General features: G+C 43.6%; 3 protein-coding genes and 1 pseudogene across 9 annotated transcripts; 2 read left to right on the forward strand and 2 right to left on the reverse strand.

Moving 5' to 3' along the window:
• Window positions 1-15,895: 15,895 nt before the first annotated feature.
• SFRP2 (secreted frizzled related protein 2) lies at window positions 15,896-24,130 on the forward strand. Its single transcript, XM_010997819.3, has 3 exons — window positions 15,896-16,642; window positions 19,017-19,097; window positions 22,972-24,130. Exons 1-3 carry the CDS (start codon window positions 16,144-16,146, stop codon window positions 23,274-23,276), a joined length of 885 nt encoding a protein of 294 aa, XP_010996121.1. The 5' UTR covers window positions 15,896-16,143; the 3' UTR covers window positions 23,277-24,130.
• Window positions 24,131-41,639: 17,509 nt separating this feature from the next.
• RNF175 (ring finger protein 175) lies at window positions 41,640-91,469 on the forward strand. Of its 3 annotated transcripts, none has more exons than XM_031464388.2 (9): window positions 41,646-41,994; window positions 53,545-53,582; window positions 56,318-56,459; window positions 67,301-67,455; window positions 76,672-76,779; window positions 81,059-81,179; window positions 85,901-86,037; window positions 89,142-89,243; window positions 91,131-91,469. In XM_031464388.2, the coding sequence occupies exons 1-9, from the start codon at window positions 41,944-41,946 to the stop codon at window positions 91,249-91,251; spliced, it is 975 nt and encodes a 324-aa protein (XP_031320248.1). In that variant the 5' UTR covers window positions 41,646-41,943; the 3' UTR covers window positions 91,252-91,469. The 3 variants fall into 3 exon arrangements, with proteins under 3 accessions (XP_064344918.1, XP_031320248.1, XP_031320254.1); XM_031464394.2 differs by having other exon boundaries at window positions 41,647-41,994; window positions 85,904-86,037; XM_064488848.1 differs by lacking the exon at window positions 89,142-89,243 and having other exon boundaries at window positions 41,640-41,994.
• Window positions 91,470-91,999: 530 nt separating this feature from the next.
• On the reverse strand, window positions 92,000-103,045 carry TLR2 (toll like receptor 2). Of its 5 annotated transcripts, none has more exons than XM_010992530.3 (2): window positions 102,735-103,045; window positions 92,000-97,581 (listed from the first exon to the last, which is right to left on the reverse strand). In XM_010992530.3, the coding sequence occupies exon 2, from the start codon at window positions 97,563-97,565 to the stop codon at window positions 95,208-95,210; it is 2,358 nt and encodes a 785-aa protein (XP_010990832.3). In that variant the 5' UTR covers window positions 97,566-97,581; window positions 102,735-103,045; the 3' UTR covers window positions 92,000-95,207. The 5 variants fall into 5 exon arrangements, with proteins under 5 accessions (XP_010990832.3, XP_010990833.3, XP_031320272.2 ...); XM_010992531.3 differs by having other exon boundaries at window positions 102,600-102,738; XM_031464412.2 differs by lacking the exon at window positions 102,735-103,045 and adding an exon at window positions 102,188-102,346.
• Window positions 103,046-104,506: 1,461 nt separating this feature from the next.
• On the reverse strand, window positions 104,507-105,224 carry LOC116156798 (toll-like receptor 2; annotated as a pseudogene).
• Between the last annotated feature and the right edge of the window lie 15,475 nt (window positions 105,225-120,699).

The raw sequence follows: 120,699 nt of genomic DNA on the forward strand, positions 1-120,699 counted from the left end.
ACAAAAACAAGATTTAACAAGGAGATCATAGGAAAAAAGTGTCTATTCTTTGTCTTGATGACAACCTCCCCACCACCAACCACACACCCTCACCTCCACCAACAGCTAAATAAATCCAACAGTGCTCCACACTTGCAAAACTTTGACAATCACCCTTCTCATATGAAAACTACCATGTTATCGGCTCTCACTAAGATAAACATACACATTTGGTTCACGTATCTTGTATAGCGATAAAGATGTAAAATGTCAGAAATGTACAAATCTGGGGAAAAAAATGAGGCAGGCATTGTTCAGAGTATTTTCTGAAAGTCAGAGAGCCAGGTCAGTTCCATTTGGAGAAGGAATTTCAAATGGTTATTTTAACCCTATTTAGTTCTGTTGAATAAAACATTGGTCATCATTCATTGTTTATTCCCTAAAGTAAGATTACTTATGTACTTTAATATTTCTGTTGAGGGTTTCTTATTTCTTTGTCAATGGGATTCCACTGTTGTAGCTTTACCAGCTTGCCACTAGATTTATGTTTCATAATTATGTTATTTTCACATCCATTGTGAGGTTTGTTTCATTTTTTAATCTCGTAAAGTGCTTATGGAAATTAATATCATTTTCGGATACCGACCCCCAACATAAAGCTTCCTCTACATTAAAATAAATTTCATCTGCTAATTTGTGTAACAATCTGCCCATCAACAATGGTCTCTTTGCCTGTGGCTTTGGCTTAGGAACTCACAGTGGATTCACAGATGTCGCTTGTGGTCCCAGGGATTAGGCAGTGTGGTCCATGAACCACAAGCCACGCAGGATACAATCCTGAAACTGTGCTATAACTACCTGCATGAATAACAGGTGAGGTTTTCCCATGGCTGCCAGCCTTTCTCTTCATCATTAACACAACTTCTCATGGCTTAAAGCAGTAATGCAGTGTGTGAAGGTCCTTGTGCCTTATTTTCAGTTCTAGAGGACTGTTTCCTTATCCTCAGTGTGTGACACTCAAAGGCCAAGGAGAGTGATCACAACTGTATTATGCTAAATAAGTACAATCTTTATCTTCCACATTCATCTCACTATGTCCAAATGAAAAAAGCAGTAGTGAATCTGGAAATAACACATGCATTGAAATATTTATTTTATGGAAGTAGACGTATGTGTAACAACTGACTTTTCAAAATAAATAGCAACATGGCAAATGTAGGAAAGAACATCAGAACAGAGGCAAATGCAGAAAATGTAAGTGCACACCCGACAAGGACACCTGTGACATTAGGAAGAAATATACATAACAAGAAACAGGGAAGCCAGATACAGGTTCCACCAACTGAGCAGTCATTGGTGGGTGATACCAAGCGATGCATCATTAGTCAAAGTAGGACGAATCTTCTGCTGCTAAGTAAGAACTGAGGCCATCCAAGAGTTTGTAAATATCATAAATGGGAAGGGCAAAGAACTAATAATAATAAAAGAGGATGCCTCATTGAATATAATTCATCTAGAATATAATAACCTGCCCAAAGTTCATAAATCAATAACATTTGTCTACACAGAGTGAGAAGAACAGTTCACTGAAGCATGTAGAGCGAATCTGTTGGCTTTATCAAATGGCTGCAATTATCTGCCCCTAGCTGTTTGGAAAGAAGAAATCATCACAGTAGAGTCAGCACCTACTTCCAATACGAATGCCCTTCAACTGTAGTGAAGAGTCAGTGTGTTAACTGCTAAGTACGAAACCTCAAAAGACAGCCCCACACTGAAGACCTACCTGATGGGATCAGGTGCTCAAGCACACGGAATATCACCTCCCTTTCAAAGCAGCAAAAGCACTGGTGCTCCCAGGCACCCTCGTGAAGCTGTTCTCTCATATCCCCCCAAAGTTTTTCATCCAGTCCTGCTTTGGCTTCCAACAGGAGAGCCCAAAGAGTAAAGAGATGCATCTCCGTTTATTGCATTGGGGTTCATTTGAGTATGGAGTGCTTACTATGTGCTAGGTATGGTGCTAGACTTTGGCAGCCCAGGAGGGAGAAGGCAAGATTCCCGTCACTTGGGAGTTCATGGTCAAATATGGTCAATCAAGAAGTGATTAAATAAAAATGAAGCCATTATGGTGGGGCTCTATTCCAATATGACCAGTGTCACAAGAAGAGGAAGACAGAGAGGTTATAGCTCAGTGGTAGATCGTGTACTTAGAATGCATGAGGTCCTAGGTCTGATACCCAGTACCTCCATTAAAAAATAATAAATAAATAAATAAATAAATAAATAAATAAATAAATAAATAAATAAACTTAATTACCTCCTCCCCTCAAGAAACCTAGCAAAACTAAATAAAGATCTTCTTTTTAAAATGAGGACGAGATAGCAGGAGTGTGTGTGCAGAAGGACAACTAAATGAAAAGGCAGCAAGAGGGTAGCATCTGTAAGCCAAGGAGAGAGGCCTCCAGAAACCAAGCCTGCTGCCTCCTTGATCTTGGACTTCCAGCCTCCAGAAGTGTGAGAAAAGACATTTCTGTTGTTTAAGTCACCGAGTCAATGGTATTCCATCATGGCAGCCGCAGCCAACTAACACAGCATCCTTCCCTACACCGGGGTTGCTTGATGGACGCAGGAGACAGTGAAGGGAGTTAGAGGATCTTGTAAAAGAGCTCATGAGGGAGTCCCCCATCCCGTGTGGGTTCAAGGAGACACTGGGTGAATCTCGGTCAGGGACACCCTGCTGGGTGGGAGAACAGACCACTTGGTCTTGAATGTCTTTCCAACACTTAGATTGTATCATTTTTCTCTCCAAACTTCAGCTTCTCTGTGGAAGACAATTATCACTTCCATCATCAAGTATACTTTGGGGTCTCCTAGCGTAGAAATTTGAAACAAAACAAAAGCACATTTAAATACTTTCCCTTGACTCCCTCTGGCCCTTCTTCATTTGGCTCCTTAATTTCTCAAACGCACAGTCTCTTACTGCTGCCATTATCCTTTGCCCACTTTTTGGAAATGGAAGTTGAGGGACCAATGTGATCAGATTTTACCAAATGGGAGGGAAAGGGCTGGGAGTTGCCTTTCCAGGTGGGAAGAAGGAGGGTAACAAACCCCTGCCTGTACTGTCAGGGTCACAGAGAGGTAAGATGATCTTTGCACAGCTGCGGTTACAAGTATTCTAGAATCTTCCATCAGGCTCAAGAGTCAGGCAGATCTGCATCTACTCTTGTTGGTTGTAAGGAGAATGCTCAGCTCAGGGAACTGTGACCTGTGTCACAGTTATTAGCCAGTCTAACCAATTCCCATTAAGAGAAAAGAATAGCATAAACAATGACTATTGCTAATACAACATATTCTTTTTGTGCAATACATTCTATTTCCTAAGTCATCATTTTATAAAGCTGTTGCTGAGAGACCCCCTTAAATGATAAGGGTGTCCTTGCTCTTCTGAACCCTCCCTTTGATAAAAATGCTAACAAACTCCCCAGAATGTGAAAGCACTTTGGTTAAAAAGTTATTACATGTACTTAATGTCACTGAACTGTGTACTTTCAAAAGGATTAAATGGTAAAGTTTAGGTTATACCTACTTTACCACGATTTTTAAAAAGTCACATCAAGTTTTAGTCACTATAGTAAAATAGTACGTCTAAGCATGTGAGCCTTCTAAGAGAGCAGGTGATAGATTAATGGAACTTTGTTGGTCAGCATGATAGTGTGGGGATAAAAATGGAGAACTGAGAATTGCATCATCTGTGCTCAAAGAGATTTGAATGTCTTTGTTCAGAGAATTATATTCAGTGTGAATTTATCTGCAAAATACTAGTCCCATTGCCCTGATGGATTTTCCAACGTGACACTTACGTGGTCTGAATCATTTTTCTAGGAGCACTGTCTACTGTTTTGGAAGGAGAAGGTTGAGGGCCAGGGTGCTGGGCCAGACTGTCAGAACCAAGTTCACTCTTTCCGCTTGGCTTGTGTCTCAATGGCAGCATGTGATTGGGAAAGGGAAGGGCTCTATTCCAGGAACCCCTTCTGGTTTCTCTGTGCCTAAAGTCTAGGATTTTCTGTTCCACGCTCACCGCAGAGTCATAACAAACTACATGGATTATACACTTGCTGTATGCAAAACCTACCACTTAGTCGTGGGGCTGTGGCTGATGGTACAAAAAAGAATATACTCCTGCCATCCCCACGCCTTGAATCTGGATAGGCTGACAGGACATGTTTCTAATTAGTAATGGTTACTCCAAGGAGATTACCAGTGAAGATTAATTACAAGGGTTTTTTTCGGAGCGCCAAAACTGTTTCCCTCAGTTAATATTTCAACTGCCTGTCATCTAGTTTGAAATAGCATTTTGACTGCAAATTCAAATTCCAACAACAGTAACAACATTTTTTTTAAGGAATTAGATCTCTTTTCAATTGAGTGAGTCTGATTGTCTTGATTGTCTTGTGAACGTGCATGAAGTGTGAGCTGGATTTTTTCTCCTCTTCCTGGGATGCGGGTGTGGGGTTTGCTCCTGACTGGGTCCTTCACAGCTGAGTGGCGCTCCAACTCTCCTAATGATTTGGGGCTTTATTTGTGGCCAGGGCAAGTCTTTTCACGCTGCATGACATCCCCAGGATAAGTTCCCAGAGGAAGTCTCCGGGGGCAGAGTTGGCTGACATGATGCACTAATGACTACCTCGCAGAACAAAGACAGTAAACAGCGCTTCCACAAAGCGCTTCATCTGCTGAGTGTTTTGTTCCTTTACCCTCGCTAGATGCAGTAGGATACATTTAACGGACAGAGAAACTGAGGCAAGGAGAAGTTAGGCAACCTGTCCAGGATCTCACAGCTGCAAAACATTGGAGTCAGATTTGAATGTGGTCAGAGTCTCAGTCATCAACCTATCCCAGGAATCAGCCCGGGAGAAGCTTGTCTCTCCCCACAACCATATATGTAGCTCAAATTCAGCCAAGAGATTTGCTTTCTCTTCAACCCAGTTGGAGAGAATCTAACAGAACATCTGTAATCCTCACGCCCTCTCTGTGACAAGAAAGACTCTGACTCCCCTCCCCTGGGGAGTCTTAAAGCCTGTTCTTTTTGGCATTCCTCATTCCCTGGAAAACAAGAGCATTGAAATCGCTCAGAGGGAGGGTTCCTTTATCTTCCTTACCTCAATCTTTCTCTAATTTCCTGGCAATGTACATTTCATTGAACATGTTTTCATAGCCAGATCACCACAAAAGGCCACCAAAATAAAAAATCTAATCCATGAAGACCAGTAACGTGTGTTATACAAAATATATCATAATCTGTATTCCTGGCTGTAGCCCCAATACATTTCAGTTTGCTCAAGGATTTTATTTTATGAAAAGAAATTAATTCAGAAAGTCATTTTATTTCTTTAAAAAAAAGTTTTACTCTCCCAGATTGCATTCTCCCAGGGAAAGCGCTCTCTTTCTCAGCGATATAATGGAAATGTATTTTAAAGCATATATGTCTTATTTCCTACAGGCATTCCTATTGGAAATGCCTACAGGATCTCGTTAAAACTGCCAATTGGAAATGTAGAAGGACTTTTATAGCACCCATCAGCACAGGCCTCTCACTTCCAGGGAGCAGACTTCTATTTCTCTAGCCCTCCTAACAGTGGCCCATTTTTATTTCTTCGTTGACAGTGCTAGTTATAAATGCAGTGAAATCAGATCATAGCCTAGCTTGGTGTCATGTAATTCTTCTCTCATACAAGTCAAAGCATAACCCTGGAAAAATGTTCATGTACTAATTTTCCAGTTGTCAATTTTTTCACTAACCGCAACGTTACAACACATCAATCTATAAACCTTACCAGTATTTACTCAAATTACTTGACATTTATTGATCAGCAATAGCAAGTTAAGCACCGTACAAAGCATGGAGTTAGATACGTCATGTGTACATATATGTGATAGGTGGGACAACCATCCCCTGATAATCCAATTCTTCTCCACTTCCAGCCACGGGGCAGGAGGGCCCCTCTTCAATCCCTCTGAAGTTAGAGGTGGCCTTCCTACTTATTTTGGCCCATGGAATGTGAGTGAAAGTGACATGGATCACTTCCCAGTGGAAGTCTTTAACTTCCGATAATGGCTTCACCAGTCCTCTCTCTGCTTATTGAGTGATTATGGGAACACATCTTGATATGGAAATGACAAAAAAGAAAGCATCTGGGAATGCTGAGCTGGGAAAACAGCTGCTCTGGAAGCTCCCCCCACCTCCCCAACCCACAACACACTTTGCATTAGTGGAAGGCAAACTTCTGTGGTTTGGTGACGATTGCTACAGCAGCAAAACCTAGCCTATCCTGACTGATACAGCGTTGTATGTGATTCCTGATTGGCAACATACTAAAATGTATGTGTAGTTCCTGAGTAAACTAGTCCATTTTTTTTGCCCAATGGCCAAACATCATTTTAACCCTGCCATCTTGAAAGTAAGTGTGTTTATAAGGAAAACTGGGGAAGATAATTTGTGTAAATAAGTGTGCATTCCCTTTACTTCTATAAAAGCAAGTGATGGCACGGATCTTAGTGATTAATATTCAATAGGACCATCCTTGCCCATAAAGGATAGTTCATTATATGTTGTAAATCAAACCTGTTTTAACTCAGTTAATTCTGGAATTAGAGTATAGACAGACGCAACATAGCAAACAGCATCCACCTATTTCATGCCAGCATGAAGGTCCTTATAGGAGGTCCTCTGGGCACACACTCTGTAAACAGAAGGAGCATCACTCATATGAGTGGGACAGACATCTTCTGACACTGTCTCCTTCCAAAACTACACCCACCTGAGAGTGAACACATTGTTCTCCCAGAAAATGTAAACCCATGAAGCAACAAACCCTGAGCCATGACTCAACCTCCCCTAACCTCCCTCGTCCATCACCCTCATGGTAGGCAGAACTGAGCCTTCCAAGCCTCTCCAAGAACCAGAAAGTGCTGGTTCCCAAAGTACATTCTTCTCTGCACAAAGGGATATTGGAAATACATGAATGGGAAAAAATGGCTCAGAAAAATAAGAGCTCACCCTTCTCAAATTCTAACCACGCCATTTTTGAGGTTAGAAGAAAATCTCTGTTGCTTTTTCTTTTTTCCTTGCAAATCTAAAATTCCTCTTTTCAACCAAGTTGATATGGGAAGTATCATATTGGGAAATATGAGAGAAACAGCTTCTGAGTTGTGGCCAACCAGTCCAAATGCCAGAAGATATTACCATCAAATTTCTAGGCTGGGAGAAATCTGCACAGTGAGGTGCTTACCCAGACCCATCTTAATCATGATAGGTATAATTCAGTCACTATGCAAGCAGGGCCACTTATGAACTGGTAAGAAGCTGGAAAGAAAACAGTGCAGAAGAATTCATTCAGGAAATTCAATGTAGTTTGACTACTATATTCAAAGGTAATTATTACTATGACATAGATCTACATTTGTTGACCTATGGAAAGTTGTTACAAACAGTATATCATTTGATTGCATTTTTATAAAGCTTTGTGTAGATGTATTTTCTCTTAAGTTAGAAAAATGTAGCTATGTCTGTCATTTTTGTAGATCTGGGCAGTGAAATTAAAAGATTTCCACTTTCCTCTTTATAATTTTCTGTGTTGCCAGAATTTTTTACATGCATTACTTTTACAAACAACAAGCATGGTGGTGGGGGAACAATCCATGGGTAAAAATGAAAGTTTCATATTAACTCAATTTAATTTTCAATTCATTCCTCCAGTCTTCTATCCAGTTGTGTGCGGTTGATTTGGGAGATGCAACGGTGCAGGATACGTCACTTACCTAGTGGTTAATGAGAATTTACCATGTATCTATTACAGTTGAGGGTTTTTAGACACAGAATATTCTCCTCTGAAAGTAAATTCATAAACTGGCAGAATGCAATCTCCTTTTGTTAGTTTAAGCTGGTCTTATTCAAAGGCAAGGAACATCTGTTCCTCTCAAGATCTTTACTGGAGGTTTTTCTGATGGTCTGCTTTCTAATGAGGCTTATGACTATACTCTATCACAATTCAAAAAGCAACCAATTCGGGGGAACGGTCTGGCTCAGTGGTAGAGTGCATGCTTAGCAGGCACGTGGTCCTGGATTCAATCCCCAGGACCTCCATAAAAATAAACAAACAAACAAACAAATAAATAAATAAACCTAATTACCTCCCCCCGAAAAAAGTTTAAATTTTTTTAATTTAAAAAAAAAAAAACAATAAAAAACCAAAGAAAAGAAGGTAACTAAGGTTCTCGGACATGAACTGCATGCAAATGCATCATTAGCCTTGGCCTTGTTTTTCCTTTCCCCAGAAGCACATATTTCACTTTAGGAGGCTCTTCAGAGCCGTCACAACCCTTTATCCAAATGTAATGGGGAGAAGTCTTTATCCTCAGAAATATGCTAAATGCAGGGAAGTGAAAATTTTACTTTTACCTACAAATACTAAAGTACAAACCCTTTAAAGGTGGAGACCTTTTGATTATTCCCACCATGCGGGGTAGAGGCCCAATAATCTTTTTTTTTTTTTAATTGAAGTATAGTCAGTTACGATGTGTCAATGTCTGGTGCGCAGCATAATGTTTCGGTCCTACATATACAAACCTATCATTGTTTTCATCTTCTTCTTTATGATAGGTATTGAATATAGTTCCCTTAATTACGTGCTCTCCGCACCAAAAAAGACAGAAATTTCTTCCCAATAATCTTTTGACTGGATGGATGGAATTAAATCCCAAGAAACTTGAGGAATGCCTTAAGGCATTGGTCTATAAATTACATCACCTACAGTTAAAGAGAAGAGCAGGACAGAATAGTTGTCCTGTCTGTGCTGACATGGTAACATACCATGGAAAAAATTCAGTGACTACTTGTCCAAGTCTTTCAGAGACCATGAGAATATCCTAGGGAATAATACACTCTTTCACATAAAATAAAAAATTCCAAATGAAAGAAACATGGTTTGAGACAGAGTACAAGCAAGTTTGACAACCTCCCCACCTCCGCAAATTTTACCACCACCACACCCAGCTGCTCTGAATGGAATGATAATTAGCATAAGAAGTAAAAGTTTCAACTTAATAATACCAAATAGCGTTAAAAACATGTTATCAAGATTTAAGAAAACAATTGATAAAAGAAGACATCAGATAATCTTGCTCAAGTTGAAGCGATAATCCAGACAAACTTGGGCATGGAAAGCGTGCCCAAGCTTTCCTAGCACAAATAATAATAAATTAACTGTGCTCATAAAAGCACTCTTTGCTTTCTTCCAGGGCAGAACTTGTTATAAATTTCTTTAATTAATTAAGATTTCAAGGAAACTAAGGGAAAACAGCAAAGCTCTGGACAACATGGTCAAGATGATCACCAAACACTTCACAGACTGGCCATCTCCCAGAAACCCAATTTAACATTTGGAAGTGTTATTTCTCTGTAATATTTCACTCCCCATTGAACCACTGGAGATTTACAAGCTATTAAGAAATATTTGGCATGCTAATGAAACTTTGTTGACATCTAGTGCCAGTGAATTCAGTCATCGTGCTGAGTGTGGATATGCTGGAATTTCTAGTTTGAAACAGTATAACCTGGTTACACTATAGTTTGACTAGTATAACCTGGAATCTAGTTTGAAATTCCAGGTTATACTATTAGCCTAAGTCAACCAGAAACAAATGCTTTTTTTCTAATTTACAGATCTATTTGTTGCTGGGAATACCTCTGACTTACTGAAGCTGAGGATGTCATAAAAGAATGAATCACTTTAACAAAGCTGACAAACGTGTCAGTTTGGGCAACATAAAAATCTACCACGAGAAAGACCCAAACAGACAGACAAACACACACCGCATATGGAAAGGTATCCCTAAAAGTCAGTTCAACAAGAATGACAAAGGGCTTTTTATTCCGGGATTTGCCTCTGGAAAGATCGTACTTGTGTGCAGGAACTCAGATTCCATCTGTTGCTTTAGAACCAGCAGGCTTTATTGTATTGACTTTGTGCTCTTATCTGATGGTAATAAATTCCCACCAGAGTGAAACACCAGCTTAGCCACTGACCCCTGCTGTTCAAATCAGACAATGGAGCAGGTCTTTCTTCCCAGAGACACTCTGTGGCTTCTGGACCGCCCTCTGTGAATGGCCTTGGGATTTTGCAGTCTCTATTCAGGATTTCCTAATGTGAGCAATTAGGAGATGCTTCATTTCAAGAGCCTCATCAGCAGTTGCAACACATCAGTGAGCAAAAACTACTGGGATCTCAGACACAGATGGGGAAATTGGGAAGAAATGAGCAGGGGAAAGTAGAGAGAAAGTATCCACAGGGTTCTTTGCATATGAGGCATGCGCAGGAAAGATTTCTTTAAGCAAGAGTGGCGAGTGGACTAGATGTATGCAGGTGACACTAATTTCTAGTTTTTGAGCCCCTGAGACCAAGAAATTAATACTGGTCCAGCAAATTTGAGACTTTATGCTCTAAACAAGTATCTGCTGGTGAGGATACCTGCACTGAACAGAAATAGAATCTCTTTCCCAGAGGTCCATGCCACTGAATCACCCCAGGAGTTTTGTTTCTTTTTCTTTTTCTTTTTCTTTTGCTTGTTTTTGTTTTGAAGCAGAAGTAGCCAGGGCTGCAAGTAGGACATGCCATGTCCTAGCTCCATCCTTATTCCCAAAATGTCTAGGGCAAGGGAAGAAATAGAACAAGAGAAGAAACGGAAATTGGTCTCTTCCGAGACAGACAGCCTCCATAATGTGCCTCTAGCTGTTCCTGAGAGAAGCATCCTGTCAAACAGCTTTCTCAGTGCATCCCAAGTCAGCTTTGAATAAAACACTCCAGGGACTGGGGAAGAGCAAGAAAATGATCTGTTGCACTAGTAGATTATCACTGTACGTGTAAAAAAACAATTTTTTTGCCATTTTGGAGCAACTGTTTTTCAGTCATTTTTTACTGAGCCCCAAAAGTATCCACATCCTGTGCCTGCAGACTTTTCTCAAAGAGCGGGTTCGCAGATGCCTCGGGAATGAGGGGTTCCAGTGACTTTGAGCACCACCTCCTGCCCCCAACCAGAGCTCACACAGACTCAAGCAATTACGGCTCTCGCCGGGGGGGGGCTCCTTCGCGGCCAGGTGACCGGCAGGGAGGGTCCGGGAACCGCTTCTGCTTCGCCTGCAGGGAACCATCGCCCTGCGCCCTGCGCCAGGGCTCCGGCAGGGCGCCGACCACAGTCTTGGTCTCCGCCGCCCCTCCCGGCTGCTTTCTCGGCCGGCTCGCCAGGAGAAAAGGGGGCCCTGGGCCCCGCGCCGGCCTCGGCGGGGACCGGGACAGTGGGCACCGCCAGCGCCGGGCCTCCCCTACGGCTCCCGCAGCCGCCGAGTCAGAGCCTCCCTGACCCTTCGTTTGCTCTTCCAGCTCCGACCTGGGGCCGCCGGCCCCTTAAACCTTAAAAGAAGGAGATACGCGCGAGAGCTCGGGTTAGCAGTTGGTAACCTGCGCTCAGCCTTGACTTTTCTTTAAATGTGAGACAGACGCTCTGCGGTCACAAGCCGGGACCCCGGCATCGAAAATCCGCATCTGAACCCCTGGGGTCCGAGGGCCCGAGGGAAGCAGAGTGCGCGGCAGGGGAGCTGCGGGCACCTGCCCCGCGCGCGTTTGCGCCGGGCACCTTCCTGTCCAGCCACAGTCGGTGTCCTAGCGGGTGCGGGTGCCAGGAGCGCCGAAGGCGAGAGAACAAGGTAACCCCTTCCCCGCTACACATTAAAAAAGAAAAAACCCAGCCTCACGCCCAAAGTGTAAAAAATATAAAAGATCTCAGAGCCTCCATAGAGTGAAAGAAGCTGATTTGCAACCCTAAAAGGGGCTGGGGAAACCATCTGTTTTGGGTAATGGCGCCCCCAGATGGCTGCCGCGAATCCTACGAAAGACGCTGGGGCTGGCTCACCATTCCGTCCCCGAGGAGCAGAGAAGGGCAAGGTCCACAGTCCCAGGAGGAGGAGACGTCACCCACCCGGCCGGCCTGTGCGGGGATGAAAGCCAAACAAACCACGCTGTCCTGGTCGCCCAACAGGTCAGGATGCATCGCCACAGCCGCCCGTTGAGAAGCGTCACCCAGCCGAGGCACATGCAACACCAGTAGCTGTGCCTTACGTTGTGTGACCAGGTTCTAGTCACTTAATCCCAATGTGCCTCAGTTTCCTCGTGACCATTTATTTGCAAAACAGTAATAATCACATCCACTTGCCAGAGGTGATTTCCGGGGACCCTCGGCCAGTCTGTTAGGCGTCGTCGGCGCGGGTTGTCCTTCTCTGTGTTTCCCCGGGGCGCTCCAGGCCTGCCCTCTGAAACTGCATCCTTCCCCTCCACGAACAGTTGCAAAGGCTTACAGCCCAAGAGGCCGTACATTTTAATAGAGAGTGTCGAAAGACAAGCTTTACAATCTAAAGGAAGGGCAGGTCAGTGGTGTGGACATGCGGGGGCTACGAAGCTTGTTTCCAATTCGAGGTTGCCCGTCACCTGTGCTGGGTTAGGAGAACGGAGACGTCGGCTTATTACACGTGCCGTTCTCCCCCTTCGTGGTTGCACTCCCTCTCGGAAATGAGTCTGAACGTCTATACCCTACTATTCGTGAATGGGGTTGAGAAGCTGTTTCCCCTGCTCTCCGCCCAGGCAGCACAGACCGAGGGGTCGGCAGCCCAGGGCTTGGAGACCACCCCTGCCCCCGCCACAGTCAGAATCTCTAAGCATGAGAGTTAGGGTCCTGCCTGCCCAGAAACAGTTTGCAGCCAGCAAAGGTTTAACCAAGCAGCCGAATTGTTCTGGAGAGATTTGGCAGAAACTTTCTTTGTGCCTCAAGATTCTTCAGTGCCTTGACTACAGAAAACAAACAGACAAGCGGGGCCAAAGCCAGAACACTGGTTGCCGAGATCATCAGGCCTGCAGCATTCAGGTGGGAAGTGGTTCACTCCGTGTGCGCGCGCGCGCGCGTGCGTGTGTGTGGTGGTGGCGGGGCCTGGGGAGGGGGGCCCAACCCCAGCACCTGGGACCCATGGGACACCTCTTCAAGCAGGTAGCCTGGCTGGGTACTTCAATCCTTAGATGAGTGGGCACCCACCATTTCTTACCCTGGGTTTGGGCGAATAGTTGGTGTTCCTAAAACCGGCAAGTACTAAATGGACTCCAGGAGAGTGGGGCTGAGTGGGTGGGTGGGGAGGTAAGGGTGGTAATTCACTCTCCATTTGTGAAAACAAAAGCCTTTGGCGGATTTTGATAAATTGCAAGGCTCAGAGGAGACCTATAGGCCCAAGGGCCAACACGGAGCGCAGGAGTCCGGGTTAAGGAAGGCGCCAAGGGGCTGCACCACGTGCGCGCATCTCTCTGCGATGGCACACCTACCCGAGATGGGCAGACGCGCTTGTCACCAAGCATCTGCGTCTGTGCGCTCTTCACAACGACAGCGGTACCCGCTCGCGTCCCAGCTTCGGTAAAAGGTTATTCTGCTGTTCCCTTGCCATCAGCTGGTCCCGCGGGCGCGCCTGTTGCATGCGCACGCGCTTGGCCGGGCGCCACTAGCGGCGGAAAGGAAAGAGAGTAGGGCACGACCCGAGGTGAGAAAGGAAGACGCAGCTCAAGCAGAGTGAGGTCTAAGCCGGGTGGCGCGGGTGCGAGGAAGGGCCGCTACCCCGGAACCCGGCCGGCGGGAGCGGGACACTGGGCGCGGCCGAGATGGAACCCCTAGCGCGGCTTTCGGCGCCCCCTGGCGTCCAGCGGGGCCGCGTGGGCTCCCGAAACAGTGCCTCTGGCCGCACGGACCCAGGGACGCCTGGGCCCCCAACCTCTCCTTGGTACACTGCCGCGCACCGCCTCAAACCAACCCCACCGGCTTCCGGCTCCTTGTGCCTCGAGCTCCTTGAGCCCCGAGGGGGTCTGAGAAGCGGAGGCGACCCAGGGGAGGGCGTTGGGCCTGGGGGCGGTGGAGGTTTGAGGGCCCTCATCCCAATCCCGGGCCCAAGTCTTAGCATCTCTCAAAGCTCAGGCTCTGATTAGCTGTTTGGTTCGATGTGCTTCCGTTTTACCGGGGGTTTATTTGCGAAGTAGTTGGTACTGGGGAGCGGGGCTTTTAAGCATCTCGGTGCTTTAGTCAAACACAAAAAGGCCCAGGACCGATTCGGCCGAAGAGCGGCCTTTTGCTACCGGCCCCGGCTCTTTCCCCTGAAAGCCCCGGCGTCAAAGGAGAAAAGACGCAAACTGGGCTTTTAGGGACCCAGATTACTGGGTCAGAATCAAAAGATGCTCTCCTTCCAGGAGGCGATTTCCCTGGTGTGTTCACGGCCAGGAGAGGGTAGGAGATTACACAGAGTGGGGTTTCGTCACCCCACGTTAACCCCCTCCTCTAAGCAGTGGGACCACATAGCGAGCCAGGCGACTGAGGCCCGGGGGATCGCCAAAGCCAAAGCATCTTCCGGAAGGAGGGAAATAGAGAAGCTGCGGCCGGAGCCTACGGACGGCTCGAAGTGGCCAGGAAGTAATAACAATGCGCCCACCTTACATATGAAAGAAGCCTGGCGGGCTTGCTCTCCCGGGATTCTCTCTGGATCTGCAACGCCACCCAGCCAGGGGGCCTGAGGGGGAGGAGACGATCTGCCTCAAGGGGAAATTGGGGGCGATTAGGGGAGAGGAGCCCCACCTCACACACACACACACACACACACACACACTTTCTCTCTGCTGGCACCCTAGTCCAGGTTTACAGCTGTGAACTTACTATTTGCAGTCCTACAGGGCACTTCAACTCCGCGAGAGCAGAAGCCGGCCTGTTTGTTCGCCTCTGTACACCCCGCACTCAGCACGGTGCCCGCTGGCGTGGGTAGAATGGAGGAGCCAATTCTGCCAAGACTTCCTCTTCTGCCTTCCACCCCCACCCCATCCCAGGCTGCCTACCTGGCGCACTTTCTGCCAGCCCCTCGTGCCCCGCACCAGCCCCTCTCTGAGAGTACACACTCCAGAGGCCCGGCGCCAGGGCCAGAGTGTGTTAGGGCCCGTGATGCCTTCGAGCGCTGAGTCATCCCATCCCATTCGTTTAAGAAGGGAGGCAGGTTTCTTCTCCCAAACCGGGAAATGGTGGGCAGTTGTGTGACACTACGAGACTCCGTAGAGTCATTTCCTCAATAGCATAATTTTCTAGACTTACCCAACAGAATAACACCCGCAACGTTTGATTGATAGTTCATTTTTCATGCAAAAGTTTTACTCATACTACTCTATTTGTAGACATTATGATTTTTAAAAGAGCGGGCGGGAGCACGCCGTACGGGAAGGACAAGGCTGGGAACTGTGGCCGGGGATGCGAGAGGAAACCATCCAACCTCGCCGAGGCGGCCACGGGCTGGCAGGTCCCGGGCGCGAGCCAAGGGCACAAAGAGCCAGCAGGCCGGCTGCTGGCTCGCGGCTCCCGGGAACGCTGTTCTGCCCCGCAGCCCCGGGGCCCAAGCAGAGACTGAAGGCTGGAGTCAAACCAACCCCGACCCGGGCCTCCCGTGGGCGGAGCGCGTTCCCGCCCGGACCTGGCGACAAGGCCGCTCATCGCGCCCCCCGTGTCCCCCTGTCTCTCGCAGCCCGCTCGTTGTTGGGGAGCAGCTGCCAGGCTTGTCTGTTCGTTGTTTACAGCGTCCCAGAGCGCGAGCCCGGCAGCATCGGGGGCGGCGGGGCGGGGGGAAGGGGGGGCCGGGGGACGCAGCCAGAATTTCTTTCCAGGGAGTGCGTGAGGGGCATTCTCAACGCAAAACCAGATCAAGAGAGTAGTGACCAACCCTCCTCGGATTACTCTCCCCTGGCTCCTCCCTTGCTCCCCTCCCCACCTCCGGATTTGCATAAAAAAGGCCAAGAAAACTCTGGCTGGGCCCCAGCAGCGGCTCACTCTGCTCCCCCGGGTCGGAGCCCCCCGGAGCTGCGCGCGGGCTTGTAGCGCGGAGTCTAGCGCAGAGCGCCTCGCCCGCGTCGTCCTCCCCGCACCCGGCGTCTCGGCGCTCCCGCCGTCCCGCCGCCCGCTTTCCAGCGCAGCGAGCGGGTCCGGGACGAGCTCGGGCCCCGGCCGCCTCGTGCTTCCCCGGCTCGGCTCCCTCCGCCCCCCGGGGGTCGCGCGCCCACGATGCCGCAGGGCCCCGGCTCGCTGCTGCTGCTGGTCCTCGCCTCGCACTGCTGCCTGGGCTCCGCGCGCGGGCTCTTCTTCGGCCAGTCCGACTTCTCGTACAAGCGCAGCAACTGCAAGCCCATCCCGGCCAACCTGCAGCTGTGCCACGGCATAGAGTACCAGAACATGCGGCTGCCCAACCTGCTGGGCCACGAGACCATGAAGGAGGTGCTGGAGCAGGCGGGCGCCTGGATCCCGCTGGTCATGAAGCAGTGCCACCCGGACACCAAGAAGTTCCTGTGCTCGCTCTTCGCCCCCGTCTGCCTCGATGACCTGGACGAAACCATCCAGCCATGCCACTCGCTCTGCGTGCAGGTGAAGGACCGCTGCGCTCCAGTCATGTCCGCCTTCGGCTTCCCCTGGCCCGACATGCTCGAGTGCGACCGTTTCCCCCAGGACAACGACCTCTGCATCCCCCTCGCTAGCAGCGATCACCTCCTGCCGGCCACCGAGGAAGGTAAGCCCTCCTCCTTATCCTCGCCCCTCCCCGGCCAGCTCTGCTAAGGCTTTTCGGGGGTGTTCTCACGGCCCCCGCCCGCCCCACATCCCAAAGCTTTCCCGCCTGGGGTGCCAGTCCCGGGCGGGGCAGACGCTCTCCTTGCCCTGGTGTGTTATCTGGTGACAAATTTGAGATTACCCTGCTCCCCTCTGCAACACACACCCAAGTCTCTTATTCTCTTCCCGAGTTATACCCGTTGCTCTTTCTTAGGGACAGTTTTTAAAAGGGAGGGGCAGAGAAAACGTAGAACTAAAAGAGGTCTTTCCCTTGTAGATACATGTACAATTATTTTTAAAGCTGCTAGCATGGGGGCCACAACGGAGAGTGCTGGAAAGAGTCCTGCGTGGAGGAGTTGGCGGTGAGCACCCTGGCCAGAGCATCCTGGCCTGAGTCTCAGGCAGCACGTTCTTACCACTGGGCAGGATTCTAGGCGCAGGAACATTCCCTACAGGCAGGATAGCCAAAATGCTCAGATGGTGTTTTAAGGCACTCTGCTCTTTGCCGATTTCAGCTTTGAAAATAAAAATCCAGACTGGCTCATGCGTGTTGAAAATTGCGCTTTGATTGTATGTAACTGCTCAGGTGCCCAAGAAAGAGGGCACAAAGGGAATCTCCAGGAATCATTTTTCTATCACTGATCAGCTTTTATCGTAGGAGTGGTTTTAATTAACTGGAGAAAATCGTGCAAAAGAGAGTTTCCCAAGTGTTTTAGAAAACAGAGGGGGAGTTCCTGCACAAAAACCATCAAAGCAATGAAAACCTCATGGGCTCTTGATATTCTTCCTGAAAGGAAAACATATACATTGTGTCTGAACTGATTTACATCCCCCCCTCACCCAATGGAAAGGGGGCTTCCTAATCCCCTTCAGGGCTCCAGCAGCATCTCCCTTTCAATCTCTAATTGTTTTCCTACAGCCATCATTAGTTAAAGAAAATGCAAAGTTGCTCAGCAATCTTTCCTGGCAGGCACCGCGAGTGTGCAATCATCTTATTGGCTAGATTTCTAATTTATTGCAAATGTTTGGCATATTTCAAACATTTGTCCAACATATACCACAGACCAACCAATACAGGTTAGTAACATTTTATATACATTCCTAGAGCTCCTAATTGGAAAAGTTTCATTTTGTTTGAGAGAGGGGAGTTGAGGGCAGTTTTATGTGTGTTGCTTTTGTTTTTATTTTTCACGATCAGCACCAAGCATGATACACTATATTTCTCCAAAAAGCCATTTCCCCTTAAAAATAAAAGTTCATGTTCTTCAAAATCCGCTCTGCACTTTCTCTAATTTGATAAATAACTTCTATAATGAGTCACATAGTTTGTTTTCCTGTGAAAATTCAATTTCATATTAAGGAAAATCGAATTTCACCTAAATGTTAGAGACAGCCTGACTACATTATAAATGGGAGAAAATGAATATTTTCTGCTTTTCCTTTTTCCCAAGAAATCAGACTCTTCTGAAAGAGCCTTTAGCAGGCTCTCTGATAATTGCTCACATTCCTAGGTTCGGTTAGACCCCAGAGACAATTAACTTTCGTTGGCTTCAGGAAAAGCTTTGAGTTTTCTGTTTGTTTGGGTTTTGTTGTTGTTTTGTTTATTTCTGAGAGTCTGAAACAGGCAGAGAGGCAAGAAGAACCAGCAGCAGGGAGGAAGCTAACAATGAAAGAAAGGCTGCTTAACTCAAGCACAAACTTTGCAGAAAGCACGAGGTGATGGCACCAGTGAGAGCAGGTTGTAGTGGTTAGCGAGGTGTGCTTCCAGGTGGAAAGAGCCCAGATGTGATCCTTACGCCAGCCACCTCTCCGTGTCCCCGAGTTGGAAATACCTTGAAATGACTCCCCCGAGAAACAGAGCTCAGCTGAGAGCCCAGCCGAGGCCAGGCGGCCCTGGTGGCCTGCAGCTGAGAAAGATGATCCTTTGGCCGGAGTTTGTGGCTGCTCGTTTTCCAAAATCCCTCAAGGGCCTTTTAGAGCTTTCTCCTCAGAGAGGCTTTGGGACCTACTTTTGCAGAGACTGACTTTGTCCCCAGACTGGGAGGAAGAGCTCAAAGCTGCAGGCTGGCCCAGTTACCTGTAGCTACACAGCGCCCTTTGCCTGGGGATTCATCATGTATTAAGCACAGCAAGTGGGCAGCTTTGCCCATCAAAAAATGGGAGACATGGGAGACTTTCTTAGGAATGGGTGTTCCTTCTTTTTTAAGGGAGACGGAAGCTGGGGTCTTACAGGAAAGACAGTTGCTGCTCTTGCCTGGATGAGCCCCTGTGAGTTGTTTACAAATGCCACCTGCTGTTCCCCTTTAAGGAAACTTACTAATTTGTCACGTTTCTAGCTCCAAAGGTATGCGACGCCTGCAAAAATAAAAACGAGGATGACAACGACATAATGGAAACTCTTTGTAAAAATGATTTTGGTAAGTAACACACCACCACCAACGAAACAGTTCACATTCAGAAGTTTTATTTCACAGCACAACCTAACGGTACAATTCATTAAGATGTGACTAAATAAAGGGTAAAAATATCATCACGGCTTATCTCTCCTAAAATCATCTAACTTGCTAGTTTCTTCCCTATGTAACTATCTTGCACTGAGTTGTATCTTTTTAGGTGACATTCATTGTTCCTGTTCAGCAATAATCAGATAATGAGAATGGTTCAAATTATGAATTTTCAATGGCACTTTCTTCATTTCACTTTGGCTTTTTCTTGCCAACAAGCATAATCCTGGGCCGTGCTCTCTTTAAGTCACTTAACATATGTACTAGGGAAGGAAACATGTAAATATTAACCCCAGACAAACAGATTCCAGGCATTAAGTTGACCAAAAATAAAAATTTACTACAGTGCCAAACAGAAATCTTTTTACTTTATTCATAACTCATGAGGCTTTGCTTCTCTGTGTTCTACCATCAGTGTATATATCCAAGGTACTGGTTAGTAATCTGGCGGGGAGAGTGTTCTTACATTTAAAAAGAAGAAAAAATAAAGCTAGCAATTTACTTTTGGCAAGATACGTGAAAGGTGCTGTGATGACATGGTGCTTGGGGACAGTAAATAATGTATGTGATATGTGACCCAATTCTGTGGATTATAAGTCAGTACTATAAGAGAAAGAGGGTTAGAGACTGTCCACCCAGAGCTCTAGCAGCACTTTATCTGCCATCCTCAGGCCTCCGAGGGGAGGGGCCACCTAGACACAGGATCAGCATTAAATTCCGAGTTGGGGTGGCCAGGAACTTCACCCAGACTCCTGCGACTCTCTTGTTTCCATCCCATTCCAAGAGTAGGCACTTTTTGGTGTGTTTGAGAGGTTGGTGCCCTTTAAAAGTGTTTATTCAGGCAGAAGGTTGACCTTATTGGTGAACAGAGATGGTCCCTGTTCTATCAAACACTAACAGACTCTAATCTATACGAGCATTTCCACATTCTCGACTAAGTTCTAGAGTCTGAGAGCAACCACTCGCCTTCCAGGTTCCGAGCCCAGAGGTCTCAGGCCTGGCCAGGTCCCTAAAACTCTGGGAACAACCCGTTCCCATCCTTACAACCCCAGATCTCTGCCAGGAGGTGTCCTGGGTTAACCTTAGCTGGTCCGGGATTGCCATTGCTGTAGGGGAAGCTTCATCCTGCTGAGGAAGGGAAGAAGGAAGGAGGCAGCTCTAAGTCCCAGCCAGTCCTTCCCCTCAGCAAGAGCCACAGCTGGATCATAGGGTTTCATGTGTCTACATTCAAAAACATACAGCTCTCAAAGTAGGGAAGGGCCAGAAACATTGGCAGCAGCAATCCCAAATCTCCAGAGCCTTTCTGAACCCAGTGCTTAGCTTCCATGCTACAAGATTTTATTGAGGGTAAAACAATATATATAATTTTAGTAAAATGTATATAAAATATCATTTCCTTTAAGCAGCTTATGGGCTTTGCAGTAGATTTAATACAGATCTCTCTCCTGGCTTCCATGAAAAAGTTGGTTATATCATGGGGCTCCAAAACAGTTGAAATTAGGGCACGCGCATACACACACACACACTCACACACATACACTACCTACTGGCTTTGTGGCTTTCCTTACAGAAGATCTCCTTCCTAAGGATGCTATATCATGACCTGGGCCAAAAAAAAAAAAAAAAAAGTGTGTGAGTGTGTGTCCTCATGCCATCTCTCCTTAGAGGAGAAAGCCTTTCAAAACGACGTAGAAGTCGTTACATTTAAGGTATCACACATGCAGATACCTCACAAGCTTTGTGTTCTCCACATTCATTTTGTCCCAAAGGGGATAATAAACCTAAACTGGAGGGGGTGCATCACATAGGATGTATAAGCGGTTTCCCACATCGCCTCTGTACTTTGGAGGAGTCCTAAAAAGGTAATAGGAACAAAAGTAGAAATCTGATGCATTTAACTTGAATCACCCACAAAAGCGTGACACCCTTCCTCCGTGCGCTTCTGAAGTACAGGGAGCATGTGGAACACCTCCTTATTCTAGTGATAAAAGCACTGGCAAAGAAAGAATAGCCCAGAACTACCAGCCTATGTAGGTAACCTTCTGTTGGAGCAGGTAGTATCATCACCTCTGCCTCCTGCCGCATCCTGCATCCGCGTTCACATCTTCCCACGCAGGAAGCTATCTGAGCGCTTTGATTCTCCCTATTCTCATCTTCTCCTGAAATCCTCCCCCCTGGTTAAAAGGGGTGATTTTTCTCATGTCTGGAGCTCAAGAATGTCTTGTTTGACCAGGTGAAATCTCACGCAGGCTATAGGCGAGGCTCCCAGGTAGCCTTATAATCACTTCTCCCACCGTACATCTTCCCCATTCCCAGCCCTTAGGCAGAGGCTGTAGGAACATGTGATATTTCCATGGGACTTATCTCATGATAAACTCTGAGAACTCGGTACTGCAGCTCAGATGCGTATCAGATAAAATAATGGCTGGCCAAGTCACAGCATCCTTGGTTTACCTGGTTGAGCATCAGTCATTGCCTGCTGGACTGGAAAAGCCATGCTTAGTCAGATTCTCTTTCTGAAATAGAAAAAAAAAAAAAAAAAAAGAAAGAAAAAGAAATCCCCAGAGCAGTGATACCCACACAAAACCCTCTTCCTCTGTTACTAATTTAAACAATGCATTAAACTCCATCCGTCAGGAAGTCACACCTGCATATCATCTATAGGGAACAACTGTTAATGTCACCAAGGGTCTTAGGACACATTACAGTTTCGTGTGTTAATGCGCCAACCAGGACAAGAAATCTGATACTCTGCCTTCAGAGACCACAGAAGTTAGTGGAGGAAATCTGGGGAGCAGAGTTCTGAGAACTAGACTCAGCCAGGACACAACCTAACTTGGTGACCTCCTATGAGTCACTAAACTTCTCTGGCTTTCAGGCACTTCATATATCAACAAGAGATTTTAATTGAATGATTCCTTCGAACCTTAAAATTCGATCCTTTCCCTGCCTTCATGGAGTCTTGAAATTTAATTCCAGCATGTATGTTTGGAGGGTTTTCTTTCCCAAAGCGTACTGTTCATGACCATAAAATGTGTCTTTTATAGTAAACCACTTACTTTTGGTCTTAGCATTCTAATGAGCCTACATACCCCTTTTGGAAACAGGACATATATGAGCTGTAAACGCCTTGGCCTTGGACGGGCAAATGATAGTATCTGAGGATGAGGTCTTCAGAAAAACACTTTTACAGCTAAACATGTTGTGCTCTTAAAAAGTCTTGGATATTTTTTCCTCCTAGTTACTTTACCAAATCAAATGCAGCTGTAAGATCAGTGCTCCGTCCCTGTAGTCTGTTCTTTAGAAAACAATGATTGTGTGATATAATTCCCTTACAGGTTTGTCCAAAAACCTCTCCGACAATATAAATTGAGTTTAAAGTTTACAGCCACAGAAGGATTGTGTTTCACCTTAGAGTCAGGCATTTCTTTTTCATGCTGAAGTTTCCAATAGGGGAAGTCGTTTGTGGAGGAGAGCACAAACCACATGCAGCCTGCATACAAACACAGGAACACAAGGGCGAAGGGGGAAAAAAGAGTCAGTTGAGTCCCGCAAAGTCTTTAAAAGATGGCGGATTTGAAACAAAGTGCCTGGCAGAGCCTTTGAGGCTTTAGAACTGGAGCCACCTGCTGCCCTGGGCTCCCAAACCCCTACCTGCAGCCCCTGACAGTCTCATTAGCCCAGGGGCGGTGGGCTGTTTTCCCTGCCCCGAGCCGAGTCCCACAAACATGCAGCAGGATGTGTTCCCTCATTATAACTGTAATTCTGTCCCCTCTTGTCTTCGTAGCACTGAAAATAAAAGTGAAGGAGATCACCTACATCAACAGAGACACCAAAATCATCCTGGAGACCAAGAGCAAGACCATCTACAAGTTGAACGGTGTGTCCGAAAGGGACCTGAAGAAATCGGTGCTGTGGCTCAAGGACAGCTTGCAGTGCACCTGCGAGGAGATGAACGACATCAACGCGCCCTATCTGGTCATGGGACAGAAACTGGGCGGGGAGCTGGTCATCACCTCGGTGAAGCGGTGGCAGAAGGGGCAGAGAGAGTTCAAGCGCATCTCCCGCAGCATCCGCAAGCTGCAGTGCTAGGTCCCCGCGCAGCCCGGCTCTGCCCGCCCTACCCTGTCTCCTCCGGGACCTCAGCGCTCGTTTCCCAGGCACAGTCCCTGCAGCTCCGGCCCCAGCCCGGAGCTGCCCCCCTGCCCTTTGCACGTTTGCACCCCCGGCATGTCCTGAGTTGTAAGGCCCTCAGAGGCATCAGCAATGGAGAGCTGTTTTCACATAAAGGAAAAAAACCCACCCAAATCATGTAGAAATATTCCAACTAATAAAATCATGGCTATTTCTACGACGTTTTAAAATAGCTCATGTCAAAACTAGCTTCGCCTAGGTGCAGCTGGGCCTTGGGTTTGACTTTGTTGGTTGGTTTGGTTGGGGTCAGCCGATTTTCACTTTCCAAGGCTGCCGGAACGTGCAGAGAGCTCCGCTTTGCTCTGTGGTTCCAACTGTCGTGGGTCCAAAACCCGGTTGAGATAAAGCTGGCTGTTATCTCAACATCTCTTTCGGCTTCAGCCTGATACTCAGCGCCTACGTCTTGTAACAGCTCACTTGGCATTTTACATCCCTGTCGGGAACTGACAACTGCAGTACGTATCGCTATTCCAGGTAGAGTATTTCCATTTATAAAAACCACATTAACCACCGTAGCATGAGTTCTTCAAATAAAGGGCGACGCAGACAAATGTTATCATTGACCTGAGTACTTTAAGCTTTGTTTAAAACACTTTTTCCTTAATTTTGCAAATTAAACCAGTGTAGCTTCCCTGTAATATACATAGTAGTTGACTTGAAAAAGTTGTACAAATATTGCTTTAACCAACACTGTAAATATTTCAGATAAACAATATATTCTTGTATATAAACTTGACATCCTGTTTTACCAACTCCTCGTCTTCTGTCTTGTCTTCTTCATGGGAGGAACTGGGAAGGGAGCTGTCACCTCCCCACAGTTTGAAGTGTTTGTTTCCTAAGTGATTCAGAAAGCGTCTCCCCCCTCCGACAGCTCCGCCTGGTGCCTCACATCTCACACAGACCCTACCCCTGCGGAGCCTGCAGGAAGGCGGAGATTTGAGGGCTCTGCAGAGGGCGTTCCTGCTTTTGTCCCTTCTCAGCAATCCAGCGGCAGCTCTGGGGCAACACTAGTCTAAAAACCTAAGGTTCACGAGCTCGACGGTTGTGCTTTTTCATTTCTGCAGATTTTTATAATGAAAAGGAATCACCGTTGTAAAAAATGTTCATTCTTTCCCCACTTACACTCTAACCTTCCGATCAAGAGAGCCATGATTTGAAGAGTAGCCATGGGAAGCAGGGGATAGGAAGGGGAGGATGAAAATAACCAGCATTGAGAGAAGGGCATCCATCCATAAAATGTCCATCCAGACGCTTCATTGTTTTGTTTTAGGAGCCTCCAGAGAAACTCTAGTAAACACAGGAGTAAAGTAAGGCTCAGAGGGGTTAGATGGCGTGGCTAATATGAGGCAGAGCCAGAGCTGAAACCAAGGCCTTTCAGGCAACAAATCCTGTCTTCTATTCAGTCCACGAGGGGTAGTAGAAACAGAGTGGCACTCATCTATTCAGCAAACATTTACTGGGCATCTGCTAGGTGCCTGGCCCTGTCTAAGTGCTGGGGACACAGAAGTTAGTCCTTGTTCTTTTGGCGATTACATGAGAGAGTGAAAGAACATAAATAACCACGATGATAATTACATATTGACAGGTGAGAAGCTGCATGAAATATCAGGACAGGTAATATGGGAGAGCAACGCAGTGTCCCCATCAATCTGAAAATTTTAGTGGTGTCCGTGTGAAGCCTATACCTGGTGGCATTTTGTTGATTTCGTTTGAAAGTTTCCTGAACACACAGCCATGATCTCTCTACAGCCCCTCAAGGTCTTCTGGAACCAAAAGTCAATACAGCCCACTGCCTGCCTGAGCTCTGGGATTTCAGTGATCCCTTTCATTCCCCTCTCAACTCTGCTTCTCATATGATTCCACAAACACATGGGAAAGCCCTCTTCCTACAGGGCACCCATGGACCAGAAGAGGGATGTTCACATACCAAGGCCATTACTCATTTCAAACATTTGAAACAGGGAACTAGAGACCTTAGAAAAGGAAAAAAAAAGAAAGAAAGAGAAGATAAAAGACAAAAGAAACAGTAAACCAAGGATTTAGGAATCAGAAATAGGAAGCAAGTACAACACAACCAAAACTCGTGGAAAGAAACAATTTGGAAGAAATTGATCTGTCTGAATGCTCCCTCTCCAATCAAAGCAAAAGCCACCTGCCCGTATTAAGGGATGCGAGATCTCCAGCTCTGGAGAGGTAGTTAGTGCCAGACATGTTTTGAGGAAGCAGCAGAAGTAACACTCTAGTGTCTGCCTCCTGCCATATATGCCTCTCTATGGAGCTTCCATCCCCATCCACCCCTTGTTCCCATCCTTGATAAAGCTATGAGCCAATGATACATGCCAGGGCAGAGCGGGTAGGTTTGGGGTTGATTTTTCACTTTGTTTTATTATCTTCTTTTGCATGATGATTCAAGTATATATATATGACTCATTTATTTTTGAAATAATCATAACTGTATTCTTTTTTTTCTGGCCTGAGTGTTCACTGTAAAAAAAAAAACAACTGTTTAACAAACAGCAACATGGGTTAAGACAAAAATGCAAATGAAGCAAGTTACAAAAGTACACTGCACAAAAACATTGGAAATACGGCTATGTCCTCCAGCTCAACAACACATACAAAGTGTCAGAAACACTCACTTGGTTCAACTTTTAGATTTCAGTCATTTGAGAACTATTATTGTCTGCGTTACTATGTGCGAGACACTGCACTGTGGTAGATGCGTAATGATTCAAGTATATATATGGCTCATTTATTTTTGAGATAATCATAACTGTATTCTTGATGAATTTTTCACCTATCAGATTTATTTGGTAGGCAGATGAAAACATGAATGTTCATCCATTATTGGGGGAAAAAAGCAAGCAATCAGAAAACATGGGATTTCTGGCTTTCCTGATGATTCATGACCTGTTAATAAATGGCTAAAATATCCCCAAATAGGAGATCAGCCTAAAAGGAAAAGTTCAAAGATACAAAAACTACACGTCTATTACACATGTAATTCTTCTTCCCTTTCCTAAATAACTTGAGAAATGAGTTGTGGTACAAGGACACATTTTATAAGACTTTTGGGGCAATATTTCCCAAAGTTACCCACTGTTTAAAGGTTCTGTCTATGTGCTCTGAAATTCACAGGATCCATTTTATCTAACAGCACTCTCCAGTCTTCATTCTCTACTTTCTCATCAAAAGATAATTTTTTTCATATTTATTTCTTTATTTTTGTTGAAGCAGAGTCAGTTTACAATGTTGTGTCAATTTCAGGGGTACAGTATAATATTTCTATCATCCATATACATGCGTAGATTCTATTTCATATTCTTTTTCATTGTAGGTTACGATAAGGTATTGAATAGTTCTCTGTGCTATACAGAAGAAACTTGTTGTTTACCTCTTTTATATATAGTAGTTAGTATCTGCAATTAGTATCTGCACAGCTCGAACCACCAATTTCTCCCTTCCCAACACCTTTCCCCACTGGAAACCATGTTTGTTTTCTATGTCTGTGAGTCGGTTTCTGTTTTGTAAATAAGTTCATTTGTGTGTGTGTGTGTCTCTCTCTCTCTTTTTTTTTTTTTTTAGATTCTAGATATAAGTTATTCTTTCTCTTTCTGGCTTACTTCACTTAGAATGACCATCTCCAGGTCCACCCATGTTGCTGCAAAATGCATCATTTTATTATTTTATATGGCTGAGTAGTATTCCCTTACATATATATACCACAACTTCTTTATCCAGTCATCTGTTGTTGGACATTTAGGTTGCTTCCATTCTTGGCTATTGTATATAGTGCTGCTAGGAGCACTGGGGTGCATGTATCTTTTTGAATTAGAGTTCCCCCCAGATACATGCCCTGGAGTGGGATGGCTGGATCACACAGTAAGTCTATTTTTAGTCTTTTGAAGAATCTTCAAACTGTTTTCCATAATGGCTGCACCAAACTACATTCCCATCAGCAGTGTAACAGGAGGGTTCTGGAGGGCTTAATTCTATGATGGGCAAAACATTGTATTTAGGGTGCCAATAAAGCAGGAGTTCCCAAAACAGGAAAAGGGGGGAAAGCATTTGATCTTTGATTTTTGATTTTTTTTAAAGCATTAGAATAGTTACCATAAAAGAAAATTAAACCACTAGATTCTTACTTATACATTTTAAAATAAGTTTGTGGGGTTTTTTGTTTTCAGAATGAAAATATAGGGGTGATGTGGGGACATAATAATACTCTTTTCAGTGTTTTGGACTTCTAACGATCTTAATAACACTCACTTACTGCTGATATGGAAAGAGGGGATAAGTTCTGAGTATAGCATGGTCCCTCCATGTTTTCTGGTCTAGCTCCTTTAAATTCTCACCCTTTATAGACAGCCTGTAATGTGAGGCTAGAAAATAAAATTTAAACCCAAATCAACTGAAACCAGTAAAGTTACACACTGCTCAGCAGATCCAGGCCATCAGCATGAATCTTGAGCAACTTGTTATAGTATAAGAAGGAGTTACCCAGGCAAAGGAGAAAGTGGGAAGGCTGTGTGGAGAGGGGACAAAGTGGATAAACAGCTCAACAATAATGGAAACTTCGAAACCTACTTTCAGCAAGGGACTGAACAAACAGGTAGGCAATAAAAGCAAACAGAAGACTCAAACAACACCATAAGCCAACTAGACCAACAGACACCTATAGAACTTTCCATTAAACAACAGCAGAATACACATTTTTCTCCAATTTTTCTATGAGTGGGCCAAAGATGGCCCCTATATTTTGGCTCTTATGTTGTTTACTTTTTCACCGCAGGTTGGCCACCATCAGCTCAAAGCAAAACTCAAATTCTTACCTATACAATTGCTTTAAATATATCCAAAGTAAGTACATTTTAGCCATTTAGAGTATCTGCCTATTTTGCATACCCTGCAAAACCGTATCCAATATCAGTAAGTCACAGAGAACATAAACCCTGAGGGTATAAAAGAACCCAAAGCACTGCCGCCCCTCAGAGCTCTCTGACTCAGAGACACCACCCCCCATCCCACTGCTGAGTGACATCACCTTGACGCAGAAGTCTCCTCTCCACTCCCTTCTTCCCTGAGAGTTCACTTACCTTCTCCTCCATTTGGATGGTGGCCTCTGTCTCTAGAAGTTCTGCTGTGAGGGACTTCCCCTCTCATACAGCCCTGTCCAAATACCACCCAAGAAGCCCATTATGCACTATGGCCATCTCATGCTTGGGTCTTTCCTTGATCAGTCTCGAAATCCTTGGACTCACCCCACAAGTGCATGTGGAATGTTCTCCAGGATGGACCATATGTTAGGCCATATAACAAGTCTCAATATATTGAAAAGAGCCCAAATCATGCGAAGTATCTTCTTTAACCACAATGGGATGAAATTAGAAATAAATAACAAAAGGAAATTTGGGAAATTTACAAATATATGAAAATTAAATACCACATTTCTAAGTGTGTTTGAAATTAAGCTGAATGAAAACAAAAAGTGAATATACCAAAATGCGTATGATGCAGTTAAAGCAATGCTCAGGGGGAAACAGCTGTAAATGCCTATATTAAAAAGGAAGAAAGATCTCAAATCAACAATCTAAATTTCCACTTTAAAAAACAGGTAAAAAAGAAAAACTAAACCCAAAGCCAGCAGGATTAGAGCAGAAATTGATAAAATTGAGACTAGGAAAACAATAGTGAAAATAAAGTTGATTGTTTAAAAAAAATCAGCAAAATTGACAAAAGTTTAGCTAGACTGACCAAAATAAAAAAAAGAGAGAAGGCCCACATTACTAACGTTAGGAATGAAAGAGGGATATTTCCACCAACCTTGCAGAAGTAAAAAGGATTATGAGGGAATACTATGAGCAATTTTATGGCAATAAATTAGATAATGTTAACACATTTAAAGAAGAGCTAATATCAGTCATTCACAAACTCATCCAAAAAATAGAAGAGGGGAACATTTCTCAACCCATACTATGAGGCCAACATTGCCCTGAGGCTACAACCAGACAAAGAAATCCCAAGAAAAAAGACTACCAGCCAATATTGCTTATGAATATAAATGCAAAAAGCTTCAGCAATCCAGCAGCCTATTAAAAGGATTATACACCATGACCAAGTGGGACTCATCCCAGGAATGCTAAGTTGGTTTAACATATAAAAATCAATCAATGTGATGTATTATATTAATAGAATAAAGGACTAAAACCACATGATCATATCAATAGACGCAGAAAAGTGCTTGACAAAATTCCACACCCTTTCGGGATAAAAATTCTCACTCAAAAAACTAGGAATAAAAAGGAACTTTCTCAATGTGATAAAGCCATCTACAAAGACCCCACAGTTAACCTCATACTTAATAGTGAAAAACTGAATGCTTTCTCATTAGGATCAAGAAAAAAAGAGTAATATCTACCCTAAGTATTCTTATTCAACATATTACTGAAAGTTCTAGCTGGTACAATAAGGCAAAAAGAAAAAAAAAAAAAGTGGGGAAGGAAGGGAAGGGGAAGGGAGGGAAGGTAAAGACGAGAAGGAGAGCGCAAGAATCCAGCTCAGAAAAGAAGCAACAGAACAACTACTGTTCACAGATGCCATGATCCTGTCAGCTAAGAAAATCCTAAGAAATCCACTAAAAAAACTATTAGAACAAACGAGAGCCACAAGGCTATAAAATACAAGATCAACATCCAAAAATCTAGTGTAATTCTATCCTCTAGCACTGAACAATCCAAAAGTAAAATTGAGAAAATGATTCCATTTACCATAGAATTAAAAGAAGAAAATGTTTCAGAATCAATTTAAGAGATGAAGGGCAAGCTTTGTACACTGAAAATTATAAAACATCACTGAAAGAAATGAAAGAACTAAATACATGAAAAGACATCTATGTTCATGAATTGGAAGACTTAATATTGCTAATATGATCATACTCCTCCGAATAGGTCTACAGATTCAATACAATCCCTGTCAATATCTCAGCTTCCTTTCTTGCAGAAATTGACAAGCTGACTCTAAAATTCTCATGAAAATGCAAGGGACCAAGAATAGCTAAGACAGGAAAAAAACAAAACAAAAAAACCAAAGCCAGAGGACTCACACTTCCCAACTTAAAAACTTAATACAAAGTTGCAGCAATGAAGACAGTGTGACACTGGTAAGGATAAACCTGTAGATCAAAAGAACAGAATTGAGAGTCTAGAAATCAACCTATATTATACTTATGGTCAATTTATTTTGAACAAGAGTGCTAAGACAATAATTCAATGGGGGAAAGCATAGTCTTTCTGACAAATGGTACCTGGAAAACTGGATATCTGCATGGAAAAAAATAACGTTGGACCTTTACCTCACACTATATAAAAATATTAATTTTAAATGGATCAAAGACTTAAGTGTAAGAACTAAAACTATGAAACTCTTAGAAGAAAACATAGCAGCAAATCTTCACAGCCTGAGATTAGGCAAAGATTTCTTAGTTATCACACCAGAAGCACCAAACAAAAGAAAAAATAGGGACATTTAAAATATTTGCGCTTCAAAACAGACCATCGAAATAATGAAAAGGCAACCCACAGAATGGAAGAAAATATTTGCAAATCATATACCTACTAAAAGACTGGTATCCAGAATATAATAAAAACTCTTAAAACTTAACAATAAAAAGACTAGTAACCCAATTTAAAAATGGGCAAAGGATCTAGACGTTCCTCCAAAGAAGATATACAAATAGCCAATGATCACATGAAAAGATGTTTGACATTATTAGTCATTAGGGAAATCACAATGAGTTACCACTTCACACCCAGCAGAATGGCTAGAATCAAAAAGCCAGAGGATGTGGAGAAATCAGAACCTTCCTACTTCACTAGTGGGATTGCAAAATGGTACTGCTAATTTGAAAACAGCTTGGCAATTCCTCAAAATCTTAAACCTAGAGTTACCACATGACAGAGCAATTGTACTACAAATTGATGTAAGTACTCAGGAGAATTAAGAACGTATATCCACAAAATCACTTGTATCTGAATTTTCATAGCAGTGTTAATCGTAAGAGCCAAAAAGTGGAAACAACCCAAGAGTCCATCAATTGATGAGTGGATAGCAAAATGTGGTGTAAGTATATAATGGAACATTATTTGGCCATGAAAAGAAGTGAAATATTGTTACATGCTACAACTGGGTAAACCCTGAAAACTTAGGCTAAGTGAAATAAGCAAGACACTAAAGACCACACGGTGTACAATTCCAATTATATATGAAACATCCAGAACAGGCAAATCTGTGCAGATAGAAAGTAGGCTGGTGGTTTCCTAGGAGACAGAGGATGGGAGAACTGGGGAGACACATCTAATGAATATGGGATTTCTCCCTGGGGTGATGAAAATGTACTGAAATTATATAGTGTTGATAGCTGTGCGGTTGAATCATACACTTCAAAAGGATGAATTGCATAGCAGGTGAATTATGTCTCAAGTCTGTTATTTAAAAAAAGGGGGGATCCCAAGGCTTAAGATCACACAGAGACTGTGTTATAAATGAGACTTGAAAGTTTGCTTGCCTCTACATCCCATTGTCTTAACCATCAACTACACACCTGGGCTGCCTTCTTTTTTCACATTACAGACCTTCTAGAGAAGGTCAGCCATCCTATGGAGTGAATTTGCCCAAACACCAGATCTCTGTCTCTGCCCCTAACTTTTCTCCTGAGTCAGGGTGTGCCTCACACAGTGGACAACCCTCCCTGTGTGGCCTCGAGAGGCCTTGGAATCAACCTGTGTTAAATAAGTCAAATTTAACTTCCCCCTCCACAACCTCTTCTTCCTTGTATGAGCTGCTCTTACTGGGAGTTATTCCTCGCCAGCTGCTGCCCTTTTCATTCCTCGGGCTATTTGGAAAGAAAAGACAATTAACCTCCCCCCCAAGTCCAGTAAATGATGAAGTTTTTCAGGCTCAGGTTACAGCTCTGACCATTCCCCTGGCTGACTCTTCACCCAGAGGACATACTCCCAGGAGATTTGTCACTCTCATTTCACCTTAATAACATCTTAAGTATCTTCTTAGGATATGGACACAATAGCAACTAAGGGGAAACAATAAAGACTTTATCTCCCAAAACTTCTAAAGAAGTGGGACCCTGACTCAAGTCTTGCTGTGCAGAGATCACCCATGCCTTTCTCCACGTGAAACTTCCTTTGAGTTGATCTCTTAAGGTCATCCCCAGAACTATGGCCATTCCGGTAGAGGTCTTCAGGAAAACCTTAAACTGGTAAAGTCTAACTAGTCCCTAAATTACCCGAAAACTGTTGTATAGCTTCTAAAATTTTCCTCCTTTTGAGATCCAGCCATATGTGTTGGCTATAAAACTTAAACATACAGAAGTCATTTTATGCCAAGATATTAAAATTTTCAAATAGCCATATTTAGACAAAATGCCCAGCCCCCAGTTTTTTGTTTATAACCGTTTAGTTACTTAGAATAACTGAAATCTTTCCCCGCCTCCCTCACACACACACACAAAAAAAAGCTAAAATCAATAACGAACAATCCAAAATGCTGATACTCCATTTTTCTGATACTGTAAAATAATGTGACTATGTGTTTTATTTCCATCTCTCCACCATTCCAACTGTTATATGATGGGCTGGGATTACTGCATTTATGGAATAAATTAGAAAAGCAGCTCTATTTCCAGCACTCACACGTGCCACATATTTTCAGCAGTTATGTGGCTAAACACCAAAACTTATGCTCCTTTGAAACAAGGATAGAATAACAGGCAGAAAGGAACAGACTCAAGCCTCACCTTGATGCTGTTCTCCTCCCAATCACATGCAGCATCCTCCAAGTGATGCCAGAAGTATGTCCCAGTCCTGATGAACAGTGCCACAGCATAAAACAAGAAATAGCATATGCACGTTCTTGGCCCAACTGCATGGAGCTATGTCAAGGGCACATTTTGGGCCTCTTATTTTAAGTTTGTAAAGAAGCACAGAGTTCTCAAGGGTCCTGTAATGTGTTAGAAGGCGAGAATCTGTGGCCACAGTGACAATAGCTCCCTCTCCTTCCTGAAAGAAACTCTGCAGGCAATGGGCTAAGGGAAAACATCTGTCCTGGAAATGTGACCACACCACCAATTCCATCTGGCTCCAGGCCAGGCATCGTGCTAGACACAGTGATGGAATAAAGATGTAATCATCCAATGAATGGGTCTCTGCTCTCCCAGCCTTGGCAATTGGTGAGTGATAGACATACGGGCCAGCACCTTGAACTCAGAGCAGTCTGGAATAGAGGCAAAAGCAAAAAAGTTCTGGGAACGCAGGGTTGAGAGAGGCGTGTTCCCACGCGGGATCTGGGAAAGCCTGGTGAGAGAACCAGGTTGGCCAGGCCCTTCGATGGGGGGTAAGGGATGGGACTTGTGCAGATACAAATGAGGACAGCCAAAGGGGGTTCTAAGCAGAGGGGGTGGCCCAGAAGTCGTTATTTGTCCTTAACTGTAAGTGAGGGGAGTGACAGTACTCCTACCTCATCGGGTGGTTCTGAGGATGAAATACACAGAAAGTACCTGGCGTTGGGAGGCACTGTAAAAAGCTTTAGCTCTTATGGTGGTGGGGAGCATAAAAAGTAAGGCCAGAAAGGCACACTGGAAGGCTTTGTACCCCAGAAAATACTAACTGTGTCCTCTTGGCATTGCTTCTATAACTGATCTTGTTCCAAGCCCCCAGGTAGGACAACTCACTCAAGTCAAGAGAAAATAGAAATGTTAGTACTTCTCTTCCATGGGAATGTGACTCCTGGGGGACAGAGGTGCCATGCGATCTTGGCAATTAGCCTGAGATGGAGGGATTTTGATGGCAAGTCCTTGGTCCTAAAGGGAAATGACAAATACAACTTCCACACCAGGACGGGGTTTCCTGGGGGCACCCCCATGAAGACAGGGCCTCCCACCCCACCCAGGGATGAGGGGCTGGTAGGGCAGTGCCGCAGCCCTGCGTTCTCAGATAAAACAATTACCCTCTTCCGACTTACATGTCTTCATCTGCAAACAGTAGATGCTCATGTCTGTTCTGGCAGGAAGGAGGGGGTCATTTTGAGGATTAAAGGATGTTGGACACATGTAGCTTGCTTAGCTCAGTGCCTGGCACACAGCGGGCATTTGAAAAATATTAACTCTTCCGATGTGAGAACGGTGGAGAGACCGGCTTTCCTGGGACAGGCTGATTTCTAACTTAGTAAAGGTAAGACTTCCTAAAGGAGACACCGGGGAAAGGAAAACAAGGAGAGGCAAGGGGAAGGACCCTCATCCAGGATTTAAATGTGGTTTTCCCTCCTGCTGAGAGGGGCCCCTGTGCTCAATAAACTAGAATGACCCTAGCTGAACTTCCAGGCTTGAAAGTATAGTTGGTCTTTAAAAGGAGCTCTTTTTCAAGATCAATTGTTCAGCAGAACTGAAGAGCTCGTGCTCCAAAGAGGCTCAGTCCTAAAAAACCCGCAGGGAAAACCGTGAAAAGTGGAGACCGACCGCCTCTCCACAGGGAGCAGGAGCCTCATACAGGCTGTTGTCTGATCGCTGCAACTCTGCTGCCTCCTCGACTTTAAATTAACCCGAAATCTGAGAACCTGAAAACTGAGCTCCAGCTAACAGTATTTAAATGAACCGGCTGTTATATGAACTTTAAACCACATGTCATTTGGTCGTAGGGCTGCCCTGGGCCAACAGACATCAATACAGAGAGTTCCCAGCTTGCAAACGGATTGTGTTCCAAATGTGCATTTGGAAGGCTGTGGTTTGAAAGGCAGAATACACTTTCCCAAAGAAGTGACGTTATAAATGGTGATTAGGGCCACACGCCAGCTCACAAAACTCTGTGTAACCATAATATAACTAAAGACTGCACATTTTTGCCAAAAATAGAAGTCAATAATGCTCCAGTGCTAATTATTACAGAATGAGATACACAATAAAGTTGTATAGCTTTCGTTTGTCTTGAGTACTAGTGATCAAGCAAAAGCAGATTTAATTAAGGGGAATGTAAAGGGCTACCCAGTGAGGCTGAGGGGCTGGGGAACACTGGGACTGGAGACAGGAGCCCTGGCAGTTGGCAGTCAGACAGGCTTGCATGATTCCTGCCAACTCTAAGGAGCCAGCGTCTACACCTGAAGACCGACTATCACCCAGAGGAGGATGGGAGGTGGGGTTTGGGAGACCACTAAGAAGCAGTTAGCCTAGTGATCTCTACACGGCCACTCTGTCTCCCAAGGTAGAACCTGGTTTCAGTGTCCCTCTCCTTTCAGGGATGATCACCCCCATTAATGACCCAGTCTGCCCTGACCCCAAGAATCCCTGAAGTGCAGAACTTTTGATGCCTCTTTCAATTCTGATTTCTGAGGCCAAGCAAGCTCTCGATCACTCACATTGCCTGGCTCGTTTTGAACCTGACACTTCTGCCCTCAGTTAAACCGAACCTGCTATCGCCACCCCTTCACAGAAGGGAGATCCCACCAGGTGCCTAATCTCTCTCCCTCCACCACCCTGCTCCACATGACCAGCACGGCACTGGGCTGAAGACATTCTGAGTCACCTATTTTAGCTGTACTGATAAGGATGCAATAGACATAGGAAAAAGAGGTGAGAAAGAGGAAAGTATCACAGGAGAAAAGAAAGTTACTTGGAGAAGATCATTTATCAAGAATATGGTGGTCTTACAAATAAACGTATTTACAAAACAAATGAACTTATTTACAAAACAGAAACAGACTCAGAGATGTAGAAAACAAATTTCTGTTTATGAGGAAAGAGGGTGGGAAGGGATAAATTGGGAGTTCAAGATTTGCAGATACTACTATACATAAAATAGATAAACAAGTTTCTTTTGTATAGCACAGGGAACTATATGCAATATCTTGTAGTAACTATAATGAAAAAGAATATGAAAACAAATGTATGTATGTATATGTATGACTGAAACATTATGCTGTAGACCAGAAATTGACACAACATTGTAAACTGACTATACTACAATAAATATATATGTATAAACACAAGTTCCTACCATATAACACAAGGAACTATATTCAATATCTTGTAATAGCCTATGATGAATAAGAACATGAAAAGGAATATATATACATACATATGTATAACTGAATCACTATGCTGTACACCAGAAATTAACACAACATTGTAAACCAATTATACTTCAATTTAAAATAAATAAATATGAATAATCCTAAAATTTATATGGAATCACAAAAGACTCAGAATTGCAAAGCATTAGTGAAGAAAAAGAATGAAGCTGGAGGAATAATCATCTCAGATTTCAAATAATACTACAGAGCTACAGTAATCAAAACAGCATGGCATTGGTACAAAAACAGACATATGGATCAATGGAACAGAATAGAGAGCCCAGAAATAAATCCACAAACTTTTGATCAATTAATCTTTGACAAAGGAGGCAAGAACATACAATGGAGCAAAGACAATCTCTTCAGCAAATGGTGTTGGAGTAACTGAACAGCTGCATGTAAATCGACGTAGTTAGAATAATCCCTCACACCATACACAACAATAAGCTCAAAATGGCTTAAAGACTTAGACATAAGACAAGACACTATAAACCTCTTAGAAGAAAACATAGGCAAAACATTATCTGACATAAATCTCAGCAATGTTCTCCTAGGGCAGTCTACCCAGGCAATAGAAATAAAAGCAAAAATAAACAAATGGGACCTAATTAAACTTATAAGCTTTTGCAAAGTAAAGGAAACCATGAGCAAAACAAACAAACAAACAAAAAACAACCTGGGGAATGGGAGAAAAGATCTGCAAAAGATGGGACTGACAAGGGCTTAATTTCCAGAATATATAAACAGCTCATATAACTTAATAACAAGAAAGCAAACAACCCAATCCAAAAATGGGCAGAAGACCTAAACAAGCAATTCCCCAATGAAGACATACAAATGGCCAATAGGCACATGAAAAAATGCTCAATATCACTAATTATCAGAGAAATGCAAATCAAAACTACAATAAGGTATCACCTCACACCAGTCAGAATGACCATCATTAAAAAGTCCACAAATGATAGATGCTGAAGAGGGTGTGGAGAACAGGGAAGCCTCCTACACTGTTGGTGGGAATGTAGTTTGGTACAGCCATTATGGAAAACAGTATGGAGATTCCTCAAAAGACTAAAACTAGACTTACCATGTGATCCAGCCATCCCACTCCTGGGTATATATCTGGAGGAAACTCTAATTCAAAAAAATATATGCACCCCAATGTTCATAGCAGCACTATTTACAATAGCCAAGACATGGAAGCAACCTAAATGTCCATCAACAGATGACTGGATAAAGAATACAACTCAGCCATAAAAAAGGATAAAATAATGCCTTTTGCAGCAACATGGATAAGACTGGAGAATGCCATTCAAAATGAAGTGAGCCAGAAAGAGAAAGAAAAGTACTATACGATATGTGGAATCTAAAGGAAAAAAAAAAAAAAAAGGACAAATGAACTTATTTACAAAGCAGAAACAGACTCACAGACATAGAAAACAAACTTATGGTTACCAGGCAGGGAAAGGTGGTGGGAAGGGAGAAATTGGGAGTTCAAGATTTGCAGATACTAACTAATACATACAAAATAGAAAAACAACAAGCTTCTACTGTATAGCGCAGGGAACTATATTCAATATATTGTAGTAACTTATGAAAAAGAATATGAAAACGAATATATGTATGTTCCTATATGACTGAAGCATTGTGCTGTACACCAGAAATTGACACAACATTGTAAACTCACTATACTTCAGTAAAAATATATAAAATAAAAATAAATATATAAAAAAAATTAGTTAATTTTTTAAAAAGAATATGGTGGTCTTTTGCAAGATCAAACCCTTAGGTGGCACTGTCAGCCTAAGGCAGTTTGGCTGGGAGAAAGGGGAAGAATTAAGAGGTGGTCAGAGAATGGGTGGAAAGGCTGAAGGGGTCCACTTTGCATTCAGTAATTTAACATATACAAGGCATCCCTGTAAAGCGTGCACTCTCAAAGAAGTCTTCTATGCAAAGGTACAATAATTAATTCTCTTCAAATTACAAAAACATCTCATAACTTTCTTTCTTCTGATTGATTAGTTTACATCCCTGGACCATTTTCTACTGATTTTGATTTTTTTAAAGTTTATTTCTAACAATTCTGTTTATTCTGAGCACTAATTTTCTGACAGCTAGACATAGGCAAATATATTTTCCTCGTCCATGGCTTGCTTCTTTTTAGGTAACTTTCCGTTGTGTGGAAATTTTACGTTTTAACATAGACTAATTTATTAATCTTCTTTATAGTTTGTTCTTTTTGAGTTTTGTTTAATATATCTTTACTATCTTTTTTCTTTTTTGAAATATATATCTTTACTCTCTTGAGATGATAAAGATATTATTTTAAATCATCTTCTTAAAGTTTTGCTTTTTAAACCACCTGCTTTGACTCGGTATGCTGCAATGTTTTTTTTCAGATGGATAAGCTAATTACTAACTAGCCCATCCTTTCCCTGTGGATTTGCCCTTCTTCTCCTAAAATTGGTTTCCTATAAATACTAGGAATATTTGGAATCTTTTTGCTTTGTCCTATGGAACTACTTCTCAGTTCCCATACCATATACCATATTTGTCTAGCTAGTCTGTTTTTTAAATTTAATTATTTGGGGGGAGGTAATTACATTGATCGACTGATTGATTTAATGGAGGTACAGGGGGTTGAACCCAGGACCTTGTGCATGCCAGGCACGTGCTCTACAACTAAGCTATACCCTCCCCTCAGTCTAGCTAGTCTTGATGCCATTTTGTTTTTCAAGCACCTTCTTGACATTAGCTCATTTCTTCTATTACATCATTACTATCACCTCGGGGTTCTAAACCAAGAGAGGACAGGAGGGGGCACAGACTATGGCTAATATGCTGAAGAGATTACAGCTAAATAACAGGACAATGATTCCTCCATCCCACATTTATGACAGTCAGCCACCAACCATTTGATTTGGGAAACAAAGTTGCAAATTAAATAACTTTGGTTAGGTGAATGACTCCAGACAGAATGGTATAAACTTACTGGGACAAAAGGAATCAGTTCTACCCACCAGGAATTTGGTCACAAAAGGAACTGGGTATGACAGGAGAATAACTTAGAGCAAATCTCTCATTACCTACCATGAGGATGAGAAATAGACTTTTTAATTGTGGAGCTGAAGCCAGAAGGAAGAAAACCAACCACCTCTGGGTTTATGTGTGTCTCCAATGAAATCTGTAGATATTTCCGGTGTCAATGAACCAGGAAACTTCTGGATTTTTTTTTTTTTTTTTTTGGAGGGGGAGGAGAGACTGATTCAGAAGAAGCCAGAATTTGAGGACATCCTGGGCCAGAGAGAAAAAGTGGCCTTTGCCACGTGAAGCCAGGCCAGAAGCCAGGCAGCATGTGCAAATAAACTCATTATCTTTGTTCCCTCCAAATCTGCAGCACCTTCCAGGGCTCCATTGTCAGAGGTGGCAGCACTGTCTGCCTGAATGCCCCGCTGCTCAAGCAACATGTCACCTGGGCACATCCTTGAATGTCAGTTAAGCCCTATAGAATCTGTCACCTAAGTCGCTCAGCTCCATCCACATCCTCCCACCTCCCCCCACCCCATCCCTGCACAGACACTTATACCACCAGGGTCACTGCCACCTTCAGCGGGAACCACTGCAAGAGACTTCTGGCCAGTCCCCTGCACTGGGTCATAGTTGAGCTCCCTCCCCCACCCCACCCCCACCCACACACACTACCCTGAAGCCAGAAGGCAAATCCAGAAATGTCATTTCTTACCTACGACTCTGGAATGACTTCCCACGCTCCTTAGGGTACAGTCTAAACAATTTAACAGGATTTGCACAGACTTTGATCTGAACCCTGCTGACCTTTGCAGCCACTTTCCTGAGTGGTTCTGAGCCCAGGCGGTGGGGTCAGTCTCCTCTGGGTTCAAATTCCCACTGCATCACCCAGTAGCTTTCAAACTTGGAAAAACGTCTGCCCCTCTCCATGTTTCAGTGTCGTCACCTGTAAAATGGAGATAATATCACCTACCTCTTTGGGTTGTTGTGAGGACTGAATGAGCTAACCCAGTGAAGTCCTTGGAACAGGACCTGGTACACAGGAAGCATTTTAGCAGTGCCAGCTGTGACTCCTATTTCAGTTTCTCCAGTTCCTGGTTTTCTCCAGCTTCCAGGCCCTTGCCTCCCCTGTTGCCTCCATCCAGAACATTCTCTCCATCACCATCCCACAGAGCAATCTGTGATGTGAGCAGCCAGAACAGCACTACCTGGGAACTTGCGAAGAAAAGAAATTCTCAGGGCCCATCCCAGGCCTATTCCCTCAGAAACCAGGATCCAGCGCAGCAATCCGAGTTTCGGTAGCCCAGCCAGGGGCTTCTGATGCACGCCAAGGCTGGAAAAGCACTCACCGCAGTAAATCGTACTGCATGTTTATTTGTCTCTTCCCCTTGCTAGGCTTGAAGTTCCACAATGGCAGGGACACGGCCCTGGTGTCAGTCAGTCTCCACTGGTAGCTCCTCTATAAGGAAGAGCAACCTACCATACTGAAAAACAACAACAATTCACAAACTGGAGTCGAATAAGCCTTATTTTGTAAGTCAGACTGTCTCCTGTGTCTCTCTTTGTCTGTCGCCCTGAATTCGCACCCAAGGATTCCTAAAAGCTTGCAAAAGTGTTCCAGCTTGTTCCCAGCCATGAGTCCAGGACTGGGCCCCAGATCAAGGGGGTGGTGGGGACCCCGAAAGTGGAGGGGACCAAGGCAGGCGGTGGGTGATCTCTCAGGGGAAGGCCTATGTCCTGGAGTGGCATGGGGACCTAGAGGTCTGCCTTCTCCCCACAGGGGAGTTTCTCTCCTTTGTCATCTGTGCAGGAGCCAAGTGGGACTCTACCAGGGAGCTGTCCCACGTCTCTGAGACTGCAGATACGGAGTAAGAAGGGGCCCGGGGCAGAGAAAGGCACCCGACTGGGCAGGCAGCAAAGGTTCAGTTCCCCCCAGCCCTCCCGCGACAGCGGGACCCCCCACCTAAACGCCTGTCTTCTGATAAACGCTTCTGAGGGAAACTGCTAAGGGGAAAACGTCCTTTCTGATCCTCGCCCCTCTCTCCGCTCCATTTCTCACCCTTCCGACTCCCCACATCTCCTCCCGCACTGTCATCTGGGCGGAGCGCAGGACATTTTACCGGCGAGGGTGGCTGTGAGGATGGCTTCCCGGCAGAGGGCCCCGATACCCAGAGGGTCTCATCAGCAGTGATGGTGACGATCACGAGCGTCCTTCCGCTGGAGGAGGCCACAGCGCGAGCGAGGAACCCGGGCGGGCGCGCCGAGAGGCTCCCGGCGTGGGTACGGGTACCTCGCACACTGCCTGGGGAGGGGAGCCCGCTTGGCCGCCGCAGGCTCGGTTCCCGCCAGCCGCCGGCGCGCCCGGGAGGCCCCCTCTTTCGGACTCCGAGACCCTCGGTGCGCCAGACACATGGCGGCGGGGGCGGCGCCGGGGCCGGAGGCGCCCCCCCAGCACGAGCAGGTACCCTGCGCGGGGCGCGGGGCGCGGGCGCGCAGGGGTGGGGGACACCGGGCCGGGGTCCGAGGCTCGCACACCCGGGCTGGGGGGCTGGACAGATAGGTCCCCAAGGCCCCAGCCCCAGCCGGTGTGAACCGGCCCGGGATGGGGGGCCAGATGACCTTCTGAAGGTGCTGTTGCTTCGCCTCACCCCGCTCACTCTAGGAGGCCGAGCTCCACTCCATTTCTCTCTCCCTTTTTCTTTTTCCTCTCCCATTCCTCCTCCCCTTCCCCTGCTTTCCCCCTTCCTCCGTCCTCTTCCTTCCCACCTGCTCTGTTGATCTAGGATGAGGCTTGTCCTGCTCACCCCTGTGCATTCATTCCCTGCCCTCCGTACTGGCTGCACCCCCTCTCCTCCGCGCTCCCGGGCGGATGCCCCGGGGGCCCAGGTGAAGGCCGGGGCATAATAGGAGGACAGCTGAGGGACATTGGGTGTACATCGGGCTTGACTCTATGGTTCTCAAACTGGAGCCTGCGTCAGAGCCACTCGGATCGGATCGTTGGTTAAAACGCAGATGGATGGCTGGGCTCTGCCCCCAGGGTCTCTAAGCCTCATTTCTGGAATGGGGCCTGATGGTTTGCAAGTCTGTCTCGTTCCCAGGAGGTGCTTCTGCTTGAACTTTGAGAACCACTGAGCTCGCCACGTTCTTCCTCCTGCTGGTGATGATTTCAAACCCAATCATTAATTTATTTTTCACTGACAGGACAATTCTTGCGCCATGATCTTGTACTAGGAGTTGTGCTATGCTTGGGGTGGGGGGGGGGATGCAATTAGAGGTGGATCTTTCCTCTGGGAGCTCACCTTCTGGAAAGAAAGCAAAACAAGGACAAAAATAACTCCTATAGGGTAGGAAGAAATGACTGTCCCAAGTGAAGCTTTGTAGAATTTCTAAGAGGCAAGGGATTGCTCCTGGCAGGGGGGATGGGCAAGGCTGATGGGGGCGTGACATTTAAGCTAGGCCTTGGAAGTTGGGGGAGATCTGACCTCGTGGTGGTGAGGGCCAATGAGGATTCTAGATGAGGTAAGGACAGTACCAGATTGCTTGGAGGTGAAGAAAACTGTTGGGGGGTGGTGACCATGGGGATCGGGGGAACAGAGTGGTATTCACTATGACTCAGGTAGAAATTCAGGGCTCAGGAAGGCCTGTAGTAAAAGGCTGCAGCAGGCCACACAGTGCACTTGGAAGTTACTCTCTAAAATGGAAAAACTAAAAGGAAACTCCATGGCTTTCTTGCTGGTCTCAAATCCAGACCATCCAAAGTGGATTACGGATGAAGAACTTTGCACACCAGGAGGGGCGGGAGACTGGCAGAGTCACTTCTGCTGCTGCTCTAGCTGCTCCCTTATGGCTGACATCACTGCCTTGCTGTTGCCTTCAGGAGGCATGGCCTCTCTGTTAAGTCCGCCCTGGGAGGGACTCAGCTTTTCCCTTAGACCCCCATGGCAAGGTGGTGTGTTCCAAGGACCACCGGAAGCCAAGATGTCACCTGGGAGCCAATTAGAAATCAGATTCTGAGTCCCCATCTCAGACCTACTGAATTAAAATCTGCATTGCAACCAGACCCCTGGGTGACAGCACATCAAAAGTTGAGAAGTGCTGGTTTAAACCAGACTTTACAAGAGCTGAGGATAACAAAAGGAAAAGAGAGAGAGTTTCCAACCACCCCATAAAAACTTTCTGATCGCCTATATATCATCCTCTCACCCTAAACCTCACCTTATTTTATTTTCCTTATCTCCATCGCCACCTGAAGTGGTCTGTTGGTGAGTTTGTTTCTCTGAGAGCCTCCATCACCTCGGGAGGTCCAGGGGAGCAGACACATCATCTACTTTGCTAGCTACAACAGTTTCAGCACTGAAAACAGCCTGGAAAATGGCAGGGCCTCTGTAAATATTCACTGACAGAATGAATGAGTGGACAAATGAGCAGACAACTCCATGACGTGGGTCACGGTTGGCCCAGCTCCCCTCCGACCTCTCTGTAGCAGACACCATCACCCTATTCCCCATCCATCCTCCTCCCCCCAGCTCAGGCACACCCCCACGGCCTACTGAGCCAGCCATGCCTGGCGTGCTCTTGAGAATCCTCAAAGTTGGAGTACAAGAGAGCGGTGAGTGTGGATTCCGGGGTCCTCTTATCTGCTTCTCTGAGGTCTGCTTTGCAGGCTCTGGTTTCCCCCGAGAGGACCCACCTCTGCCCCAAACCTGCTCTCTGCCTTGGGGGAGGTCACACACACCCAACTCCCCTCTGTGCACGGGAATTCTGCCCTCCTCCTCTAACACAAATTCCACGTCACTGAACACAGTGCTCTAAACCTAACACCCTCTCCTCCGGCTCACGAGTGTCTTAGGGACATCAGTAGTTTGCATTTACTGTTCTGGCTTTACCACTCCTTGTAGCAAGATTTTTCTAACAAATGGATTGTCATGAGGGAGGAGTTGAAAGTGAAAGGGAGCAGCTGGGATAGGTGGAGGGTATAGCGCAGTGCTTAGCATGTATGGGGTCCTGGGTTCGATCCCCAGGACCTCCATCCATCAATCAATAAACCTACTTACCTCCCCCACACCTCCCCCCCCAAATAAAAGGTTGAAAAAAAAGAAAAAAGGGAGCAACTGGGGTGAGAAATGATGAGGGTCTATCCTGGGAGGGTGGTGCTCTTCAAATACATCAACTGAGTGTGTGTCAAGCCAGGCGGGAGCTCAGGGGTGGGGTGTGGCCCAGCCCTGCCTACCTGCAGATTCAGACACAGAAATAAACCATCAGTGACTTGCAGTGTGGCAACAGTGGGCAGGGACCCATGGGCCAATGGAGGGGCCTAACCCGAAGGGCTTCCTGGAGGAAGTGGGCCCAGGGTCACCCAGAGGGAGGCTCAGGGTACAGGAAAAGCATTCAGGGGACAGAAGTTTCTGCTTGGTTGAGGCAGAGTGTGTGCAGGGGCCGCCGAGGGAAGCCTAGCCGAAAAGGGACACAGGCCTGATGAGGTATGTTAACAAGGGCAGCTGCTTGGATTATGAGCAGAGGCAGGATAATATGATCAGTCGGCTTTTGATATGATAACCTGGCTGTTTGAAAAGGGGGAAAGGCGAAGGCAAGGTCCTAGGGAGGAGGGGAGCGCCGCATGCCTGGTTCCATCTCTCCTCAGCTCTGAGCGCCTTCCTCCGCCACCCACCTACAGAGTAACAGCCCCTCCCCCGCAGGTTATGCTTTATCACGTTGTGTTTATTTCCTTCTAGAATTTGCTACATTAGGTAATTGGTTTGTTTACTTGTTTATTGTCCACACTTTCATGAGAACAGAACCTTGTCGGTCTTACTCACCATCATATGCCCGCCCCTATCCAGTGCCTGGCACACAGGTCGGAGGCAATAAATATTTGTTGAAGGAATAAAAAAATGGATGGCGTAGAGGCCATAGAGGTGGCAAGAAGTGGTTTGCAAAGTATTTAGAGGTAGGGGCAACAAGGTCTAAGTGGAGGGTTATGTCAATTATGGTGCCCCCAGTTTCTGTGTTGAGCAATTGGGTGGATGGGATGTGGGGCAAATGAGTGAGACGGCAGGCAACAAAATGGGAGCAGTTTGGGGGAAAATTCATGTGTTCAGTTCGGAGCAGGTTGAGTTCCTGTGTCTGAGGGCCATCCAGGTGGAGATGTGTTGGAGGCACTTGTACAGAGGAATCCAGAGCTCAGAAGTGAGACTTGGCTGGCAGAGAGGAGGGGTGGTTGGGATGATGATGCACGGATAGGCAGGAAAGTTCGTGGCAATTCTAGACGAGGAGCAGGAATAAGGAGCGGGCAGACAAACACGATGGCCTGATTTCTTAAAGTGACGTGTGTTCACGTTGAATACATTTGATGTAGACAAGTGTGAAAAAGAAGTAAATATCCCAAGACAGAGCATCACCCATGGACCATTCCTGCTGACATTTCAGTAACCGCTCTGGACGGATCTCTCTTCTGGATGGCTCTGTCCTTCATTCTGTGTAACTACACATTTACATGAATAGGCTCATCTATGCCAACTGTTTACGGAGGACCCTTTTTCTCCTAATGATATGTTGTGGAAATATCTCTGCGTCAATGGATAAGGCTCTGCACGATCATTTTAAAGATCTATATGGATTTCCTTTGTGTAGAGATAACATAATTCATTAACGAATCCCCCGCGATGGACACCTAGATTGTTGACAATTTTTCAGAAATATAAATAAAACGACATGGGAGGAGGGTATAGCTCAGTGGCAGAGCTCATGTTTAGCATGCAAGAAGTCCTGAGTTCAATCCCCAGTACCTCCACTAAATAAACAAACAACTACTTACCCCCCAAAAGAATTTAATAAAAAAAGGGAAAATTTTTTTAAAAACGATGTGAACACCTGTGTCAGCCTTCCTTGTGTGTTTGTCTCTTCATGTCCTGAAAGAATACTCCTAGAATATTCTATAGTAGAATAGATGAACACTTAAAATTTTGCCAGATTTCTCCAGAGAACTTGTCTTCACATATAGGCACACCTGAATTGCATGAGAAAGCATTTTTTCCCTTGTCATTCTTTTAGGGGAAAATTATACCTCCTTGTTATGAATATTTTTTTCTTTTTAATGTTAGTTTGTATTAAAGTTTCATACATCCACAATTTAAGGAGTCAAATAATTCTACAAGACTGAAAACAACCACACACACACACACACACACACAAACCCCAGCAGCCCCACTCGCACTCGCCATCCCCATTCCTGATGTCCGCTCCCCAGAGGCAACGATTTTCAGCACTTTCAGCCGTCTTTTCTGCTACACACCCCCTATTTTAAATAACACAGTTGTACAGCACCTCGATTTCTAGTCACTGGTGTGGTTTCATTGATCCTCTGCTATGGATGATGAGAACTCTGCTCTCTCACACCAGCTTGTCCCCCCATCCCGCTCCCACTCCCTTCCTTTCTCCCATCCTCTCAGTTTAGTTACATCACAAGTGTTGGCGAAGTCTTCATTCACCAGTTACGTTAGTGAATCTAAGTGGGTACCATCACTCTCAGCTGGGTCACACATCCATGCGCTACATATGCACCCTGTATCATTCTGCTCTCCCGTGAGTTTCATGTTTTGGCATCCTCAGCTTTCTGTGTACCAGTGCCCTGTTCATCCCCCGACCCTCTGCCGGAATTGTTCCTATCTTCTCGACACACTGGAACACATCGGCTGATCTCTTGGCTTCATCTTTTTCTTGGAGATACACTTGGTGAAACATCATGTTCCTGGTCCAGTCTAGGCTGGCTGCACCCTCAGCCCGCTGCCCAGACACCCATCCTGGAGGCCCCTCCACCATCCTCCTGGGGGGTCCCTTCACCTGGAGGGGACTGGCCTGGTTGCAGCCCAGTTTCCTGGAAATCCTGTTTTTCTCTTTCTCCATATTTTAGTGGAGCCTCCTGAGACAGGAGATGAATTTTTTTTGTTGTTTTTTGTTTTTGTTTTTTAAAATTTGAGATTATAGTATTTCCTTACAAGAGGAACGTTTTAACAAATTTTACATGTGTCAATCAACACTTGTTCAAATTGGGCACACATCAAATCTAGCATTATGGGAGTTTTATTTATTTGGAAGTGAACCTCTATCAGTACAGATGCCAAGATACTCCACAAAACATCCACAGGAACTGTTTTCATCTTTGTAAAATTGTTCACAAACATTTCCTATATAATCCAACATAAAACAGAGAAATGGTACATGTTTGTCTTTCAGTGTGCATACAATGGAAAAACAAGAATACATGTATATTTTACAAAGTAACTAACAGACACTAGCAAGCTGACAGTTTTAGTCTGTAGGTGAGAGGAGGTGAATGCTTTTAAAATTTTGCATGTCTGTAAATATCTGTATTCTGCCTCCAAACTTGAGTGGTAGTTTGTCTATAGAAGTAATTTTCACTCAGAGATTTCAGCATTTCGCTCTGCTGTCTTGTAACTCGTGGAACTGGTGTTCGGAGGTCCCCTGGGCTCCCGAGCTTGGATCTTTTGCATTTGACCCGTGTTTTCTCTCTGGATCGGCTTTTCCTTTTGAATCACAATTTTCAGATTTCCTACTGATGTGATGTGATGTGATGTGATGTGATGTGATGTGGCTCCTTTTTCATTTATGTCCTGGGCCCCTGGTGAGTCTTCTCATTTGAAAACAGACGTCTTTCAATCCTTGGGAATTTTCTTGTATCATTTTTTAAAAATGTCTTGCTATCAGCCAACTCTATTCTCTTGGTCTGGAACTCCTATTTTTTGGTTATGAGATTTCCTGGCCAGATTCTCTAAATTTCTTATATTTTCTTTTTTCTTTTCCATCTCTTTGGGGGAGGGGCAGTTTAGTTATTCTCTCCGAGGGAGTTTCATAATTTATCTTCAACTTTCCCATTAGATTTTTCTATTTCTGTTCTCAAATTTTACGTTTCTAAGAGCTTTCATTTGGTTACATCTTTGAAGCCTGGTGTCCTTGTCATCATGGACACAGAACCAACCCTCTCCTGTCTCCAGCACCTGGTGATCTTTGGCCATCAGCTTGTGTTTAAGTGGAGACACTAAAATACTATTTGGAAGCTCTTGTAAGCAGGAGAGCCTGCTGACAGGCAGGCCGCACTGGAGGGTGACCCAGCGGGGCCTTTTCATAGGGAGAATGGTGACGGTCCACTTCTGCAAGTCTTTTCTCTTGGCCTGGATGATTTCTGTTTGCTGCCTGGCGGCCAGCATCCCTAGCCAAGCGACAGGCCTGCCTCTAACAGGCCCCGGGTACCAATAAAGGCCCACCTGCCACACGTCTAAAGATTATAAACCACGCTGCTCCGACAGCCCTACCTGCAGTCCACCCATGACCTGGGCAGCCTGCTTGACCCACAGTTTGTAGGAACCACACTCTCCCCACCTGCACCACTATTTACACACCTGAGTGGAGCGAGGACCTGCTGCGGCTGGATGTGCATATATGTCTCCCAGAGCTGCCGTAATAGAAATCTATTCCTTCACAGTTCTGGAGGCCAGACATCCAAAATCTACATATCGGCAGGGCCATGAGCCCCCCAAAGGCTCTGCAGGCAAATCCTTCCTTGCCTCTTCCAGCTCTGGGCGACTCCAGGTGTCTCTAGCTTGGAGCTGTGTATCTCCAGTCTCTGCCTCTGAATTCACATGGCCTCCTCCTCTGTGTGTCTTTGGGTGTCAAATCTCCCTCTGACTTTCTTTTATATAAAGTCACCAGCCTTTTGATTTAGGGCCTCCCCTGAACCTTGGATAATCCCATCCCAAGATCTTTAACTTGATGACATCCACAAAGACCCTATTTTGAAATAAGATCACAGTCACGGGTACCTGAGGGTAAGAACTGGACATATCTTTTGGGGAGGGGTTGGTTGGGAGGGACAGCATTCAACCCACCCCAGCACCTAAACCAGGGATGAAGCCTGGTCCCGTCAAACGCCCCAAAGATCCACGGTTGGAAGCCGCCCTCCCATCACCCTCTCTAGCCCCTCCACACTCGCCTCCTCACTTTTCAGACTCAGGGTTTCCAGGCAGTTTGTAGCTGCTTCCAAACTACCCCACTGCAGTGGTGGGGAGAGAGGCGGTGCAGTTAGTAAGGGAACCCGGTCTGCCTGGACACCAGCTTTTGGGTGGGGGGGTGGGGTGCAAGTTAACACCTCTATCTCTGATTTCCCAGGGCCCAAGCTCTTCTTTATTTCCTCTCTTTTTACCCCAATCCACCTGAACATGCCAGCCCTACACCAGCCCTCCTCCATCAATTTCTACTCAGTTACCAAACTTTCAAAAATTTTCTTAAGAGATAGAAAGGACTAAACGGAAATGTGTGTCTCTTTTGGATTAAATTGTAAGTGCTCTTTTTCCTATTCAAGAGGCAGGAGGGAAGGGGCAAGGCACAACCACTGAAGGAATGACACAATGATTGAGGACAGGACAGACTGGCTAGAACCAAGATGGCGGAAGATTCGACTTCCGGGAGACCTTGAGCCTCATGGCGCACCACCCACAGCCTCCATGACAGTGCCTCGGCTGACCAAAAAAGGGCAAACATAGGCAGGGGCCAATTCCTGGAAATCCCCGCCCCTTCCCCAACACTACTGAAATAATCCTCCCTCTTGTTATCATATGAAATTACTGAGCCCGTAAAAACTGACAACCCACTCTCTCTTGCCTTCTGAGACAGCTGACAACCTGCCTATGGAGTGTGTATCTACTTTTACTTTAAACTAAACACCCCTGCATCTCATGGCCTCTCTCCCTCTTGCCTTTTGAGATGGCCAGCACTCTGTCTGTCGAATGTGTATCTCCCTGAATAAATCTGGTTTCACTTTACTATGACCTCGCACTTGAATTCTTTCCTGCGCGAAGAGAAGAACCTATTTTCTAGCAATAAAGTTACTAACTTCTTGCCCTCACATATGTTGTATTTTCTTCAGTTTAATTTGTCTTTGAAATATAGGTGATGACAATGTAATTTGATTTTTATGTCCTCAAAATCTACCGATTTTTTTTTTTACTTTATAGTTTCTGGGCTCCAAGTCACACTTAGAAATGCCTTCTCCACTGCGGGATTATTAAAATATTTACTCATATTTACTTCTAGTGCTTTTAAGATTTTCTTTTTTACGTTTAAATATTTGATCCTTCTGGAATTTATTTTGAAGCCGGGTATGTATCCAGCGTTATATTTTTCCCAAATGACTAGCTAATGGTTTCAATGGAACAAACCATTTTTTCCCTCAGTGATTTGAAGTGACCCGCTTATCGTATACAATGGGGCCTGCTGCTGAACTTTCTGTTCTGTTCACTCATCTGTCTTCCTGTTCCTGGGCCAGTAAGGCTTTTAGTTAATTTCTGTGGCTGTATTGTGAATTTCAGTGCCTGAGAGGCCAAGCCCCGGGTCTTCACTCTTTTTCTGAATTTTCCTGGCTATCCTCATGCTAATCCTTCAGATGAATTTTAGTGTCATTTCAATTTCCAGAATATAAATGCTCTTAAGAGCATCGAAGGGCTTACATAATAACATAACAGAAAAAAAATTGTCAGAAAGTAGGTTCTGCCCTAGAAAAAAATAGTGTCCTACGGGGAACTGTTACTAGCTAGAAAAGAGTTGTCTCTAAGAATGTCATCATCACCATCACCATCATTGTCATTGTTTGCTTTTTCCCCAGGAAATAAGAATATTGTTTCAATACCCCTTGATCTAAGGAAGTTCTTAATTGCATTTAGCAGAAATCTTTCCAGCTACAATTTCCACTCTTGAAGCTTCCCTGGTCAGCAGTAGAATAATTTATTATACTTCATTAAAAATGACTTGGGAACGGGAGGGCACAGTTCAGTGGTAGAGCCTGTGTTTAGCACGCACGAGGTCCTGGGTTCAATCCCCAGTACCTCCACTGAAATAAATAAGTAAATAAATAAAAACCTCATTGCCACCCCCTTTTCCCTCCGAAAATGACTTGAGAAACAGACTCACAGATATAGAAAACAAACTAGTGGTTACCAAAGTGGAAAGGAAAGGGGCGGGGACAAACTAAGGGTGTGGGATTAAGAGAAACAAACTACTACAAAATAGATAAGCAACAAGGATATACTATATCACACAGGGAATTATAGCCATTATTTTGTATTAACTTTTAATGGAGTATAATCTGTAAAAAATACTGAATCACTATGCTGTATACCTGAAACTAATAGAATATGGTGACTCAACTATACCTCAATTAAAAACAAAGAGACTTGGAATCTGGTGGATAGTTACACGTTTATGCCCAGGGCTATATTGCTTGTAAAAGTCAAAGGGAATTTGTCTTCTCAATTGAACTAAAAACCCAGTTCCCTGTTTTAAGCTGATTTGAACAAGAAGCACCATGAACCCAAAGATCTTGAACAGCAAAAAGAGAAGGACCCAGGGAGTTTCTTGGTTATAACGTTTATTGAGATAATTGGCCCTTGGATGAAGCACCTTCTTACAAAACTCTCATCCTGTGTCTTATTTATACTCACAATATTCCAGGGAAGCAGACAAGAACAGTTTTTATATCAATCTCCAGTTTCTAAGAAGGAAATGGAGACAAGCCCAGGTTAGTGATGTGCCCAACGTCAACCCAGTGTCTTCTGAGTCAGCTCGGTGTTTGATGCTGAGTGGTGCTGGGTGGCTGCATGGCTCAGGGCCCCAAACCCATCCAGTGTTTTCTCCCTCAAAGCAGATGTCTCCCTCAGCAGAGTGGGACCTTTCGGACAAAGGAGGGGGCTCATGTACTGCTATTCCCTGGGGGCTGCCACTGAGGTCTTGCAGCTGGAAGGCGGCCTTGGAACCCAGGTGCTGTGACCTCCATTTGGATGTCAGGGACCACCTGGTGGGATCAGCCAATAGGCAGAGAGCTGTGCAGATGCTGCCAGCATCACCTACTGCCTCACCCACTTCCTCTCTCCCAGCATCAACCAGCAAGTCCTAGCTTTGGACAGACACTGCCTAAGCCTCTGCTTGGCTGTGTCATCCGGTGTTTTCACCTCTCTTGCAAGGGCACCCCTCCAGCCTCTGACCAAGGCACAGACGTTATTGTGGAACCGGCGTACAGGAGAAATCCTAGCCCGAACGATGAATGACGTTGTTTCTTTCCGTCTGTCAGAATTACTTCTGCCACTTAAGGAAAACAAAGTGGGGAAGAAAAATCTGGTTAATGTCAGGTTTATGTAACAAATGTTTTATTTGCTTTGTCTTCTTTGCCATCATTGGGGATTTTAGCTTTTAATGCTACTGGACTTGGGATAAAGTTGTTTCCTCCATGAAAGTTACACAATGATGTCTTTCCAGTGATTGGCCTTAAAGGCTTCAAATGACCAAATGGAGTGGATTAGCAGTGACCAATGGAAGACAGCATGTGGGTACACCATGTAGGTCGGCCAGAAGCATCTCCTGGGGATGGTCTCTGTGGTTTCCAGCTCAGTCTTCAGGGCAAGGCCAGGTTACCCCTACTTCCCAGGAGTCAAGGTTTAAATTAAGGTAAATTAGCAGGAGGACATGAACATGCTCCAAATAAGTAACTGGAAAGCTCGTCTCAAAAACCTTAAATTTGGAGATGGCATTTACTCATTGGCATCATTCAGTTCACCAGCAAAATGGAGGGATTTTTAGATGTTCTCCAATTCACACATCATATACCAGCAGCCAGGGTGACACTGCCACTCTCTACAACCTCGACTGAATTGCCGGACAAAACCACAGAACGGGCCTCATCTGGTTCTCTGACCTAGAAAGCAGAATCGAATCTTTGTTGATCTTTATTGACATTGACCTGCTTACTGTCTTGTTTTGGATGTGTACCTGTGTGCGTATTTTTTAGTTCCATAAGCAAATATTCTATTAGAGCTCCCATCCTCAATTATTCCAGTACTAAGAAACATCACTATTTATCATGGTTTCAGTTTCCCATGTCATGTTCTAAAATGCAAGCTAAGAAAATGAGAAAGTTTTGAGAAGGACTTTTTTTTTTTATGTTTTTCAGATCTCTCACACAAAGCTTTCTGCTGATGATGAGTGGAAGTAAGTGATTTGTATTTGTTTTACAGCTGGTATACTAAAAATGAATCTCCATCTCCACTGTTTGAGAAATTAAATGAAGCTCTCATTTTATTTATAAATTTCCTGGGGTAGAAGGTGAGTTAGTATGGCCATGTGTGCACAATGATCTTATAGACCAAAACTGCAGGGATTTCTTCTGTTTTCTACAGTGGGCTACACACTGTCCCACAAAGATGTCTGTCCTTCAGTATGTGTCCTTACATGTCCTTTCCTTTTTGGCACAAGACACACCTAGTTTTCTTTATAGGCTGTTTCTCCTGTGTTATGGTACCTACTGTGGGGCCATGGGCACCAGACGGAATGAAACAAAAATGAAATGGCCCTCCTTTTTTGTATTATGGTCACCACTAGTGAATGCATTCCTAATCAAAATAGAAAATACTTCTCACATTTGTACACTACTTTATAGTTTCGAAAGTACTTCCACATACGTTAACCATCTGAGATGCACCTTCACTGTATATACATAGAAGAGATGAAATGTCCTGGAGTGTGTTTTGTTTGATATCTGTGCAAGTCCTGTCTTAGCCTGATGACAAATTCACTCTTCTCTCTACATGTGGCCTCTGTTGAAGCTTGTTCATTACATAGAATATGAAATAGTTACTTTTGATTGGGGGGCTGTACAAACTATAACTAAGTGCTCGCACTTCTTATTTTTCTTCACTTCCCATTTCTTCAGAAGAGTGAATATATCTTTTTAAAGAGCCTCTAGAAATCATTCTCGGCTTCTAAGCTCAGCTTCCAACGTGGAGACTAGTAGCCATGTAGTGGTACTCAGTTTGATCACCCGATATGGACTTCAGCTTCTTCACGTGATAAATGAAGGGGTTTCAGTATATCTGTGGCACCTCCCAGCGCTAGCATCCTAAGATGCCCTCTCAGAGAAGCTGAACTCAGAGAAGCAGGGCTATTTACTAGGCTCTGTGGGCTCATTTCTGCACATTCTCCAGCAGGGGGCACTCCTGGGATTTGGATGGGGCCCTTGACTGAGGCAGCTCTGGAGAAACGCTGGTAAAGGCAGAGATCCAATCCAGGCACCCAACGAGTGCCTTTAAAAGGTCACAGAGTATGACCCTGGAGAGCTTTCTGGCTGGTACTCTAACTAATGCATATTGTGACCAGTCATAAGTAGAAAATTTAAGAGATTTTGTGACTGACGATGCCCCACTTGGGGTGAAAGATCACGTTAACCAATATTTATAAAGTAATCGATCGGCCAGATTCATAATTGTTCCCCCATTTTCCCTCATCTGGATCCTGGACCACTCTCTCTCCCTCTAGGCCAGTGGATCCCAATCTTGACTGCCCCTTAAAATCACACAGGGAACCTTTAAAAATTACTGATGCCTAGATCCAATCCTAGAAATCTCTGTCAGTTTGCTCAGGTGGCCACAGCAAAGTACCACAGACTGGGGGCTGGAACAACAGAAATCTATTTTCTCACAGTTCTGGAGGTTGGAAGTCCAAAGGCAAGGTGTTGGCTGGCTTTGGTTTCTTCTGAAGCCTCCCTCCTTGGCTTGCAGATGACCGCCTTCTCCCTGTGTCTCCCCACGGCCTTCCCTCTGTGTAAGTCTGTGTCCTCATCGCCTCTCCTTGTAAGGGCACCAGCCATATTGGATTAGGATCCATCCTAATGACCTCATTTACCTTAATTACCTCTTTAAAGACCCTTTCTCCAAAGACAGTCACATTCTGAGGTCCTGAGGATTAGGACTTCCACATATGAATTTTAAGGGGACCCAATTCAGCCTAGAACATCCAGCAATGGTCACTGAATTGATCGAGGGTACAGCTTGGGCACTGTGATTTTTAAAATTTCCAACTTACAGTCCAGGTCAAGAACCATGACTCTAGACTTTCTTGGAGTCCACTACTGCTGGAGGAAGTTAAACCGGATAACACACTATTTCAGTGGTTTTCTCTACCATTATATAAAATTAAGAGCCCAACTAAACGCTGAAGCATTTAACCATCCTCTGAATGTTTGTGCCTAAAATAAAACCTACTCTGCAAGACTTTCTCCTTATAATGAAAACAATGTATATAATTCAGGTGTTCTCCGGAGCCCAGTGGATAATAGCCTCTCCATAGGTCTCACCTGCAAGATATCCTTTTACTTGAGAATATCAGAAATTATTTGAAATTACCAATATTTTATTGGATTTTTTTGACTTTCAAAAATGACACTTTCCTATGAATCAGCTTAATAGTAATTATTATTCCTCATATGGGTCCAAATAAAATAATATACATGCTTTACAGTTTTGGAACAACCCTGCAAGATACAGAGGGATCATTGTTTGAAATTTGCAAAAGTGGACACAGAGGCTTAGAGAGGAAAAGTGACTTTCCCAAGGCGATGAAGTAGCAGATCGGGGACTGGAACCCAGGTCTTCCCAGGGCCCATCAGTGAGTTCCCTTACCTTGAAAGGACAAGGCTGAGGCCAAAAGCACATGGGAAAGCTAAGGGCTAAGCAGAGTTGGTTTTGCTGATAAACTCAGGCTGACCCTTCCCCAAGCCTGGGGAAAAGGGAGGAACCAAGAAGGACTTAGGAGAACTTTGCATTCAAAACTTCAAAAACCTGACATTTGAAATCCACAACTGCTTTTCATGAGTTCAGCCTATTTTCCTTTTTTGGCTGAATGTGCTCGAACTGAGGGCGTTTTCAGATGACCTCCTTTGCCGGTTGCAGTCTGCAGCAGGAGAGGATGTACAAGGCGCACCGGGGCCACGAGTCCATGCACGTGGAGATGATCTTGATCTTCCTCTGTGCCCTGGTCATCGCCCAGGTCGTGCTGGTGCAGTGGAGACAGAGGCATGGCCGGTCCTACAATGTGAGTCACCCCCTCCCCTGCCCAGGGGCCGCAGGAAGCCCACTCCTCTTCACCTGGCACCCCTCCTTTGTTACCACATTGAAGGAACTGGTTTGGTTTAAGTCAGTGGTCTCAACCCAGCGCAGTTTTGCCCCCCAGGGGACAATCAGCAGCATCTGGAAACATTTGTAATTGCCACGCCTTGGCAGGAGGGAAGGTGGGGGTTGGGAGTTGCTACTGGAATGTGGTGGGTAGAGGCCAGGGATGCCACTAAACATGCCCAGGACAGCTCCTCATGACAAAAACGTCAGTAGTGCCAAGGCTGAGGAATCCTGGTTTAAGTAAACCAACTTTCCTTTTGTGTATGAACGTCTTCTGCCACTGGCCCAGGGCAAGGAGGATTAGGAACAGCAGAACTGAAGGACTGAGGCTGTCTAATTTTGCTTCATTAGCAATGAACTGTCTTGGCATTGACGGTTTCCATACCCAGGAAGCGTGTTAATGCAGACACTGCGCTGACCTCAGCCACACAGATCAGGACCCTGTTGTCACCAATCCCATTTGAGCATGCCCACTGGAACCTTCCCATCTCACGGCCTCAGAGTCATACCCTGGGCTCATCGGGCCTGAGACCATGGCATTGCAACGTTTAGAGCAGTGGTTCTCACGTCTCACAGTGCCTCAGAATCACCTGGAGGGCTCATTAAATCAGATCCCCAGGTCCCATCTCTAGAGTTTCTGGTTCAATGGAGACCAAGTGATTTGCACATCTAACCAGTTCCCAGATGGTACTGATGTTACTGGTCCTGGGACTGCATTTTGAGAACCAATGGTTTCGACTTGAGTACAGACTAAATACAGAAACAAACGTTGCAAAGGAAAACAATCCTCAATTAACACTCTACATGGTTCTGGGTCTTGGATTGGTCATTGTACAAGACTTGCCTGTGACATAGAATGTGTTGGCTTAGACCACTATTTTTATCCATCATTTATTTATCCTACATAGCATGGATCTAAAGGAATTCTTTTGCATTCTCCACAGGGGAATCTTGTGGGGTTTTTTTCTGTTTGGTTTTCAAGCAAATGCATCCGTTTGCTGTCATGTCATTTCTTGTCAATTAAAACGAACGCCCTCTACATTATACTTGGACAAATGCTCTTTAATGAAAGATACTGGAATCAAATCTCATTAGTTATTCTCTCTCATATCAAGAAACAGCCCCTTAAATATATGGTTTCTTTATCTTCAAAATGGAAATACCTAACATAGAAGTCCTAGAGTCCTTAAGAAGAAACTTGGATTCTTCAGGAAAGGGTTCAGAGCCCTAGTCCTTCCTTCCTTTATAATTATTAATTATTGCTTCTGGATGAGATTTTTTTAAGTTCAGTTTCCTTGATGACACAGGTGCAGATTTTGCATAGAAGGAAAAGTTCCCTTGAAAGGAAACACCACGTGAGCCAACTGACTTGCTATGTGTCTCACCATTCCTCCACCATTATTATTTGATGATGCTTTGAGGTGCTCTATGTCAAAAAGAATCTGTCCTTGTCTTGTATTTGAAGAAGTTGCTCCCATGTCAACTCTTTGAAGATGTCAATGCATCTGTCAATGAGTTAACACTGGCTCTACCTAGACACAGATACACCTACCCATGGGTCAGCGGCCCCTTGAAGGACTTGTTGCCATTGGAGGTTCTGACTCTCAGTGGCTCAGACTACAACTGTTGGTTAGCTGGTGTGGTCTGCCCGTTGTTTCCCGTTGCTCAGTGCGCAAGCTGCACTGCCCGGAGTGCTCCAGGCACGTTGCTTTTGCCTGTGCTCCACGCCCACCATCTAGGTTTCCTGTCTCCCTACTTCTCACTGTGTCCTACTGTCACACAGCTGCGTTATTTTATGGTTACCCAGAGGGGCTCTGTGGTCCTAAGGATACCCTGGAGGTGACCAGGTGACCATGATCGTGGCCTCTCTTAGGGTGACCCAGTCTGGCACTTTGACAAAGCTAGGAGCCTGAAGATGCCCGCAGTGGTCAAGGACAGATTTGGGTCTCATGGCTCCCCACTGGAACTCTTCTGGGTTAGTTCATAGACACAGTTTGGCCTCTAGAATTTTTTCTACTTCTTTGTCCCATCAGTCCATCTATGATTGCATTGTCCCAAAGGAACAGGTGGAGCAGCCCCTTTCCCCTGCGTGGCTCTGATGACAGTCTTTGGCTCAAGGTGAGATGCAGCATGTGCATGATCCCACATGCTCCCTTGCCTTTGCTCCATGCTCTGCAGCTCTTCCTGGGGGTTCACTGCCAGAGCCATCACCAGAACATCGCCATTTCAGGAACTCATGTTGATGTACACAACCACTGCAGCTGGAAATGGTTCCCAGAGCAACAGTAGTTGATTCCAGCACTGGTTTCCAGTTTTTTTGTTTTTTTTTTTACTGTACTCGGCATGAACTGTATCCAAAAACTTGGCCCTAGCACACTACTCAGTTTAATGTCTTGGGGTAGAATTTGATGGATATGTTTCAACAAACGCTGACCTAAACAGCCTTATCATCCAAAGGGAACCTAAATTTTAACTTGTTTCTCTTGGCATTTAAGATTATGTAGGTCCTACCAGAGCCACAGAGAGTTTTGAACATGTTTATAAGGTTCTGAAGTTCTTGGCTTTTTTCTACAAAGGGCCATATAGTGAAGTTTATTTCCATGATTTGATATTGTAACCTCCACCAATATATTAATAATATATTATTATATATAACATATTAATTATAATTACTATAATAATAGTTACTCCATAATAATATTATTACATTACTATAATAATATATTTAATATGAAATACTATATATGAATTGATATATAAATGACTATTATGTATTATTACACTCATGATAAGTGATTTTGGTACATTATCTAAGTTACCCTGGGAGGTAATTATTTTTTATTTCCATTGTGAAATATAGTTCAGAGAGATTAAATAACTTGGTCAAAGTCATATAACTAGTTAGTTGCAAAGAAGAGACGAGAATCCAACCTCACTAGTTATTTTCTCTCATATCAGGGATACGCTCCTTCAGTATCTCTGAACTGTGGCTTCCTTACCTGCAAAACGCAAGCACAGCAGATAGAAACCTACCCCCAAACTTCTCGTGATTCGGAACATTGTCCTGTGAGAATTTCTAGGTACACAGTGAGCGCTCAGTACCATTAGTTGATTCTGAATGCATTCAAGAGATATTGTTTGTGTAAAACATGTGTGCAAATTTAATCATACACTGTTAAAGCAGTTTACCAATAAAAGAATCCCTTTCTGAATGCTTCTGTAAAGCTAAAGTGAATGTGCCCCCCATTAATCTACACTCTCCATTAGGAGATTTTGATGTACTGTTTTCTCCAAGCATTACACCTGTCTATCCCGCCTTGCCACACCCTCCTGCTCTGCCATCTGCTTTGTCTGGGAGTGTTCCCCAGGCTGCTTTTGTGAGATGGGTTAACAGGAACAAGAGGCAGGCTGGTGAAGAGACGAGAACTGGCTCAGGAGTTACTACATTTTACTACAGTGAGCCTCAGTTTCCTGATTTTTTAAATGATGAGTTTTTTTAAGGTAGAAAGGACTTCTGGTTTCAGCTCTGATATGTTAAAAGCTTGAAAGTCATCACTCCCATATTATGAGAAAAAAAGCTGAGCAAACTGAATGTCAGTGACTTTTCTTGGCCCTCTCAGAGAATTTAGGTCACAGGAAAAACCACCATCCCCAAAGTCTGGAAGCACAGATGAATGCAGGGAGTCATAACCAAGCTCTGCTTATTGGGAGCAGAAGCTGCCAAAATCATAAACTGCAGGAAGCATTTAATGGGGAAGTTGGAAGAAACTTGGGAGAACTGCTGGAAGTGGAGTTCAGACTAGCATGAGAGTGAGAAACTGCTGGGGGCCACAGTCTTAGGGGCCCCCACGTGTTTTTGTAGGTTTCACCTCCAGGAATTCCACCAGTTCTTCTCATGGTAAACAGCCAAGAAAAACCCTTGTGTTTCTGACAGGATTAGAGGAAGAGTTTATCATTTTGAACTAGATCTGAAGTGTTCACCATAACAAAGACATACACAGCAGGGGAAAAGCTTTTATCAGGGCTTCATCAAATGTGGAGAAAGGGAAATTGCACACCTTCAGCCCCCTCTAGCCTTCCTGTCTCACCTGAGGGGAAAACAGAAAGTTCAGAACCACTTGGGAGGGTCATAGTACAAGGGAAGAACGAACTGAAAGAGCAGGACTTATGGGGAGGGTGTAGCTTAGCGGTAGAGTGCAGCGTTCAGCACGCCCAAGGTCCTGGGTTCAATCCCCAGTGCCCCCATCCAAAAATAATAATAAATAAATGAACATATTACCTCCCCCCAAAAAAATTTTTTTAAAAACTATTTTCAATGTCATAAAATAAATCTATTACATTTAAAAAAAAGAAGAAGAAGACCAAGACTTGGTCACAAAATGATGGAACACTCGCACTGCCCCTACCTTATCACCGCATCATCAAGTGTCCAGTGTAACAGGTGATTACAGATGAAAGCGTGGCAGGCTACACAAGAATGAGCTTTTTAGGGGAACCTAAAGGCAAAAACGGAGACACAAACAAGTCTACCAATGGAAATGAGAGACCTCTGACACATAGCAAACATCAAACACAGCTCAACTCTTGGCCAAATTAGCACAAAACCTCACAGTAAAAGTTCTGTTACCCAAAGAAGAACTTCAGTTCTCATTACCCAAAACATTATGCCTGCCTTTCAACCAAAAATTACAAGACGTACTAAAAGGAGATAAAAAAAAAAAAAAAAAACCACAGTCTGAAGAGACAAAGTAAATATCAAAACCAGGAATTTAAAATAACTGTGGTTAAGATACTAAGGAAGAAGAGATGGGTAATGTAAACAAAGGGGTGGAAACTCCAAGGGCAAAACTAAAAGCAATGCTAGGGGAGAAAGAAAAACGTAACAGAAATGAAGAATGCTTTTGATGGGCTCATCAACAGACTGGGCAAGGCTGAAGAAAGAATCAGTGAGCTTGAGGAGAATATCACTGGAAACTTCCCAAATTAAGATGCAGAGAAAAAAAAAGGGGGGAATGAAAAGAAAAAAAATCAGAGTATCTGAGAATTGTGGAATAATTCCAAAAGGTGCCACAAACATATTGGAATACCGAAAGGAGAAGAAAGAAATATAATGAAGCTGAAGAAACATTTGAAGTAATAATGGCTATGAATTTTTTAAATTTAATGACAGACACCAAACCACAAACCTAAGAAACTCAGAGAAGAAGCAGGACGAATATCAAGAAATCCACACAATATTGTAAAATTATTATAAATCAATAAAAAATGTTAAAAAAAAAAAAGGAAGAAATCCATACCATGGCATAGTAAAGTCGCACTGCAGAAAGCCAAAGGCAAAAGGAAATCTTAAAAGCAGCCAGAAGTTTCTTATTCCCTGCCTATTAAGGAACAAGAATAAGAATTACATCAGATTTTTCTTCACAAACTATACATGCAAAAAAAAATAGAGTACAATATTTAGAGTATTGAACAACAACAACAAAAAAAAAAACACCAATCGAGAATTCTATATGCAGAGAAATTATCCTTTAAAAGTGAAAGAGAAATAAATACTTTATCAGACAAACAGAAAATGAAGGAAATGATTGTCAGTAGACATAACCTGCAAAAACTGTTCAAAGTTATTCAGCAAGAAGGAAAAATGACATAGGTCAGAAACTCAGATCTACATAAAAAAAGGAAGAGTGTCGGAAAAGGAATAAATGAAGGCAAAAATAAAATATTGTATTTCTTATTCTTGATTTATCTAATGATAACTATTTGGCTCAGTGTAGTAATGGTAACAATGCATTGGGTGTCCTAGTATCTGGATAAGGGAAATGAATGACAGCAATGTTATGAGACATAAGAGGGAGGACTTGGAATTACCCTGTCATAAGCTTTCTTACAGCTAGTGAAGCAGTGTAATGTAATTTGAGAGTGCACTGGGATTTGTCATAAATGTGTGTTGCGAACTCTAGGGCAACCACTTAGGCAATTTTTAAAAGAGATGCAGTAGATATACTAAGAGAAGAGAGAAAACGGAATTATAAAATGGAGTTACAAGTATCTGAAACAACCTCATGGAAGGGAATTTGGGGGCAGGGACTGTTCCAGGTACCTTTGGAAATGAGCAACGTCTGTAAGACGAAGGCAGTGGGAACTGCACGTGACCACTGTACCCGAGTTGATAAGGTTGTTTCTTACAGTGATCTGGGTTAACAATTCTGCAACCACTATATATGTCATGCTGGGATGGAACAACTAAATAAATCAATGATCAATGGTGGAGGTGGGAATTTACAGATACAAAAGGTAGGGGAGTTATGAAAAAAAGTAGGAAGTGTACATGTAATAATATGTGTAAACAGCTTTGTATACTGAAGGTATTATTATTTACATATAATGTTTGTACCCTGAAGTTATTGTTTATTATACATGAAGTCTTATTACTTTCACGTTATTTCATGCATAATTTGGACCATGGACTTCAGAGATGACAGACTACTCCAAAAAGCTCAGAACTTTTTCAGATAGAGCTTTTAACAAATTTGTCTATCTTCTGAAGCTCATTCATCTAGACAGTTCCTGTGTACTATGTACAGGAGCTGTGTACATCAGGGCAGTTCATCTAAAATACCTAAAGCAAAAGAAACAGGTGACTATGAAAATAAAGTTTAAAAATATAACATTAACTGCTCCCAAGGGATGCCCAAAAGTGTGGGTAGAAAGTGGAAAATTTTTTATGTTTTGTTTGAGATCCTGCCAAATACCTGGATGTTTCCAAACACATAGTAACAGTTTTAGTGCAACAGAGACTGAGCATCTGGACATTTGAATTTTTCTCTTTCCAGCTGACTATCAGCTGGAAATATAAGTTGATATGGTGTAGACATGGGCAAAGCCTCAACGTTAAATTATTTCCAAATGCTTTTAACCGCATTTAATTAAAAATATAACTTCATTCAACACCGTCCTCTCCACCTTCTTTTATGTTTCCTACTTTTCGTATCTGCAGGAAATGAGGGAGGGGGCACCAAAAAACAACCCTTCTACTGTCCTTCAAATCAATAGAAAGCCTGATGATACATACACAGAAATTGGACTTCACACACACACTGTTGACTTGCATCAATACACAAGCAAATAATTTGCCGCAAGTTGAAACATTGCTCTATTTAAATCAAACTTCCTGCCTATTAATAGCTGTAAAACACTAGCACATATTGCTGTACCAATAAAGCATCTATTGAGTCTTTTTAAAATGGGGCAAGACACAAATACATACAAAGTTGCATACCTACTATCCACACATACCATGGCAGAATCAACAGTCTAAATTGAATGGAATAGAAATATGGACCAAGTGAATTTCTAAGAGCCCTTCATATGCCAGGATTCTGTACTTTTACTTGTTCGAATTGTCCACACTTCCGTTTACTGACTTTGCACGGATAGCAGCAATATTTTCTGGAGTCATTTATTCTCAGGATAATTTTCTGCTTACCTTTGAGCATCTCCCTCCGTGCCCACCCACACAAATACACACAGACACACTCGCCAATGGTTGCAGGCAAGTTGGGGATTTGCAGTGCAAAGAGAATGGGCATCACATAACTTTCTTTCTCTCTCCTTTTTTTCTTTCTTTCGCTTGGTGTGACCCATTCATCATTCTGTACAATTAGACAAATGAAGAGATATCTTTGTTTTGCCTTGATTAGCAGTTCTTCTCAGATTCATCATGTGCCTGGCCCCAAGAACAAACATGGTACCTTTGGGCAGCATTGTGTTTGTCATGAAATTCCTCCTGCCACGATATGTGGGTGGGGAGGCTGGGGTGATGTGATCCAGATGCACGGGCTGCCCTCCGCCAGGAATGCAGATGTGTTTTATCCACACATGCCCAGATGGTGACCCCTCTGGCATCATTAATGTGTCCCAGCTGCCAACCTTTCTCCTCCGCAAGCTTGCAGCTCCATTTCACATATTTCATGTGTTTATTTATGAGGAACAACATTCCTGCATTTCATATGTGGCAGTTACTATTAAAAATGAGAAGTTTTAACTGCTCTGGAAATTGATAAAGAATCTTTTAAATTGCTCTGAAATGTGGCCCTCATTTCAAAATGACTTCCCATACAATTATTGAATTCATAATGTGAATTTCTGACCTTTCCCCTGGCATGTTGAGAAAATATGACATTGAGTACACATTTTACAGATAGTTAAGAAATTAAATATTTGCATATACAACACAGTATAGGGACCTTTTTTTTTTTACTTTCCTTTATTTCTGATCTCCAAGGCCTATTTTTTAAAAGTAGCATGTCTATACATTTGAACATTGTTATGTACTGTTAATGAAAGCCAGGCATCAAGTAAGAGAAATTTGGCATCTTCTAGAAATGGGTTGCAATTATAGACCTACAGGGAGAGAACTAGTTTTACAAAAAACCAATCATCGCTTCAAACTACAGTAAAGTGTACCTCCACCGATTAGAGGAAATGGATTAGTCTTCTAAACTTTGGCTTATAATCTAAAGTATAAAATATAAGAGGATGGTCATTTCACTAAATTAAAATGAACTAAATCTTTTTATTTTTCAAAAAAATCAGCTTTTATGGGGTAAATGTAAAACTGAATCAAATTCTTAAAACAAAAGGATGAAAAATGCAAATGACAGATGATCAGATTTTGAAAGATGGAGTTTATGTCCATTTCCTTCTTTCATATCAGAAGTAATGAACAAAAGAAGCCAGAATCTATCATTTATCCTCTATAGCCATCTCCATGATGAGCTAGAGGAAATGAATGACCAAAATACTGAGGAGAATTTTTTAAGAGGCTACACACTCTTATTATCCACAGCAGAGTCACGGTTCTGATGCTGAGTGCTAAAGGAAACTGGGCATGAGTCCTGGTTATCTAGCCTGTGGTTTCTGGCCCTCATGAGAAACTATTCTGCTCCCTCAAGTAAAGCTTGTTTTTCCTATTTGGATATATACACATTTATCTCAATTTCAGAAATAAAGGTGCAAACTCATTCATTACCTTTGACCACCCCCACAAAACAGTACAGAAGATTAAAGCAATGATCTGACGAATCCAGGCAGGAGTAAAGAATATTTATTCTTCTGTGGAAGTACTGCTTGAAATTTAAAAACCAAAAAAGTAGGTGATAGGATATTTTTTTCCCAAACTCTCCAAATAGTTACTTCAGATTTACTCTGTGTGTATCTTTGTCTGAATGCATACGTATCATAACAGCTGTCGTGTTCCCTGAGAGGAGATTTAGAGCCACCCTAAGAAGACTTCAGATCCAGGCCATTCATGGGGATGAAGAAATAAAAAGAATGAAAAGCCTGGGAAAATGTATCTTCTCGTTTGACATGGAAAGAAGAATGACTGTGGCCTGGCCTTTTTCATTTACACTTTGAAGTTCTATCAGATAATTTCAGTTATTGACTTTGAGACTATTATCTCCAAGTTCTTATTAAAGGATCCAAAAACTTTTTTAAAGTAGACTCTTTTGTCTAAATCACCTCCTTTTATCACCAAGATGAAGCAAGTTAGCAAATGACATGTCTTTTTTATACTCAGGTGATAAACCTGTGACACACATGCTCTGAAAGCTCTTTCCACATCACTGGCAGACATAATTAATTGATCATGATACTCTTTATCGATAAACCAGAACCCAGGCTCAGAATCTTCCTCAATAGAGCATTGCCAGGTGCCATGACCAATTAAAGTCCACACCTGAGACAAAACCTCTTTGCCATCCCCCTTGTATACTGGTGCTGAGCAAATATAGGTGGTCAGTCCAAATGTGATAAAACATAAAAGTCCAAAGGTTATTGCTATTATTTCAACCTATCTGCTTTTTACAAGTTGGTGAATAGCTGGTATTAGGCCTGATCTATAGAGTAGAAGTGTCACTATGGCAACTGTATCAAGTCATTGACCCACAGCCCATCAGCGCAGTCTGTCCTGCTTCCTGCCATGTGGGATTGAGGCCAGACAACTTAAAGGACCCTCTGAAGGCTACCTGGACTCATGTCAGTGGTACAGGCCACAAGGGGTGATGCACAGAGGGACAGGAAAGGGTCTAATCTACAACTTGGGCTGCTTGGAAAAGGCACCAGTAATTGGACAGAAAAGACCAGAAGCAAACCGGTGGGTTGCAGATCTGATCATCAGGAGCAAGATAACTCCACAGCTGGGATAAGAGGCTTAACGCTGAGGAGTGCGCTGGGACAGCAGGCAGGAGACCTCCCAGATGCTGCTCTGACTCCACTTCCGCCTTTGCCGTCACCGTGATTTGCACACGTGCCGGGATAGTAACAACAGCCCCTTGGCATCCAGTACTGTTTCCAGAGCGCTTTCCCAGCTGTGATCTCACTTGTTCCCCACCTCGGTCAGCCCAGGGAAGCAGGCACTGCGGTCCCCAATTTTAACAACTCAAGTGAGGCTCGTTAGTCCATAATCACATTGCTATTGCAGCCTAAAGTTGCTTTCATCTGAAGTATCCAGAGGAAGGAGGTGATGGAAGATGGGTGTTTTGGATTACTTCCCACCCGAGTGTCCAGATAATGACGCCGACCCGCTCCATAGCTACGCATGCACAGAACAGCTTGCAGTTGGGTGGGGAGCCAGTTGCATGTTCCAGACAGGATTGTGAAGGTGGCTTCCCCCAGCGTAGCTTCTGAATTGTTTACTAGTAGGTGTGCCATCTAGACCCTCAGTCATTGAAGGAGACTTTCTGTTCATCTCTCTGACAGCTGGTGACCCTGTTGCAGATGTGGGTTGTCCCTTTGTATTTCACGATAAAACTTTACTGGTGGCGGTTTCTGTCTCTTTGGGGAATGTTCTCAGTTACCACCAGTTACATCCTCTTCAGAGCAACCCGAAAACCCCTCTCAGGGGGAACACCACGGTACGTACGTATTCGCTTCCTTCTTTGCCCATCATGCCCTTACTTTAACCATTAAAAATTATATTTAGTTCCCATTTTCCTGATGGAGAGGAGGGTGTGACACTCCTTTGACCCTTAAGAGCAAAACTGGTGAGAGATCAGCTATACTGCTGTGAGTTCACAGAGAACATTTAACGGTGATTCAGACATGCCTGTAAAATCTATGACTTCAGATACTAGCTTGTGAAGGCCAGGAGAAAGAGAAGTGAAACTATTGTTTAAATTCTCTGGAGCAGTATTTGCACATTAATCTTTGAGCTCAGCATTTTATGCGATCCCACTCTAAGTCGAGTCACACGCGTTTTATAATAAAGCAAGAGTCAGAAGTTTGTACTTCTAACAATGAGGTATGTATTTTATGTCTGATAAATCATGAGTAATGGACAACTTATTACTTTCAGAATAAATGTGGTTTTAATATTCCAATGCTCACTTTAATTACCATTGCCAACCTCTTGAAATTTATGTAATTCCATCAGATCATCCACAAATCTTTCCAAAGTGCTTATAATCTCATAAAGTGTCCACAAGTTTGTTCTTATTCTCCTGGTTCTGGAGACTAGATCTGAATCCAATCCACATGAAACTGATGAGCTAAAGAGAAAATATGGAGCGTTAAATGCATGTTAGACAATGTCAAGTTTTGATCTATGATGGAGAGTAAATTCTAAGCTCTGTGAAATAGTTTTATGATTATTTAGCCATTGGGATGTTTGTTTCTAATCCTCTAGAAAAATGGGAGAGACAAACATCAACTGTTTCTTCTACTTTAGAGAAGGAAAATCTGTTCAGCGAGAGAAATCAAATACATGTAATGAGAAAGAGTGACATTCAAATAAATGAATTCAAGCTTATGAGTATTTTAATTTAACACCACTTAGGCAAGAGCTTTAGGGTGATTTTAGGAGACTTTCTAAACTGGCCAGTTTGGGGTTTTATACAGCCTTTGTAGGGCCTGGTTTACTCCTCAGTAAATGGGCATATGGTACCCCTTCTCCTTCTTACAAAATGCTGTCAGTTACTTAAGACTGTGAGAGCGATCTAAGTTTTGGATGAATTGAAATGCACTTGTTTTCATCCCCTGGATGTAATCCATATTCTATTTCAGTGAAAACGGTTCACTTTCCTACTGTATAATGAATTACCTAAGCTAAACACAGTATTTCTGTGCCCGTGAAGAGGAACTCCATTCCCCAGAATACCCAAATGCTGCCTCCTGACACATCATGGCTCCTCCGTCTCAGGTGGCCAGGGTCTCATGCCCTCTGCTTCTCGTGTTCTCAGTGCTCCCACCTCAGGTCCTTCCTGCCTGTGCTGCTCTGAGCCTGGCACAGTGTGAGAGCCAAGACACTGCTACTATTTAAGAGGTAACAATGGGAGAGGCTCATCGGGGCTCCATTTCTTCTAGAAAAGCAGTCTGGATAAGGAAGTTCCTGTTTATGAGAGGCAGTACGCCCTAAGGACTTTGTATATCTTTGCTTAATCATCATCTTATTGGTAAGTCACATCTTAGCTACTTTCCATTGGGAAGTGGAGGATGTCACGACGAGGGAGGAAAGCTGGTAGGAGCAAACTAGCAGGGTGTAGAATCTGGCAGACCCAAGAGGAGCCGTCTCCGAGACCAGCGCAGTTAAAACACTGGCTGTTCCTCTCGCAGACTGGACCAAGACCCCTCTGTGGGAGACAGTAACTGAGAATGGGAAGTGGGTTTCCTCTCTACTGCAGTCGGGTTGACTGTCAACAATATCCAGGCTCAAAAACAGGCCACAGGCCAGCCACAAAGAGCTGGGATTGATCACATCAATTCCAACCCCAAGCCAACTTCCCTTTGGGGAGGCTGCTCTGAAGCACAGGCACAATTTCTAATCTGGCGTATCTGCCGCCCAGTGTCATCTGAGTAGCAAGGAAGTTCTGGCCTCTAGGGCTCTACAAACTCACACCATCAATAAGCAGGAAGGTTTGGGAAGGAGGGGCAGATATGGAAGACACAGCATCCGTAACAGTGAGATGACATATTGAGCAGTGAATGTGTCAGGCCTTTTAAACATTAATACATTTTTTCATCTAATCTTCAGGACTGCTTTAGGAGCTGGCGTTACCCTCCTCACTCCATAAAGGAGACAATCATAGGAAGACGTGCTAAGTAGGGTGGCCAAGCTCGCACAAGCCGTAAGCAAGGGAGCCCAGCATCAAGCCACAGACTGGAAGGCAAAGCCCCTGCCCCCAACAGTGTGCTGTGGCTTAATTACATCAACAAACTGCTTTGCACAGAGAAACCCTGCAGTTTAAACCATTATTAGTCAGACACACCTCTGATGCTGGAGCAACCTTGAGAGGGACCCCCCCATGCAGAGAGTATGTGTGGAGTTCAAGGTCAGCACTCCAGTGTGGGCCGGTGTTGCCAGGGTTGGAGGGAGACCTCAGAGCCACCACTTTTTAGCACACTGACCTCTGCCTTTATGTCACTGCACTGAACAATGGTTTACAGCGCTCAGCACTGGCCAATCATTAGGACCAATGGCCCAAGGAGTCACTGTGGCAGAAAGAACCCAAAGGCCTTCTCTGACCCCCTTTGGAGATGACATGGCCTCATGGCGATTTGAGACACCTTGTGCAGCCCGTGTGAGTTTCCTGCTCCATGTAACTCCCCATGGCAGACCCCTCCCACACGGCAGGATTACACCCACAGGGGGAGGTGCTGTCTAGATAACCCTTGTATGTCAGTAGCCTGAAGTGGGGAAAGTGTTTCACCATAGAAATAATGTAAATGACAAATCATTTACCAGGCAAGCCCATAAACCCCCCCATTTAAACCATAATGTTTCACAAGATCCCTTCTGACTAGAATTCAGTGAAGCAGAATGTCTTTTAAATAGCCCTGGCCCCAGCTCACACCCACTTCAGCCATCCAGGCAAGGCAACTCTGCCACAGCACACCCTGGAAAATCCCAGTGCATGCCCACTTGGGCCCCAGTTAGCCTGCCAACGCCACCCAGCACACAGGGGCACCACTATACAAGACCACACCTTCAAGACTGGGAGGTAGCCGTTAATTCATGGAAATAAACACAAAAAGTCAAACAAAACGAGACAAAGGAATTTGTTCAAAAGGACAGAACAAGATAGAACTCCAGAAAAAAAAAAAAAATGAAACAGAGACAAGTCGCTTACTTGATAAAGAGCTCAGTGACAGTCACAAAGATTTTCACAAACCTTGGGAGAAGAATGAAGGGAACACAGTGAGAGCCTCAACAAATAGTTAGGAGAGATAAAAGAGAACCAGTCAGAGCTGGAGAAGACAATAACTGAAGTGGAAGATACACTAGAGGGAATCAATAGCAGATTAGATGATACAGAAGAATGGATCAGTGACCAGGAATATAGAAGAGTGGAAATCACATAATCAGAACAACAAAAAGAGAAAAAAGAATTAAAAAAAATTAGGTTACATTAAGGGATCTCTGGGACAACATCAAGCATTACTAACATTCATATCACAGGAATCCCGATGGAGAAGAGAGAGACAAAGGGACAGAAAGCATCTTTGAAGAAATAATGACTGAAAAATACCCTAGCCTAGGGAAGGAAAGATTTTCAGATCCAGGAACCACAGAGAATCTCATATTCTTGTATATTAATTTTATATCCTGCAAGTTGACTGGATTCATTTATTGGTTCTAGTTGTTTTTTGCTGGAGTCTTTAGAACTTTCTATATAGAGTATCATATCATCTGCAAATAGTGACAGTTGTGTTTCTTTCCTTGCAATTTGGATGACTTGTTTCTTTGTATTGTCTAATTGTTGTGGCCCAGACTTCCAATACTATGTTGAATAAGTGGCAAGAGTTTGCATCCTTGTCTCGTTCGTGATCCTAGAAGAGAAGTGTTCAGCTTTTCACCATTGAGTATGGCATTAGCTGTTGGTTTGTTATAAATGGTCTTTATTATGTTGAGGTATGTTCCCTCTATACCCTCTTTGTTGAGAGATTTTATCATAAATGGATGTTGAGTTTTGTCAGATCCTTTTTCTGAATCTGTTGAGATATCATGTGATTTTTATCCTTTGTTTTGTTCATGTGGTGTATCATATTGATTGATTTGTGGATGTGGGACAATCCTTGCATCCCTGGAATAAATCCTACTTGATCATGATGTTGAGGATATTTGCCCCTATGTTCATTAGGGATATTGGCCTGTAATTTTCTCTTGTTTTGTAGTGTCTTTGTCTCATTTGGGTATCAGGGTAATATAGGCCTTGTAGATTGAGTTTGGGAGTGTTCCCTCCTCTTCAGTTCTTTCAAATAGTTTGAGAAGAATAAGTAGTAACTCTTATTTAAATGTTTGGTAGAACTCCCTGTGAAGCCATCTGGTCCTGGACTTTCCTTGGAAGTTTTTGATTACTGATACTAGTAATTGATCTAGTCAGATTTTCTATTTCTTCGTGATTCAGTCTTGGAAGACTGTATGTTTCTAGCAGTTGTCCATTGCTTCTAGGTTGTCTAACTTGTTGGCATGTAATTGTTTGTAGTAGTCTCTTATGATTGCTTGTATGTTTGTGGTATCCATTGTAACTTCTCCTCTTTTATTTCTGATTTTATATGGGCCCTCTCATTTTTCTTGATGAGACTGGCTGAAGGTTCATCAATTTTTTTTTTATCTTTTCAAAGAAACAGCTCTTAGTTTTGTTGCTCTTTGCTATTTTTTAGGTCTCTGCTTCCACTTTCATCTTTATTATCTCCATTCTACTAACTTTGGGCTTTGTCTGTTCTTCTTTTTCTAGTTCCTTTAGGTATAAAATTAGGTTGTTAATTTGAAATTTTTTTGTTATTTCTTGAGGAAGGCATGTATTGCTATGAACTTCCCTCTTAAAGCTGATTTTGCTGAGTCCCACAAATTTTGGATCTTTGTGTTTCCATTTTCATTTGTCTCCAAGTATTTTTTTTATTTCCTCTTTGATTTCTTTGTTGATCTGTTGGCTGTTTAGTAGCATGCTATTTAGTCTCCATGTGTTTATGTTTTTCCAGTTTTCTTCTTGTATTGATGTCTACTTTTATACTGCTGTGATCAAAAAAGATGCTTGATATGACTTCTATTTTCTTAAGTTTACCGACACTGGTTTTGTGACCTAGAATGTGATATATCCTGGAGAATGTTCCTTGTGCATTTGAAAAGAATGTGTATTCTTCAGTTGTTGGATACAAATTTCTATATATACCCATTAAGTACATTTGATCTGATGTATCATTTAAGGCCAGTGTTTTCCATATTGATTTTCCGTCTGGATGATCTATCTGTTGATGTAAGTGGAGTATTAAAGTCCCCTGCTTTTACTATATGGCTGTCAGAGTCTCCCTTTATGCCTGTTAATATTTGCTTTATGTATTTAGGTGCTCCTGTGTTGGGTGTATAAATATTCACAAATGTTATATCCTTGTCTTGGATAGATCCTTTTATCATTTTGTGATGCCCTTCTTTGTCTTTTGTTTTAGTCTTTGTTTTAAAGTCATTTTGTCTGATATGTGTGCTGCTACTCTAGCTTTCTTTTAGTTTCTATTTGCATGAAATATCTTTTTCCACCTTTTCACTTTCAGTTTGTGGTTCATGAGGTTCCTATATGGACCTATTCACATAAGTGTTTGTTTTAAGCTGATAACCCTAACCCATACCTTAATTTAAAATATTTCATTGCTAAAAAATTTATAGCCATCATCTGAGCCTTCATTGAATGGAATGGTCTTGCCTCAATGTTGATGGCTGCTGACTGATCAGCGTGGTGGTTGCTAAAGGTTGAGGTGGGTGTGGAAATTCCTTAAAATAAGTCAACAATAAAGTTTGCTGCATGCATTGACTCTTCTTTTCATGAATATTCTCTGTAGCATACAATGCTATTTGATAGCATTTTACCCACAGTAGAACTTCTTTCAAAATTAGAGTCAATCTTCTCACACTCCACCACTGCTTTATCAACTAAGTTTATGTAATATTCTAAATCCTTTGTTGTCATTTCAGCAGTCTTCACAACATCTTTACCAGGAGTAGTTTCCACCTCAAGAAACCACTTTCTTTGCTCATCCGTAGGAAGCAATGCCTCATCCTTTTGAATTTTATCATGAGGCTGCAGCAAGTAATTCACTTCTTCAGGCTCCACTTCTAATTCTAGTTCTTTTGCTATTTCCACCACATCTGCTGTTCCATCCTCCACTGAAGGCTTGAACCCCTCAAAGTCATCCATAAGGACGGGAATCAACTTCTTCCAAACTCCTGTCAATGTTGATATTTTGATCTCTTCCCATGAATCACAAATGTTCCTAATGACATCTAGAATGGGGAATCCTTTCCAGAAAGTTTTCAATTGACTTTGCCCAGGTCCACCAGAGAAATCACTATTTACAACAGCCATAGCTCATGAAATGTACTTCTTTAAATAATAAGACTTGAAAGTTGTAATTGGTTGATCCATGAGCTGCAGAATGGATGTTGTGTTAGTAGGCATAAAAACATTCATCTCGTCCATCTCCATCAGAGCTCTTGGGTAACCAGGTGCATTGTCAATGAGCAGTAATATTTTGAAAGGAGTCTCTTTTTCTGAGTAGTAATTCTCAACAGTGAGCTTAAAGTATTCAGTAAACCCTGTTGTTAATCGATGCGCTCTAATCCAGTCTGTTGTTCCATTTATAGAGCAGAAGCAGAGTAGACTGAGCATAATTCTTCAGGACCCTAGAATTTTCAGGATGGTAAATGAGCATTGGCTTCAACATAAAGTCACCAGCTGCAATAGCCCCTAACAAGAGAGTCAGTCTGTCCTTTGAAGCTTTGAAGCGAGGCATTGACTTCTCCTCTCTAGCTATGAAAGCCTTAGATGGCATCTTCCAATAGAAGGCTGTTTTGTCTATATTAAAAATCTGCTATTCAGTGCAGCTATCTTCGTGAGTGATCTGAGCTAGATCTTCTGGATAACTTGGCTGCAGCTTCTACATTAGCACTTGCTGCTTCACCTTGTACTTTTGTGGAAACAGTGTCTTTCCTTAAACCTCATGAATCAACCTCTGCTAACTTCAAACTTTTCTTCTGCAGCTTCCTCACCTCTCTCAGCCTTCACAGAATCAAAGACAGTTAGGGTCTTGCCCTGAATTAGGCTTTGGCTTAAGAGAATGTTGTGGCTGGTTTGATCCTCTATCCAGACCACTCAAACTTCCTCCACATCAGCAATAAGGCTGTTTCACTTTCATTGGTGTGTTCACTGGAGCGACACTTTTCATTTCTTTCTAGCACTTTTCATTTGCATTCACAGCGTGGCTCACTGTTTGACACAAGAGGCATAGCTTTCAGCCTGTCTCAGATTTCAGCATACCTTTCTCACCAAGCTTCATCATTTCTAGTTTCTGATTTCCAGTGAGAGCCATGTGACTCTTCCTCTCACTTGAACACTTGTAGAGTTATTAGTCAACCTAATTTCAGTATTACTGTGTCTCAGGGAATAGAGAGGCTGGAGGAGAAGGGGCTAGAGATGGGGGAATGGCCGGTCTGGTCAGGAGCAGTCAGAACACACCCAGCATTTATGGGTAAGTTTGCTGTCTTACATGGATGTGGTTTGTGGCGCCCCAAAACTATTACAATCAAAACATCAAAGATCACTGATCACAGATCACCATAACAAGTGTAATAATAATGAAAAAGTTTGAAATATCATGAGAATGACCAAAATGTGACACAGAGACATGATGTGAGCAATACTGCTGGGGAAAATGGCGCCTCTAGGCTTGTTCAATGCAGGGTTGTCGCAAACCTTCAATTTGTAAAAAAAACACAGTATCTGTGATGTGCAGTCAAGCCAAGTGCAATAAAACGAGGTCTGCCTATATAATCGATATTGTAAAAACTTTGTATAGTGATAGGTGGTGACTAGACTCATAGTGGTGATAATTTCTTAATTTATAAAAATCTCAAATCACTATATTGTACACCTGAAACTAATATAATATTATAAGTCAACTACACTCCAATTAAAAATTTTGATAAATAAATAAAATAACACTGAAACATTGCACCAGTAATACCAAAGGGCTTAAGTATTTGGTGCAATGCCTCCAACAGGGAGGAGGTCAGGGAAGGTGAGAGAGTTGGGGACAGGGCTCCAGGGGTCAGAGGTGAAAGGGTAGAGCCAAGTCTCTGGAGGGAAACTCTGAATGAAGTTTGGCCTGAAATGCAGGAGAGAGGGTTCAAGAGGATGGGGAGGGGAAGGGCTGAGGACTAACAGGGCCTCCTGCCATATTCACCCCTGTGTGCAACATCTCAGCACCCCGTTATCTTCTCTGGGTACCAAGGAGGGCCCTCCAGCCCCACTGCTTCTTGTTCCAGTGGGTGGAGCCCTGATAGCCTCTTCCCACATTCTCTCAGGCATGGAGCATCCCCGTGGCCCTTTCTGCAGTTTGGCTAAGGGCTTTTACTCCCTGGAGCGAGGGAAACAAACACAATGCATGGCTCCTTCTAGATCATCTCCACTCTTGCCCTCCGTCCCCAGTCGTCTCACTTCTCCAGTTGGACCTTGTGGGAAGAGGGGAAGCCTTAGGGGTCGTCATGGCGAGTGTGGGACTCACAAAGGACCCGTCCACGGAGCAGAAAAGACAAGTCTGAAGCTCTCTTGTTCCAGGGCTGGGGGAGGGGCTGTTCGAGTGGAGAGCTGGTGGTGGAGGGGTGATGAGCGCTGCCCTGGGGCTGGGAGCAGCAGGAGGAGGAGGGAAGAGAAACGCCCGGAGGAGAAGGTCTCCCTTCTTGACTTCCATCTTTTGCTTGCCTCCAGGGTGCTCCTACCAAAACCACTCTAAGCGAACCTGAGGGCCAAGTGAGAAAAGGAGGAGAGGAAAGTAGGCGGGGCCCCATAGAGACTAACCATTCCTGAAGGCAGTTTTTACATGAGGAATGTAAATAAATCACAATGAATTGACACGTGCATGTGCATAGAATCCTGTGTGCATGACAGTACTATTTATACATTGCTTGTTCATAGTAAACTCAGACTCTAGATTATTATTAAGTTCAGCTGATACAATATACTCAGGTTCTTATATGGCGTAAGTAGAATTTTAGAAACTAAAAACTGACATAACAGTGTTTGAAAAAGATAAAGTATTTTCTAATATATCACTTTCTGTGCTTCTCCCCATTTTTCACTCCACAGATTGGTCTACAAATGGTTTCTTCTCATCTACAAACTCAGCTATGCGTTTGGTGTTGTAGGCTATTTGGCGATCATGTTTACAATGTGCGGATTCAATTTATTTTTCAAGTAAGTGTTTCCAATGAAGACATTAATATCTCCAAGCACTTGCTCGTCACATTCACCTGGGCCACTTCTCTGTATCTGGAAGCTGCATTTGGCCCCATAACTTTCCATGCACACATTGTTTATAGTACTGTCATTGTTATAGTAGATGTCATTGGGGGAAACCAGTAGAAAAGGAAGAGAAAACCCACAGATTAAAAATTGTTCCAAAAATTATAAGCTTTAAAGAGAATCTACAAATTCAAAAGATTACCATTAAAAGCAGGCCTACATTTGTGATAGAGTAATTCTTACTGAACTACAAATTTCCCTTCCACAAAATTCTGAAATGTCATTTCTTTCTATATAGCTTCTTCCTATATTCTGGGAAGATAATTTAAGACAGACCACACAGCTGTGGAAAGCAGCTCAAATGAAAGTTCCCCAGAATCTCTTTCACATTAAAACGTCTAGAATGGGATATGTTTGGGAGTTCAAGATTTACAAATATTAACTACTATATATAAAAATAGATAAAAAAAATTTCTTCTGTATTACACAAGGAACTATATTCAATATCTTGTAATAACCTTAAATGAAAAGAACATGAAAATGAATAGGTGAATATATATGTGTGACTGGGACATTATGCTGTACACCAGAAACTGACACATTGTAACTGACTGTACTTCAATTTTAAAAAGCAAACAAACAAAAACAAAAAACCTCTAGAACAATGTTATCCAATACAGTATCCACTAGTTTATGTAACTACTGAGCACTTAGAATATGAAATAAGAGATGTTATAAGTCTAAAATACACATTGGATTTGAAAGACAGTATATGAAAATAATTTTTATATCACCTACATGTTGAGATAATAGTACTCTGGATGTATCGGTGAAATTATTTTATCCCTTTCTTTTTACCTTTTTAATGTGGTTACAAGAAATTTTTTCATTTTCTCTTTATGTCTAATCTATATTCATTGGACAGCACTGCTCTAGAATTTTCTTTCTGGTATCCAGGAAATCCCTTTTGCTGAGGGCAGTTAGAAAAGGAGGAAACTGCGTACTTAGAAATTGAAAGAGAAGTGAAATAGTAGAGCGAGAAAGTCTGGGTAGAAATAAGGGAAACCAAGATAATTGTATCTATGACTCAGAACCGAGCTCCCGTCAGGAAGAGTGTTGCTGAGATGCGCTGTGGTGGGGTTCCTGCAGGGAAGGACCGAGGCTGTGTAATCGACCTACATTCTGGAGAGAGAATTTAAGACAGGCACACAGCTGTGGAAAGCAGCTCAAATGAAAATTCCCCAGAATCTTTTTCACATCAAAGTTACTCTAAATCTCTGGGACTTTAATAGAAATTGAAAGGCAGAAGTTGGCAGCCCTTAACTCATAAAATAAAAAAGACAATTGGAGAATCAGCCCTGGGGGAAAGGGCTCTTCCTTCATCAACACAGCGACCTGATTTTATTGCATGCAACTTTCAGAGAAGGAGCTCATACCATTTTCTTGCAGGAGAAGCATAGAAAACAATTGTACAAATCTATTATTACTAACGCTATAGAAAGACACTGATTTATTTTTTCAGTATACTGTATTTTAATGAATGTAAAATATTAAGGACTTCTGTGAAATTACTTGGGACTATTGTTGCTCCAAGATTATTATCTTTTTTTTCTTTGTTTTTTGAACATTTTATTTTGAGTTATAGTCATTTTACAATGTTGTGTCAAATTCCAGTGTAGAGCACAATTTTTCAGTTATACATGAACATATATATATTCATTGTCATATTTTTTTTTCGCTGTGAGCTACCACAAGATCTTGTATATATTTCCCTGTGCTATATTATCTTTTAATATATGCCCCCATTTTAAGATCCTTGGGGGGAGGGTATAGCCCAGTGGTAGAGCTCACATTTAGCAAGCACAAGGTCCTGGGTTCAATCCCCAGTACCTCCATCAACAAGCAAATAAATAAATAAACCTAATTACCTATCCCCCCCCACCAAAAAAAGTAAATAATAATAAGAAGAAAAAATTACAACTTAAAACAAAAAACCTTAACCTCATTTTCCTATAGTGAGTCATACCAAGAACCTAACCCTTCAGATGGGAAGCAACTGTTTTTTTCACTAGTTGTTGAGCATAATTGTATTGATTCCTTTCTGCAGAATCACAAATTCATTGCTACACTTTTTATCAATTAGATTATAAATACATGTTCCCAGGGATGTGAGGGAAGGTCATCTTCATTACTCTGCACTGTCCCAACTCTCAAACCCTGAAGGGATGAAGCCACCCGCTGTGTTGGAATTCCCAGTTCATGTCACCAAAACACCTCTGCCCTCTCGGTCTACAAAGCCTCTGCCTTTACCATTTCCTCCTCAAATTAACAGAGCACAGAAACAACCTGGAAAAGCTTCCAGAGACAGACTCCCCAACTGCTCTCCACTCCCTTCCCGACTCAGTCAGATCCAGCTACTTCTGCTCTAGTTTTTGAGACTGTTTATAGAGATAGCAAACCAAAAGTGCCATGATGAAGAGCCAGATGTTGTACATCAGAAATTGACACATTGTAACTGGCTATACTTCAATTAAAAAAAAAAAAGGCAGATGTTAAATTAGAAGCTAATCATTAACTTTTAAAGAAATATTTATCTTTAAAAAAGAAAGAGAGAGTTAGCATAGAGAATCCTAGTGTATTTGAAATACGATCCAACTTGCAAAAAATTTTTTTTGATTAACACACAGCAATTACAGCATAGTAGCAATGGGCCTCAAAGTTTGAGCTGCAGTCCTACTTTTGTTTTGCACCAGTCATCACGATGAGCAAATCAATTTTTTCTAAGGCTCCATTTTCTCAAGGGTAAAGTGGGGACAATGCAATCTGTCTCAAATATTTTCAGTAAGATAAAGTATTTGAAAATATTCTATAAAATCTAAGCTTGAAAGCAGGGATTCTCAGCCCTAGCTGCTGTCCAGACCTCACCCCAGGCCACTTAAAGTCCCTCTAATTTAAACAAAATGTAATTTAAAAATAAAAACAGTATGGAACTTTCTTTAAAAACTGAAAATAGACTTACCCTATGATCCAGCATTCTCACTCCTGGGCATGTATCCAGAGGAAACTCTAATTCAAAAAGATACATGCACCCCAATGCTCATAGTGGCATTATTTACAATAACCAAGACATGGAAACAACCTAAATGTACATCAATAGATGACTGGATAAAGAAATTGTGGTGTATGTATACAATGGAAAACTACTCAGCCATAAAAAAGAATAAAGTAATGCCATTTGCAGCAACATGGATGGACTTGGAGATCGTCATACTAGGTGAAGTAAGCCAGAAAGAGCAAGACAAAGAGATCACTTATATGTGGAATCTAAAATATGATACAAATGAACTTATTTACAAAACAGAAACAGACTCACAGACATAGAAAACAAGTTTATGGTTACCGGGAGGAAGGAGGGGTGGAGGGATAAATTGGGAGCTCGGCATTAGCAGATACAAACTACTATATATAAAATAGATAAACAACTAGGTCCTACTGTATAGTACAGGGAACTATATTCAAAATCATGTAACAATCTACAATGGAAAAAGAATATGAGAAGGAATATATATATGTATCACTGAATCACTATGCTGTACACCAGAAATTAGCATAACATCGCAAACCAACTATACTCCAATAAAAATTAATTAATTAATTATAAAAAGAAAAGGAAAAAAAGAGCCCCAGAAGGTGGGCTCATGTATCAGTAGATGTGTGAGTCTCCACAGGTGACGCTAATCTATAGTTAGGACTGAGAACCATTGCACTATTAAAGAGGGTCTTAATGTTAGCTGCCCACTGGGACCACCTGGCATCTGGAAAGCCTCCAAAAATATTGCTGCATGGGCCCCACCCCCAGAAAGCCTGATGCAATTGGCCCGGCTCACAGCCTGGAGATGAAAAACCTTTGACAAGCTGCCCAGGTTTTTCCACGTGCAGCCAAGCTTGAGAACCGCTGGAGAGAGTCGACTTGTCTCAGCACTGGGGCCCTAAGGAGCCTGTAAACACTCTCTCAAGAACTGCTTTGTCCACTTAGCACTGAATAGTAAAATCTGAATGAAATTGAGAACATTTTCAATTCTTTCATTTGGAAAAAGAAAAACAAAGGAGCGGGAAAACATACCCTCAGGAATCTGCTGGACACCACGGCAGGAAACATTTTCCAAGCTGCAGCCCTCCCCTGCCTCCGCAAAGGCCATGTTCTTACCTTCTTCATTGTTGTTTTCGACAGAATCAAGGCTAGAGATTCCATGGACTTCGGCATCGTGTCCTTGTTCTATGGCCTCTACTATGGAGTGATGGGGAGAGACTGTGCGGAGATCTGCTCGGATTGCATGGCTTCTACTATAGGGGTAAGTGTTGCTTTGAAACCATTCATGGTACATGGAGGAATGGCCTTATCTTACACATTTGCAACTGTTTTCAGAAATAGATGTCTTTTTTGATTCTCCCAGCCCAAATGCTCCCTGGTTCTCCTGGCATCAAAACTATCTTAACTAATTCATTGAAAAATGAATTTCTTGGAAGGGAGGGTATAGCTCAGTGGTAAAACGTGTGCATAGCATGCATGGAGTCCTGGGTTCAATTCCCAGTGCCTCCAGTAAACAAACAAACAAACAAACCTAATTATCTATCCTCCCAACTCCCTGAAAAAAAGAATAAGGCTATTTTTTAAATAAATTTCTTATTTACATAAAGTGGTTGAGAAAGAAGGGATCTTTTTAAATAAAATACAGTAATTATTTGGAAGTAACTACATCTAGCATACTCAAATTGCCCACATTTAAAGAACTCGTAAAATTCAACAATAAAAAAAAGCCCTTTATCTCTGTTGATGCAAATAGAAGTCATATTTGATGCACATAAAATGCTTAAGAATCAACCAGTGCCTCAGGGTAATATTTATCATAAGATGAGTTATATAGCATTTGAAGAAGGAGAAGACTTAAAAAGTGTACTGAATATGTTCTGACTATATATTGTTCCCTGGAATTAAAAAAAAAATCCCTAATAGTTTTTCTTTTAACTCTCTTTAAATTAAAACTCAGGATGGACGTCCTTTCTGGTTAGATGGATTCCAGATTCAGGTATTAGGAGTACCCATCTGTGTCTGACACATGCACATCTCTTAAAAACTTACATACCAAGGGCTTGGGGGATGGCCCAGTGGCTTCAGGAATTCCACACCTCTGCCCTCTACCAGTCTCTTGGTACACAGCCAGTGTGAAACGGGAAACCCAATGTGAATAAATAACAAGAGCAGAGTGAACTTCTGGACTGTTCTCTCTCTCCATTTACGGGGCAGGACTGAGTTAACATAACCTTGACCTCATCCCCTCCCCTCCCCTTTCCCATCTCTGTAGGCACCATCTTACTCTTTCCCTAGAGCCTGAAACCCAGATCCTGTGGTGAGATGCTGGGACCCTTTACCATATGTCATCTCTGGGACAGCTGCCTTTTTCAATAAGGTTTAAGGTGAGCACAGGAGGGAGAATATTTATTCCCAGTTCCTCCAACAAAAACCAGAGCCATCCCCCCTTGAGAATACTCCCAAAGCCTCTTGTGCTTGTTTATGGACAGGAGAGGGAGAGAAGAGTTGCATGCCCTCTGTTCTCCGGTGAACCAGGAAGAAGAGATTCAACCTAGCAAGACAACCAAGGCTTTAAGCACCACTTTTCTGGAGATTTCTCACCTGATCCCACCCCACCAGTCTTCAACATCTTATCAGCTCCTGTCATCCTTATTCCAACCACCAAATATATAAACCCACTGCCTCAAGCCATTGGCACAGCCACCAGTGACTTGAACTGATGGGTGTATGTGTGTGTGTGTGTGCGTGTGTGCGCACTGGTGCATGTGCTTGTGACAGAGGTAAAGAGGAAGCAAAGGGGGAGCAATTCCATTCTCGTGCCAGTTCCTGAGCCCCAAACTAATTAAGTCAGACTCTGGGAGTGGAGCCAATGCATCTGCTTTGTTTTAAAAGCTCCCTAGGAAAAGGAATGAGCTCTTAAGCCATGCAAAAACATGGATGAATCGTAAATATATATATTGCTAAGTGAAAGAAGCCAGTCTGAAAAAGCCACATGCTATGTGATTCCAATTATATGACAACCTGAAAAAGGTGCAGCTATGGAGATGCTAAAGAGATCAGTGGTTGCCAGGGGGTTAGGGAGGGAACAGGGTTGAACTGGTGAAGCACAGACACTTTTTTAGGGTGGTGAAATTATTCTGTATATGATGTTCTAATGGTGACTACATGACACTATGCATTTGTCAAAATCAATAGTAATTTATAGCAGAAAGGATAAACTTTAATGTATGCAAATCTAAAAGAAATCATTTAAGATGTTAGGGAATGCCAGCATACAATGTAGACTGACAGAAGAGTCTAATTGTATTACAAATGTATGAAATAGCCTCACTGAAGGGGGTGGGGAAAAAGTGCTGACCTAAGTAACTTTGAAATAAGTGGAGATGTAAGATTAAAAGCAAAAGGAACTGTATATAAGCACTGAACTCTAGTTCATAAATGGTTTCCCTCAGGGCTGTGGTTAACAATTCTGATACCACTATACATGCATTCTGGAACTGGACTACTAAGTAAATGGAAGACTCATGGTGGAAACAATGTTTCTTATTCTCAGAAGGTTGCAGACAAGCAAGGAGAGAAGGCTGGAATGGTCTGTGTAGTAATGCATAAGAGCTGAAGACGTCAGTCTGAACTCACATTTAGCTTAATATAGATTATATGTATCTCAGTGTAGATGATACATATATAAACGTGTATACACATGGGATAGTGTACACAGACATATTTCCATGTTCTGTCAGGTAAGAGGGTTTAGAAACAGCGACACCTCAGTAGCAATGAGCACACCAAGTGCCCATATCTTGGTTTCTAACACCTTTCTACAATAAAAGAAAGCAGGGTTCCTTGGAAAATGGCTGATTCTAGGTCTTAGCAGGGAATATACAGTATGAGTCTGGAATATCTTGTAGTGCCGGAAAGTAAGGAAGTGCTAAAAAAAAAAAAAATCCACACATAAGAGAAAGCCCACAGTGATGGGTGTATGTCAAAGAGACACAGAAGCCAACTGAAAGAGACCCCAATGGCTGAAGCTGAAACAATCTGAGCAACAAAATAGTAGTGGTAAGAGTAGTAGTAATAGTATTTGGTTATAACTCGAAATATAAAATAAATATCCATGAGTCCATAGTGACATAAATAAATGATTGAATAGATAGATACATGAATAAACAGAGGAGAATAGGCAGATTTCCTATGCAGAAGAATTCCACATAATTTATGTAGATATTCCACCCCTGAGAAAGTTTTATGGAGCATAGCCCATAACTCCCCACTCCTTAAGAGTGGGCTGCTCATGGTGTTGGTGATTTCCTTCCAAAGAGTACAGTGTAGAAAGGAGGAAAAGAACAGGTAGCTTTATAGTGGAGAAACTTGACAAACGCTACCTCCAGCTGGGCGATCAAGAGCCACATTGTCAGTGATGTCGTGGTGATGACACGTACCTTGCTACGGTGCGGTCAGAATGGCCCTTAACCCCTGTTATCTTCCTCCCTAAACCCCAGTGTAATCAACAGAAGAAAAAAAAAAAAAAAAAAACCTCCGCTAAATTCCAATGGAGGGACACTCTACAAAGTATCCCCCAAACTGTCAAAGTCATAGGAATAGAGCAAAGTCTAAGAAACTGCCAGAGGCAAAAAGAGCCCAAGGAAACATGACAACTAAATGGATGGGATTCTGGGAACAAAATAAGGACATTAGGGAAACACCAAGTAATCCGAATAAGGTATAGACTTCATTTCGTAATGATGTATCAATGGTGGCTCATTATTTGTGACAAATTTATGATACTAATGAAGGCGCTAATTAGAGGAGAAAGTTGGTTTGGGAATTCTGTGCTACCTTTGTATCTTTTCTGTAAGTCTAAAACAACTATAAAATCAACATTTAATTTTTTTAAAAGAGCTTCTTAGACATTCTAATGAGCTGCCAGTGTTGAGAATCACTCCTTATCCACAACACTGGGGCGAGGTAGATCCCAAGTTAGAATTCTAAATGCATTTCCTTCTAATGAGATTAATCTGTGTGCTCCCTATAATCCCATGGGATTATATTTAAATTAATTAAAAATTTAATTATATTAAAATTAGCTAAAAAAATGCGTAGATGGCTGTGAGTCTGTTTTGTACACTAGAAACTGACACACTGTAACTGACTATACTTCAATTAAAAAACAATTTACAGAGACGCCTGGATTTACTCCAGATCTGTGCATCAGAGATTCCAGGCAAATAAAGGGAAGAGTCTGGGCAAGCCCGAAAAGCTTCCTATGTGATTCTGAACTACAGCCCTGGTACTAACTGCTCCTTTTGAAGGATTCCTCAGTGGACCTTGACTGGATGTTATCATTAGCAATGTGCTTTGGGTCCATTTGCGGTTCAGTGAGGTTTTGCTTGGAAACCTTTGCCCCCTGTAGCATTATTCTTATGGGAAAAAGTGTTTTAAGGTCTAAAGCAACAAAAAAGTGGTAAAGACTCTATGTCCCAGAAAGAGAAAAAAAATACCACATAATATCACTCATATGTGGAATCTAAAAAAAAGACACAAATGAATTTATTTACAAAACAGAAACAGACTCACAGACATAGAAAACAAACTTATGGTTATGGTGGGGGAGAGGGTGGAAAGTGATAAACTGGGAGTTTGAGATTTGCAGATACTAACCACTATATATAAAATAGATACACAACAAGTTTCTTCTGTAGAGCACAGGGAACTATATTCAATATCTTGTAGTAACCTATAATGAAAAAGTATGAAAACATACATATGAAACGAATATGAAAACAAATGTATGTATGTGTATGTATAACTGAAACATTATACTGTACACCAGAAACTGACATAACATTATAAATTGACTATACTTCAATTTTTTAAAAAAGTAAAAAAAAAAATACTGTGTCCAAAAGCCTGGCGGTGGCTTCCCTGTGTTCGGAGAATAGCGTGCACGCTCCTTTCCCATGGTGACCTGTGCATTTCCCCCAGCAGTTCTACAGCGTCAGTGGGATGCCCACCAGGAGCCTGTCAGACAACATCTGTGCCGTCTGCGGGCAGCAGATCATTGTGGAGCTCGACGAGGAAGGGCTCATCGAAAACACCTACCAGCTTTCGTGCCGTCACGTGTATCCTTTCCATGGGGAACCCTTTGGCCTTCATCAGGCCAGTTGTAGGAGGCCATCTTCAGATAATCTGTGTTGGGCACGGGAGGTGGCGCATCAGAGAAGACTGTCTCATCACCTTCCTCCTCCTTCCTCTCCCCGACTCCCCCACGCCTGCTGCCCTACTTCCCTCCCATCCCCAAGACCCAAACCTTTATCCTCCTGCCCATCTTCTTTTGGAGACTTTCTAGCAATCCCTGATGAATAATGAACCTCTAGTTAAGGTGAATCTCCTCCTCCTCCTTCAGTAATTTCTTTTTCAAAAAGGAATCTTCACGCCATATGGACCTGAAGGCTATAGCAACCGTGCAGAGACTGGCTGGGAAAGCTGGTAGACCATAAATGGACAGGTAGCCAAGAAGGATCAGGGAGAGAAGGAGTTGGGGAGTGAAAAAAAGAGTGAAATTTAGATAGAGGGAGGAACTCAGGACTATCCAGGTGGAGCCCGTGTCTGAGTCTCACAGGACCAAGAACGATAAGGTGTGTTTTGCCTGGAAATAATCTTTAGGAACCTGCTGTGTCAACAGTGGTGATGGAGGAAGCCGAGCTCAGCTTTGGTCTTGAAAGGAGGATAACGCCACAGGCAGCGGGACACCTTAAATCACACAGGGAGGGACCAAAATGTGAGCACCCTGTTCTTGGACCACTTGGCTCCTCTGCCTATGGGTTCTGCCCCTAATTAACCATCTACTGGCTGAGGAACTTGAGGTGTTAAGGACCAGACAAGCCTGGGCCTGGAAACCTGCATTCTCTGGGACTCCAGTCACCTTGAGGAAGACCCTGTAAGCTGAAAGATGCTGAGATCAGGAGCCCTATATGCCAGAGTTGTGCTTGGGTTGGCCAAGCATCCATATTTTAATTCTTTTCTAAATGCAGCAGAGAGAAGCCAACATTTATCTTTATTTTATAGTATAATACCAATTTTATCATCTCTCTCTACACACAGTCATTTCAAAGCTCTGGCATGATAAGGTGGTTTAACCATCTGTCTTTTGCCTCTGAAGCCCGCCTAACTCGGTCAGTAATAGCTTAGATGTGCAGTGCTGTGATCTGATTCTGTCTGATCGGGAGAGATTCCATTTATTCAGTCCTGAGAGTAAAAACCTGGACCGAGTGCATCTGAAATGTAATAGGAACCTGACGCCAGCATTTAAGCCTTAACATTTTAAGGTAAGAAACACAGAGCTAGCCCATGTGGGATTCTATGTGGTTTTTCAGTGTGATAGCTTTCCCCGAAAATGTTATCAGTCTTAGTAGAAATTTTCCAAGTCTGGTCCTAGTTTTCAGTATGATTTCCTTTTCAAATGTTGGACCAGAGCCCCTTCTGCCATTTGCAAGTGGAAATATTTTCTCTCTCCACCTTTAAAAGCCCTTAGGGATTGTTGTACATGTGTGCATATGTAATCTGAAATGTAGTCACTTTTAAATTTGCTTTGCAGGGAGTGTTATTAATGGCCTATTTTTGCATGAGCTGTATCAGTAAGGAGTAGGCAAACATGAATCACATTAACAAGGGGTGGGAATCTGAGTCCCGCTCGGTGGCAGTTCCGCCCATGAAGAGGCTTCTCAGCACAGAGATTTTGAAGATAAAAGAAAATGTTAGGGGAGGGTCTAGCTCGGTAGTAGGGTGCCTGCTTAGCATGCATGAGGTCCTAGGTTCAATCCCCAGTACTTCCGTTAAATAAGAAAATAAACAAACCTCTTCCCCTAAAAATAATTTTAAAAGATTTTTTTAAAGAGGGAACATGAAAGAGGAGATGGACATTTCAGTGCTGGCTCTGTGACCCCTGAACTCTGTATTACCCAGACAATGGGGCTATACTCCAGCCCTTTTGAATGAAGGGCTGTTAGGCTCAGGGTTCAGAATCTTTGTTCTAATACACGACTTTACGTTAACCCAAGCATGTTGCAAAAGTGACCCCAATTCCAAGGGCATGAAACACTGGAAACTCCTAGTTGCACATGGATCTAGTGTTAAGGAATGATCTTCATGGCCTTGGCTTGTCCTGACCTCCTTGATCCTTCGTCTGTTAGGGAGGGGACTCCCACACCGTAGCCGTTCATTTGGGTGTGTCGCAGGCTAGTCAGAACATTATATGGTCTTGACCCAGGAACCCACATTGAAATCAATGACTGCAGAAATAAACAAGGCGTCAGGACGGGTCTCACTACAGTTCATCATTTTACCTAGACCTACAAGTTGTGGAACCTGGGGGAAATATGTTTGCCAGAGTAACCGGATTTGAGTGATTCATTCAAATATTCATTCAGTACACAGGCACTTAGGCACTGCTTAAGGTGCTGAGGACAGGGACGAATGAGTCATAGTCCCCCATGAGTGCACAGAAAGTCAGGATACAGCATGACATGTGCTCTCTAAGTCCCTGGTGCTATGGGAAAACAAAGGGTTCACTCTCAACTTTGGGGCCAAAGGGTCAAACCTTCTGGACAAGGGGTTGTAGACAAATGAACTTGTAAATGCCTAGAGTTTTAGTGTTTATTAGATTTTTATTCTATGAAAAAACAAACTGGCTTCTTACCAGTAATAAAACTTTGAGGAAAAAACTGATGAAGCTAACAGAAGTATTTGTAAATTTACAACCACAAATAATTTAAACTCATCTAAGGGCCAAAGACAAGTCTGATTGCATAGTAGGTAATGAGCAGTGCACAAAAACCAGACAGAGAAATGCATGATCCACGAAGCAGGGAAATTGGAGGATGCATTTACATGTGACATCTGTCAAAAAAAAAAAAAAAGCACTTCCACATTCCTTATCTAATTTAATGACAAGAATCAAGTGAGGTACAAACATGTAAAGCCAAGAAGATCAGGAAATTCCTCAAGGTCATCAGCTATTGCAGCTCTGACTCCAAGGTCACCATCCTTGGGGGTTCTATCATCCTGCAGAACCTCCCTGAGAAAGTCAGGTCCACAACCGGGTCACAACTAGCAGCCATTGTCACCTCCACCACTCCACCCGACAGTGGGGATCACTTTCATTATGTCATCGTGTAGTAGACATTGCCTGAGAAGATCCAGAAGCTTCCCTAACAAGATGCCTAAGCTTTCATGAATTCTGCATCCGAGGTTGGTGTATTGTTGGGAAAAAGCAGACCTGCCCTTACTGCAAAGAGAAGGTTGATTTGAAGAGGATGATCAATAACCCGTATCCTTTTTTATAAAGTTATGAAATATTGTCTTAAATGTTTCTGGTGACGCAGTCTGTAAACTTCCCTTATCTTCACTATCGGTGTAGCAGGAAACACTATGTTTTCCCCAACCACCTATTTCAAAATGACTTTCCTGTCTCACTGCTCCCCTGTGCTTTGGTTACTCTTCTTGTTAGGAAGTTAAATGCCAAAAAAGATCCACTCTACTCTTCAGAGTCCATGCATTCTACTGTAAGGGTCTTAGTGGAAATGTGACGGAACATTGCAAAAGATAGGTATATGGAAAGATCAGCTGGCTAGCTAACTAGACAGACAGAAAGATGGATGATAGGTAATAGGTGGATGGGATGAATGGGTGGAGAGATAAACAGATAGATTAGAACTGAAATTTTAAAAGCCCCAAATGGGAACCAGAATATAGAAAAGTATTGTTCGGTTGTACCAAATTTTATTACTTCCAGAAATGAGCGGGTGCTTTCCCCTGGAGCTCCAGCTTTGTCAGTTCTCTGCTATGCCTCATCTTTTTTTAGGCTGACCTAAGTGACCACAGAATATAAAAAGGAGTGTAGACCTACTACAGATTTGGGTGGTGAATGGCAGCCATGAAATTTTTAGAGACAGCAAGGGTCCCCCAACTGAATAAACTCAAATCTCATTAAGGTCCCAGAAGGGGGATGGCCCCACGTGGGGCTGACTGCAAAGACTGAGCCCTCAACCCCACCAGGGGAGAAAATGGCACTAAAGCATATCCCCCACTAAGCAGAACACCAAGAGGACGGCTACAGCCTGCCTAGTATCCTCTCTTCTCCTAGGAGACAGCCTTCCTCTTCTTTCTGAGTACCAGTCCTCTATATGTCACAGTGCAAAGGAGACACCCCCGGCTCCCTGCACCCCCCCACCCCCAGCTCCACACCAACTCTAAATACACAGCTTTAACGGCTGTCGGCAGCAACACCCCATCTCTGAGAACTGGTAAGTAGGGCCGCAGAGGAGGGAGCTTGGATGTGTCCCTGGGTCTCGGAGCCACACCATGGCCACAGAGCACACCCTCCGTGGCCACCAGCTCCCCGACAGGCCTGGCCTTTCCCGCTGAGTTGATGCAGCTCCAGCACAACCAGGGCCAGAGGCGTGTGGTGCTCAGTCCTCCGTCCCTCTTCCTCGCATCCACTCTCCCTGCATCTCCCTCCCAACAGGAGGAGGCTGAGTCCAGAACAGCTTTCGGTTAAAAACTGACTGATGAAACTGCAGTATATAAATCTTTGTTATAAACTCAGTCATAATATGATCATAAATGTCACCTGAATGATCGTGTAAGTAACAAAGGACAATTGGTTTCTTTGAGAGAAAGCAACGAACTTGAGAGAAAAAACTTTTATGGTCCTGGGAGCATAAACGTTTGAATATTACATGTACCCTTTTTCTTGAGACTCAGTAGAAGAGAAACAGTCCATAAACTGTCTTTTTTTGTGTGGAGCATTGCTAACAGAGATGCTACGTATTGATGAAGTTCCTTTAGCACAATTTATCAAAGATACCAGGGTAAGGCAGGTGTTATCTGTGAACTAATATTTTCCTTTTTAACATGCAATGAGCCGCTGGCAGGAGAACCCAGAGCTGGTTTTTTTTTCTCACTTAGAGCAGTTTCCATTTCCTTTGCTGGTGGGGGAGGTAACTAGTTTTACTCATTTATTTCTTTTAAGTGTCGGTACTGGGGATTGAACCCAGAACCTTGTGCGTGCTAAGCACACACTCTGCCACCGAGCTGTACCCACCCCCCTGTAGACAGTTCTGAATTACTTTTAGAAATAAGGTGGCGTGTTAATAATGATGAATATTTCTGCTATGTGGCTGTATGCAGAGCAACCTCCTTAACTGAGATTTAGCTGGGAGCGCACACACATTCTATATGGACAAATCCTGGACTGGCTTCGTTACCTGGTGGCCTGGCAGCCCGTGGTGATAGGAATCGTTCAAGGCATTAACTATTCTCTCGGGCTGGAATAACACAGACGACTTACCCCAGAAGCAACGTCTCGCATGTTGAGATATTTTCAAACCCTTGATCATATATTTCATATTGATACTCTTTTTTTAATTTTCGAGATGATCCCATGAACTTAGAGAACGGAATAAAACTTGGCCATCTGTTTTCCATCTTGTGGAAAGAATCTTCAAAGAAGCTGATCAATGGAATAAACAAATAAAACGTGCTTTGCACCTTTCCCATTATGATCGTTTTCTAATGCACGCATGTGACACATTTGGTACAACTCACCATGGGACATCCTCCAGTTTGGCTTATAACGATCTCACCTGTCATGTGTTTCAGAGGTTTGCAAAGTACTTCTCAGATACAACATTCAGGAATAACAAAAACCTGCTTACCAGTTCCACATCTTCAAAAAAGCAGGCAGAGTTGTTAAGTGCTCGATGGTTTAAGGATACGGTCTTCTGTCCTTGGTACTTGTTACCACGTGGCAGCTTTGACACCACTGAGACCTTCTGTATCGTCCTCTAGTTACTGGTTACTCCGAAACCTCTAGCACTAGTGCCACAGCCCACTCCATGGACCAGATCTACGCTGGCTTTCCTGGGGCTGCCAGATGCACTCAGGCCACCCCAGGGCTGCACTAAAGGGGAAGAATCACTCTTTTTTTGAGCACCCTGTTTACACACACACACACGCACACACAACCATTCCATTGCCATATGCTGCTTGTATTTTCTTCATAACATTTATCAATACCTGAAATCATATCAGAGATTCATTTGTTTATTGTTTGGCTTCCCCTCCATGAAGACAGAGAATTTGATCGGTTTTGTTCCCTACTATCTCTCCAGCACTTGGAGCAGCCCCTGGCACACAACAGGCACTCGACAAATACTTGCTGAACTAAGTGAATTAATCCAGCAAGAAAGAAAAAAAAATTAATGGAATTGCGAAGACCAGTCAGAACGAAGTCACCCAAGAACAATATGTTAAACTCCCCCAAATTAATTTGTTTTCAGTGACTGGTCATTTGCTAAGCAGTTAACACAGTATACATAACACCAGACATCTCCTTTCCCATCCTTGAAGGTGTTACACTTGTATGAAGTAGAAAGGAAACACACCCATTGTCAAAAATATGGACAATGAACTTAATGCTGTACCACATTCCATCATAGTTGTAATGGTAACTCACGCTAAGCTTTCTAGCTGTTGATATTTTTCCTTCTTGAAACTGCTCAGGGCTTCAGTATCACAGCTGGCTCACCATCCAGATTATTAGAAGACTTAACTCTGGTTTATTTCTCTGCTCAGCAAACATTTCAACAATTCAATATTTACTACGTACCAGGCATGGGCAAGGATTAAAAAAATACAACAATATTCTTGAACTTTGACAAGTCCCTGAGTCTATCCACAAATAAAAGACCTCCCAGTTGCATAAAGCGCCAACTAAAAATTAGTTTTTCCTCTGTAAAAGAAAGAGCCGTTAAATTGACCTCTGATGTCTTTGCCACTTACCTTTTCTGGACAGCTGCAGGAAGACCCTTTAGAACTCTGCGCAAGTAAACCAGTGTGTATTTGCATGGAATTCTGAGTGACCCTCCGAGTTCAGAAATGTTAGATAATCACTAAACAATCTCAGAAAAAAAATAATAAAGATGCTATTTTCTTTACACTGTTTAGGCGTTTAAAAATTTAATCCCAGTTTTATGAAGTAATGTATATATACACTGAATACACTGAAAAAATTACGGAGAGCAAACAGTCCCTCGTTACCAGTGGTTCTCTCACAGTGAAGGGGTAAGAGCTGATTCTTATTTTCTTTAATATGCTCTTGTCTCCTTTCCAAAATTCCAGCCATAAGCACGTTTAACATTTGCAATGAGGAAAATAAAGATTACTTTTAAAATAGTGCGTTACATCTATCAATTAACCATGAAGCTGTTTCTATCGCTGTTTAAATTATTGAAAATTAAATCTGCGGATCAACTAAGTCCACATGAAATCTGTCTGGTGCTCATGATGATTCGCATTGTGCCTCATGTAAGAAACAGAGAAGTAAAGCAAAAAGCCCATTGTGTGTTTGGTTTCTATGGCAACTCCTCCAGTTCCCTCCTCCTAAACTTGCCCATTTCTTTCCTAGGCTGGCTGCTGCCTCCTCCATTAGACTCTCCCAGGAGTCTGTATGAGAGACAAGAAACACCACGTGAGTTTCCCAAGGACTAAAGCCTTTTGTGCACTTCATGAACTTATTTCTTCAGGATAACTTTCTGCAGACAACAGAAAATACACCTTAGATCTCTGCTAGTACCCATAACAGAAAAACATTCACTTACAAACCATAATATTTAAGAAGGTGAATGACTTCTTGGAAAATAACAATAACAGGTGACATCTACCCACAGGCACCTCTGTCGCCCTGTGCAAGCTCCCGTGGCTCCCACTCTCCTGGGCGTGGCCCTCCTGTCACCTCAGCTTGAATGGCAACCAAAGGGCACATGATCTGGGCTTCACTGATGTTACTGTATGTTCTGTATTTTTTTTTTTTATTGAAGTGTAGTCAGTTTACAATGTCGTGTCAATTTCTGGTGTACAGCACAATGCTTCAATCATACATAAATATACATACATTAATTTTCATATTCTTTTTCACATAAGCTACTGCAAGATAGCGGATATAGTTCCCTGTGCTATACTGTATAAACTTGTTTATCTAAAATTAATTTTTTTGTGGGAGGAGCTAATTAGGTCTATTTATTTTATTTACTCTTAGAGGAGGTACCGGGGATTGAACCCAGGACCTCATGCATGCTAAGCACGCGCTCTACCACTGAGCTAGACCCTCCCTCCTTGGCGTTAACTGCATGTTGATAACTACATCACATCCTGTCATGTAGCTATTATTATCCCTGTCTTAAGGACAGGAAAATATTTGGGGTCAGATTGAGCTGCCCAAAGATACACATGTACTAACCCAGGTCTTTCTGACTCCAGAGCCCAATTAACCACACAGACCCAGTCCTGGCTGAGAGCTGAGCAAGGCCACTTCCTGTCATGTGTGGTTCCCAGCTTAAGAAGAGGGTTGCCCGAAATCCATAAATAACTCCCTGCTTTTCAATATAATGCATTCGTTTAATGTCATATTACCTAATTATAAAAATTAACCCATGGAAGCAGCATCTACCTTTTACATTATCAGGTCTCAAATATTTTCCAATCATTATAAGATTCAAGTCTATACTTGTTAAACATCTATTTAGCTCACACATACTTTTATAAAGTTTCAGAAGGAAAAAAAAAAAAAAAGACCTTTTTGGAATCAGAAACAAGACTTGTCAAAGCAGACAAAAGCAACCTGAGGCAGGGGAGGCAGACCTGAAGACAGGGGCTGAGGGGCCAGAGGCACCAGACCCCAGTCAGAGCTTCACAAAGAGTGAAAGGCTGAAGACCAGAGTCACGGATATAGAAGGCTTCTTTCAAATTCTTCTAAATTGAGTATTTTGTCTACGTATTCTTATTAGTTTCACTGTTGGAGAAACACAGAACTTACTGCACTTTGTGCTGTGTACCCTCTCCCTGGGGCTGAAGAACTCGATCATCAAATACCCAAAAAGACAGACCCAGTTCACATGAAACACGCCTTGTAGGTATTTCCATTTGCAACTTTCTGTTCCTTTATGCTGTTTCCTAGTGGACTAAGCCAACTGGTACAGATAATTCAGATATCAATAATGGACTGCGATCATGATTCTCTCATAGGAGAAAGAAAAGCCCAGAACCATGGTCTCCCATTCTGGTAGCAGTTTTTACAAAACAGCACTCTAGAGCAAATTTGAACAGTTTTAGTGGTTTTAGTAAGCAAGTCCTCATTCGTGTGGCTTACGTATAATTGTGTCGGAGTGGACTTGGTTATACCTAGTGAGACCGAAACCACCACCAGACCAAGACTGGCCTTTGGTGAAGGAACCTAGGACTTTATTGCAGCTCTCAAATTGAACCAAAACCCCTCCCGCTGCATTTCATCAGCGGGCCACTCCAGGTAGGTCTTGGTGTTCATTATCTTCCGCAGTTTACAGAAGCGCTGGGGAATGGCCTTCCTCTCAATGGGCTCCAGCAGGATGAGGATGGCGGCGTCATCGCTCTCGTCAAAGAGACGGAAATGGGAGAAGTCCAGTTCGTACTTGCACCACTCGCTCTTCACAAAGTTCTCCGAGAGCACAAAGATGGTTTTGTGGCTCTTTTCAATGCAGTCGATGATATTGTCAATAATCCATTTGCCAGGAATGAAGTCCCGCTTGTGAAGACACAACTTGAAGGGCGGGTTGAAGTGCTCCAGCTCCTGGACCATGAGGTTCTCCACCCAGTAGGAATCCTGCTCACTGTAGGACACAAAGGCGTCATAACAGAGGTCCCCGCGGGGAGCCTTCTTGGGCTTCCGTTTGGCCTGGAGCCAGGCCCACATCATCTTCATGTACCACACGCCGTGGAAATGGTGGCACAGAACCCCGGTGAGCAGGAGCAACAGGAAAAGGGCGCAGCACGCGGCGGACACCACGGCTGCCCTGTGGCATTCAGCCACCGAGAGCCGGGCGTCCTGAACCCGCCGGCCCCGCACGTGGGATGGAGAGTCACACAGGTAGTTTTCTGGCCAGTCGATCAGGACCTGGGCCAGTGCTCGCTGCCCCTGCGTGAAAGACAGGAAGTCACAGGAGCAAATGAAGCTGTTGCCGCCGGCTTCCAAAGTCTTCAGCTTTTGAAAAGAGGCAAGTTGCTCCTTAGAGAAAGTACTGATTGTATTTCTACTGATTCTCATAACTAATAACGTGGGTAAGGAGGAAGCATCTGGGAGGGTCTTCAACTTATTCCTGGAAATATAAAGTTCTTTGAGTTGCGGCAAAATCAAAGAAAATGAATTGAGATTGTTATTGCTAATATCTAAAATTTCCAGGGTCAGGGGGATGCAATAAGTTAAACTGTGTATTCTTGTGCTGGACAAGTTCAAGTATTTCATCTTTTCCGGCCACTGACAATTTTCAGGCATTGAATCAAAATTATTCTTACTGATATCCAGGTGAGTCAGGTTTTTCAGAGTAAGCAAAACTTCGCCAGTTTTTTCTAATGATTTCAAATGATTTTGCCTTAAAATTAAGGTTTGCAGGAAGGGCCAGGCATGCTCACAGGCTGAGTTTTCCAAGTATTCTTCAGACATTAAATTTTCACTGAGATCCAAATATTCTAACGATTTTAAGTGTTGTGAGAGTAAACAGGGAACCAGAAAAACCTTACTGTTTTCTATTATGATTCTTTTCACTTTTCCCGTGAGTGAATATATACTGCTCAGATCGTAAAATAAGAAAAAATTTGGAATAGTCAACTTCCGTACTGTTAACGTCTCCACGTTACCTAGGTATTTAAGTGTGCCTAAAACAGGCGTTCTAAATTTACCAAGTCCGTTCAGGGTGCAGCCATCAAACTCTACTTCTAACATCCCAGAAATATAATTCAGCAGTTTCACCAGCTCACTAAAACTTTCATCAGTGATTTTTACATTTCTAAAGGTCAACTTGTTAATCCATGTATTGGTTTCATAGACGGCTATTTCTGAAATAGAGAACGTGTTCAGATCAGTATCTCGCAGTTCTAAATGTCCGACAGAGCTTAAAAGATCTCCAAGGATCTCTAGCAGTGAAACCGGCTGCCTCATGCGAAGGATCAGATGAGTGATGTTCTGAATTGACCTCAAACTCTTTGGCTCATACCTCTGCAGATTTGAAGCATCGATCTCAAGTTCCTCAAGAAAATTGAGCCCAGAGAAATCCTTTTCCTGAATCTCGGAGAAGGGGTTACTATTTCCTACTTTCAGAATTCGCAGATTGGGGAGATGAGAAAAAAGAGACGTTTCGCCAAGTGTTCTGTAAGGATTTCCCAGCAAGTTTAAGAATTTCAAGGCAGAAAGGGTCCTGAACCAGGAAGGTGATAAGTTAGACAAGCGATTATAGGATAAGTCCAAATGTTCGAGGCTCCTCAGGGGAAAAAAGGAATCTTCCTCTATTGTGTGGACTCCATTGGACCCCAGCCTCAAGGCCTTGAGGCCCACACACCTCTGCAGGTCATTGTTGCCGACATAGGTGATCTTGTTATCGGACAGGTCAAGGCTTTTCACAGCTGCCGTGAGCCCTGGGGGGATGGCGTTTAAAGATCTGGCACGGCCATCACAGACGCCAGTGGGGTCACAAGACAGAGAATGGGCCTGATCAAGGGCCCCTTCCTTGGAGAGGCTGATTGCTGCTGCCAAGACCCACACTGTCCACAAAGCATGTGGCATTGTCCAGTGACGCAACCTACAAATAAGAGAGGTTCAAATGAGTGATTGTGTTTGACAGCATATCTTAATTCTTGTCTTGAAAAACACTTTGTAAAATGCAATACACACCACACACACACACACATACACACACACACACAGAGCTAACTACCAAGAAGTAACAGGCAAATGGAATGTATGAATGGGGATAAAAAATGAATTCCCTGGCACATCCAGCAACACTAACACAGACAGACTGCCACTGAGCCATGACTTAAAAGCACAGTTCCATCTGGGAGTGTGGATCGGGACCAAACATGGGTTGAAAGAATGAGTAAATGAATGAAAGGAGGAATAAACAAGCGAGCAGTTTAAGAAATGGGCCGGGCTTAACCATACGGATGTACAACCACCTATTCCTACACTTTCCTACACTTCAAACCTTATGTAGGAGCATGCCTCCTCCCTGCCCTGATACCCCCTAGAATTAGAGGTCTAACAGAGCCAGACCACGGCTCTCACTGGACAACTTTCACTGAATGCAGATCCAGGAGGAACCCACTCTTTAACCCAGAGAAGAAGGTTCCATGCTTGCCAACCTGTCTTGCACCTCCAACTAGTGGGCAGGAGAGATGCTGAGAACCCCTGGGAGAGCAAGGTGGTTGGACTGAGGGACAATCAGACCGTGAGAAGCTTCTCTTCCTGCAGAGGACTAAGTGCAGGAAGCAGCGTTTAAGTGACCCAGCACTATTTTTTAAAAGATCATTTAGGGGAAACAATCAACATGACAGTATTACAGTTTTCATCTATATATTTTCCATTGGGTTCTTTTTCTCATCTGCTATGTCATTCTTAGAGTTTCAAATTCTCTGCCAAAATGTTCGGCCTTGTCCTTGATCACCATGAACACAGTCAGCACAGTCTGATAGGGTGCATGGCACTTCTGACAGCCTTGGAAGACAAGGAGTTAAAGGTTAAGGCCCGGGGCAGTCACGGATGGGACAGGTAAGGCTGAACTTCAGAAAATAAGCCCTCCGGTAAACTGCAGCAGAGCTTTGCTTTACCTGGATGGCTCAGACTGCTTCAGTCTCTGAAAACGGACTACAGTTATTTCTGGAACGTGGGTACCCACAGAAGCAAAGGAAGATTTTCTCTCAAAGAAGATAACATTATCCTAGGCCTCACATTTCTTTCTACAAGTAATTTTTCAAATAAAATGCCCAGAATAAAATAAAAAACAACTGGACATGAAAAGAAGCAAGGTATTAAGCATGAGAAGAGGAGAAACAGCAGACAATGGAAACTAACCCCCAGGGGCTACCCATCCATCATTGCACCCACCTCTAAAATTGACAGGGTTAAGATGAGGCGCCTATTACTATCTGGTACTATATCTATCCCATTGTCTTTCTGCTTAATCAGCCATTAAAAAAATCCTCTTAGTATAATTGCTCTGGAGAACCAAAATTTATTTGATTTTTTTCCCTCATTTTTGTAATATATTGCACAAATCTTAAGAAATCTATATCAATTTTGGCTAAGATTTAATGTCAAACACATCCATTTTTAATTTTTCTAGCCTTTTCTCTTTAAAAGATAAAATTTATAAGAGCAGAGATCTTGGGCTATTTGATACAGATATTATTTGGTACCTATTGCATGGTGGATTTTCAACAAATAAAAATTATCAATGATGCTAGAACTACAGTTAATGACTTGACACTGAAGATCAGAATTACCTGTCTCTTCTCCCGTTTCCCCAGTACATGGGGCAGAGAATTCCTCAGTGTAAGACACTGAGAAAGGCAAGGGTGACGGCTCAAGTTAGACTGAGTGGTGTCAGATCTAACGGAGGTCGTGGATCTGGACAAAATAAAAATCACCTGCTTAAGGAATAGAGAAAGTTGACAAAGTGGGGAGGAATTATTGGTCCAAGACTCAGGAAAGGATGGAAGTGTGAGGAGTAAGCCCGGTGCTAAAGGCGACTCATGCCGAGAGGAAGTTGCAGCCCTGTGCCCCAGAGTGAAACCCGAGCCAGACACCCACTTTAGGATGAGGGCTGTGATGTCTGGGGGAAGTTGGAGTGGAGAAGGGACTCCTGACCCAGTGCATGATGCAGAACTGAAAGTGGGCTTTCCACAGAGCCACATGCAGGGAAAAGGCTACACCATATGTGAACAGGGACCTTAAAAATCTCTGCCCTCTGGCCCAGGGTCTCCACTTGGCTGGAAGCCAGCCTGCTACATCTCTCTCGTAAGAAAGCAGAACCCAAGCCTGCCACATGTGCTGATATGGGACCAAATATTAAAAGATACAACAACTAAGAATTTTTCAGAATTGAAGAAGAACATAAATTCCCAAATTACAAATGCATATCGAATCTCAAGCAAAAAAAGAATAGAAATTTCTCATCTAGCCTCAAAACAGTGGGATAATATCCTCAAAGGGCTGAGAAAACACACCTGTCAGTCTAGATGTCTATACCCATTTAAATTACCATCCAAGATAAAGAATGGAATGGAATATTATTCAGTCATAAAAAGGAATGAAATCATGCCATTTGCAGCAACATAGACGGACTTAGAGATTATCATACTAAATGAAGTAAGTCAGACAGAGAAAGACAAATATTACATGATATCAATTATATGTGGAATCTAAAAAATAGTATAAATGAACTTCTTTGCAAAACAGAAACAGACTCAGAGACATAGAAAACAAATTTACCAAAGGGGAAGAGGGTGGGATAAATTAGGACTATGGGATTAACAGATACACACTACCATATATAAAATAGATAAACAACAAGTATTTACTGTATAGCACAGGCAATTATATTCAATTTCTTGTAATAATCAATACTGGAAAAGAGTCAAAAAAAGAGTATATATGTATAACCAAATCAGTTTGCTATGCACCTGAAACTAATGCAATATTATACATCAACTATACTTCAATAAAAATTAATTAATTAACAAACAAATTATCATCCAGAATAAAGATGAGATAGACATTTTCAAACATTCAAAACCTAAAAAAGAATTTTTATCCACAGACCCTCACTGAAAGAAGTAACCGAAAACATGTTCTTCAGCAATATGGAAAATAAACCTGGTAAGAGTAGGCAACAAGAAGCAATAATTGAATTTTTTAATGTAATGATAGATAAGAAAAAAAACAACGCTCAGAAACCCGGATGAGGCTTTTTGGTATGAGGAAAAAGTTATGTAAATTTTAAATGATATTGTGAAGATAAAAACAATTTTGACAAGTAAGCCTATTTGGGAGGATGAATACAATTTAGATTTACTAAAAGGTCTTTATAAGGAGGTTACACTCAGGATGTCACATACAATAAATTATGCTCCATCACTAAAATCAAAACAAGATATTTAACCAAGCATGCCAAATTCTTAAATACAATAATGAAAAAAATTAACTGACACCTTAGAAACTTCCAAAATATGTTGTCAACATCCGGCAAGTTACGTAATAGGTGCATTATAAAAAGTTTAAAGATACAAATGCTCTCTGCTTTTTGAAAAAAGGAACAAACTTAAAATATTGGTGAACAAGTCATTTTTTGAAAGGATGTTTGCCCCTTTTTTGGGAAGTGGGGAGTACTTTCAAGTCAGGCCATCTTATCTACCAGTTGCTTTTTGGTAAAAATCTGAGTTAGTCATAGTGCAGACAAGACCTTCTGCAAGATTACAAGCACCTCACCAGGCTGATTTGTTTACATCCGGATCAGTTTCCTTTGTCTCCCAGCCCTTCCCCCGCAACCACCCTCCCAACAGGAAAAACATCCTGGCTGGCGGCTTCTAAGTTCTAAACACAAGTTCTCATTTATAGAAGTTGAAGAAGTTGTAACGGCAGCGGGTGTGAAGCCCACCCTGGAGCAGAGGCCAGGCTCTGAATAGGGGAGCGAAGAGTCCTGGGCAGAACGGGATCTTGACCCTGTCCCACTTCTGAACCCTGGTGGCCGAAATCTACCTTTCACAGTTCGGCCCCAGGGGTAACCAGTGAGCGCAGACGCACCCCCAGCAGGACGCGCCTGTGCAACCTGGAAAGCCTCTACCTGATCCCCGCCATCGCCGCTCGGGGGGACGAGGACGGAGGCGGCCAGGGCGCACAGAGCCGCCAGCGAGAGGGCGGCCCTAAGGGGAGGCCGAGCCACTGCCCACTCCCGCCTCCGGGATGCGGCCGCCTGGAGCCCTCGGAAGCGCCCTGCGGCCACCCCCTTGGAGGCTGGAGGGCGCTGGGCCCCGCCGCGGCCGGCGGGCACCGGGACGCCATGGGCTGGGCGTACCTGGGCCGCGCCCCGTCCCCTCTGGGCAGCTCCTGCTTCTCCCCCGGGCTCGCCTCCACCGGGCGGGTGTCCACATCCACGCGCGGGGCCGCGCAGACAGGACTGCGGGAGCGTCGACGGCCTGGGGACCGGGTGCTCCCGCCACCCCAGCGCCCGCGCCGCCTCCCCCGTACCCGAGTCGCGAGACTGGGACCCCGGGTGCCACCGATCGGGGAGCAGAGACCCCTGGCGCCCGCATCCGCGCCGCGGGCACCCTCCGGCCCCGCCTGCCCTCCCGACCGGGGACGGCGGCGGAGCTACGAGGCCCGCGGAGCGCGCTTTCCACACGACGTACCTGGGCGGCCGCGCCTTCTGCCGCCTCGGGTCGGGACCCGCCCGCGCCCAGGAGAACCTGCAGAGAGCAGTGCGTGCGGCCGGCGCCTCCTTCTCCCGGTGGGCGGGGACCACCCGCTCCGCGGAGTGCGCCTGGCTCCTGTGACCAGGGACACAACGGCACCTCCGCCCCTCCCCGCGGGCTCGGTCAGGTGACCGTCACCGAGGTCCTGCCCTGACAGCAGCCTCGTGCCGGGCCCGGGTCAGAAAAGATTGCTGGGACCTGGGTGGGGGTCGCGGGGCAGCGGAACGAGAACCGGGATGCTTGAGTCCACACCACCCCAACCCCGACCCCGCCACCCCACAGCCCCCTCCAACCTGGGATTCCCCCAAGGACAGAAGCAGATTTCGAAACCAAAGAGAAGGCTTATTACCCTGCCAGTATTTTCTTCAAGCTTCAGGCACTCAAAGCCTCTTATTGCCCTGAAACATGCCGCTTTTACACGTCTCCGTTCTTCTCCATCCTCGGAAGTCCAAATTCCAGCTCGCGAATTATGCCTGATACCCACCTGTGCTCCTCCTCCTTTTCAGCACAACCCACCGGCCAGTGTATGTCCAGGGTCCACTTCCACCCGCAAGCCTGTGCTCTCCTGCGTTATATAACTCCCCAGTCACTTCCCAGACTGACACAGCAAGATTTTGCCTGAGTTGCAGTTAAGGACAGCCCAGATGTTTTAAAACTTTCAGTCCTGTGGCAGTCTCCTGGTGGTGCATGACCGCCTCTGGCACCTACCTCCGATCCCTGCTCTTACCATGAGAAGATGTGGGCTCCCGCCTACATCCAAGATTTTGAACCTTAGTCCATACCTTGCTCATTTCTATCCTTGCTTCTCAAAGTAAGTAATTTCAAAACCAGTCAGACTGGCTTTCTTCATGGCCCCAGAAACTAGTGAGGCATGTTTCTAGGGGAAACAAATAGCTTTTAAAAATTAAGCTGCCTTAATATTCATAAACTACATTTTATATTCACAATTACATTTGATCTTCCCAAATTGAGGTGGGAGGCTGAAGAAGTATTCTTGTTCCTCTTTTACACGGGAGGAAATGCCATGCAAATTGCAAGTGGCAGAAGTGAGATGTGAAACCAGAATTCTACCCTATGTTCAGGGTTCCTTCTGATACCCTGGTTTCTTGCCCCAACCTTCTATCTACCCTATTCTACATGCCTAGTGCTCAGTAAAGGTTCCAAACTCTGACAAACTTAATCACTAGGCTTAACGTGATGTGATGTGAACTTGAGAGAGTGGAGTCTGATTTTCCATATAGATTACTGATTACTGTGTGGAGATTTGTCTGTATCCCTGACCATCCAGGCCCTTCAGATGTCTGAAAGACTTTCTTCTTCTTACTTCTCCACCTCTTTTCCTCATGATTTCTCAACTGTGTACTTAAGAAAACTTCTTTCCAATTTCTTTGCCTTGAAACCCAAAACCTCTGTTCTTTCTCTGTCTAGCTTTTCTAGATGAACTGCCTAGATTGATTGATTTTATTGCTTCATAATCCCAAAGTCAATTCGAATATTCTGGCAAAGTTAGGTGGAAATCATTTATTTACCCACAACTTATTACTGGTGTCCTCTGTATACAGTGAAGATTTTTCTAAACATTCTCAGGAAGCTATTAGCACATTTTACTCAGGAACATTCTTACATGTGTTCAGTTCTTAACGTTTGCAAAGCTCTATCACATAAATCTTTTCACCTGAATCTCACACTAACACATGAAATAAATAGTTCTGATATTACACCTTCAGGTCAAGTGATTAAAGAACTTGCCTCAAGTCACATGACTCACAGCAGCCAAGTGACAAATCCCAGGTCAGACTCCAAAACTCCTCAGCTTCTTTTCATTGTGACCTGAGACCTCCTCTAACTCCCTACAAAACTGTTTTTTCAGTTAGAAAATGAACAAAATATGGAAAAGTATTTGGTAAAAATGTAATGCTCATGGTATCTATATTTTGGAAACTGACTGAAATTCTAAAGTGAAGTTATCAAAAAACAGTCTGTGTCTTGTTCACATACAATATTTTGTAATAGTTAAAGAAAATAATAATACATCCATCAAAAACCACTTAATGAAAATCTGCTATAATCCTTGCACTAATACACAGATCTTTGTACACAAACACTCATTCTGCAAATTTTTTCTGCTTTGAACAGGTTTCAGTAACACCTGTAATTTTTTAAGAATCCTACTTGCTACTGCTTATGCAAAATAATGATAGCAAAATTCTAAATCAAAATAGAGACAAGTTTTGAAAACTGAGAATATTTCATTGTGTAGATATTTTTCTTTTACCAACTAGAATTATTCTTTAACTCAAACCCTCCCTGCTGGGCAATGGCCTTCCTCTCAATGGGCTCCAGCAGGATGAGGATGGCGGCGTCATCGCTCTCGTCAAAGAGACGGAAATGGGAGAAGTCCAGTTCGTACTTGCACCACTCACTCTTCAAAGTTCTCCGAGAGCATAAAGATGGTTTTGTGGCTCTTTTTGATGTAGCTGATGATATTGTCAATAATCCATTTGCCAGGAATGAAGTCCCGCTTGTGAAGACACAACTTGAAGGGCGGGTTGAAGTGCTCCAGCTCCTGGACCATGAGGTTCTCCACCCAGTAGGAATCCTGCTCACTGTAGGACACAAAGGCGTCATAACAGAGGTCCCCGCGGGGAGCCTTCTTGGGCTTCCGTTTGGCCTGGAGCCAGGCCCACATCATCTTCATGTACCACACGCCGTGGAAATGGTGGCACAGAACCCCGGTGAGCAGGAGCAACAGGAAAAGGGCGCAGCACGCGGCGGACACCACGGCTGCCCTGTGGCATTCAGCCACCGAGAGCCGGGCGTCCTGAACCCGCCGGCCCCGCACGTGGGATGGAGAGTCACACAGGTAGTTTTCTGGCCAGTCGATCAGGACCTGGGCCAGTGCTCACTGCCCCTGCGTGAAAGACAGGAAGTCGCGGGAGCAAATGGAGCTGTTGCTGCCGGCTTCCAAAGACTTCAGTTTGGGGGGGAAAAAATCAAGTTGTTTGTTAGAGAAAGTTTTATTTTCCTACCTATTACCAAGGAAGGAAGCATCTGGGAGGGTCTTCAACAGATACTTGAAAATGTTAAATTCTTTAGGATATGACAAAATAAAAGACTTTATTGCTAACATCTAATATGCCTAGAGTCTGGGAAACACTGAGTGTTAAATTGTGTAATTTTGCACTGGATAATTTCAATTATGTTTCCTTTTCTGGCCACTGGTAAGAACCAAGTGTACACTGACCAAGACCAATGTTAGTCAGATTTTTCTAGAGTAAGTAACATTCTCCAGAGTTTATAGATTATTTTGTCTTAAATTCAAACTCTGTAGGAAGCCTCACACATCCTTACGAACTGACTGTTTCAATTAGTCTCCAAGTATCAAATTTTCACTGAGATCCAGGTATCCTGTGGATTTGAAATATTGCATGCCAAGATGTGGTTGGTATTAAGCAGACTTTGGCACTTTCAACTGTGAATATCTTTAGTTAATATAAAACAAGCATGTCTTTAAAGTTCTGTCATCATGGAAGATTCTCATAGCTAAGCTCTGTTGTTATTATAGTTTCTGTTGAGCCTGGTCTGATCATGGAATCTCAGCCACCCCATTTTCCATTTTCCTGAAGTACAGTCTTCCAGTTCGACATCCAATAACTGTTTTTCAAATCTTACTGTTTAATTACTTCAATTTGTTTTACTATTAGTTTTTTCGCTGTGAGCCTGAGTGTTAAGATTTTCTTGTTACCTGTGATCTCATGTGAAGAGCAGTGTTTCTCACATTTAAATACTTTGAAAACTTCAAAGATTGCCAAAAACCTTTCAGAATAAAATTGACCTCTTCATATCTGGTCAAAAGATACAAATTCCCAGTTATAAGATACATAAGTTCTGGGAATGTAACATACAGCATGGTGACTATAGTTAATAATAGTGTATTATACTTTTGAAAGTTGCTAAGAAAGTAGATCTTAAAATTCTCAACAAAAGAGCAAAGTTGTAACTATGTGAAATGATGGATGTTAAACTTATTGTGATAATTATCTCACAATATATACATATATCAAATAATTATGTTATACACCTTAAACAAATACAATTGTACATGGCAATCATATTGCAATAAAACTGCGGGGGTGGGGGGAACACATTAAGATACCACTACATGCTCACTAGAATGGCTAAAATTAAAGATTGACAATACCAAGCATCGGTAAAGATGTTGAATAACTGAAACTCTCATATGTTGCTGGTGGGAATGCAAAATGATATACCCACTTAGGGAAAATTTGATCATTTCCTGTAAAATTAAATATGCACTTACTCAGTGACCCAGCAATCTCAATCCTGGGTATTTACCCACAAGAAATGAAAAAAAATAAGTCCACACAAAAGCATGTACTTTATTCAGAGCTAGAAACAACCCCAATATCTATCAACTCGTGAATAGATAGATTGTTGTGTATCTGTACAAGAGAAAGCTACTCAACATAAGAAGGCAGAGCCACTGAAATATGCAAGAATGGATGATCTGAAAGGAATTATATTAAGTGAAAGAAGTCAGACACAGACAATAAATATTATAGAACCCATTCATGTGAAATTCTACACAAAGCAAAACTGTGACAGAAAGCAGAGCTATCAGGGAGCCAGGTGGGGGAATGGACTGACCACAAAGGGGGATGCAGGGGACTTCGAGGGCAATAGAAATGTTCTGTATCATGATTGTGACTGCAGTTACATGACTGTCTCTGTCAAGCTCATCAAACTGTACTTTTTAAATTGATAAATTTTATTGCATATAAATTATCTTAAAAAAAAAACCGACTTTGGTAAATCTTCCCTCCAAGTACAAAGGATGGATATATCAGATCTCCAAAACAGAGGTGCCATCTCTTGCTAGTCTTTGGGAGAAGGAAGGAGAAAGCACCTAATTTCTTTGGCGGGTCATCCTGCCTTACATATAAAACATCTCCTTTCACCTTAATAAGTTTACTTTCATTTCTCTCACTTGCAACCCAAAGAGATTTGACTAAGATATTTCTTGATGGAAAGAAAATTGTTTCTTAATTGTTTGAAGTCCAAACTACCTAGAAATATAGTATAAAATCTTCTAATATCATATTCAGATGCTTTATCCCTCTGGAATGCTACTTTCCAACTTTTCACCTTGCCAATAGCACACCATGCATATTCAGAGCAATTCACCACCCAAATTTTACAAAGTTCATTCCAGGACTAAACTTGTCATCCTATAATGATTCCAGAAATTAAGATCTTCCTAGCAAGAATGGTCTAAATGTTTATTCTTTAAAAAGAAAGAAAGAAAGACCAACCAAATCTTTCAGAGTAAAATTGACTGCTTCAGCTGTCAGCCCCAGTGACTGATCTTCTACCTTGATTTCAAACTTCTTGGTACATTTTGCCAAGGCTTAGAAGCATCAATCTTAAGTTCATTCAGAATAGAAATTCCATAAAAATTTTGTTTTTTAAATTTTTTTATATATATATTTTTATTGAAGTATAATCAGTTTACAGTAATTTAGATAATTTGTAAATATTTCAGGAGTCTGAAACTTGGGAAATGAAAAAAAGAAAGAGGGAAAGAGATAAACAAGATTATACTGTGTAGCACAGGGAAATATATACAAGATCTTATGGTAGCTCACAGAGAAAGGAATGTGACAATGAATACATGTATGTTCATGTATAACTGAAAAATTGTGCTCTACACTGGAATTTGACACAACATTGTAAAATGATTATAAATCAATAAAAAATGTTAAGAAAAAAAAAAAAAAGAGGGAAGGAGATTTTTCTTCAAGTTCTTTGATGCTCTATCCCAGAAGCAAAGGACCGAGCTATGAAGATGACATTGAGATAAGCTGCTATAATTTAGGTCCAAATATACGAGACTGTCAAGGACAAGGCAAATAATTTTCATCTGTTGCAGGACTTGTTCTAGACGAAAGAAAAGGAGCTTCCAAATTCACATACACCTGCTGAATGTGGCTGGATGTAACTGTTATGAGGGCGTGGGCTTTGCTCTCCTTTTTGCAGTGAAGTATCATCAGCCCTGAGAGCATGGAAGGTACTGTCACCTACTACTTGTTGGGTGGGGAACTGACATGCCCCTTCAGAGCATCAATTAGGTCCAGAGGAATGGAGTATAAACATTGGAGATTCAGCTGGAACTGCAAGGAGAGAACTCTGACCGGTGGCTTCTTGCTCCAGCTTCCTACCATTGCCACACAATAGCCGACCTCATTTAAAGACAAGAATGAAGACATACAGTGTATTCTTTCCAATCACAGAGTCAGACACAACCGTGAGTGAGCAACTGGTATCGTTGTAATATCTGTAAGGGTTTTATGTCCTCATCAGGCAGGAAGAATATGAAAAGAACACAAAAGTTCATCCACTTCCAAATTCCTTGGAGCTCCTTGGAAAATATTTTGAAATATCTAGACTCAAATAACTGTTAAATCCAACCATGTGGTGTGGCAGTCTGGGTAGGAGATGCTACCTTCTGTGTGGATGGAAAAAATGAGCTCATGATAATGACAAACCCAGGGACATGAGCTGTGTGACCACTGTCTTCTTCAGGTCCCAGTCATATTATAAAGCATAACCAGGGTTCAGTGCGTACTAAACAGGGTCACAGACGAGACTACTGCCAGCTTCCTGGTCAGTATCATTGGCCAACTGTCTAAGAGGGAATCCCCGAATTATGTATGGTGCTGTAATGTCACTTAAACTATTTTAACATTTAATTAGCTGAGTTTGTCAGTAGGATCAAACAAAAGCTAAGGTTCCTTTTAAATGGTGTTTAAATTCGGTATATTTATAAATAAATATAGTCCAACCTAAAAGCTGAAGGAATGACAAGGTTTTTAATTTGGCAAATTTAGTAATTTAGATAGTAAATCATAAAGCCAGGGCAAACTTCTGAATTATCTCTTCTGCAGACAAAATTTTGTGGGGATATTAAAATAATGCCAACATTGACAAAATTAAATTTGAGTCACTAGAGAAAGAAATGTGCTAAGTGCTTCCTTTCTCCCCATGTTAACTGCTGCTCTTCCTCCTCTGCTGTGTCCACAGCTTCCTCCAGCCTGCATCAGTTGTGGCCTCATCTTCCAGTCTGCCAGTGTCCTTCTGTGTCCTGCCAGTGCTCCTGCCTCTTCCATATTTATTTAAAGCAAACAAACAAACAAAAATCAACGACATCTATCTTCCTCAGGTGTCTCTCTTTCTCTTCTTTCATACACCAGCTCTGGAAAGAGCGCTTCACATGTCCAGTCTCTATTTCCTCTCCTCTTGCCCTGTCTTCACTCTCCTCCAATAAGGCTTCCACCCCTGTGACTCCAAACAGCTTGCAAAGGTTATCAGCGATCACTATGTCGCTGACTCTCTTCCTGTCGCCTAGAACAGTTAGAACAGATCTCATTGTGACACTCCTTCCTTCTTAAAACATCCTCTCCCTTTGCTTCCATGACTCCACATGCTTAGTTTCCCTTTTTGACTCTCCTTTTCAGACTTATCCTTCCCTTCGCTGTTTCCCAGGTCTAGATCCTAGGCCACTCCTCACTGGCTGCTTTCTTCCTGAGGAGTCTCGTCTGTGCTCATCTGCGTGCCAGCTCCTTTCCAGTTGAAGTCTCCTGCACAGACATCTCAACAAGCTGCAGACCTAGAGAGGCAGCTGCCTTCTTGAGACGTGTCCACGTGGGTGTCTCAGAGCAGTCCACTCAGCATGTCCAAGTTTGAGCTCATGACACCTCTTCCCGAGGCTGACCCCCTCCCAGCGTTCTTTATTTCAACACCTGGCACCACCATGCACCCAGATGACTCTGCTGGGAGACTTGTCCTGCTGATTTTACCTCGAATCCATCCAACTCTTTTTACTCCTACTTTCGTCATCCTAGTTCAAGCTACCTTCACCTGTTGTCTCGACTCCAAAAACAGCCTCCCAGTGGTCTCACCTGCTTTGCCTTCTCCGTATCGCTTGCTTCACCCTGCATCTAGGGCAGCCATGACTCATGAAAATATCACCGGAGCCACTAGTGCAAGCTGCTTATGTGATTTTAAATGCCCTGGTAGCTACATTTAAACAGGTAAGCAAGAAACGGGTAAAACGGATCTTAATTACAAAATAAAATTATTTTATTTAACCTAAAACATTATCATTCCCATATGTAATGACTATGAAAAAATTAATGAGCTATTTCACATTCCTTTTTCATGCTGTCTTTGAAATCCAGTGTATAGTCCACATTGATAGCACATCCCAGCAAAGACCAGCAACACTTCAAGTGTTCAATATCCATACGTAGCTAGTGGCAACCATTGGACAATACGGATCTAGAATGATCATTTAACAATGGAACTGATCATTTCATCCCACCTCAAGCTTAAGATTCTTCTATGGCTTCCAAATCATTCTTGGATGAGGATCTAAATATTTAACGTAGACTACAAGTTCCTGCAGGATCTGTGGTGCAGCTCGTGCTTAAATTTCCTGTCTCTGCCTCCTGTCCCCATCACCACCTGTGCCAGCCACACCAGCCACATCAGACTTTCAGGTTTCCAGACACAGAGTTTCCACTCACCACAGATCCTTTGCATATGCTGTTTCCTCTGCTGTGAATGCCATTCTCTATTAACATCCCCTCCACCATCACTATCAACCCCACCATCACCACCACCTCCATCATTACAGAATCGCCAGCACCACCACCACCTCCACCAGCACCACCGCCACCTCCACCAGCAGCATCACCACCACCTGCCGCAGAGACTCACTTCTCCTTCAGGTCCCCACTCACCTTCACTTCCCTTACTTTTCACCCTAGATATGCCTTCCTTTCCTTCATAGCATTTAGCTTAGTTCGTAGCTGTGTCCTCCCAAGTGTGTGATTAATGCCTGCCTCTTTCACCAGGCCATAAACAGAACTGGTGTGTTTAACTCACCATTGTATTCTCAGTGTTTACCCAGTAACTTGTATGTAGTACGGTTCAGTAAAAACTTTTGAATAGATAAATGAATCACTCAAGATAATCAGGAAATGAAGAACTATAAAATGGGGCACGGAATAGAGCTTGAAGAATGGAGGAGAAGTCAGTGAACACTGTCAAATTGGGTGAGTAGAATCCAAAGCGGGGATGGAGGAGTGGGAGGTAATTACTTCAGTTGAGACCTTACCTTGTGTTAATCTCTCCGCGTGTTGTTTAATGTGTGTTTGTTTAATGCGTTAGCAAGTCTATGAGGCAGGCATTATCTGCATTTTAAACTTAAAGAGGCTCAGAAGGGTCCGAGGCCTGCCAGGTGACACAGTTAAGATTGAAGCCTCCTTCTGTCTGATTTCCAAGCCCCTGAACCATGCATTTCACTAGGTTTCCATAGACAACTTCCTAGGCTTCACAATCTTGCTAGACTTGATCGATGAGAATAATATTATTGAATGAGAATGTGCCTGAACACTCAAAGGACAGAAAAGGCTAGATTTGTTATAGTGTATATGCATGTGCCCCTATATTGTTGCAAAGTTTCTTTATATAAACGTTGCCCCAATGCGTTGCACAATTCAAGGGTGATTGCCTCATGTGAGACTCTTAAGCAAAACAAACCCGGCCTGAAATGATGTCATTTACTATTTCAAGTCCAAGAAGGAAGTTAAATGATGATTGAATAATGGCTCGTATGGAACATTCTCAAATACCAATTGATTTTCCTTCCTGTTTAAGTGAGGTTGTGCACATATAGTGCTTAACAGAAAGCTTGGCATAGAGAAAGAGATCAATCATCGTTAGCTGGTGGTATTATGGTCATGATCATGATTGTTCCTGGCTCATTACAGCTCTTCGCTTATTTTCTGCATACATCTAAACTATTAGTTCTTAAAAATATGCTGTGCTGGCTCAAAAAGACTCACATGAGTCGCGGCCAAAGTCAGCTTCTGAACTGACTCAGGGCAGCTGCCAACCGTGGCCCATGCACCACAGGGCACAGACCCAGAGCTGAACCGGCCGGTGTCCAGGGCTCAGCACAACCCCTCGGCGCCCTCCTCCACCGTGTTATGGGAACAACGGAGCATGGCTTGTAAGGGCAAGAGCTTTGTGGTCACAGCAAGTTGGTTTCAGAGCTTGCCTCTTCCACCTGCCCACTCTGTCACCGATCACAAGACTCAGTTTCACATCTGTTACAGGGGGACGATAATTCTTAGCCAGAGGACAGTGCCAGGAATCTGGTAAATGTTCAGTGTTAGCTATTATTTTTAAGAAAGGTCCTGGCATTGAAACTATGGGAACTCAGTTCTTGCTCTAGTTTGCTGGAGGTTGGCCAGTCTACTCAAATTGTCATTTCTCCTGGAAGAAAGGAATATCACACTGTCGCTTGCTTGGCCCACAGCCACCCTTCTATTTCCTGATTTCCCGAACCAGTTGGTTCAGCGCTGGGTCTGTGCTCCGTGGTGCATGGGCCACGGCTGGCAGCTGCCCTGAGTCAGTCCAGGAGCTGACTTTGCCAGAGACTCATGTGAGTCCTTTAGAGCCAACACAGTGTATTTTTAAGAACCAATATTTCAGCATGTACGCAGAAAATAAATGAAAAGCCGTAATGAGCCAGGAGCAATCATGATCATGATCATAATAAAACCATGAAAATCCTGACCATTGCCCCCAGCCCCACAGAACCTGCTAAGATTAGTGATGGCATCTCCAGGTAGCGAGGGAGCAGGAGGAACGTCACCTCGTCGACCGTGAACCTGCTACGGGTGCAATGAGGTCTGATCCTCCCTCAACTGTCCATCTGTCTGACGGTCAAGACTGGCTTCTGAAAAATTAGGATGCTCTGACTCTTTTTTGTTGTGAGATATACTATTTCAGAGTGACTTAAAAACATTTCTGACCTGAAAGTAAAGCAGGGAGGCAGTGCTAAGTGCAGTCTTCACCTAGTGACCATCTCTGTAAAACGAACTTACTAGAGTAATTGTGAAAATTAGGCAAAATGCCACGTGCAAAACACAAACAGTGCCTGGCCTTTTGTGACCTCATGAGCCCTGGTCAGAAGACAAGCTGTTGACCGAGGAACTCTTAAGACATATGAAATTGCAAAGCTCAAAGCTGTGTTGGCAGAGGATGAAAATTCAGAGAGGAAATTAAACGACGTGAGTGGGTGTGGACATCTGGGTAAATTTTTTCTCCTCAGTCTTTCCTAAAAAGCCTTTGTCTCTAACCTTAAGCCAATTGCCAGGAAAGTTACCAGATAACAATTCTCCCCCAAATAATCAGATCCCAAACCTACCTTGTCTCCGGCCCTCTGTGTGCGGAAGACTCAGCAGGCCAGGAAAGGCCTTGTCCAGTGTAGACCAGACAGCAAGTCCCCAGCCGTCCCCCTGTGTCACTGTCAAAGAGACAGGTGTGACCAAGAAAGAATTAGTCCTTAAGGGACCTGGAGTGGAGCAACCGGTCAGAAATTCTCTGTGAACATCGTGGCGTCGGCATCCACTTGGCTCAGTAAGTCCCTTTGAGAAAAGGCAGGTATACCAGGGAATGTAAATGCCACTGGGCTTTGGAGTTTAGGATGAATATTGTCTCCTTCTTACCAATTAGACAAGCTTAGCTTCTCTCGGACAGTGAGAGCAGGGATGACAGGGGTGGAGGTACAACATGGGAGCCGAGGGAGTTGCCTCACACAGGTTCAGTTGGGACAATGAAGGCAAAGTGTTTGGGAAGAAGGGGGATCCCCTCAGAAGTAGCGCATAGAGTCCAGGACAGGGAAAGGAGACGCAGAAGGACCCACTGAATGACAGCATTGTTGGCAGAAGGGTTTTGCCCCTTTGTCAGGGGAGGGCTCCGGGTAAATCTTCTCATCACTCTCGGAGGAGGGAGCCCCGGGGCTGGGCTTTGGGGCGGGAAGGATGGCAAGGATGCTGCTCTCTTTTCCAAGACTGAGGGATGACCTGCTGAGGATGCTGTCCCTGGCACCCACAGAAACACTCAGACCCTTGCCCAACTGTGCCAACGCCTGCTCTGCCAGGAACCGGGACAGAGGCAGCGCTGTCTGGCCGCAGGACGTCCAGTGAAGGACTGCATTAAAATTCCACTCTTGCATAATGTGCTTCACAGAAATTTCAGATGTAGGAAATGAAAGTGATGGCTGCGGAGAGCCTGAACTTCCTCTGAAACTGCCCTAGCCGGGCACAAGCCTTCTGTGCTGGCGAGGGGAGCACGGCAGGAGAGGAGGGGCCTACTGGATGTCAAGCACCTATTGGGTGCCCCCTTATTTGTGTCCTGTCAACATTTACTCCGTGTGTCCTTTGGTCACCCGTTTGCTAGGGTGAACAGTCCAAAGTCATGGTCCTCGCCCTCGAGAAGCTCACAGTGTTCAAAATGAACAAATTTAACAAAACAGAAACAGATTCACGGATACAAACAACAGATGGGAGAGGTGTGGGGGCAGGGCAAAATGGGGGCAGGGACTTAAGAGCTACACTCTTAGGAATAAGGAGGTAAGATACAAGGATGTCATGGACAGCACAGGGAAAATGGCCAATACCTTCTAAGAGCTTTAGAAGCATAATCTATAAAAACATACAGTCACTCTGTAGTACATTTGAAACTAATATATTACTGTAAATCAACTATTTTTCAATGGAAAAAAAAAAAGACTCACAGTCTTATGAGGAAGAGATAAATTGTGCAAGTAATTCCAAGAAGGACAACGTGAACGTAGTACACACGAGGCGGAAGTCTCGCCACAACCCCGTGAAAGAATTATGAAGCCCATTTTGCAACCTGAGGCTCAGAGAGGTCAGAGAAGCTGGTAAGAGGTACCGCCGGGATCTGACATCCAGGTACCCAGTTCCACAGCCCACATTCTCTCTATCGGCTGACCTCATATGTGCCACGTGCACGTCACTGGGGTGGGAGCTTGAATAACGATCTACTCTATTCAAAGAGCTTCATACCCTCAAAGGGTGAAGAGTTGCACAAGTAGGTGGATTTGCCAAGAGCAGGAGAACAGAAAGCGACAGGAAAGGGGGCCCCGCCCTTACTGGGCCAGCGGTCTCGTGTGCATTATTCAGTGTTTCTGAGTGTCAGTGTCTTGGAAGTGTTAACCTTTTTACAAGGTTGTTACGAAGATGACATTAGAGGGTAGAGGTGAAAGGTGGTTTGTAAATTAAAACCACTGTTCTCATACATACTTTCCAGCTCTGGAAGGTAACAGTAACTGCCTCGGGAGCAAAGGGCTGGCATGCTTACTGCTCAGTTTGAAAGATTTGAGTTCCCCAAGCTCAAGGTCCCTCCTCCATCACACACCCCCCTGCGTGTGCTGGTGTCACACCGCCCTGGGGGAATGTGGGCTCAGTGAACCATGCCAAGTGCTGACAGTCTAGCTGCTGCCATTGCTGTGAGTAAGAAATTGTCCTTTGTCCCTGACCCACCAGTCTCATGTGTTCCGCTAGCATCTGAGGGACTGTGACAAGCCAACCGGTTAGCTTGGAGTTGGGGTAAAGTCTCGGATGTGTCGCTTCTGGACAGTGCTGTATAAGTTTCCTATTGCTGCTTTAACAAATTACCACAGATTGAGTGTCTTAAAACAACACAGTTTTTTTTTTTATCTTATCGTTCTGGAGGTCGGACACCCAAATTGGGTCTCACCGAGCTAAAACCCTTTCTGGAGAAAAATCCATTTCCGTGCCTTTTCCTCCTTCTAAATGCCCCCTTGGCTCTACCTGGCTCCTCCGTCTTCAAAGCCAGCAGCATAACACCATCAACCCTCTCTCTGACTCTCTGGCGCCCTTCCTTCATTTACAAGGACACTTATGATTACAGTGGGTCTAACCCAATAATCCAGAGTCCTCTCCCCATCTCCAGACCAGCTGATTAGCATCCTTAATTCCATCTGCAACCTTAGTTCCTCCTTGCCATGTAAGGTATACCTTCACAGGTTCTGGGGATGAAGATGTGGACGTCTTTGGAAGACCATTACTCTGCCTACCACAACCGGTATGACAGAAATTCAGAAGTGTGACAGCTGACAAAGGGAAGCCACTTTACATAGACCATTGCCACAAAATAGCCACATATTTGAATCTGGCTGTCTCTTAGTCTCTTGCATTGCTCAGGAGAATTATAACCATCACCGTAAACCTTACATTTTGAAGTTGCCCACGTGAGAAATGGCTCTGTTGTAAATCGAGGTCTGTCCTCATAATTTTTGTTTTGAAGTTCATCACTTCAAACAATCACTAAGTGACTTCAGGACCATTATGTAGGTTATGTTGTAAAGCATATTTACTATTTCAGACATACACTCCAGGTTTGGCGTGTGAAAATGCTAATAGCCAACTCCTCACGACACAGTTAAGACCAATGGAAGTTTTATTTTATCTGTATGGATTAAGAAACACTCATTTTATATTAAAACTTATTTTTGGCTTTAGCATAAATTTTGTCCTACCAGGGATTGAATCATATCATCTTGTGCATAATGAGAACTGGAACTCAAGGATGATTTTATGACAGAGGTTTAATTGCTAGAGACTTTTCAAAACATATGTATACAAATGACATTTAAATGTACATATTATATTTAATGACTGTATTATGGGTAAGAATCGCTCTCTGAAGTTAAGCAAAATCAAGTTCTTTCCCATTTATTCATTCATCCCATAAATATGTACTGGGCGCCCACTATGTGCCAAGCAACGCTGGGGAAAAAGAAGTGAACAAAACAAATCTCTGCCCTCTTGGGGGCTCACTGTTGTCAGGCGGGTGAGGAGACCAACATGGTGGCACATCTTCACTGGGTTCTCTGCTCAGGGTCTCATCAGGCTGAAATCTAGATACCAACTAAGCCTTTCATCACAGCCCAAACTAGGAAAAGATTCCCTTCCAATAGTTCCCAGGTGTTTGGCTGAATTCATTTCTTGAAGCTGTGGGTTGAGGATTTCAGCTCCTTGCTTGGGGTCACTGTTGGCGCCTAGAGGCCACCTGCAGTCTCTTGTTACACAAGAGTCTCCAATATGACCACTCACTTTATGACAGCTTGCTTCTTCAAAGCCAGCAACAGAGAGAGAGGGGTTGCTAGCAAGACGGGGGTCTTATGCTACATAACAGTTATGGGAGTGACAGCCCATCACCTTTTTCATATTCTATCGGTTAGAAGTAAGTCACAGGTCTTGCCCGTACTGAAGACGAGAATATTATACAAGGGCATAAACAGCAGGATTTAGGGGTCCTGGGGACCAGCCTGGGTGTGTCTGCTGCATTCTGGTGACCCAGGATGAGTCCAAAGGGGCCATTTGTGCACAAGGGAAACTCTAGAACATGGCCCCACCTAACCACAATCCTTCCACACGTCCAGGAAGCAGAGAGATGGAAATATTTGGTAAGCAGCACAAATGACCTCTACAAACAAGTCAATATATAATATATCGAGTGATAATAAATGTTACAGAGAAAATAAAGTAGTGTAAGGGGAAAGGGACTGATGGCACGTGGGAGTGGGTATTAATCAGGATAACTTAAGTTATGCTGCTGTAACAAACATAGAGAGTCCACCGTGGGTCCAGACAAGTCTCCAGGCAAATTTTGCTCTAGGTAGTGACTTAGTAACTCAGGCTAATATAGTTGCCCCCATCCTGTGATCAAACCATCTGGAACATGTGGTCTGTCTTCTTGCGACAATAGAGGCAAACATCAGTCTTATACGTTAACTCTTAAATGCTTCAACCCAGGAGTGATGTGATTTTTGCTCAGATTCATTGTCCCAAGCATCAAAAGTTCATAAGAAACAGAAACAAAACCAACAAATCACTGACATAGTAATTAGTAACCTTGCTTGTTTTGCAAAATAAATTAAATTAAGCTTTGCTTGTATGACCATGCAGGCAATTTTTAAGTCCGGTCTCCATTTGCATTTGATTTTAACAAAAGCTATAATGGGCAAGGAAGTACAATCTCCTCATAAGGGCTGGCAGGAAAGACCTCTCTGATAAGGTGATATCTGGTCAGAAACCTAAACGGAGAAAGGGAGTGTCCCGGGGACATCTAGGGAGTGAGTGTTTTGGGTGGTGTGAACACCAAGTGCAAAGGCTTGGAGGCAGGAGCTTTCTTGGTGTATTTGAGAGATGATAAGTCGGGCGTGGCTGGAGTTAAGTGAGAAAGAAAGGCAGTGTAGGAGACTAGGTAGGGGGAAGTCAGATCATGCAGGGTCTTGGATGCTGCGGCACTCAGGTGTCCCAGGAAGCCACGAGTGGGTATCGAGTGAAAGTGTGACATGGCTGACATATTGAAAGGACTGTTCCCGGTTGCTCTGTTAAGAATAGACTATCTCAACAGCTTGTCTTTCAAACCAAGAGCCCCCATGCTCTGTAATCCAATCTTAGTTACGTGGGGCAGGCAGAATTCTCTTAAAGCTTGGCTTTCTCGGAGGTGACATTCAGTTGGTCTCTGAATATTGGATCTTGGCATTATTTTATTTACTCCTTCAGAATGCATCCGTTCTAAATTTCACCTTGACTATTACTGGGCAGAAGCTGCCTATCTAGTCATTCTTAGAGATCGGACCCTATTTGCAAATAGACACCTGTCAATCATGTGCTTTTTGTGATACCATCAGCTTTGGATGTTCTGCAGAAAACAGAAAGGGTAGCTATTTGGTTCGCTCCTTCTAAATCCCAGGCTGATGAAGAAGCCTCTATTTGAGCATGCCATTTGGTGGCAGAAGAAAATAGTCAGAGACAGAGGACTATGCAGGGCCAGTTAAAGCTTCTCTTGGAAATTAGCACATTGTCACTTGTGTCCACATTCATGGCCAACACAAGACACTGGGCCAAGCCTGACAACGGGGCATGGAGTGTGCTCCACCCATAGAGAGTGCTGTTCGGAGAGGGTGGATATGATCCGCCGTGGTCTCTAAATCGAGTCCATCTGGCCTGAGGTCCCTTAGGAGGTCTTCAACTTAGAGGCGAAGGTTCCAGCGGAGTGTGGAGGTCTCTAGGGAGAGGGAGAAGGGCCAGAGCCCGGTCGTGGTGTCACTCCCTCTCCAAGGAAGAGCGGGGCCAGGAAAGCAGTTAGAAGGAGAAGGGCTGTGGGAAGCAGAGGAGAACTTCTCGGTCACAGAGTCTGTGGTCGGAGAGGTTCACAAAGGAGAGCCGGTCCGCAGGGAAGTGAAGGGCCAGTTGCCTGGATGAGAGATGGCAAGTCCCACTGGGGCCATCTTAGAGTCACCATCTTCCTGCTTCGAGTCACCAGGATGTGGGAAAGTGAACAAAGACATGTCTGGAGCTCAGCTTCCAGCTTTCGCCGGTGTCACCTCTTCAGTCATATCACACTTTGCTGTGCACAGGTCATTGTCATGCCTCGACCTGCTGGGTAGCACCTTCCAGGGGCCAGTGCTGCATTAAGGCGGGGGAGGGAGAGAGATCATTCAGGAAGGGACACGAGGAACATGTACCAGTAAGCAGGATGCCCAGCAGGAAAGGTGTCTGAGGGACCAGGAGCCCTGTCTGTGCCCTATGTCCTACTCAGTGGCCGAGGACATGCGGGGGACTGCCTCCGTCTCTCCCCGCCCCTCCCCGCCCTAGGAGTCCACGACTGCACCTGGGCGTTAGGCCGGCTTTTCCCACAGGAATGACCTGAGAAAAACAAAAGGAAACAAAAGCAAAGTATTTTAATAGCCTGTTTTAGCAACGAGGTGGGGCCATGCTACAGTTTATTCTCTTGGTCACAAACCATGCACCTGGCTGACTCACGACTGCTGGCTTGGCCTGGGTGTAATATCACTTCCAAGAGCCTAGGGGGCAGGTTTTCACTTTAGGGTGACCCACTGTCCTGGTCTCCTCAGGATTCTCCTGGTTTCAACCATGAAAGTCTCACATCCTTGGCACCTCCTCGGTCCTGGGCCACTGGGGCGGCTGATCACCCAACCACATCCCTCCCAGTGGCCCCTGCAGTGAACTGTGGGGAACGTGGTGGCAAACAGGCGGATTGTTATCACCAGACAGACCCAAGTTCAAATCCTTGTATGTGCTACGTCACTTCCAAGTGGTGTGATCTTAGGGAAGTTACTCGTTATTTCAAAACATAGATTCATATTTGCCTCATATGGTTTGTTATAAGGTTTGTGATAAAATTCTCACCTCACCAGGGACCCGCAGCCCCCTCGCCCACTTTGTTCGGTGTTAGCAGCCTCCGTTCTCTTCCTTGAGACTGCAATGTTCACCCTCCCACGGTGCACTCCCCGGTCCCTCTGTCGGGAAGGGCCCAGACTCGTCTAGTCCCTCCTCGGGAGGTCTTCCCTGCCAGCTCACGCAGGAGGGCCTCTGCCAGCTCTCCCAGACACTCTATGTCTCATCCCCGTTTCATACTTCTTGGGCTGAACGTGAGTGGGAATCGTCTTGGCTACTCATGAAGAGGGCAGGCAGCCTTCTAAAATGGCTCCC

The sequence above is a fragment of the Camelus dromedarius genome, chromosome 1 (genome assembly GCF_036321535.1).
Source record: "Camelus dromedarius isolate mCamDro1 chromosome 1, mCamDro1.pat, whole genome shotgun sequence".
Classification (NCBI taxonomy): Eukaryota; Metazoa; Chordata; class Mammalia; order Artiodactyla; family Camelidae; genus Camelus; species Camelus dromedarius.

Excerpts from the sequence above, each read along its gene's own strand:
- TLR2 (XM_010992530.3), bottom strand. The coding sequence starts at position 97,565 with ATGCCACATGCTTTGTGGACAGTGTGGGTCTTGGCAGCAGCAATCAGC.
- RNF175 (XM_031464388.2), top strand. The coding sequence starts at position 41,944 with ATGGCGGCGGGGGCGGCGCCGGGGCCGGAGGCGCCCCCCCAGCACGAG. Across the intron at positions 76,780-81,058 it reads GGATTCAATTTATTTTTCAA|AATCAAGGCTAGAGATTCCA; the intron begins GTAAGTGTTTCC and ends TGTTTTCGACAG. Across the intron at positions 81,180-85,900 it reads GCATGGCTTCTACTATAGGG|CAGTTCTACAGCGTCAGTGG; the intron begins GTAAGTGTTGCT and ends CATTTCCCCCAG.
- SFRP2 (XM_010997819.3), top strand. The coding sequence starts at position 16,144 with ATGCCGCAGGGCCCCGGCTCGCTGCTGCTGCTGGTCCTCGCCTCGCAC. Across the intron at positions 16,643-19,016 it reads CCTGCCGGCCACCGAGGAAG|CTCCAAAGGTATGCGACGCC; the intron begins GTAAGCCCTCCT and ends TCACGTTTCTAG. Across the intron at positions 19,098-22,971 it reads TCTTTGTAAAAATGATTTTG|CACTGAAAATAAAAGTGAAG; the intron begins GTAAGTAACACA and ends TTGTCTTCGTAG.